The sequence below is a fragment of the Peromyscus leucopus genome, chromosome 3 (assembly GCF_004664715.2).
Source record: "Peromyscus leucopus breed LL Stock chromosome 3, UCI_PerLeu_2.1, whole genome shotgun sequence".
Taxonomy (NCBI): domain Eukaryota; kingdom Metazoa; phylum Chordata; class Mammalia; order Rodentia; family Cricetidae; genus Peromyscus; species Peromyscus leucopus.
In genome coordinates this window covers 134,557,899-134,702,077 of record NC_051065.1, presented here as the reverse complement: position 1 = coordinate 134,702,077, position 144,179 = coordinate 134,557,899, and positions in this window count along the sequence as shown.

Below are 144,179 nucleotides of genomic sequence, written 5' to 3'. Positions count from 1 at the left end.
GGTATAGGAAGGATTGTACAAGTCAGAGAGGTTAAGCACACCAAGATTATATGGCCCACAGAATCAACTAAGCAGGGCTCATGGAGACTCAAGTGACAATCAGGGAACTTGCACGGGTCTAAGCTTGGTCCTCTGTGTATGTTATTGTTGAATAGTTTGGTGTTCTTATGGAACTACTAACAGTGGGAGTGGGAGTGTCTCTGACTCTTTTGCCTGTTCTAGGGACATTTTTCCTCTTCCTGGGTTGCCTCATCCAGCATTGATATGAGGGTTTCTGCCTAGTCTTGTAACTTGTTATGATGTGTTTGGTTGACATCCCTGGGAAGCCTTCCCCTTTCTGAAGGGAAATAGAGGAGGAGTGGATCTGGGGAAAAAGGGAGGTGGGCAGGGAGGGACTGAGAGGAACGGAGGGAGAGGAAGCTGTAGTTGGGATGTAATATATGAGAGATGAATAAACAAATAAGAACTCAAACAAGCAAATGCAATAGAACATAATGCTACTCATTTTTAATTTTTCACTCACCACAACTCGTGCAGGAGAGAAACACAAAGTGAATTTAGAGATTGTAATTTAATTGACACTGTTTCCCCAGTCTTCTTATTGATGTCCTGGTGTATGAAGCTGTCCAGAGACAGGTGGTAAGGAAGGAGGAAGAGCCAAACTTCTAAGTAATTCACAGTCTACAATAATGGCCCCTGAAAAATGGTACTTGTGACTGAAGAAGTCCTAAAAGGACCATTCTCGTTTTAGGAATGAAAGTTGCATAAAATAAACTTAGAAAACTTGGGGCTGACATATGTGACAATTTAACATTTTTCCTTCCATCTTTTCCTCTAATATAACAAATAGCTTCAAAATGAATAAATGTACTGAATTGACTGCTATATCATTTGTCTATCATCAGGCATCTAAATCTATATCTTTGTGGTATATGTAGGTGTGCCCATAATGCAACAATTGAAAAAGATGGATCAGAAAGTTTTTCATGATTATCACTTTATTTTAAAGTTTGCATCCAAGTAGTGATTGACAGAATAATAGTAGAAAAGTAAAAGTAGACATATAGAAAAAGTATTTTGCTGAATGTCTGATGAATATACCATAAAAATGTCAATCACTCAAATATTGAAGTATGACATGTTATTATTTCAGACCAGAATGTCTGTTTGAGACCTGGGATGAGAACTAAATGGATAATTATGAACATTTATCTGAGGAAATGAATCCTTTTGGGAGAACAAAGAGGTGTTATGGTGATTTGGGCCTAGTTTGTTTCATGAGAGTTATTTTAATAGGGTAGGGCATATTAACTGGAACACTGGTGTTCTCTTCAATGATATCTTTCTGATTTTATGTTTTGTTTCAGGAGTGACCCATCTCATGACATCATTAACAATTTCTTTACTGTCCAATTAACATATTTGCAGTAGGTTTATTGGTTTATTATTCATTTTTCAAAGGAAACTAGAAGAAGCAAAGACTTAGTAGGTAGAACTTTTATCATGTTCTTGTATTCTTTCAGGTTATCTGCTTCAGAATCAGAAACTTATTTAGTGATGAATGAATGAACAGAGGAATGAGTGAATGCAGTAAATGGAAACAATCTCAAATAAACTTTCCAAGATAAAATATTAGTCTTATAAACTTTAACAACTTAGAAGCAGAATGCTCATGATCAATTGCATTACTGCTTAGATTCATTCTGGCAATTTACTCTTTAATTCATGGGTGGAAAGTACAAAAATTTGCTCAAATGTTTTATGCTGGGCAAGAAAACAGTCATTTCACCACATGGTAACTCTTAGAATCCTCCAGTTACGATTGCTTCCCGTATTCTAAGGGGTCTGATTGTGATAATATATGCAGAGCAGTTGTTTCCCACACACACACTCAGTTTAATATAATAGTAGCACATTGCCTTGTCTGAAGAGTTTATCCATGCATCTAGAACACCTACCGGATCATTCTCAGTCAGAGGTGGTCTACAACATCCCAGCACTGGTTCTGATGACTGCATTAGCTAGCACAGAAGGCAGTATTGCAGACTCTGCCTGCTATTATTCACTTGATTACAAGCCTTCTCAAGATAAACTGGACACATTGTCTACCTCCTTAGAAAGTTCTCTGAAGCTTTTAGCAAATGTCTTTAGTGACATCAGCTTGGGAAAGATATTTCTATACATTTTTCCCTCAAGTGGCAAATTTTAAACTGAGGAAATTATTGTCAGCAGGGGTGTCACTGACATTTTTATTGGGAATATTAGTTATTTTGCAGGTCTATCTAAAATATCCTTCCTCATTTTCAACTTTCCACCCCAAGTCCCCCAACAGAGTCAGTTTTCTGAGCCTGATAGCTACTCAACTGAAGTTGTATTTGTAGGGAACTTAGACAATGAAATGGAACTGCTGATCTATGTACATTGTATATGTTTAACTGAACTGTATTAAACAGTAGGTGATAGATAATGGCTGTGTTGCAAATTCTCTGTTCAATCTTCTGTACTACACAAATGCCTTAGGAGAGAAGGACTTTTAAAAAACCTCAACAAAATTTTCAACATATTGAAAGTTATTGCTAATATAACTTTATTTCTTTCTTACACTATCAGTATACAGCAGGGAGTTGAAAGCTGAGTCTATGTATTGGTTTCACTGGAGAAATATTCATGGAATTGATACAAATAAATGCTTTAATAATATCCAAATCCAGAGAGTATGTGGGGAGACAGTCACATAACATTTGAGAACACTTGAATGGTTTTCAGAAAATGTTGGGAAACATTCACTGTGGCCCCAAGTTGTCTAATATCAAATAAAAAAGATATCTGTCTCAGAAATAATGGCTGTTTCTTTTACTTTATAAGCCCATTTTGGATTACATAATAATTTTTATTTATCTAGTATACATGCTAGAGTAATTGCATGCTCTGGGCTTTCTTTTTTATCAGATTTTTCCACTTTATTTCTCTCTCAGCAAGGATGAGTCACTGTGCATTTCTTGTCTTTTCCTCCTTTATCTGTGTCTGTGGGCTGAAACTGCCTGTGTTGACTTTTCCCACTCTCCTAAAGGAGGAGACATCACCGTCAATAACTTTAATGAGAACATTTGATGCATAAATATTACAAATCTGGGATCACAGTCATGAAGTGGTAGGAGGAGAAATAAATATTGTAAGAGAAGCAATTGGGGCCCTAATGGAGCTGCAGGAGATGTGTTCTAGTTAGGAGGAGAAGAGATGACAGGAGAGGTTTGGTCTTTCCTGATGAGAATGGAGGATTTTCAAGGACACAGTTTGTGTTCTGTAGCACAGAGAACCAGGAGAATGACGCTACTGTTAGAGAATTTCTCTTAGTTTGACTGTTCATGTACTTCTTATAAAGATAAAGCCAGACTGAAAGGAATTAAAAATTGAAAAGCTAAAAAGCAATTAAAATTTAAAATAATTATTAAATAGAAATCAACATAAGTTTTTTACATTTATCTTGACAGGTTTCGAAACAATGTGTCAACATAAAAGGAAATGCAGCATCAAACTGTGTTGGAATGAATTCTGTCCATATTTCTTCTTTACTGAAGTACAAAATACTGATGCTAAAGCGGGCAGACGATGCTTTTGGATGTGAGCCCTCTTCTTCTACTTTATGTGTAATGTTTTTGCACCTGTTTCGAGCTATAATTTTACCAATAAGGGGTCCAGGGAAACACTCCTCACTCTTGGCCTATGGCCAACTCAATAAACACAAATGTCATTAATCATTGTCACTTGTCAATTCTCCATTTAAGAAATTGTCTCTTTTCATTGTTGCTACTAAAAACACAAGGAAATTTGGTAAATTTTGTTTTGGAGAACCGAGGCTGAATTTTTCAAAGGTTTAAAACATTTTCTTTTCTCTTTTTCTTTTCTTTCTTTTTTTAAAGAGAATGTGTTATTTAAAGATAGACTACAGCTGCTACTAAATATATCTGAAGAAGCAAAGACATGAATGACCTTGAGGATAGCCATCCAATAAAGATATTGCTAGATGAATATGCATGTAAAAGGCATGCTATTTCTGTAACTAATCTCCTATGTGGTTGAAAGCTCAGCTATACTTTAGGAGAGCCATATATATGTCCTCTACTGTTTCTCAACATGCATGCTCAATGTCATAGATGGAGCTAATCAAGAGAAGAACATTCACAATTCTTCACAACCCCCACTACCCATCAACATTAGGTCAAGGGAGCATCCCTTTCCAAAAGCCAAGCAGTTGAATTAGCCTATATGCAAATCTCTCAATTCCATTTAACAAACAAAGCATGGACCAAGCAGGGAACATTGTCTCCACATTACCATCCTAACTGCATGACTTCAGAAGAGTAAAATAGAAAATGTTCAAGTCTACCTTTCATTTCCTTGCATAAGATTAAAATAGTGGCTGAAAGCTCTGGTCCAGTGGTAATGGAAGTGAAATACATATTGGAGATGGATACAGGCAGATTCCATGCAGAGTGTGGGCTCTAAAACCAAACCACCCCAAGTTTCTATCTTTACATGTTTATCAGGTAAAGGCTTTGTCACCTTGGGGATATTAAAGCACAGGGACAAATAGCCAAACGAATGGAAACACATGAACTATGAACCAAAGGCTGAGGGGTCCCCAACTGGATCAGGCCCTCTGAATAGATCTCTGAAGTATTCCAAGGCCACCTGGCCAAATATCCTAATTGTCGTGCTAGAAACCCCATCCAATAACTGAGGGAATCTGATGCAGAGGTCCACGGTCAAGCCACAGGTGGAGCTCCAGGAGTCCATTTGGTGAGAAAGAGGAGGGTTTATATGAGCGAGAATTGTTGAGACCAAGGTTGGAAAAAGCACAGGGACAAATATACAAACGAAAGAAAACACATGAACTATGAACCAATAGCTGAGGAGCCCCCAACTGGATTAGGCCCTCTGGATAAATAAGACAGTTGATTAGCTTGATCTGCTTGGGAGGCATCCAGACAGTGGGACCGGGTCCTGTCCTCAGTGCAAGAACTGGCAGTTTGGAACCTGGGGCTTATACAGGGACACTTGGTTCAGCCTGGGAGGAGGGGACTGGACCTGCCTGGACTGAATCTACCAGGTTGAACTCAATCCTCTGGGGAGTCTTTGCCCTAGAGGAGATGGGATTGGGAGGTGTGCTGGGGGGAAGGCAGGGGTGGGTGGGAGGGGGAAGAACAAGGGAATCTGTGGCTGATATGTAAAATTAAATTTAATAAATAAATTTTAAAAATGAAAAAAAATTAAAAAAATAATTTTTTATGTAGTAAATAGTATCTGCCTTACAACACACATGCATCCCCTGCACACACCCACACTCCCCCCATACCTCCTATAACACAATAGCCAGTCAAAAAGCAAGTGTTTGAAAATTATATACATAAATGTTATATATAGATGTACACATAGAGTGTGTATCCATATATAACAACCTCATGGAGCACAAAATTTGATGTTGTACTTTCATTCTTTCCTTTAACTTTTTTGTAGCATTAGTCCTTATAAGTATACAATAGTGAAAAATAGGAAAAGAGGATTTGGGATTTTTTGAAAGAATTAATCCAAATATATGTAGAAAGGCTCAGTACAGTATCTTACTAAACAGAGAAACAGAAACAATATCGAACTAATTATATTTGGTTTTTCAGGAGAGGGCTTCTCTGTGTTGCCCTGGCTGCACTAGAACTCACTCTATAACCCAGGCTGGCCTTCAACTCACAGAGATCCCACTGCCTCTCCTTCCCAGATGCTGGGATTACAGGCATGTGCCACTAACACCTCGCCTCCAGATTATTATTATATTTTTAATTTGAAAGAGTATAAGATATTTTTATCATGTCTAGAAGTTGATAGAAACTTTGGAGTTCAAAGGATAACATGATTATAAAACTTGACTGTCAAGCATACTGTCTTAGTGACCTCTAATTGGATCTCAGTGTTTGAGTAACATAAATAAGTAGTCCATCAAATTCGGTATCCCTACTTGTTTCCTGAAACACAGAGTCCTTAGGGAAAGCATGCCAATGCAGGTGCCAAGGTCAAATTTCTTCATTTGTATGTTCTTCAGGAGAATCAAGTTGTTTTCTAATCCTGATCATTAAGCCACCCCTAGTAGTTCTAGGCCTGTTTTGATTGTGTTGTGGTGGATTTTTGCCTTACAAAAACAGATACTTAACACCTAAGCTATATTGCTACTGGAGTTGGGGGAAGAAAAACAACTGAGCTTTTTATCTTTTTTATATTACACAAATTTTAACCTCTTATATACACATGACAGTTTATGCTCAAAAAAGTATAACCTATTATTTTGCCACAGCATTTTATTAAGGTAACATATTTACTTTACAGTCATTTCAAACTCTTTCCTATATTTCTCTTTTAATGCCAGAATATTGATGTCTATTAACTAGTAGTGGAAATCACCTATATACATATGTTAGTGATATTCCCAAAGGCAAAACCCTGATATTTTCATTTTTTCAGATATAAGGTTGGCAATCAGTTATTGGGAAAAGCCAGCTATTAGCTACCTGCTGAGTTTATTTGCACATGGCCTTCTGTGTTTGATGCAGGCATCTAAAAATTAATTTGTTACTAGATTACTTTTTGGTACATAATATTGTATTGAATAATATGAGATTTTGAGGGAAAAAAAGACGGCAATTCAAAAGCATTATTTTAGGCCATTCAGTCTCTAATCTTTTCTAGGGCTCTTTTGCATGTAAAGTGCCTTTCATTAAGTTATGGAAATTGGAGCCCATCTCCTGGTTTCTGAAAACCATGATGATCTTTGGTCTGTATACTTGAGGTGTTTATGCCTTTTTTCTATTACAACGCCTTTTCTTCCCATTACTTCAAATGTTCTGCTCTCTGGCTGAGATGCTGTTTTTCAGTTCTTGCTTTTATTTTCTTATTCTTCATCTTTTTAGGTACTTATGCATTATGGAGGCTCCTTCCATTTGTGTTGCCTCAGTTAAAAGGATATGTCCTGCACCCCTCTCTGATATTGGATCTTTCACTACAGATAACATATAGCATATTAATATGTATGCATTTAGACTGCTATATAAATGTCTGTACACATAAACTTTTCAAATGCACATTATATAATTTTATATCATAAAATATTTTAAGAAAATGATGAATATTCATAAATGCACTGAAAAATAATATAATTTTTTCCATATCCCAATTTCTGTATTTGGATGGACTACGAAGAACTCTCTTTCGTTTCACATCCAAGATTATGAACTAAATAGGGCCTTTTATGAGGTGTGAGAATTGTGCATCTGGTAGGACCAGGAGGGATGTGATTGTATCAGGGACCCTTGATGTTGGCATTTTTGGTATTACCTTGAAGTCGTCATTCCCTCCTTTACTTCTTAATTGCCAAAGCAGAATTTTCAGCAATTACTTTTCTTTTTATTTTTCTGAGATACAGGTCATTCTTTGGCCCTGTATTAAATTAAGTATTTGAAATTCTTCTTTATTTGAGCTATTCTTTGTTTTGTCTTCATTGACTCTGCTGTGTTTGATGAAAAATATATTCAAACTATGTGACACTGAGAAGCTTACTAAATAAAGGCCTAGCCTATTGTGAAATTTATCCTTCTGACACAATGGTGTAAAAACATTTGCTCAACCGATTATCTTATGAATTTGGTCAAGGTTTTTTGGAGTTTTTATTGTTTTGATTTTTTTAAAGCATCTCTCTCTTCAAAGCCAAGGTGGAGAGAAACAGAATATCCATCTCATATGGTTGTTGAACATAAAATATGTTAACAAATAAAGGTCAATAGCAGATAATAGAGGAACTATCTCAATATATGTTCATGTTAAGGAGGGAAAGGAAGGTGGATTGGGGTGAAGACTAGAGAAGTGCAGGAGGAGGGATGAGAGAGAGATCTGTGGTTGGTATGTAAAATGAATTAAAAAATCCTTAAATAAAAAGATTCATTACTTAATAAGCTCAAGATTTCTTTCCCTTAATCACTTATCATGTCTATTCTTTGTCTATTCTCTTTGCATAGAGAAAATGCATCTAGAAAACTTTAGTGACTAGGTCTAGTTTGATGGTTCTGTGAATAAAGGTATTTGCTGCCAAGCATGAATTCCTGAGTTCAAGCCCTGGAACCCACGTGGTGGAAAGAAAAAATGAACTTCACAAGTTGCCTTAGGACCTCCAACCACATGCATGTAGGCACATGCATGTCACAGAAATATTGTTCAAATGTTAAAAGGTCTTATTAATAAAAACCCCAGAACTAGATATTGGAGTCAATACTGAAAGATCAGAGAGACACAGGAGCAATCAGCTGTCACATCTCACCTCTAGGACTGCTCAGCCTGAAAAGGCTCTCCAGCCAAAGAGCCTCAGCTAAAAGAAGAGCATCCTCAGCTGAAAGGCTTCAGCCAAAATAGCCTCTGGATGAAAGGGATGCTTCTCCCATAAAGCCTGTCTCCTCACACCTTATATACCTTTCTCCCCCAAGCCATTACTTCCTGGGATTAAAGGTGAGTGTGCTTCCCAGTACTGGGATTAGAGGGGTGTGCCACCACTGCCTGGTTCTCTTTTCTCTCTTAGACAGAGTCAATATCATCTAGTTCAGGGTGGCTTTGAACTTACAGAGATCCACACGGATCTCTGCCTCCTGAGTGTTAGGACTAAAGGTGTGTGCCACCCCTGCCTGAGCTCTATGTTTAATATAGTAGCTTGTTCTGATCTCTGATCTTCAGGCAAATTTTATTAGGGTACACAATATATCAATATAAAGGCATGCAAACGTAAATATGGTAAAGAAGTAAATGGAAAAGGAGAATTGCAAAAAAAGCCAAGGAAATCTACAACATTCCTTCTATGTGAGCCAAACCACCTTAACCTTACCACCTTCATTCATCTAAGCAACTTGAGATTAAAGAGAAATGAGTAAAATATGATAGATCTCTTGCTTTAAAGATATCTGTCAACATTTGTCTATCTTAAGAAAATGATGTAATAATGAAAATAAACAGATGGAAAACAGCAGTCCTGTATGGAGTGAGATGGGAAAGCACAAGCGTCACACTGATAGAAAATGTATACTTCCGAGACAATCTTGTGAGTTCCTGAGGTTTTCCCTATCTGCAGATTTCTATCTCCTCAATGGTACACCCTGTCAAGATATTTCTTTCATTGCTCTCCCTCCCCATCTCTCCCTCAACTTGACCATCTCAAGACCTCATGTTCCCACCTTCCCTCCCCTCCCCTCTACTCCCTCCTCCTAGTTTACCCAGAAGATCTTAACCCTTTCCCCTTCCTGGGGCAATCCATGTGTATCTCCATTAGTGCCCTTCTCTTTACCTAGCTTCACTAGCAATGGTGGAGAGGGTGCTTAAACTAGCCTTTTCCTGAACTCGGATTGGTATCTACCCTAATTGCCATCATAGAACGTTCATGGAAGCAGATGTAGAGACCCATAGTCAAGCACTTTGGCTTGATCCTGCAGTTCAGTTGAAGAGTGGGAGGAAGAATTATAAGAACAAGGGGGGGGGGCAGAATTGTGATGGGAAAGAACACAGTGATATGGTGTGGATATCACTCTATTTAAATAAAACACTGATGGCCAGTGACCAGGCAGGAAGTAAGTATAGGTGGGACAAAGAGAGAGGAGAATTGGGGAAACAGGAAGAAGGAGGAGAGACACTGCAGCCACCGCCAGGATAAGCAGCATGTAAAGAAGCTGGTAAGCCACCAGCCATGTGGCAAGGTATAGATTTATAGAAATGGGTTAATTTAAGATATGAGAACAGTTAGCAAGAAGCCTGCCACTGCCATACAGTTTATAAATAATATAAGCATCTGAGTGATTATTTTATACATGGATTGTGGGACTGCGGGGCTTGGTGGAGCCTGGAGAGAAGCCCTCCAGCAACAAAGATAGCTGACCCAAGCTAGTGGAAGCTCAGGGACTCTGGACTGACAGCTGGGGATCCTACATGAGACCAAACTAGGTCCTCTCAATGTGGGTGAAAGTTGCGCGTGGCTTGATGTGTTTGTGGGTCCCCTGGCAATGGGACCAGGATTTATCCCAGCTACAGGAACTGGCTTTTTAGAGCCTATTCCCTATGGTGCAATACCTTACTCAGCCTTGATGCAAGGAGGGCCTAGGTCTGGCCCCAATTTGGTAGGACAGCCTGTGTTGACTACCCAAGGGAGGCCTTACCCTCTATGAGGAGGGGTTGAGGGTGGGGTGAGGGTAGGTGGGGGGGAGCTGTAGAAGGGGAGGGAGGCAGAACAGGGGTTGGTATGTAAAAGGAAAGAAAAAATTAAAGAAAAAAAGAAAATGTATATTTCTTTTTTTACAGAATTGAGACTGCAAGAGTGCATTGCACCTGAATTAAACTTTTATATTCTATCTACAATGACTTTTTAAAGTATTATTGAGAGGCTATTTGTTGTTGTTATAAGGAAGGAGCCACAGAATTGAAGACATCACTTAGGATGGGTAGCTTCTGACCCAAATTAAAACAGACCTTGAAAGTTATTATTCATATATTCACATGATGAAAAATTTTGTACAAAAGCATATAGAGTGATTTTTCTCAAAACCACCAGATAACTAAGATCATGGTAGAGTTTACTATCTTATGAACTAGAAAGAGTATGGGATATTAAAATTAAACATTAGATTATGTTGCTTTACAAAGAAATTAAGTTTATTTTGCTCATGGTTAGGAAGGTTGTGAAGATTGGAGAGCATGGTGCTTGCGGTGGTTAAGGACATGATGGTAAATAACAACCAACATCACTAGCAGCTGTGTAGAGAGATCACATGAACACTGAGAAAGACAGAGGAACACAGGGATTCCACAATGCTTTACAAAGAGTCTCCCCCAGTAACCAAAGAACCTCCCTGTGGCCTTTCCTCTCTAAAGGTTCCATGCCATTTCCCAATCCTGTTAACCTGATCAAGCATCCAGCATGTAAAACGCTGGACCACATATTCAAACACCAAACCCAAGTTCAGCCAAAATAGACTCACTGATAGAAATCCTTAGAACCAGAACACATGGAATATATCTAATTTTTCATATTGACAGATGCGTCATGCCATCAACAAAACTTATGAACCATGTTAAAATACAGTGTAAAGGGACAAAGCAGAGTAGGCTGTGACAAATATTGAAAACTGCAAAATAAGAAATGCAAAAATTAAAGGAAAAGCACACATATTGGTTTTCAGTTCATACTTATTAACTGTATTATTATTTCTATCTATGTTCTACTTTATATCTGTGTTTTCACATATTTTATCCCAATTTCCTTTGCTCATGTGACCATTGTTGCATCCTGATTTTATTGATGAGAAAAGGGAGCTTAGATCTCCCACCTCAAAATTCTTGACTTTTTGAAAGTTCTAGCATTTTTCTGATGACACTCCTTAACTCAGGATTCTGAATGGTTATCTACCCAGTCAATTATTTTTGATTGGACTCAGCCACGGTTTGAAACTTAAGAATTTCTATTAAGAATCTGTTTTTAAAAGGCTCTATAATGGGTCAATATTAATGACTTTGGGGAAATACTTAAAAGAAAAACTGTAGTTTTTTTCATCAGATTAAAAGAATGTTCATGTTCATAGCTTAAATTCTATTTAAAATCACAAATAAGGGTTTAATTCTGCCAAATGTTTTACTTGAATCATTATTATGCAATGATTTATTTCAACTTTTCTATTAACATAGTAGATAATATAGATGTTAAATTTTGTCTTGAGTTTCTCCAATAAACCTCATTTTTGTTTTGATACAATGTCTTAATACAATTTGCATTTAGTTTGAGAGATATTAATTGACAAGATTTTTACTTGCAAGACTTTGGAAACTTTCAAACAAAGTTTTGCTAATTTCTTTAAAAAATAAAACTTTTATTCTTCATTTGTACTTGTTGGAAGAATTTGTAAATTAATATGTCACCTCTTCCTTAAACACAATCTCTTTCATATAGCTTTCTTTGTAATAAGGGATTAAAGTTCTTCCCTGGGTGGTAGACTCGGCTTTCTCAAGCAATGTAAGTAGCAAATTTTGCAATCTGTCTATGGAATATGCAATGCTGAATTTAATATGCACAGACTCCTGTTGCTGGTCCTCAAATGCCAATGGATAGAGACAAATTGAATCTTCAGTTTGTACTTTATTCATTTATGCTTCCTATTTCTTTCCCATCGTTTTACTTGTAGCTTTTCCAGGTTCTTCGATTTATTCAGAGAGCTGGTAAGCTGAGAAGGGAGCAAATTAACATTGAAAAAAAATAGCTGCCTTATGTCCTCTGGAGTCAGCAGCCTTGACAGAGAGCTGAGTGTACTGAAGCTCAGTCTCACCCTTCTGATCAGGTAGTCAACCACATTCCTAAGATGTTTGGTGTTCCTCTCTTCCATGTTGTCCATGCACTTTCCCTTGGGTTTGGGCATCTTCTTTCAAATATGTTGCAACCAATGAGTCTGATGAGTATATACTGGGGTCAAATTTCTCCTCCAGGGTCACCAAAACTAGGAGTGGCCTTCACTAAGAACAAATAGAACTTTAATGGTGTGTGCATGTAGAATAGTTTGTTGACATCTACGTATTCCATTCTGCAATAGGAAACACAAGTATGTTCATCATACATACTTTAAAAGTGCCTGTCTATCGCTCCTGTGCCCTATTAACAGCATCATAACTAGATACTTTATTATTTAATACATCACCATTTTCACATTTCTAATATCTTTAGTTATTGCTTTTGTATTTTAATTCCCGAGAACTGTAATTGTTTTCTCTTTATTCATATTCCCAGGGTATAAGAGTATTTAAATATTCAAAAAAAAAGAAATTTAAATCATGTAAGGGTTTATGTAGTCTACATATATTATTTGTTTTACCTATCCTTCCTGCTTCCTGCTCCCCTCTTTTCTTTTTTCAGATCTTTCCTTCATTCTCTCCTTCCTTTCTTCCTTCCTTCCTTCTTCTTTCCTTACTCCCTTCCTTCTTCCCTTCTTTCCTTCCTTCTTTTCTTCATTCCTTCCTCCCTTCCTTCTTTTCTCCCTCCCTTCTTTCCTTCCTTCCTTCATCTATTGTTCTTCCTCCCTTTCTTCTTTCCTTCCTTCTTCTCTCCCTCCCTTCTTTCCTTTCTTCCTTCATCTATTGTTCTTCCCTTCCTTCCTTCCTTCCCTCTCTCTCTCCCTCCTTTCTCTCTCTCTCTCTCTCTCTCTCTCTCTCTCTCTCTCTCTCTCTCTCTCTCTCTTATTGTTTAAAGTGTCAGGGACGGGCCCTGGGGATCCCCACATGCTGGGTTTGTGCTCTTATTCCCCTGAGCACTTATATAAATGGTCGATTAGTAATTATTCTTTTTTTTATTTGTTTCTTAGCTTCTACTTTTAGATCTTTTTTATAATGTCCTTTAGAGTGAAACTTAAAATTTGATTTGGGGCCATTCTTATTGTTAAACTATTTTAAATACATAACCCTTAAGTCAATGGTTCTCAACTTTCCTAATGCTGTAACCCTTTAATACAGTTCCTTGTATTGTAGTGACCCTAACTCTAGAATTATTTTGTTGCTACTTCATAACTGTAATTTTGCTACTGTTATGAATCATAATATAAATATTTTTGGAGATAGAGGTTTGTCAAAGGGTTGTGACCTACAAGTTTAAAACTACTGTCTTAAATTTTTTTCTACATTCCACATATTTCAATTTCTCATGGATTCATTTTATTTCATTTCAAAATGCTATTAAATTTCTGCTTTTATTTGCTGTATGGCATATAGATTGTTTTAAAACATGATGTCTAACATCCTTACTGTCTAGCTTATTTAATTAAATTTTGTTCTTAGTTTCTAATGTCTATCAAGTTTGGTAAATATGATTTTTTAAGCAATGGGTTTAAGTACTCTTGACATAATTGAAATTATACTCCTGGGAATTTTTTAAATATCTCAAATAGATTGAATTTGGTCACTAGTACATTATATAATGTGTCTTATAGTTGTGGAAAGGCCTTGCAGCTTGCTTAATATTTGTCCAAGTTTCTCATTTATTCTATCAGACCTGATTTTAGTTTGAAAATTATGTTAATGCACATTTAAATGGATAATTTTTACATTTTCCAGTGTACTGATTTCTTGCATCATCATGCAGCCTCTAGCTCATAAGTCATTTTCCTTTAAAACATGACTTTATTTTGAAATAATTCTAGTTGTTGGCCTTTTTATACTTAATTTTTCCTTGTATTTCTTTTCTAGCATTTATTTTTAGCTTTTTCATGTCCATATAGTGACACAATTTATCTTTTAAGGGGCATTTTTTTTATATTCTGTTGTATGTTTTACTCCTGTATGATACTATTTTAAAACTTTAATTGGTATACATTTTACTTGCTATATATTTATTGTAAATGGTGAAACGTTCATGAAGACATTCTTCTTCAAGAACATCATGCACTTTGCTCACAGTCACCCTTAACATCCTCCATATCTTCCTCTCTCCCTCTGCTTCTCATCAGTCCTCTGCCTTCTTTGCCCAGGAAATCTTCCTTCCACCTCCATGCCTTATGAGGAGAATATCACCTGCTCAAATATACTGACATTCCTGATATTTTAAAGAATATATATCTATATATTTCTTTTTAAACTTTTATTTTAAAATTTAATTATGTATATTACCCATTATTTGCTCTTTGTCATTATCCCATTTTTATTCTTTAATATATTTTAATATTCCCATAGTTTTTCCACAAACTATGACTTGCATTCTTATTAATTAATGTTCCAATATATTTTTAAATTTTAGTATTTTCTCAACTCTGAAAGAAATTCATGTTTACCACTTACAGACTACTAGTTTATTACTGTCAAATAATTCACTTCTCTTCATAGATAAGATTCCAGAAGGCATTTCAGTTACATAATTGTATGTCAATAACTCATTTTTATCATCATAATTGTGGTTATTATATTACCATTTCAGACATTAATTATTCTTCTTTGTGTTTTTCTATGTGTTATAGGACAATTTATCTATTCATCATTTTATCATATCTATCTATCTATTATCTATCTCTATCTAATTTGTCATCTACTTACCTGTCTGTGTGTTATGCATCTAAACATCCATATATCTGTGATAGCTAGTGTAAATTTTCAATTTGACAGCATCTGGAATTAGAAGGGAAATGTGCTTGTGTGTATGCCTTTGGGAACCATCCTGATTTTGTTGTCTGAAGTGGGAAGACGCATCCACAGTGGGTGGCACTGTTCCCTGTCTGGGATCCTGTGCTGGAGAAAGCGTCCTGCACAGCAGCATGCATTCCTTGCTGTAGACCACTTAACTTGGGATTCAATGTGGTCAGTTCCTGTCATAGTCACCTCTAAGTGATAAGAGGCTGTAAATTTTGACTGTGAGCCAAAATAAATATTTTATTCCTTTTGTTGCTTTTGCCTGAGTAATTTATGATAGCAACAAGGATAGAAATTAAAACACTATCAATGAAGAAACAAACCAATCATCTATTTAATTAGGGAAGTTGATAAAAGTATAGCTATACTCTATGTGTTCTGATTTTCCCATATCTTATATCCATTAGTTTTTTACTGTTTTCCCTTTAAACTTGACACTTATAACACTTCTCATACACATAGATTTTATCATATTTTATTTTACCCTTATGAAACAAATAGTCACAATATTTGGTTTCTTTTTTTTTATTGTTTTTTTTGGTTGTTTGTCTTTCTCCCCTTTTTTCTTTTACATCTCCTTTCCCTCCCTTCTTTTTTCCATTTCTCCCTCCTTCCCTCCCTCCCATCCTTCCTGTTTCTTTACTCTTTGTTTTTAGAATTTTTCTGTTTTTATAGATAAAATATTAAATCAACATAAAGAATATAAATAATTAAGCATGAACATGACAGTTTAATATGTATGTGCATTGTGTAATTGTTAGCACAATAAAATTAATCATCATACCCATCTGCATCCTTAGCATCACATTTTTATCTATAGAAAGGGCATGAATTTTGTTTATTGAATTCCAGGAAATAATACATTTTTGCTATACTTGCTAGATTATAAACTGATGCTTTCCAGAATAATACATAAAAGTATGTTTGTTTTATTTCTCAGAAGCATGTCTTTTTGGCCAAAAACATTTTGAAAGATTGAACTTTATACATTTGTTGGAAAGCAAGTCTCATGCTGATAATCCCTCATCGTTAGTTTACTTAGTAATACATTTTCCTCTTCTTAGTTTCTGAAAATCATCTTGTCCACGTACATTATTTTGGTATAAAGTTTATTTCTTGTCTTCATCTTTTTCTCTCAACATCTAATACACATCACTCCACTGCCTCCTGTCATTCGGGGTTTCTGATGAGATATTGACTCAGCTCTGAGCCTTGTGGAAGTGTGCCCTTGTAGATGATAAATTCTCCCACCTCCTCTAACTCAAAGATTCTTGGTCTTTGGATTTTGACAATTGGATTATAATATGTTCTGGAATCATTTTGAGTTTTATGATTCTGGGTGCAACCCAGTCAAAAGGTTGATTCAGGTCTGTAACTAAAACTTAGATCTATAAAACTAGGGATGTAGATGAGCATGTTTCTCTCTGAGACCCTCAGATCACAGCTGAGGGAAGAGCAGAGAGGATCAGTGAACTACTTCTGTGTCTGCTGTCATATCAAACTCAGCTGGCATCCATACAGTATGTGATGAATATTTCTCCTTGGAGTTCTTTGGTTGAGATGCACATAGAATTCTACATCCTAGCTCTTTTGCCCTCCTAGCAAAGGAGTATTTCTCAATGATCCCCTGGTTTAATGGTAGCCCTGAAATCTCATTCAGTGTGACTTGTACTTCTTCATCCTCTGAAAAGAAATGCTAGAAACTCATTTTATTTAGACCTTTGGTGCCTGATACAATTAGCCACATTATATATGCATGTATATATAAATAGGCAAAGAAGGACATTTATAATTGGATAAATGAATTATGCCCTTTTACTATTCTGAAGCATAAAGAAGGCCTGCATGAAGGTTTGGAGGTTGCCAGGTAAATTGAAAGGATCATTATTTTGTAAGGAGATCCTTAGATTATGCTTAAAGCCTTGCCTAAGACTGGCCTAGAACATAATGAGTCCCAGGCCAGCATGGACTCCAGTGAGAATTCACTTAATAAAAACAAAGCAAAGTAAAGCAAGCAAGCAAACAAACAGTACCTTGAGAACAACAGATGTGTTCTTTCCATATCAAAAAAAAAAAAAGAAAAATTCCACTTTAATTAAAAATGTAAAAGTAACAGAAAATATTTAAATTGTTTTTAATCATTCACCCTGATATAATAGTCAAGGAAATGATGTTTACAAGTAAGCATGAGCCTCACGTTCATGAATTCGGTTTGTTGTAGCATGGTGCACTTTGCTCCTTTGCACACTGACTTTACTCTGATGTTTTCCCCTTTGACTTTCCTTATTACCATAGAACTTGTTTGTGAGATTATGAAATTCCAAAGGTAGAGATTTCTTTGGAGGAAAGAAGAAAACAGGGATGGGGAGAGGCACATTGGATAGATAGGCATCTCTCCTATTCTTTAAAATTTTAGTGAGTGATATTACCACAGGGGCAAGGAGGATATTTCCTCCTGGTGCTGCATATTTATTATTTAATCTGGTAATAAATGTAAAATATAGTCTTACATAAACATACATATGTGCTAACAGTTGAAGGTGGCAAATGAATTATAGAATAGAAAGCTAGTCCCCAGTAGTCTGACAGTCCTGTGCCTGAAATTGCACACTATGTGAACAGAGTTTCTTTAAAAGACCTTCCCTGAATAATATTTCTAACAGTGTGAGGAATCAGGACCTTGAAGTAAACCTTTTCATTTTTGAAAGTGCATTTACTACTTTAAGATTCTGTCTGGAATCCTCTGTGCATTTATACGCTGCCTCCTACTTCTTGCCCTGTGTACCTGAATCCTGACACAGAGGAACATGAGAAGCCAGCTTATCCTCCGAAGCTCGTTTCTGACTACTGATAGGGTATGGGTCAGTGCTAGTATAGATGGTGGGATCTTATTACTTTGTGATTTGTGTGCTGTGCATTGAAACTCAAGTGAATTGAAATGGTTTTGGATAAACCAATCAGCCTATGTTGATTGGGCTCTTATAATAAGGTAGACAGAATTGAAATTGAATGTGTACCTATAGAGAGCCATGATTTTTGGGACATTAAAATTTAGTTAGCTTACAATAAAAGAACAAACATGAAAAGCTATATTCATACAATAGTCACTATGGAAGGTAAGTTAAAGTTAGTATCTAAATTATATGGCTAGTGCTTATCAGTAAGTAAAGATAAATAATGCACCTCAACATGTAAATAATGTTTTGTCTTGTTTTTTTACTTAAAGATAGTAGTCTGTAGGCACTAAGTTAGTAAAGCACCATCACAATAGTCCTGTTACTATTAGTTTTGGTAAGAGTGGCACAAGTCTCATGGTAGAATTATATATGCTATATAATTTTGAACGAAACCAACAAGATACGTTAAAGTGAACAGGGAGAGAAAGTAGTTTGAAAAATAACTTACTGATTTGACCCGAAGCAATGGAAGGTGTAGGTTGACACTCAGGAAGCCAGAGAAAATGAAAATGGAATCATTTGAAAAAGAAAATTAGAAATGTAGGTCTCAACATGTTAAACTCTGCAAAATCTCATTGGTAATGATAAGATAGGTTGGCAAAGTAAATCTGAAGCTGATGGTTTTGGTACAAGAGTTCTGATTTCATCAACACCTACATTGTATTAAAGGTGTGAGACCTGATGAGTTTACAAAAGGGAACATGTAAATAAAGGAGAGGAACATGGATTTATTCAAGCCCTCCAAGAGAATGAGGACTTAGTAGACAAGGGAGACAAAGAACAACCTGAAGATGGGTGGGGGAAAGGGAATCCAGTAAGTAATTCAGTACTTACTGGAAGCCTAGTGAATGCACTGTTTCATGAAGTAGGTAATGACCTCTTATGTCAATGTTCTGGGTAAAGTAAGATGAATTCTCTTAGTGAACCACACTGCTGTGCAACAAGGACTTTATGACCTTGAAAATGGTATGTTTGCTAAGATGAGGAAAAAAATCATGAATACTGTAGGTTCAAGAGGGAAGAGAGAAATTGAAGTATATAGTTCAGGGAAAAAACATTTATAGATGATTTCAGAATAGAGAAAAAGAGAACATAACCTCATGAGAAAGTGGGTGTAATAAAATTACCCTTTTATTCTCTAGGAGTAAATTGGTTAGACAATTATTGAAGAAAATGTAGAATGGTTTTTAGTAGGAGTCGGTGAGTGGGAGGACTACAGACTAATGAAATGTACTAGGTATGTCAAGTACTACCTGGACTTAATGGTCTGCAGTGCACAAAGATACTTATATTTTTAGGGTTATGTGGTTCCCAGTAGCATTCATTTGCAAAAGAAATTTGCAGTCATCCAGTTTACTGTATTTTCTGCAACCATACAACACAACATTTTAACTTCCACGACTTTGAACTATAGTTAATGAAGACTTAAGATGCAATTGGTTTTCTTATGCACTTCGTCTCTATTTGTGATACATCCATGATGTTACTTGTAGCTTCTCATCCTTCTTCCTTCTTCCTCTTCTTTCTCTTCCTCTGGCTCCTGCTTCTGGTCTTTCCAAGACAGGGTTTGTCTGTGTAGCCTTGGATGTTCTTTAACTCACTTTGTAGACCAGGCTTGCCTTAAACTCAGAGATATACTTACGCCATCTCTTGAGTGCTAGGTTTAAAAGTGTGTGCCACTACATGTTTTTAATTTCTCATATAACATTGAAAAACATGCCACTATTTATCAGTGTTTTTTAATTGAAATTAGATTTATTTTCAATATTAACTACAATGAACAATGTCATAGAATTCTGGGATATGACTCATTGTTGAACAGAGGTATGTAAGTATGTTTGTATGTATGTATGTATGTATAGATATTTAAAACTCATGGGATTTTCATAGGTTTATCTTTCTGGTTTTATGTCATAATCTAAAGTTGCACTAATTTAAACTCTTACCATGCAATGATATTTTTAATGCCTAATACACTGGCTCTTAATTAAAATAAATAATTGTAGAGTCTTAAGAAAATAGTTTAATGGTGTAGTTTTTAGTATAGTCACTCAAATAGGGGAATTTCTGAGCTGTCACATCAATATTTCCAGAATTTGTTTAATTTTTTATAGTTGTATGTGACATTAGACTTTGGTGTAGCAGATACTACAGAGTTTGTGTGTACTGCTCCATGAGACATCCTTATCCTTATTTGTACGACCCAGAATTAGGTCGTACAAATAAGACCTAATTACTCTCTATATTAAATACGTGCTTTTTATATTTCAATTTTGCTTCTCTGCTTTTCTAAAATAAGATATTGTGTGTTTTAGTTTGTTCATAAATAATAATTGATTGGAAACTGAGAAATACTCTTCAAAACACTTGCTCGACCCAAAACTTTATGTTATAAAAGCCATAGGAGAATCTACTTGATAGATGGCTAAACACTGTGCTAGATGGATTTATCTCTTGTGAATGTGTGCTGAACCATGACTAAACTGTTCATTGTTTCTTATCAAGTCTGGGACTCCAGAATCCTTATGGATGACCTATCTGGACATTTATAGTTTAATAACACAAACTGTACAATGTCAGGATATTAAAGGGTCAAATATGCCAGCTCCTCAAATATAGTTCAAGAAGAATCATAAAACTTCTCAGAACTCCACTTCCTTTATTAAATTGTGAATCCTTCTATTATATTAGTATGGGTACTCAGAGAAATAATGTGCATGTTCTTTATAAACATTAAAGCTAGGGCCTGGATATATAGTGTTGCTAGAGTTCGTGTGTGTGTGTGTGTGTGTGTGTGTGTGTGTGTGTGTGTGTGTGTGCATGTGTGTGTGTCGCCCTGAGTTTAATATCCAGCAAGAGTCAAATAAGCACATAATACAACCATCAATTGATGGTGCTTTGATAAATAGTTATGTCCGTAGTATGAACCTGGGTATTTCTGACCTAATTTCCTAGGGACCAAGGTATAGATTTCCAACTTTGTTGATGGCCTGGGGTGTTTAATCCTGAAACTGATAACTTCAAAACATGGTATTTTGTGATTGAACACAGATGCGAGTTCTCTGTGCTTTAAACTTTGCACTGTTATAAACTCTATAGACTGTCATAAATTAAAAAAAAAAATGAAAACTGTATTATGAGTCTACTGTGCTACTGAGGTACCAGGACAGATTTATTCATTTAAGCAACACTCTAATATGTCTGCATTTCATTGACCTCTTTCTAAATATAAAGTGTTACATAAATTCTTAATGATAACAATAGTGGCCTGAGTTACGGTTGTCTCATGGCTTTCTGCTCTAAATGTTGATGGTGCAAGATCAGTTCATGAGACAAGTGAGTGCCTACACCATGGAAACCTTTGTTACAATCAGCAGGGATTAATAGAAAGGGCTAAGTTTGACTAAAGAGGCTAAATTTCCTTCTTTCTTCTGTGACTATGGCCCCCTAGCTCGGTGTTACCAGCACATTTTTAATATAGTCATTTCACAAACCATAGTTAAGCACGAGATAAAGGTGGATGGCTCCCATTTACATGGCGAGGAGGGTCTTATGTGCAGGGTATAGTTCCTGCTTGTGTCGGGAGATCACTAGAAGAGCCACAAAACCTTTGTGATCCTGTTAGTTCATCCTTAAAATAAAAATAATAACAGCCACTACACAAATCTGTAAAAATCTCACAGGAAATGAATAGGGAACAAGGTGATTTACTGCTAGCAAAATATAAGTTATTCTGTTTGAAGATTTCTTGTCACTTGATTTCTCAAACCAATTTCCTAGCCATAGCCTAAAATACAGCTATTAAATTTATCAACAAATGCTATCAATTTCAAGTAATATACCTAAAACCCATCAGTTTTCTTCATCATGTTTCTTTTCCTCAATTCTTTCTCATATGTTCTCTGTTCTCGGTCTTAAAATCTTTTGGAAAAACAATATGATCATGCTTCTTGCTTATACAAAGCCATTTTTATAATTTCTTATATTTAAAAGGAAGTGGAAGTCCCTTAAGCATGGTCTGAAACGTGTCTCCTTCCATGCTCCTGCCATGCTGAGGTTATGCTCAGGTTCAGCCTTCAGCCTTCAAGGGTCTCTCTCATTACTGTACATTCTTAATAAAATAAGGGATAACACTTTGGAATTCCAAGGCCCGTCTTGGAAGACATTGTCTTATCTACTGTGCCTTTCTCCTCACTCCAGGACCTTGAAGCTTTTTCTTCCTGATGGACATTTACATTGCCATTCACGATTCCATCAAAGGATACTTCAGGACTTCCTAAGCCTGAGAAATCTAAAGTATGTCAAACATACAAATGAAAGAATGTGCAAGCTGACATTAATTGAGTAACTGTATTTTAAAGTTCAGTACATCAGACTAAAAGGCGAATATATTGCTTTCATATTTTTTTGGCTGTTTTAGGTCTCTCTTTTTTTTTTTTTTTTTTTTTTTTTTTTTGTCACTTGCATTGAGAACAATCCTAGCTTTTGTAGATCATTTCAATCCTTTGGACAAAGTAAAAAAACACATTTTACAGTAGTATCTTTCTAGGTCAATTTAGTCACTTTTTCAAGACAAATTATATGTAAATATGTTGTTTTCTGGGAAAAAAACGATATTTACATATTTTAAGTAGTTTACCACTTATCTGCTGTATTTGTTTTCTATTTTGAGACATAAGTTGTGAACTTAAATTTCTCTTCTCTTTCTCATATAAGTGTCGTGGCTTCCACTAAATGTATCTCAATTCTTCATGACTTCTGTCCCAAAGTCTCTATTCTTTTTGCTCAGCTTTTAATCTCTTTGATCACACCTGACATGATCCTTGGTTTTCATTTCCCAGCACTCAGCCTTGTGTTTCCATCTCACTGAAGCCTCTCACATGGTGCATATGGGCAGCAAGCTTTGGCTGTGTGGGGTTGCAAAGAGGAACTGGAGTTACAGCCAGCGCGTGATTGCTAGTTACTTTCACAGTCTCTTCCCTGACCCCACTCTTGAAATAGTTTCTCCCTCGAAACACTCCATCACCAAAAGATGCTCAAATAATAAATATCTAGCTCTCCTGTCATTTTACACACATTCTACTTTCTCAAAGCAAAGTATTTTAAGTAAAGTAATTCAGGAGAGAAATGTAATCTGTACTAACTAATAAAAGGAAGAGATGTAATTCCAATGCAAGTTCCCCACGAGTGACCATACAGATCAAATTTCCCCTGGGCAGCCCAAATCACATCCGGTGGTAAGAGTAGTACAAGCCTTGTCAATATTTGAGTCATGCCCCACTTCTCTCGTAAGAAAAGCCAGTAACTCAAAAAGTGCATTGATTAAGAAATAAAAGGGAAACTTGTTTGGGAAAAGAGGAGATGTTCACCTGTGTGACAGAATAGAAATCTTACTCTATCAGTCTGGATTGCTTATTGGAGAACTAGTCTGCTTTTAAATAAACATTTTGCCTGAATACACAATAAGGGAAATTAAGTAAATTTCTCCACAGTCCGGTTCTCAGTAGTCCTGTCAGGACCAAAACTCAGTTCAATGGATTATTTCTGTGATGCTTTAAGGTGATATTAGTAACTGTGTCAGGAGGAATGTTCTTTCAGTTGAACACCCACATAGGTCAAGTGATAGCCTTCTCATACAATGGGAGAAAATTTGTGCTTCCAGATATCCCATGTTAGACCCACCCCTTTTCTGAGGGTGGCACTCCACCCTGCTACTGCTTTTTCCACTCCTGAAAGAAAAGTGGAATGGTACCTGGGAGTCTCTGAATTCTTTGCAGCACACATCTCCATGAACTGGGACCTCCCTGGAAAATTTTGACAACGCTCATTAGTTCTTCTCAATTGTTGTCTTTGTAAAGAACATTTTTTCCTTAAAAAAAGGGGGGGGGGCTGGAGAGATGGCTCAGAGGTTAAGAGCACTGACTGTTCTTCCAAAGGTCCTGAGTTCAATTCCCAGCAACCACATGGTGGCTCACAACCATCTGTAATGAGATCTGGCGCCCTCTTATGGCCTGCAGTCATACATAATAAATAAATCTTAAAAAAAAATCATGACATCTATTAAAAAAAAAAAAAGACTATTTTTCTTTTTAGAATTTGGCTTTGAAGTCCTTTATAGTTAACCACTATACACACTATACATCACACACACACACACACACACACAAACATATATACATATGCATACACACACAATCTACACATTTTGTAGGTGGGTGGATATGATTTGATAGCGTAAGTCCTGTAGGAATCTTTTTATTTGACTAATGGGAAAATGGAATGGTTATTGCCATCTTCATCATCATCATCATCATCAGTTTCCTTGAGTTTAAAACTAACAGGTGGGAGGCTTACCCTTTTCTGAATAGAAACAGAGGGGAAGTGGATTGTCGGGGGGGGGGGGGGGAGAGGGGAGGGAATGGGAGGAGAAGAAGGAGGAGAGATTTCAGTTGGGTTGTAAAATAAATGAATAAATTTAATTAAAAAAACTAATATGTGGAAGCCATAAGGATAAACCAGCAACAAAGCCAAGAAAGCAGTTCCAGTACTGTCTCTCCTGCCAATGCCCCTTTGACCACACAATCTTATTTCTGACTGATCCACTGTTGCATAAGATACTGAGCACAGCTGTGGATCAATGAAGCCATTTACAGATTCACCTCATGGGTAAGATAAATGATGGATTAATCTAGGTTCCTAGGGACTTTATATTGGTAGCATATCCTAATAGTAGCAGAAACCTATTGCTGCCATTTCCTAAAATTATTACCTTCCTTTTTCATCTTTTTCCTAAATTTATTTTTTATCCTTGTTATTGCTACCCTGTCATCATTACTAAGTTTTCTCTCTTCTGTAAGAGCTGAGTATATGGACCAGCCTTAGGTTTTTCCTGTCACAGAGATAAAAATATCAGACCATTGTCTTGTAGGTGATAAATGTGAAAATAATCCCACTGTCTGTGATTAATCTGCAGTTTTAGAATTGTGGGCTGCACGATTCAATTCGAATACTTGATATGAAGACTGAGGGAGAAATAAACAGAGGACAGAAAATTTGATGGGAAAATTAATACATTTTCCATGTAATCAGCATTCAGGTTGGTCATGATAAAGACACGGTTAAAATGATGATGGGTTGGTCCTGGATGAATGCTTTCCTTTGTCTTATTTTCATTTCTGATGTTAATGGCAAAGCCTATTCCAGTGAGAATGTGTTAGATTGGGTTGTATTTGATAGACACGTATCATTTTATTTAATTTCATGATAATTATGGAAACATTATAAGGATCCTTAAAGGAAGTTCTGTTGGGCAGGGGAGATGGCTCAGCAGTTAGGAGCACTGCTTGATTTTGGAAAGTGAGCTCAGTTCCCAGTACCCTCAGAATTGTGCACAGTCATCCTAACTCCAGTCTTGGGTGAACCTGCCTCCTTTTCTAGCCACTGAAGGCACTGCACACATTTGGTACACATAATCCACGCAGCAAACACTCATACATGTTATAAAATAAGTCTTAAAAAAGAAAAAGTTTTCCAACATTATGCAAACAAAGTATCTGAATTTAAAATGGATTGACAATGTTAGGTTTAAGTTGAAAAAACTATTAAGTAAAACTTACTTATATCATTATAAATGGCATTTATATCACCAACTCTAAGGGATAACATTATGGAAGAGACAGAAGGAATGTGAACCTAAAAGAATGGAGAGGGACTATAAAACTTCTTCTGGGAATAGCAGAACCTTTTGCAAACACGGACTCACAGAAGCTGTGGCTATTGGCATTGAGTACAGCAGTCAACCAGGAGTGGGGTGAGGAGCTTGTGGAGCCTCACTTCTTACTGCAGAATGGTTGGTTATGGACAGTTCTAAGGAGAGGAATAATAATTATCTTCACGTTCCAAAGGGCGGATCACATAGAAGGCCCCAGTTAAACTCAATGGGTCTCAACACAAAACCAAAATACATGAACGTAGAAAGGGGTTTGTGGGGAAGAGGCAAGTGTGTGTGTGTGTGTGTGTGTGTGTGTGTGTGTGTGTGTGTGTGTGTGTGTGTAAAGGAGGTTACAGAGGTGCTGGTGTGTTCAAAGAAGGTGTAACAGAGCACTATATTATATGCATATATGAAATTATCAAAGAACAAACCTACTTTTTAAAAGTCCATAAAAGAATATTTGGACCAGGAAGATAGATCAGCAGATAAAGACTCTTGAAGGGCAAGTCTGGTGACCTGAGTCACATGCCTGGGGCCCATAAAAGTGGAAGTGGAGAAGTGACTTCACAAATTTGCCTGCTGAACTCCACAATGCAGCATGACGCAGATGTCCTCTCACATCATACACACACACTTAAACCATAATAAAAATAAAAATTAAAAACATAAGCATCATGTGTATTCAGTCTATATGCTTGTTGTCAATGTCTTTCTGTAATTTCACATACATAGAAGAACTAAGGAATATATAAGTTAAGAAGAGGTCATTTTGTTTCATGGAGTTGGTTCTATAACTTCAAATGCACTTATTTAAAAATATAACATTTTTTTTTACTTTTGTATTTGTGTTTGCATGTGTGTGTATGTGTGTGTGTGTGTGTGTGTGTGTGTGTGTGTGTGTGTGTGTGTGTTTTGGAGGGGGTGCATGTGTCACAGCATACCTGTAGAAGTCAGAAAAAACTTATTAGAATCAGTTCTCAACTTTTACCTTGTGGTGCCAGACCCAAAGTTATCTTTCATATATATCTTTCTTTAAATATTTCAGTTAAGCAAAATGCAATCATATTTTGCTTTATTTTAAAGTACATTTTATGTATTTATTTTTTGTGTTTCAGTTAATAGATGATTCTATAGAATGATAACATCTATACCATGGGGTATGCTGTCTGGGTTTACATATCATCCAAAATAAATGGGCAAATTCAGGCAGGCTTGGCATTTTGGGATAAGCTGTGTTAGTGAAGGATATGTTTGTTCAAAGGTTGACTATCCATCAAACTTCTCTGGTAACATTTTTTTCATCTAATTCTTACATATCAAGAATCAACTTTTATGTCTGACCTTTGAATTTAGAGTTTACCTTAACCTCTTTGTCCTTACTTAAGTAATTAACATAAATAAGCACAGTGTAATTTGAGTAAAACAATCCAGGCCTGATAATCTACCTTTTCTAAGGGAACAACACAAAAGATTGCCTTGCAGATCTGTTTAAGTTATTTCTGATGTCATGACCTTACTTCCCATCCAAATTTTCCATTTCTTCTTCATTGTTTGACTCGGTTTTCAGTCATGATAATGGGACACATTCAGATGAAAACATTCCATGTTTGGATACGTTTCTATTAATAGAGCTTTGTAGCTTGAAATCACAGTTCATTTCTCTCTGGTTCAGGAAATAATGTTTGCTTTTTTTTTTTTTAATTTGGAAAGGAAACTGGAAGACTATTTGGAAATAAGTGAACATGCAGTAAGTGAGAAAATCTAGCAGTTCACAGGAGCAACAACTTAAACATACAGGGCTGGTGTATTTGTACTACAAGTGGATACAACATTCACACAGGAATAGTGTTCACTTATGATCTTTATCTTTGTGTGTATATGTGTTTGTGTATGGAGGTGCATGCATATGAATGTTCTTGTGAATGAGTGCTCATGAGCATGTATGTGGTAGGAGCAGTGTCTGATTTCAGTGTCCTTTTTACTTACTTTTCACCTTTTTTGTGGGTGGACAGAACCACTTAAAGGCTCACCAGTTCAGCTAGACTAGATGGCCAATAAGCTCCAAGAGTACTACTTTTTCTGCCTCCTCAGTACAGACATAACAGCCTGTGCCACCATGCTCCACTCCCATTCGTTTTTTACGTGAGAATGCTGAGAACTGACATCTGACCTCATGTTTATGCAGCAAGAACATCAGTAATTGAGCCATCTCCTCAGCGTCTCAGATTTTTATCCTTACAGATATTAGTGACCTGTGAACTGGATAGGGAAGAAAGACTATCAAGAAGAAAGTAGATCAGCAACCAATGAAAACAAGAGAATCTATTATCAATGAAAGGAGAAGACTGATGAGGAGTTAGATCTCAAGAAAGTTAACTGAATTAGAATGCATTCATGAAACTTGACTCCAGACTGGAGGCTACAACTCACAAGTACAGACATGAGAAATGACAGTAAAATTGTAAAATCACTGCTTTTACTTAAGCCACATATCCTTGCCAAGCTGTCAAGGAATGGGAGCAAGAAAGATGTCTTTGCTTAACAAGAAATAGAAATCTAAACACTGCCTGACAAAGAATTCAAAATAATTCTTTAATTTTTTTAAAGATTTATTTACTTATTATTTATACTGTGTTCTGTCTGTTTGTATGCCTGCAGGCCAGAAGAGGGTGCAAGATCTCATTACAGATGGTTGTGAGCCACTATGTGGTTGCTGGCATTGAACTCAGGACCTCTGGAAGAACTTAACCTCTCCAGCCCCATATTTTTAAATCTTAGTGAGTTACAAGATAACAGATCAACAACCAATTGAAATTAAAAAAATATGCATTAATAAAAAGAGCAGATGAAAAATGAGATAGAGACCATTTAAATGAACCAAACAAAAAAGAGGAGAAAACATCTATAATCAACATGGGGAGAGAAGCATATCAAACTTAAAATGCATCACTGAATAAACCAGCATGTGCTTCGTGGGAGCTTCACAGAGACGACAAACAACTGATGAGCTGCCTAAGTTCAAAGAGAGAAATGAATACTCAGAGCCACAAATCCCATATGACCCCCACATATAAACATATTTTAACCAAATGATTAGAAGCCAAAGACAGAAGATCTTGAACACAGCAAGAGACATGGCAGATCATGTTATGGAAAGCTATCTATGGCTGTAATTGAACTTGGTTATCACAACCTTGAGGAGAGGAGAGACTGGAAGGTCATATTCCATGAGCTGAAATAATTAATCTGAACCATAAATACTATGGAAGGAAAAGAAATCTACAGAGCGAGATCCAGGACAGGCACCAAAACTGCACAGAGAAACCCTGTCTCGAAAACCAAAATAATAAAACAGAGTGCCTTCACAGAAAAAAATAAACAAACAAAATGGAAGCATTTTGTTATGACTACACCTATTTAGCCAGAACTCAAAGGAACTGTTAAGCTGAAGTAATTAGATTCAAAATATCAATAAAAAATTTTAAAAAATGCATGGGGATATAAATTTCATTGGTAAAGTTAAATGAGTAGACAGATACAGAATAATTCAATTTTGTACCGCATTCATCATCTTGACCATATTGTGAAAGTGAAAAGACACTGGCTAGCTTTCATAGTTCTGGAAGGTGCTATAGATGCTGCCAGCAGGGGGGAAAATCATCAGCCTTACTCGGCTGTGAGCCCTGTAGGCTACAATAATGATCAGCCTGGCAAGAGATGCCTACTGATGCAATAGTGCCACAAACTCCATGCTAGCAACCAACCATTTTCTGGTTGAATTTAAAGTCCACTCCACAAGACATAACGCATATCAGGGCCAAGAACCTGTGGCTAGAAATGTTATAGGCCCTAGGGAAAAAAAATGTACTTTCTGATTCTGCTTAGAGGTCAAGGTTGTAAAACAACTCCTATTTATTGTTACACCCAGGTGCTAATGCTTCTCTCAGCCCTCATCCAAAGTGCTTCTTCTAGTAGTTTGTGGAGATTAATACAGAGATCCATAACTCATTCAGAGAATAGAGACTGTAAAATACTCAGTCGTAAATATGACATCTATATCATACTCCTTCCTACCAAGCCTCCAGGACCGATGTAAGAAATAGGACAGAAAAATTGTAAGAGCCAGAAACTATGGATAGCTACAAAGAAGCAATGTTTTCTGGACATTTGAATTCACAGTAGTTGTGAGAGTGTACTCAAGACCTGTGCATGTGCAGGCTAGACAAAATCCTGCCATGGAAAAGGGAAGTGGACAAGAAGTCCCACTTGGAGCTGTTGAATGGAGTGACAGGCAATTAATAGCTGCTGGGAGAAAGCCAGTTTTCTTTAATGGTGCCACTCCTGGTAGGTCAACTATACTCCTGGGTATAACTCTATACCCAAGAATACATGGGTAGCATAAATTGTGTTCAATGAGTTAGGAAAACAGACTAGAATTTAAGAAGTGGGATGGGTAGAGAAATAAAGGACAGGTCTGAGGGGAGTTGGAGAAATGGGAGTGGGATCTGATCAAAATACACAGTATTAAATTCTCAAATTAATTAATACAAATAATATTTTAAAGATAAATGTATTAGGAACAAAAATATAAAAATTTTAATGGTACAGGGGTTTATAATGAAGTAAATTATGACACTACAACAGCAAGTGTCAAGAAAACAAAAGTATACAGATTTCCTTAAGTTGATGTTAAGTTGTTAATGCAAAAATATCCTATTATCACTATGAGAAATTTTCTGCAACCTCAGGGAAAATGTAAAAAAAAAAGTGACAGTAGATAATAGATAGGTAAAATGTAGCACTATCACAGTAATAAATAAATCAAAAGAGCAAATAATGTCTAGAGAAACCAATGGACACAGGGAACTGACAATGTAAGTTCTCATCTAGCAACAACTCTACAAATGAAAATGGGATAATTAACGTCTCTGAAGTTCTAGAGCATCAAAAGGATTAAAATAATAATAAACACTGCTTCTTGCTAGAGACTCATTTAAGCTTTAAAGACACACATCTGACTTATCAGACATTGGAGTATATTAGCCTAGCATATATTGAGTGCTCTTAGAATGCTCAGAATATTTGGACAAAACTATTTAACATAAAGTCTAGTTTATAATTAAACCATAAATATTTATTGTAATTAGTTTATGTAGCATGTGCCTTAGTTACTTTTCTTTTGCTGTGATAAAACACCAAGATCAAGGTATCTCATAAAAGAGAGCACTTATCTTGGATTACTGTTTCAAAGGGAAAGAGTCCATGATGTGGACTCTCAGTGGAGTTCTCAGATCTAGATCTCTAACCATGAGACAGAGAGAGAGAGAGGGAGAGAGAGACAGAGACAGAGACAGAGAGACAGAGAGAGAGGCTAGAGAGAGAGAAAGAGAGAGACTGGTCAGAGAGAGCAAGAGGGAGAGAGAGACAGAGACAGAGAGAGACAGAGAGACAGACAGACAGAGACAGAGAGAGACAGAGAAAGAGATTGGTCAGAGAGAGCAAGAGGGAGAGCAAGAGGGAGAGAGAGACAGACAGAGAGAGACAGAGAGAGAAAAGAGTGAGACAGACAGAGAGAGAGATTGGGAACTGTGTGAGTTCTTTAAAACTGAAAGCACCAATGACAACCTCCTTCAACAAGTCCATACTTCCTAACCCTTCCCAATGAGTTCTACCTACTGGGAGCCAATTCTCATTCAAACTATCACAGTATGACAGTGTTAACAGTGGTCATTCAATTATGTTAAATCAGGAAATGTTCAAAATTGAAATGCTAACAAACCTTTGTGTAGCTTTTGGAGTAGTGTGAAACAAAACAAAAACCACAGAAGTTGAATATTTGTAAAATACATAATTTAAATATCATAATCAGGACTAATGGCACTTTTAAAAATCTTACTGAAGAGGAAAGAAAAATGAGAAGAAAAGAAAAAAAAATTAACCTGTGTGATATCAGGATTAAATATTGGAAGATTATCTTAATAAGTCAGATCCAAAACAGACAAGCAATATCTGACCCCACTTACTTCAGTAAGAGTGAGTATAGGATGCCTTTGAAAACAGAATTACAGTGAAGAACTCCAAGAAATAAAAGAAAGGAAAATACAGTTGGTGATGTCCAAAGGGAACAAAGTGTGTGGGAGAGCCTGAACAGTTCCCAGAGATCTGCTGAACACCATACAGAAATTAAATGTTGGAAGATTATCTTAAGAAGTCAGATCCAAAAACACAGAAAGAAATTTCATTGGCCATATTCTACTGTTTGAGTTTGGAGCCTGAGTGCTATCACGCAGAAAATGATGAAGAAAAATGAACTCTCAAAAGTGATGAATATGCTTATGGCATTGATATTATGACAATGGTGAGTGTGTATGTGTGTGTGGGTGTGTGTGGGTGTGTACTTATCCCTGTTTCCTTTTCAGCTGCATATGATAAATGTACAGAGCTCATTGACTGACAATTAAACCTGAATATAGTGATCAAAAAAATAAATATATGTGCAACTCAGGCTTCAGTCCTGATAGAAGATCTTTATGACTGTGCACTAAATGAATGACTTTGGCAATGCTGATCTTTAATCTACAGGAATAGGTGTCACCCCTTATGCAGTCAATAGTTCCATCACCATCACAGATGTTCTTAGTATCTACTTTATATAGATCAGACTTCATATGTAACATTTACAGTCCCTTTATTTTACATCTGTTACTAATTTTGTATTTTTACTTATGATGACATCTGTTTAGGGTATGTGAGTATGTGAGAGCTAATGCTCTGATTATCAAACATTATGGTAGTAGCACATCACATGATGGCATTGTAACTTGCAGATTTTGTGAAGGTGATCTAAAATTGGTCCTTTAAAATATGTATTTCTGAATAGGAAATTCCAGTCTTCCTGCCCCGATAGATACTCTAAGTGGCAAGATAATACATTCAATACAGCTCTTTGTTGATGCTTGCAGTGAGCAACTATTTCTGGGTTACCTGTGGTAAATGGACAGATTGTGTGTGTGTGTGTGTGTGTGTGTGTGTGTGTGTGTGTGTGTGTGTTCTATGTGTATATGATGCAAATAAGATGGTATATAATATATTCTGGTTTGGGGTTCTGAGTTGTTCAATGCCATAAAATTGTAGGTCTTCATTAACCAATAATGCATTTATCTGAGAAGCAGCATCTCCCATACCTGGAGTATGTTGGTCTGCTACTCTCAGCCATGTCAAACCACACATATAATTGGACCTATTTATTTTTTATATAATCACTCATTTTTTACTAAATGCAAAATAAAGTATACTGTCCAAAGTGATGGCATGGTGTACAAGATATGATCTGTGATCTCTGCATTCATGCTTGTCTTACCTAAATGCTAGTGATAGCCATGGTAAGAAAAAAAATGGTAGAACTAAGGTAAATAGTATTATCTCAGTAATGTGATATTCTAGACTGTCAATGAATTGAAGATATTTCAGGAAATAGACAGGAGTCCTTCCCTTGACTTGTGTCACCTTATGTCCTCATTGTCATCTCAAAGCACCTGCTTAGTGAATGATGAAACTCCATTATCCCCAGCATCAAAACCCTCCGTAGGTTCCTCTGTGATGCTTTGGAATATGAAGACTCCTAAGACCATAGATGGCTTTTTGTTCTTAGTAGTGGCTCGCGCTGCCATCCATAATTTAAATGGGAAGCATTTTCTGGTGTCTTTAGCTGAAATGTGATTTAAGAGTTGATGACTTTTAGTGATTGAACAAAAAATAAATAAATTGGATAGTTGGTCAAAGACCCCTCTCACATATATTGTGTTGGCATTTCAGTTTTAAAATTGCATCTTGTTTTACTGTAGGGAAGGTTGTGGACAGCACATTTCTTGCTCTTATTTATGTGGATGAGGACAGGTATGACTTGACCTCAGCTGATAAATGATGAGGTGAGATGAAAGTCCCTACAAGTTTTCCTCTTTGGCTCTTCTGGAATTCCTCGAGGAAGCTGCTTCTTTTCACTTTATTTGCTATCACACTTTTGTACATTTGGTTCTGGGTGTAGAACTCAATGCCATATGCTTGCTACACAGACACTCTACCACTGAGCTGCACCAACACCATTCAAGTTGACTCTTTAGAACATTCATTTACATGTGTGTACTAGCTATGTACCCACACAATTTTCTCCAGATAAAGTTTGACTAGCAAAGTAACTGCATTTAAAATTTAAAGGAAACTGAATAAGAGAATGGCTGTAGGTAAGGGTGAAACAAAACACAAGAATTCAAGCTACCAGGAAGCTGACTGCTTATCTACAGTCATTAGACAATACAGAGAGTGATTATAGCTTATGGTTATTATTATTTACTTACACAGAAGACTAATGGTGAGCTGGTACCTCCTTTTGTTTCATTTCTTTGTTTCCATCTTATTATCATCAACATGAAGATTAAACAAGAACTTACTGAACTGTAACATCAAATACTTATTAGCAAATTGCTAGGTGATCATATATATTTAATATGTTTGTGTATTTATACACAGATGACCTAAATCTGCAACCAGAGCCACTGGTAACTTCCTATAACTCTTGCACCATTAATTTCTTCCGAGTGACATTCTGATGTGAGCTGAACAGATGGAATTGCAGGATTGTTCTAGCAAATTTATCATAAAAAATGCATCCGACACCTGTGTAATTTGCCTAATCATTTTCCTAATAAGCTCCCACCATTAATTATGCACGATTTCCACAATGCAATCAAGATAAAAGTAAATCTGATGACTTAATACCCTTCAAAATAATTGGTTCACCCAACACAAGGCCGCCTCTGCTTTCCGTAGCCATTTTAGTTAATTAGGAAAAGGGTGCACCCTGTTGGAGTCAGCAGAAAGGAGGCTGAGCGCTTGGTGGGTGGTAGACCTGCTGGGTTTTTGGGCAGGAGTCAAGGATATTAAACGTGGAAGAATAGAAGAGAATGTTGCCCTGTCCTCTGATTTTCTTCCCTTCAATCCCCTTTCCAAGTTCGCTGCCTCCCCCACCCCACCCAGCAGCAAACAGATGCGATTAGTGTTCCTCAGCCATCAGAAAACTGACTGCGGGACTCTGCGGGTCTAATGAGAATCAACTTTTGCGAGGCTGCTGTCTTGTGGTGCGGTCCACCTGTCACATCATTAGGTGCGGCGTGTGCCTTGAATTCACTTTGCTAAATGAGATTTAGAGGCCCCACTGAAACCCATCCCGAAGCATTGCTGCTTCAATTAGCCAAAGATTAATTGTCTGCGAAAGGGAATGAAAGTTTTACTTCAACTGACCTGGAAAAAAAAAAAAGTGGGCAGTGCAGTGAGGAAAAGGTATGGCTGCAGTATTCCACACAGGCCTAAGGCTCCGTGGAAAAACGTGATAATTTAAAGGTGTTTCAAATTTCCTCCGCCTCGCCTGGATGAATAAAACTAACTAGCACTAAAAGCTGTCAAATTAAAGGTTGACTTCCAGATATTAGCACCTTAAATGTCACCGAATATTCTCTTTCTTCTTCTTCTTATCTTTTTTTCCTTCTTCTTCTATTTTTTTTTCTCGTTTTGGCAAACACTGCTGTCAGCACACCTGCACAACCACACAAACATTTTCTCACTGCTGTTCCCACTAACTGCTTGTTCGTGCCCAGCCGGGAGTTCCTCGCTATAAATCTTTGATGTAACCATGGCTACAATACAACGGGCAATTACAAAATTTCTTCCATGTTAATGCTCCACTAATTATGTTTGAATGTGTTTTAATGGAGAAGAAGAGTTAGAGGTGAGAGCCGCCTCAGAAAGGAGGACGGTGTGCGGGCTTGCAGCTTCCACCTGCCATGATTCCTGGGCTCCGAAGACACTCAGAGGCCTCAAGTGGAGTTTCTGTGCTCATAGCTAGGATTTCTTAATTTCTGAATCTTTATGCAAATTTGGGAACACAAATGCTTCAACATTACGGGAAATGGACTCAGGGAAACGATTGTTAGTATTTCTCTTTGTGGAGTACTCGAATATTTGTTGAGATTTGGATATGAAAGAAGAAATTTTTATTAGCAAAATTACTTTTTTTTCCTAAGAAAATAAACTAAAGAAATATTTTGCACTCTCATTCCTTAACATGACTTGCACTGGGAACTGCATTTGGGTGCTCCGGCACAGTATAGATAGCACAGGAGGAAAGAGTAGCCATGCTCCACAGCAGGCAGGGCCGTGGCTGTCAGGGACTCCTCTCCAGCTAGCTTTCTGCACACTACAAGGAACAACTCCTTTGTGGTAATTTAACTGTATGGACAATGGCACCTATTTCATTTAGTATTTTTAGTATATTTATACTCGGTGTGTGTGTGTGTGTGTGTGTGTGTGTGTGTGTGTCCCGTGTGTTCAGCTTTGAAGGCAACTCGAGGAATGTTTTCTCTCCTACCATGGGGATTCCACCGGTTGAAGTAAGGGTGACAAGTTTAGCAGCCATTCCCTGGTTTGTTGAAACTTCTCACTGGCCTAGAACCAGTGATTAAATCATAGTTTCCGAAGATAAAATGCAGCCCCTCAAAATCACTATGAAGATTGCCTGAATTTCAATAATATTAAAAATGCAGTCACAAAATGCAATAAGCACATGATAGAACTGACAGACTTCTGTTTTCTAGATTAGGTCTCTGTCACCTACAAAATCAAGAGGAAAAATAATTACATAATTCAAGCAGTATTTTTTAAAATAAACTATTTTAGAAATGGTGTAGCCCATCTGAAACACACATTTGAACCCACTGTGATTTACAATGGATCTCACTGTAAATGCACATTTTTCTAATACTTGTTAAACAGACTCTGCTATGAAGAATAGGCACTAAAAAGTAATCTAAAATATATCTAAAATATTGTTTTATTTATTTTAAGATTGTGTCAATGCTTGTTTTATAGATGCATGTTATATAGTTATACACAATATATTATATAGAAAGTGCATTTATATCAAACATATGTTCAATTCATTACTTGCTGGGAAAACGTTTCATTGTGTAACCCATATTGGCATCAAATTATTCAGGCTTCTGCCTCAACCTCCTGAGTTCTGAGATGATAGAAGTAGATCACAACACCTGGATTAACTTATTATTTTTTATATACACATACAAGAGCTTCAGAGAATCTGTTCCAGAATTTCTCTTCTTATCTAGACAAAGGCTATGAAAACTCTGGGTACTTTGAGTTGCAGTCTTATCAGAGACATGACCTCCTACCTATAAAGCCTTGATAGTCGAAGGTCCCTGCACCCTAAACTAGACAGTTAGTACATAATTAGTAGGACATGACAGATAAGTGTGACTCAGTTCCTGCACCTTCCGCATGTTCCCTTATCATGCCGATGTAAAAGATTTGCTGAATTCTTAAAGTTGCTGTTTCAGAAAGATCCTCACTTGAACACACATTTTAAAACAGCCATCTGCACAACTACCTGCTTAGTTTATAATTTTGATTTAAACAAAGTTATCGTATTTTATTACTCTCTTCTCTTCTTCTAAATACTTACATTTATGCAGTGACTTTTTTTAGTCTGTATCAAACAACAAACATACTCGAAGTTTTTAAAAATAATTACTAATTCATTTAATTCTTACCATGACCCTATGAATGAAGTTTTCTTATTTCGCCGATGTAGCCACAGCTAGTATTTATTTTTATTGTTTATCTTTATTGCATGTGCATGGTAGAAGGGCATGCACATGTGCACATGTGGAAGTCAGAGGACAACTCTGTGAATTCAACTCTCCCAGATTTACATGAGTCCCAGGAATCAAACTCAGTTCTTCAGCAAGCACCTTTAGCCTCCCAAATCATCTTACTAGCCCCATGCATTTCAAATTGATACCTTTCTGATTTCATTGGGGACTTGAAACATGGAGAAGATAAAATAAATTCTGCTTTACATATTTGTATAAATCACTGAATGTGATAGGCAAAGACCTGGGAGGCCAATGTGTTTACAGATGGGTTTTCACACAGATGGGCAGCATGCAGCAGAATCCTGAGTGGCATGACTACCATGGCTATATTATAACACCCAGGGTTATGAAACTGAGTGAGATTTGAATGAGAAAGATCACCCACAGATTTGTGTATTTTATACATGGTTCATAGTTAGTGGTGCTGCTTGGGAAAGTCATGGAGCCTTGGGAAAGGAGGGGATCCTTGCTGGAAGAAGTTCATCACTGGTTTTAAGGATTTTTAGCCTTCCCCCTCCTCCCCTTCATGTGTGGAGTCTACTCCATGCTCCTCCTCTGCCTTCCTGTGAACTCCATCTCTCTGGAACCATAACCTAAAGTAAACCATCTCTTCCTGAAGTTCTTAATGGTATTTGTCCAAGCAACAAAGATTCCAGCTAATATTTACCCCAAAATCTTCAACAACATAGTTGCAAACCAAATCCAAAAGCACTTCAAAGATGTTTTTAATCCAGAAATATAGCTTCATGTACACAATGAGTAACCATAGTACATCACAGAGGAAATTTAGCACTCAATAGCATGATAAAGCAATTTTTTTAAAAAAAAAATTGCAAACTCTTTATTTTAGGGAGTTTCAATCAGTTACACTGAAGGAACAGACCAGAAAAATCAATGATGTATATGAAACACTGAAAGATAACTTTATTACTGAATATGAAATGTTGAAGTGTTGTCTCAACAGTCTAGGAAGAGTAAGGACAGTGCTCTGAACTGTAGGAAAAGCAGTTAGGTGAGAGAAAGGAGAGACACCAAGGTCCTGCTGTGGGTCCTGGCAAGTGACACACCTTTACACAGAGAAACTCTGAGGATTTCCCTGGAAAGATATTCTCCTAAAAAAAGTATAATTTCAGAATTCAAGGTAAATATATGAAAATCAGTAGCTTCTCTACACACTATTCAGACTATAGGGAGGGAAATATAAATGACAATTGCATTTGCAATAAATTCAAAATGCCTAAATTAAAGAAGGTGATCTAGAAACTATGATGAAAAGTATATGCCATAGAAATCAAAGTAAGACTTGAAAAATTTATGGGGAATTGCAAGACCTTAAACGACCAAAGCAAATCTGAAAAAAAAGAACAAAGCTGGATGCATGCTAATTCTTGATGTCAAAATGCACTACAATGATAGAGTAACCATAAGGTCATTGTACAAAAACAGCCATGGAACTCAATAGAAAAACCTAGAAATACAGCCTCATATTTTCAACTGAATCTCGATTGTCAGGCAAATACATAATGGAGCAAGGATAGCCATCAATACATGGTGCTAGAAAAGCAGATTCACCAAGTACAAAGGAATGATGCCTGACCTCTATTGCCCAAATACAGAAACATCAACTCAAGAGGCTTCAGAGACTCAAAAGTAAGGTTATAAACTATGCTACTGTGAGAGGAAAAGACATGGAATATTCTGGACATGGGATAGATGGATGAATTCTTTTCTTATAAAAAGATTTTAGGACTGAAATAATGTGAAATGTATATATCAGTATAGAAAGAATCAGTAGAGGAAGGAAGAATCAGTATAGTATAGTATAGTATAGTATAGTATAGTATAGTATAGTATAGTATAGTATAGTATAGTATAGGAAGAACCAGTAGACGAATTTCTAAACAGTCTTAGTAAATAAGAAACACAGAGCCAAATACAGAGTTAAGAAAGAGCCCAAGAGATCAGAGCACTAGCAAAGAGCCAAGACTATCTTTAGCTTATTGCTCTCTGCTGTCGCTTCCCCTGAGAGTTTCTTCCTGTCTGATTTGTCTTTTTATTGCCTTTCTCTTCTGCCTTCTGATTGGCTTTAAACCCAACTACATGACTTCCTCATCACTGTCTGTCTATATAGACCTCCATGTCTCTATGGTTGGTACTGGGATTAAAGGTTCATGTCACCTCACTTGGCTGTGTCCTTGAACACACAGTGACTCTGCTTGCCATGTGATCGGTTTAAGGGCATGTGCTACCACTGCCTGACTCTGCTCACTGGCTTGCTATGGCCTCTGATCTCCAGGTAAACTTTATTAACATACATATAAGATCACATTTCAGCACAAATAAAATATCACCACAGCTTATGCTATTTTATTTTTAAAATTATCAGTGTAGGAACTGATACAAAAGCTAAATCAGCCTTGCTATCAGCAATGTAACAGAATATTTTTGAAAAAAGTAAGTCAGGAACTAAATGATTATAATCTTTATGTTGGAGAAAATGGTTACAAATCCCATTGAGCATAAGTGTTGTCAACTAAAGACTGTGGGGCAAGGCTATAAACAGGTGATTGAAAATACGAAACTTTGAACTGAAATGAAAGGTAGTCAGTTCCGTGTTTTGTCATAAAAGTTAAAATAGTCAGGTGTCATTTTAACTTTACAAACCAGAATGTGAAGAAAATGTAAATGTAAATGCAGCAAAACTATTGAGTACACCTAAACTAGGTGTAAAATCACGGTTCTGAGGAACACAACTACACATTTGAAAAACAGATGCCAACAAAGATCAATGTTTTAAAAATGTCCTTATCTATTTGCCAAACTGAACTGTCTTGCTTCAGTAACTCACCCTGATCCACTAATGAGTACCTGGCTGCAACAGAAATAGTAGCAAATGCTCTAAGTGTCAGGAAAGGAAAAGAGAGAGAATCATTAATTATTATTCATCAATTGTAAGACAAAACCGTAATAATATGTACTACACTACAGACATATTTATGCTCAGTATTGCAAAACCAGTGTAGGAAGACAATGAAATAAAAAAAAATCAATTGCATGGAGCACCTCATTTGCATAAATAGAAGCATTTTAACTATACTATATATAGTGTATCTATCTATATATATATAAAACTATACTGTATATATAGCAATCCACGTATATAGCAATGCAGGGTATAAAATTACTTTCATCCCTTTAACTTTGTGGTTTTCAAGTTCTCTTGTTCTGTATGAATTTAAGTTATTTGATCGAAAATAATAGTAGCAACCTGTGTTCATCATTTCATGGGGTACAGCATTGGTTAAACATAGGGTGAGCTTGGTATGATCCCCAAGAGAAGATAACACTAAATATTATGATTGCTATCCCCAGATGGAGATATGGTACTATGAATATTTCTGTCACTTCTAAGCTAATTAGAATTTAATGTAATTTTGATAAGCTTATGTTTTTTCTCTTTTTTTTATTTTACAATACTATTCAGTTCTACATAATAGCCACAGATTCCCTTGTTCTCTCCCTTCTTGCCCCCCTCTCTTTCCCCCCAGCACACCCCCCATTCCCACCTCCTCCAGATCAAGGTCTCCCCTGAGAACTGGAATCGACCTGATAGATTCAGTCCAGGCAGGTCCAGTCCCCTTCTCCCAGATTGAGCCAAGCATCCCTGCATAAGTCCCAGGTTTCAAACAGCTAATTCATGCAATGAGCCCAGGACCTAGTACCACTGACTAGATGCCTCCCAAACAGATCAAGCCAATCGACTGTCTCACCTATTCAGAGGGCCTGATCCAGTTGGGGGCCCCTCAGCCTTTGGTTCATAGTTCATGTGTTTACATTCATTTGGTTATTTGTCCCTGTGCTTTATCCAACCTTGGTTTCAACAATTCTCGCTCATATAGACCCTCCTCTTTCTCACTAATTAGACTCCCAACAATCCACCAGGGGCCTAGTTGTGGATGTCTGCATCCAGATTCCTCAGTCCTTGGATGGGGTTTCTGGCACAACTATTAGGGTGTTTGGCCATCCCTTCACCAGAGTAGGTCAGTCCCAGATGTCTCTCGACCATTGCCAGCAGTCTTTTGTGGGGGTATCTTTGTGGATTTCTGTGGGCCTCTTTAGCTCTTTGTTTCTTCCTTTTCTCATGTGTTCTTCATTTACCATGGTCTCCTATTCCTTGTTCTCCCTCTCTTTTCTTGATCCACCTAGGATCTCCCGCTCTCTTTCCCTCGACCCTAGCCCTTCATTGTTCCCACTCATGTCCAGGCTGTTCATGTAGATCTCATCCATTTCTCCGTGTCTTTCTTGGGGTCCCGTTTTCCAGGTAGCCTCACTGGTGATGTGAGTAGCAGTCCAGTCATCCTTGTTCCACATCTAGCATCTTCCTATGAGTGAGTACATACCATATTTGTCTTTCTGAGTCTGGGTTACCTCACTCAGGATGATTTTTTCTAGATCCATCCATTTGCCTGCAAACCTCATGATGTCATTGTTTTTCTCTGCTGAGTAGTATTCCATTGTGTATATGTGCCACAATTTATTTATCCATTCTTCAGTTGTAGGGCATCTAGGTTGTTTCCAGGTTTTTGGCTATTACAAACAATGCTGATATGAACATAGCTGAGCAAGTGCTCTTGTGGTATGATTGAGCATTTCTTGGGTATATGCCCAGGAGTGGTATAGCTGGATCTTGGGGGAGATTGATTCCCAGTTTTCTAAGAAAGCGCCATATTGATTTCCAAAGTGGTTGTACAAGCTTGCATTCCCACCAGCAGTGGAGGAGAGTTCCCTTAGTTCCACATCCTCTCCAGCATAAAGTGTCTTCAGTGTTTTTGATCTTAGCCATTCTGACAGGCATAAGGTGGTATCTCAGAGTTGTTTTGATTTGCATTTCCCTGATGATTAGGGATGTTGAGCAATTCCTTAAATGTCTTTCAGCCATTTGAGTTTCCTCTGTTGAGAATTCTCTGTTTAGTTCTAAAGGCCATTTCTCAATTGGACTGTTGGTCGTTTTGATGTCTAATTTCTTGAGTTCCTTGTATATTCTGGATATCAGTCCTCTGTCAGATGTGGGGTTGGTGAAGATCTTTTCCCATTCTGTAGGCTGTCGATTTGCCTTGTTGACCGTATCCTTTGCTCTACAAAAGCTTCTCAGTTTCAAGAGGTCCCATTGATTGATTGTTTCTCTCAGTGTCTGTGCTACTGGATTTATATTTAGGAAGTGATCTCCTATGCCAGTGCGTTCAAGACTACTTCCTATTTTCTTTTCTAGCAGGTTCAGAGTAGCTGGATTTATGTTGAGGTCCTTGATCCACTTGGACTTAAGTTTTGTGCACAGTGAATGATATGGATCTATTTGCAGCCTTCTACACATTGATATCCAGTTATGCCAGCACCATTTGTTGAAGATGCTTTCTTTTTTCCATTGTACACTTTTGGCTTCTTTGTCAAAAATTATATGTTCATAGGTGTGTGGGTTAATGTCAGGGTCTTCAATTCGATTCCATTGGTCCACATGTCGGTTTTTATGCCAATACCAAGCTGTTTTTATTACTGTAGCTCTATAGTAGAGCTTGAAGTCAGGGATTGTGATGCCTCCAGAGGTTGTTTTATTGTACAGGATTCTTTTGGCTATCCTGGGTTTTTTTGTTTTTCCATATGAAGTTGAGTATTATTCTTTCTAGGTCTGTGAAGAATTGTGTTGGTATTTTGATGGGGATTGCATTGAATCTGTAGATTGCTTTTGGTAAGATTGCCATTTTTACTATGTTATCCCTGCCTATCCATGAGCATGGGAGATCTTTCCATTTTCTGACATCTTCTTCAATTTCTTTTTTCAGGGACTTAAAGTTCTTGTCACATAGGTCCTTCACTTGCTTGGTTAGTGTTACCCCAAGGCATTTTATGTCATTTGTGGCTATTGTAAAGGGTGATGTATCTCTAATTGCCTTCTCAGCTTCTTTGTCCATTGTATATAGGAGGGCTACTGTTTTGTTTTGTTTTTTGTTTTGTTTTGTTTTGTTTGAGTTGATCTTGTATCCTGCTATCTGCTATGTTGCTGAAGGTGTTTATAAGCTTTATCAGTTCCTGGGTGGAATCTTTGGGGTCATTCAAGTATACTATTATGTCATCTGCAAATAGGGAAAGCTTGACTTCTTCCTTTCCAATTTGTATCCCCTTAATCTCCTTATGCTGTCTTATTGCTCTGGCTAGAACTTCAAGTACTATATTGAATAAGTATGGGGAGAGTGGACAGCCTTGCCTCGTTCCTGATTTTAGTGGAATTGCTTTGAGTTTCTCTCCATTTAATTTGATGTTGGCTGTTGGCTTGCTGTAAATTGCCGTTATTATGTTTAGGTATGTTCCCTGTATTCCTGATCGCTCCAAGACTTTTATCATGAAGGGGTGTTGGATTTTGTCAAATGCCTTTTCTGCATCTAGTGAGATGATCATGTGGTTTTTTTCTTTGAGTTTGTTTATATGGTGTATTACATTGATGGACTTTCGTATGTTGAACCACCCTTGCATCCTTTGGATGAAGCCTACTTTATCATGGTGGATAATTGTTCTGATGTGTTCTTGGAGTCTGTTTGCCAGTATTTTATTGAGTATTTTTGCATCAATGTTCATGAGGGAGATCGGTCTGTAGTTCTCTTTCTTTGTTGCATCCTTGTTTGGTTTAGGAATCAGGGTAATTGTAGCCTCATAGAAGGAGTTTGGTAATGTTCCTTCTGTTTCTATTATGTGGAACAATTTAGAGAGTATTGGTATTAACTCTTCTTTGAAGATCTGGTAGAATTCTGCGCTGAAACCATCAGGTCCTGGGCTTTTTTTGGTTAAGAGACTTTTAATGAAGCCGGGCGTTGGTGGCGCACGCCTTTAATCCCAGCACTCGGGAGGCAGAGGCAGGCGGATCTCTGTGAGTTCGAGGCCAGCCTGGTCTCCAAAGCGAGTTCCAGGAAAGGCGCAAAGCTACACAGAGAAACCCTGTCTCGAAAAACCAAAAAAAAAAAAAAAAAAAAAAAGAGACTTTTAATGACTGTTTCTATTTCCTTAGGGGTTATTGGACTATTTAAATAGTTTATCTGGTCTTGATTTAACTTAGGTATGTGGTACCTATCCAGAAAAATGTCCATTTCTTTTAGGTTTTCCAGTTTTGTGGAGTAGAGGTTTTTGAAATATGACCTTATAATTCTCTGGATTTCCTCATTGTCTGTTGTTATGTCCCCCTTTTCATCTGATTTTGTTGATTTGGATTCTCTCTCTCTCTCTGTCTTTTGGTTAGTTTGGATAAGGACTTGTCTATCTTGTTGATTTTCTCAAAGAACCAACTCTTTGTTTCATTAATTTTTTGTATTATTCTCTTAGTTTCTAATTTATTAATTTCACTTCTCACTTTGATAATTTCCTGGTGTCTATTCTTCCTGGGAGACTTTGTGTCTTCTTGTTCTAGAGCTTTCAGGTGTGCTGTTAAGTCACTAGTGTGGGATTTCTCCAACTTCTTTATGTGGGCATTTAGTGCTATGAATTTCCCTCTTAGCACTGCTTTCATAGTGTCCCATAAGTTTGGGTATGTGGTGTCTTCATTTTCATTGATCTTTAGGAAGTCTTTAATTTCTTTCTTTATTTCTTCCTTAACCCATTGGTGATTCAGTTAAGCATTATTCAGTTTCCATGAGATTGTAGGTTTTCTGTAGTTTTTGTTGTTGTTGAAATCTAACATTAAACCATGGTGGTCTGATAGAACACAGGAGGTTATTCTAATTGTTTTGTATCTGTTGAGATTTGCTTTGTGGCCGAGTATGTGGTCCATTTTAGAGAAAGTTCCATGGGGTGCTGAGAAGAAGGTATATTCTTTCTTGTTAAGATGGAATGTTCTGTAGATATCTATTAGGTCCAATTGGGTCATGACATCAGTAATGTCCTTTATTTCTCTGTTAAGTTTCGATTTGGGAGATCTGTCCAGTGGTGAAAGTGGGGTGTTGAGATCTCCCACTATTAATGTGTGGGGTTTTATATGTGGTTTAAGCTTTAGTAATGGTTCTTTTACATATGTGGGTGCCCTTGTGTTTGGGGCATAAATGTTCAGAATTGAAACTTCATCTTGGTGGATCATTCCTGTGATGAGGATGTAATGCCCTTCTTGATCTCTTTTGATTGATTTTAGTTTGAAGTCTATTTTGTTGGATATCAGGATGGCTACACCCGCTTGTTTCTTAAGACCATTTGATTGGAAAGTCTTTTCCCAGCCTTTTATTCTTAGGTAGTGTCTGTCTTTGAATTTGAGATGTGTTACTTGTATGCAGCAGAGAGATGGGTCCTGCTTTCGTATCCATTCTGTAAGTCTATGTCTTTTTATAGGTGAATTAAGTCCATTGATATTAAGGGATATTAACGACCAGTGATTGTTCATCCCTGTTATTTTTGGTGGTAGTGTGTGTGTGTACTTCTCTTCTTTGGGGTTAACTGTTGTGGCTTTATCTATTGCCTGTGTTTTCGAGTGTGTATCTGACTTCCTTCGGTTGGAATTTTCCTTCTAGTGCTTTCTGTAGGGCTGGGTTTGTGGATAGGTGTTGTTTAAATCTGGCTTTGTCTTCGAATGTCTTGTTCCTTCTGTCTATGATGATTGAAAGTTTTGCTGGGTATATTAGTCTGGGCTGACATCCATGGTCTCTTAGTGTCTGCATTACATCTGTCCAGGTCCTTCTTGCTTTCAAAGTCTCCATTGAGAAATCGGGTGTTATTCTGATGGGTTTACCTTTATAGGTCACTTGGCCTTTTTCCTTTGCTGCTGTTAATATTCTTTCTTTATTCTGTACATTTAATTGTTTAATTATTATCTGTCGAGGGGACTTTTTTGGGGGGTCTAGTCTGTTTGGTGTTCTATAGGCTTCTTGTATCTTCATAGGCATTTCCTTCTTTAAGTTGGGAACCTTTTCTTCTTCTTCTTTTTTTTTTTTTTTTTTTTTTTTTTGGTTTCTCGAGACAGGGTTTCTCTGTGTAGCTTTGCGCCTTTCCTGGAACTCACTTGGTAGCCCAGGCTGGCCTCGAACTCACAAAGATCCACCTGCCTCTGCCTCCCGAGTGCTGGGATTAAAGGCGTGCGCCACCACCGCCCGGCTGGGAACCTTTTCTTCTATAATTTTGTGAAATATATTTTCTGTGCCTTTGAGTTGGTATTCTTCACCTTCTTCTATCCCTATAATTCGTAGGTTTGGTCTTTTCACGGTGTCCCAAATTTCTTGGACATTTTGGTTCATGACTTTGTTGGCTTACTGTTTCCTTCCACTGATAAAACTATTTCTTCTACTGTATTGTCAATGCCAGAGATCCTCTCTTCCATCTCTTGCATTCTATTGGTTAAACTTGCATCTGAAGTTCCCGATCTTTTACTCAGATTTTCTATTTCCAGCATTCCCTCTGTTTGTGTCTTCTTTATTTTCTCAATTTCCCTTTTCAGGTCTTGGACTGTTTCCTTTATTTGTTTCATTGCTTTTTCATGATTTTCTTTCAGTACTTTATTGTTTTCTTCCAGGACTTTATTGTTTTCTTGCAGGACTTTATTGTTTTCTTCTAATTTGTTTGCTCTTTCCTCTAGCTGTTTACAGCGCTCTTCCAATTTTCTTGTCTTTTCCTCTACACAAGCCTCTAACTTCTTCATGATGTTACTCATAAGGCTACTTTCTTCTGCTTCTTCCAATTTTTGATGTTCAGGTCTAGATGTTGGAGGCAGGCTAGGTTCTGGTGATGCTGTATTGCTCTTCATTTTGTTGTATGTACTTCTGCCTTGATGTCTGTCCATCTCCTTGTGGTTCCTTCTTGGTCTTATCAGTGTACTTGGTTCAGAAAGAGCTGACAGATTTAGGAAGTCTCTCTCTCTTGACCAGATGGGAGTTCTCTTGTCCAAATGGGAACTCCGTGGCAGGATGAAAGCTCTTATCTGGACTGGAAGTCTGGGGCAGAAGGGAGGTTGAGAGCAGGATGGTAGCTGGGGGCCGGTCTCTAAGTCTCAGGAGGTGGCTAGGGTCTCGGGCAGATGGGCATGGGAGCAGGGCGTGGAGATTGCAGGGCTGCCAGGGGGGGCTTAGAAAAGGGGATCCCTCCCGGTGGGGCTAGAAGGGGACCTGCCCGGTGACCAGAACCTGGGGCCAAGTTGGGCAGGTCTTCCGGGAGTGGCTGGTACCCAGGGATGGGGTCCAGGTTGGGCCCGGATACTCACCTCTGGTCCAGAAGGGAAGTCTTGATAAGCTTATGTTTTGAGCTCTATTTGAAGAAAACGTGTCTGTTTTTCAAAAGTCAAGGTAGCCATCGACTGCACAAGAGACATGCATAGATTAAAAAATCAATTAATCTGTTTTTGCTAGTAACTGTAATTTTATTATATATGATCACTTTGTTCTTTTATTTATTTGCTCTACAAATAATTATTTAAGTAAAAATCTAAGTGTGGGAATACATTGAATAACATTTGCTCCTTTTATTATTCTATTTATAACCTTTATTGATAGAAAATTAGAAAAATATGCACATTTTAAACAAATAGGTTTCAAAGATAGATCAGGAATGGGGGATAATTGAGAAATAAATTATTTTCCATGCAAAAGTCAGTGGAAATAAAGAGATATCTTTTAAAGCAAAACTCTGGTTGGACTCTTGAAACTTAAAACTTATCAAATCAAGAGTCTAAGTAATGTCTTTTTGTCTAAAGCTACATTAAAATCAACACAGCAAAATGTATATCTGTGTACATAATAGTATAATCAAAAGAGACCACGATTAAAAGAAAGCATTATTATACTAAATTTCTGAATATATATTAGCCATACATTAATTGTTGTTTTTTAACTTATTCTCTCTCATATATTATATCCCACCTGCAATTTCCCCTCTCTCCACTCCTCCCAGTCCTCCCTCACAGCTTCCCTCTTCCCAGATCCACTCTTCCTCCGTTTCTCTTCAGAAAAAAGCAGGCCTCCCAGAGATATCAACCAAACATGGCATAACAAGTTACAATAAGACTAGGCACAATCCCTCATTTCAAGGCTGGACTAGACAATCCAGTAGGAGGACAAGGGTCCCAAGAGCAGGCAAAAGAGTCAGAGACACTCCCACTCCCACTGTTAGGAGTCCCACAAGAACACCATGCTAAGTAACCTTAAGGTATATTCAGAGAACCTAGCTCAGACCCATACAGGCTCCATGACTGTCACTTCAGTCTCTGTAAACTGCTGTGAGCCCTGTGTGGTGGTATTGTGTTCCCCAAAATACTGTGTACCCTAATAAACTTATCTGGGGTCAGAGACAGAACAGCCACAATATTAAATACGAGGATATGCAGTGGTAGCACACACCTTTAATCCTAGCATTCCAGGGGCAGAAATCCATCTGTTTAAGGATACAGCCAAGCATGGTGACTCACGCCTTTAATCCCAGAAAGCGAGACTTTAATCCCAGGGAGTTGTGGTAGAAGGCAGAAAGGTATATAAGATGTGAGGACCAGAAACTAGAAGCATTTGGCTGGTTAAGCTTTTAGGCTTTTGAGCAGCACTTCAGCTGAGATTCATTCTGGATGAGGACTCAGAGGCATCCAGTCTGAGGAAACAGATTCAGCTGAGGAACTGTCAAGGTGAGGAAGCTGTGGCTTGTTCTGTCTCTCTGATCTCCCAGTGTTCACACCAGTACTTGGCTCCAGGTTTGATTTTATTAATAAGACCTAAGATTCCTGTTACAGCCCTGCTTAGTTGATTTCTTGGATTTTGTTCTCCTGGTGTCCTCAACCCGTCTGACTCCTACAATCCTTCCTCTCTCAGTTTCAGGAGTTCCCCAAGCTCCTCCTAATGTTTGGCTGTGGATTTCTGCATCAGTTCCTATCAGTTACTGGACAGCTCTCTAATAAAAATTGGGCTAGGCTCCTGTACATTCGTATTTTTTTTTCAGTTCTGAAGGATTGAGACAGATGGAAGGATGGGAATCTGTAATGATGACATCCATGTGATACCCTATATCTAGCTCTCTCACACAAGTGCACCTTCAAAGGTGCTCAGAAGTGAGGTCACAATACCTGACAATAGCAAAATCATACAAGATAAATTAGAGTTGGAAATGATGTTTCTTTTGTTTTAAGTTGGAAACATTTTTTTCAATACCCATGATGTCCTTCCTTCATTCCCAGCCAGCATATAGTGCAGAGGGTCACCAACCACTCAGTAAAAATTAGAAGAAAGCAAGAATAAGACTTTGCATTGAAGCCAGGCCGTGGTGGCACATGCCTTTAATCCCAGCACTCAGGTGGTGGCGCACGCCTTTAATCCCAGCACTCGGGAGGCAGAGACAGGCAGATCTCTGTGAGTTCGAGGCCAGCCTGGCTACCAAGGGAGCTCCAGGAAAGGCGTAAAACTACACAGAGAAACCCTGTCTTGAAAAACCAAACCAAAACCAAAAAAAAAGACTTTGCATTGATTCTTAATTACAGAGCAAACAATAAAATCCAGCACCAGACAGACAAATAGTCATGAATTCTGACCTCAGAACAAAACCCATAGCTCAATTCTCTAAACATACTATCACAGTGACAACTCTTTCCAGATATTTCAAGGCAGACTTGTGTTCTAGCTTATATGATCAACAACAATTGATGACCAATTGCAGTGGCCTTGGCTTATGGATAAACTCCCCAGAGACTGTTTAAAGTGACTCCAAATGCTGCTACAGTTTTGGCACTGATGGAATTTCTATCAGAGGTTGTGTGGTTTCAAGGATTGAAGCATTCCAGGCCCGGCTACGGTTACTGTGACTTTCCAGGGGTTGGGAAACCCAAAGTGCCGCCGCAGCAGTAGTGATCCATATAAGTGGTTTTCAGAAAGTCTTTGCATAGACTCAGCCTCAGACCCTGAAGCCATGTAGCAAACACTGTGCTAGGTTAGTTCTTCAGCAAGATAATCTAGATGTGTAGCCATTAGGACCAACAACTGTGAGGAAACACAATGTTACCATTTGGATGATATACATTGACAATGAATGATCCTGACAAGATGGACCTAAACAAATGGTGTGATAAAGGATTAAAAATAAATATTTCTAGTGAAACAGTAAATGTTGAGAGCATATAAACTAGATACACACAGATACAACACACACAAGAATAGCTAGAGAAATAAATTCAGAGAAACTACTCAGAGAGTTTCAAATGATAAAAGTATTTCATAACAAGCTGGGGCTGAACATTTCAATTACTAAATGAAAACTGCGAGAAAAATACCCCACAACAAAACTAGTCTTGCAAAATAATGTATCTATGAATTAAAATATTACATGAAAATATATAATCATGGTAGAAGAAAGGAATGAAAAAGTACAGAGGATGGTTATGAGATTGACAGTATGGCATTAACTGAACAAATGTAAGTCATTCTCAGGTAAGAAGGATGCTCATAACATAGTCATTATATGCCGGAACAATGAAGGGGTAGAAAACATACTTAAAGAAATAATAGAAGAAAACTTTCTAAGCCTGGGTTAAGGTATAAATATCCAGATACAGGAATGTTAATGTCTCCTGTCAGATTTGGTTCAGACAAAAACACATAACACATTATTATATTCAAACTGCCAAATATCGAAGACCTAAAGAAGACTGTAAAAGGATCAAGAGAAAGCACACAAGTAACATATAACAGTGTTCTGAAATTCTGAACAGCAGAATTGTAACTACTTTACAGGATGGTATATTTAAAGTGTTGTAAAACAATTGTCAACAAAGAATAGTGTTCCTAGTAAAAACCATTTCCAAATAAAGAAATAGTAAGCAAAATACAACCCTAGAAAATTTTAAGACTCATTGGTAAAGGTAAATTCAGGGTTGAGTTTAAATAGTCTCTAATCATATAATGTGACATCTGAAACACATATCTTTAGTGAGAAGGTTAACCTGTAAAACAAAATGATGTTTACAACTACAATAGTTTGATAAGAAAAATGCATTTGAAGAAGATGTACATTGTTAATTTAGAACTGGAATGGATCAAAATTATTATTGGAAGAAAGTTAAATATCCAGAAATAAAACATTACAGGAAAAAAGAATTTACAAGGCAAATATGAAACAATTGAAAACAAGCAATTTTAACTCCTTCTCAAAAGTTTCCTTGGATGTCAATGGGACAATTTCACTAAAATGATTGGATGGTTACATGGGTCAAAACAAGCCTAAATGCTCTTCTGCAGACATGATGCCCTTTTGATATGAAAGAGCATGGAGATTAAAAGAACAATGGTGATGTATATTGTATGAAGATAGATAAAATTGAGTTTGAGTCAAAATTATAAAAACATAACAATTATAATCATTATGTAAGAAGAGGTTACCTCAATAAGAAGATATATTCATATATTCAACATTAAAAAACAAAATATGTTAGTGACTCTAAAGAGGCAGATATTGCTACAATATAATATTTGATGTTTTATTTTACATTTTCACCAATACATAGACTATCTAGATAGCAAATCAATAAAGACAGATCCAAATGAAATTGGACCTAATTAAACTATAGACAATAGAGTATATATTGTTTTGTACTTCAACATAGAATATTCTCCAGGAAAGGTTATATGTTAGATCATTATATAATGTTTAATGTATTCTAAATAATTAAAAATTAAATTTGTCACTTTTCCCTTCTTCCAAAGTCCCATATAATTAGAAATCAAGAACAGGAGGTGACCAGCAGAGGGCACAAGATTCTGCCTAGCTATAGTTAAGGAAGTTGCCTGACATGGGTGCTACAAAATGCACTATGTTCTTCTGGAAAGGCAGCAAGTAAACAAAGATACAGGTTAAATCAGATTAAAAGGGAGAAATTGAAGTAATACTTTAGAGATAGGATCATATGAGATGGAAATTGAACAATAATCCAATACACTTGTTAAAAAAAAAACTAGACAGACACAAACTAAGAAATAGGAACACAGAGACAGACAGCCTTAACTGATCAATGATGATTAAGCAAACTGAATTGGAGGAGTTGAGTAGGAAAAAGAAGTCTCATATCCAACCACACCCAAGTACCTCACAGCTTGCTGATAAATCTTACCAAATTTCTTAAATATCTGAAGACAACTTTTATAAAGGTATCTCTAAGAAGTAGAAGAGGATGATTTCCAGGTTCATACTATGAACCCAACATTTACCTCATTCTATAACACAACAAGGACATAACCAAAAAGAGAATAGGATGTCAATATCTATTCAATATAGCTCCAAATTTCTCAAAAACTCTACTAAGAAACTGTCAAAAATGGTACATTAATATTATTCACCATGATCCAGTGATTTATCTCAGGTATGCAAGGATGGTTCAACACAGAACAAGCAATCACTGTGATGTATCTCATTGACAGAAGATAGGGACAATGGTAATTTGAATTGATAGAGCCATAGAATTTGACAAAATGCAGTATCATTTCAGGATAAAGATATCTCTGCAAATTATTATAGATAATATCTCAGCACAATTAAGACCATAATGACAAGTGCACTGTAAACCTCATATTGAATGAGGAAGTACAGAATGCTTCCCATTTAAGAGTTGAAACACAGAGATGTCCATTTGTGTAACTTTCATTTAATTAAGTGTTAAAAATCCTATCATAACATGAATTCAAGTAGATGTACTATATAAGCTAATAACCTAAGACAAAGTATAGTATATATTCAAATGAAATCTGCTTGTTAAAGAAATATTTGCACTGTTTTGTAGATAGTAGCTCTACTTACAATAGTAAAATATAGAATTAGCATTCGTTCACCAATGAATGAGTACGGAAGAGTCTACACTACATAGACTCTAGGAAATACTATTTAGTCAGGATAAAGGCTCATCTGTATTCTGCCATTTGCAACACAATGAAAGGACAAAGAGGACGTTATGCTAACTGACAGGAGCCAGGCAAGAAAGAAAATACTACAGGAACTCACTCTTCCCTGGAATGTCAAAAAAGGCTGATTTCATGGAATAATTTAGTAGATTAATCATTAGCAACAGTTGCAGTGAATAAGGGGAGGGAGACAAAGAGATATTGGTTACAATATCACATACTTACAGTTGGAATATATTCAAGAAGTCAATTGTATGCTCTGGCAACTATAACTAGTAAAGAAGTGTTTACTCTTGAAATATGCAGAAAGAGTAGTTATTAAGCACTTTTAATAAAAACTGATAACTGTGTTATAATTTTAAATTTTTCAGTTAAATTTTATAACATTGTGTGTATAGTTCAAAACATCATTTATAAATAACATATATAATTCAATCTGTAACTATTAAGGCAGAAAATTCAATTTTAAATATATCTTATTAGTTTTTAAGAAATCACACTTCCAAATATAATTTTCCTATTTTCATGTAACCTGTCATATTGATGTATTACAAACAAATGATAATTGCACAAACCGAAATATGTACGGAATATTCATTTGATGCTTATCTATTCATCAGGCTGTATGGGAACTTAGTGAGGATTTCATCAAATATTATTCCTATTTTATAGAAGTAACAAAGAGACTAATTTTTTTCCAAGGCCACTAGTTTGAAAATGACAGAATTGTGATTCAAGCCAGGTTTCTCAGATATCAGAACTACTGGTAAAATCCACAGGCACTATTTGCTGTGACTTTGGGCATTTGAATTCATATGAGAGGTTTTTATTTTAACTAAATGATTTTCTAATTATTTTTAATTAATAAATTCAAACATTAAATTGGTCATGTGAAAAGAAATCTTAGTAGATTTGGCTGCAATACAATAATTAACTGGTTCATTGATTTTAAATATGCATAAGGATTTGAAATAACTGAAGTGTTAGCTCATTCAGTCTAATGCCAAACTTCACAGAAGAATTCCTTAATATTCTTGTTTTTAAAGTTAGGTAAAGTTTAGAAGTTACATATGTTTTACCAGTAAGTAATACAAATAAATATATATTGGTATATTTGCTAAGGCTCCAGAATTTTACATACATTGTTTACACACATACATACATTCTATGAGACTATATATAAACTAAACATTATTATACCACTAAATATGTTAGGTTAATTATAAATAGTGTCATAGGAACTACAAATAAAAATGATTTAGGTGCTAGAAAAATCGCTTCATAGTTAAGAGCAATGGCTGCTTTTGCAGAGAACTAGGACTCAGGTTTAGTTCTCAGCACCACAAAGTGACACTCAACCATTTGTGACTTCAGTTCCATAAGGTTCAACATCTCTTACTGGTCTCCATGGGCATTTGCTGTGGGATGTTCTGTATTCTGTGAATGTGTTGTTCTGATTAGTTGATAAATAAAATGCTGGTTGGCCAGTAATCAGGCAGAAAGTATAGATGAATTAAGCAGACAAGGAGAATTCTAGGAAGGAAAAACAGAACTGAGGAGGAGACACCTGTCTGCCATCCAGGGAGCAGCATGCAATGGCACACAGGTAAAGCCACAGAACACCTGACTACTTATAGATTAACAGAAATTGGCTGAGTTTAAGTGTTAGAGATAGTCAGCGGTATGCCTGAGCTAATGGCTAAGCAGTTTTAATTAATATAAGATTATTAGTGATTATTTTATAAGTGGGGCTTGGTGGGACATGGAGAAACTTTCCAGCTATAGGCATTGTATGTGTATGATAAACATGTAGACAAAATGCTCATACATAGCCTTTTTGAAAATGACTATGATTATAGGCATGCACCACCATGCCTGTTATAGTAGTACTCTGGAAGTTGAGGCAGGAGGATTGCAAATTCATGAAGAGAGAATAGAGATAGTCTGAACCATGTAACAAGTCCCCTTCATAAAATTGGCACATACAAACTAAGGTCTTTCTATATGGCATCATTTTTCATGGTTCACATGCAGTTTTCAGTCAGCTGTCACATTTCTATTGTATATAACTTGTCACTGAAATAGTGGAAACTCACCTCCCAGCTCTGTAAGACAGAGCCATATTTCAAATTCATATTATCATTGTAATAATGATACTTCTAGAATGACAACCACATGTAGAGACATGGCATCATTGTGAAAATAATTTTTCTATCCTATCTACATCTCTAATGCAAAGGTTCTATCAATAGTGTCAGGATTAGCACCCCATTTGAAAATGAGAAAAACTAACCTTTAGCATACCAAGAACTTTATAAATCTCTCAAAGAAAAGATGTTAGACAACTGAAAAAGTCTCAACACACCTACTTAGGGTGTAGTTTTTCTATGTTTTACTGGAAAAATCATACAAAGGTGCCAATTTAATGGCATGTTCTCACAGTTATTTGACATTCATTAACATTTATATATTATTTGACCATGAAATTTAAGATTTGAGGGAAGCACTGGTCATACATGTTATATACTTCCCCTTTTTATTATAAATTTATTGAAGTCAGAGAAATAGCTTCTTGATAGTCTATAGCAATATGCCCTATGTATCTTGTTTGTTTCTCTATACCTGTATTTTTCAAAAGATAAATGGAATAGGAGAAATTTTATCCCTCTTACATTGAGGTGTGCACATTATTTACTCTCTACACATCTTATTCCAGATTCTATCTCTTCACCAGACAAATGTGTATCTTGTAAATAGATATGTGAATTGTTCCTCATTGCTATTAGAGTGTATGAATAAGTTTTGTTTCCAAAAACTGCCATTAATCTCTTCTCTCATGAGTTTGACTTTCTTGTCAGCTACATTCACTAAATAACTAAATCATCCAATGGAAATGGACTGAAAGGCCATTACCCCAGAGTCACAGGAGTATGAGGAAACAAGGCAAGATGCCCTCTTCTTAATGCCCAGGCTTAAGTCTGGTGCTTTATATTTCTAGCTGACATTTCTTCCTAATACCCAAGACACTCAACATAAACAAAAATAAATGTCCACTTTCCATGTAGCTATGGGATAAAAATAATATATTGCAAGGGTATTATTGCTTCATTCCAATGCACTTTTGAGAAACACTAAGAGAATTACAATGAATAAAATAAAATACTGAACACCCTGTGCTGTTGTTTCACCAGTAGTCATAAGTGAAGTTGAGAAGGAAAGGAATAGAAAAATAGTTGAGATTCTGCAAATTTATTTAAAAAAATGAATGAGACACATGTTACTTCTATTTCCCTCTATTTTTGGTTAGGAAAATTAAACACACACACACACACACACACACACACACACACACACTGGGAACTCTAGGACAGGGAAACAATTACAAGTTTGCTCACAGCAGTGAACTCTGGATCCCAGCTGTGCCTTCAGTTGAGTGAGCCAGCTCAATGATGCTAACACAGCCCTTGATCCCTTCCTCTTGTTATTGCATTCTACTCAGGGTCTTAAAGCTTAAACATCTGACACACTTAAGCAGTATTCTCCCTGATTTCACTCCAGATCACTGTACACTGAGTTTCATGTGTAGACACAACCTTTAGGCAAGTAGTTTCTTCAGTAATTTTTCCTGTTAGTCTTCTGAACATGGTATGCTTTCCTGGTTGGGACAAAACTGTTATGATAGGAAGTTAACCACATTGCAATGCAGATCAAGATGGCTGAGGTCAATGTCTTTGCAGATATAAGTTGATTTTGTATGTATGGGCTCCAATTTCAACAACTCAGAGGATTAGCCTTCAAAATCAACAGAGCTTCATGCTTGCTTTTTTAATTTTTATTTTTAGTTAATTTAATTACAATTTTAAGACCATTTAATGAAAGCTTCTGCTTCTTACCTCAGTTTCCCATGGTATACAAGCTCCTTTGTGTACTTCCAGTTGGTGTAGAAACCCACAACTGGAAAAAATGCCTAGGACAAGTGATGGTGGAGTCCTCACAACTAAGTACAGCTGTGTGATTCCCTCCAAGGTTCAGGACACAGTTGTGAAGAGGGGTGGGAAAGAATGAAAGAGCAGGAGAACAGGGAGTTATGTGGCAAAACCAGGTATTCTGGGTATAACATTGGCATTGCACCCATGAGTTCACTGTGGGTATTTGCACAAGTCCTGCCTCAGATTGCGTTCCTCAATATTTTGTCATGATGGAGGAGAGGCACACAAGTATCCACCGCTCCCTAAGTGACGATTGGCAATTAGTAGTTGTTGTGGGTAGTTTAGTGGTATTGCTGCTAATAGGTTGCCTAACTTTGGTTCAACAAACAATCCCCCAACCAATGCTTGGGCAAGAAACTCCAACTAAACTCAGTGGCCACAGACAATAAGAAGACATACAAGTAGGAGAAGGTATTGTAAAGGCTCCATCCAGTGGGATAGGGAAAGAGGGGTGTGGGTGAAAATTCATTACATAAATGTACAAAACTATTAAACTGTAAAAAAAATTTAAAACTTTTAAAAAAATAATAAATGGATAAGCAAACTAAAAAAGATGATGATGGTTATTAATGTTTATTTTTATTTTGGAAAAAAATGATAAATTTTCCCAAGTTTTCATAACAACAAACTTGGCCTCAAACTATAGCTTGGAGAATCATCTTCCATTCCTTTCTACCTTTGAGGCATGCTGAAACTCTCCTTTTTAGAGAAAGTGTGCAAAGTGCACAGTGAAAGTCAGATTCTTAGGCAATCACATAAATTTTGTAGTATGTAGGTTTTAGAGTCCTATATATACTTACTCTATTCTCTAAACAATAGTGCATTGATTTCACCTTGATTCATTTATTGATCATCTTAACTCCTTTATAATTTGCTTTGCACACACACACACACACACACACACACACGCATGCAACGCACACACACCCTAATGAAGTTGCTTAATGTAATGACTTCTCCTTTGCAAATCTCTTATCTTTTACTTTTCCACACCAAATGGCCACAATTAAATGAATTTAAAATGATTTTGGAGAAGAACTAGAAATGTAAAGAGAGAATATTGTGGAGATGGAAGATGATTAGAAGAGGGTGATAGGTGAAACTGATCAAAAATTCCTGTGGACATGTATGAAAATGTCACAGTGAAAACCACAACTTTGTTCAATTAGTACATTCTAAAATTAAAAAAAGACCTCCTAATTAGCCATCCTTTAGGTTTACAGAAACCAGAACATCTGATGACCTTTAGAGAACAACAGAATGTATGTAAAAAATAAAAAAATGGACCAGTACAGGATTAATGATTTGTCTAGCACTCACGCATCTGAGGCTAAAAGCACACTTCCTTGCTTTCATAGATAAGCTCTTGGCCTGGGTGTACCTGGAGCGCTTCACCAGAAAGTAGTCAAAGGGTCAATTAGCTCATACAGGTTATGCTAGTTGGGTCTTTGAAACACATTTGCTCTTTGTGAGTCCTTCTCAGCATTCTTATACATCTCTTCAGCTTTCCGTACTTCAGCCCACACTTATCGCTCAAGCCATAATCACTATGTTACACACAGATAAGTGTACTCTACATGCTTTCATTAAGGGCTGTTGCATCTATTTATCAGCTTTAGTGTTTATGTTTATGCCTATTTACTTTATGCAGTGCCTAGAGAGGCCAGATGTCTTTGGATGACCTGAAACTAGAGTTACAGGTGTTTGTGAGCTACTGGTGTAGGTAAGGATAACTAAACCTGGGTTTAACTAAACCTGGGTTTACCTGTAAGAGCTGAGAGCATCCCTCTTACCTGATGAGACATCTCCCCAGGCCCTTAATTGTTTCAAGAAATAATTTGTTTACTCACTATTTCATACATTTTTAAATAAAAGAAAAAATAGAAATGCAGATTTTTTTTTGGTCAATATGAGTGTGTTATACATGTGGTTATGTGGTCACCAACTTTACAAGCTTCCAGCAAAGGTAAGAAAACTAGTCCAGAAGTAAACTGTCACATTCCTCTCAGAATTCCTTTGCTTCAATCTGTGTACCATGAAGCTAGTGTGCAAATCACAAGATCTGAAACTGTAATTGGCATGAGAATACCCTCATATTTCAGATCATTTTGGGGTTTTAAAATATTAGCCTCCAAAATGGCATCTCCCCTATGTGTACACGCCTGTATGCATGTGTGTCATCGCTTTTTGTGTTTGTGTGTGTGTGTATGTGTGTGTGTGTGCTGTTTTTGTTGATGTTTGCTTGTTTTTATGATCATGTCTTAAGCCTTGCTTCATTCCTTTATAACTCCCCATTTTTATTCTTCCCAATACTTTCTTTTACTATTATATTTTGGGGGCATGTATTTTTTAAGTATTATAATGTCTAATGGGTAAAATGATTTCTCTGAAGCCTCCAAAGAGCCTTTAAAATTGGACTTTTAAGTGATACCTGAACTTGAAAGGCTCCCCTACACAGACAGAACTCCAGCCCTCATGGCTTGAGAGCTAGTATGTGGGAGAGGAAGGTTAGTTGGGAGGAAGTCTGATTTATTGGATGGCCATCATTTTGGAAGATGAGAGAAAATTATGATCCCTTCCTCCACCACATAACAGACACCATGAGAAGTTCAGACACTGGAAAAAGGCTTTCACAGGGAGGGCAGAGAGGTACAGTATGGAGAGCTGCAATTCACCTTGACTTTCTGTTGCTAGTTCATGTATTTTTTCTCATGCAGACATAGTACTTTTCTACATTTTTTTTTTATATCACAAGAAATTTAAATTATTTATGTTAGTTGATATACAGGATTAAAAATAGGGAATGTTGTATTCTGATGTCATCTAAGGCCACCCCAATGTTTTGATTCCTACAACTCTGGCAAAATATTATTTGGTGGCTAACATCTTTCTTTAGTTTTATTATGAACTGAGTGAAAGGGGGTAATGGTATTAAGGACAGCTAATAGAGGATTTGTCACTGTTGCAAGACTACTGGGATAGATTAAGAGCATTTTGTTTCATGAGACATGTGGGAAGTGAAAGGTGGCAGAGGTGAATTCAATAGATTATAAAAATTTTGAACTTAGCTTAAAGGTTTATAGTGTCAGCTTGATTTTGCATGTGACAGTAGGAGATGGGTGGGAATCTTCTAGAAGTGGAGCTTATTGGGTATTCCTTAGATCACTTAAATAGTATCTTCATGAGGGGTTATGAGATGTCTAGCTCTTGGCTTCCTTGGGACAATGTGCTTTCTTCTTTATCCTTGTGTACTCACAGTGATGGAATACAGCTAATGGGTCCCAGTAACACTGAATCTATGCCCAGGATCATTGACTGAACCTCTCAAACTATTGTTAAAGGACCCTCTTTTTTCATAAAATTACTCTGCCCAAATATTGCATAGTAGAAATGCAAAAACACAATTACAGAAGGATAATTCATTTCATAATAAATTTATCAAGTTATATATATATCTTAAATAATTTATTTGTAATTTCTAGAAACATACACATTATTGTGAGCTTATTTTGAGTATTCCATAATTAAGCATGACCATGCTTTGAACCACAGATGAGAATGGTCAGATGAGAACATTTGCATCTGTTAAGATCATTTATCCGAGCAATTGAGGACATGTCTCAGGGCATAAAGTGTTTTCTTCAAAAGCACAAGGGCCTTAAATTGGATCCCCAGCACTCATAAAATTCCAGATATAGTGTTGTCTAGCTATTACCCTAGAACTGGGAACAAGAACAGGCAGATCCCAGGGGCTTGCTGGTTAGCCATTCTGTCAAACATGGACTCTAAGTCGAGAGCAGATACTTATAGCCTCCTTGAGAAGCACCAATAGAGCAGCGATGGTCACTTTTACATCATTTGTGTCCTCTAACTAACCACTTAAGGGATGTCATTCTCTCAGAACCTCAGGCATGAATGTTGAATAGGAGGTAACACTGTGGCCATTGAGGTGGAGTTTGCAATGAATGAGTATGTGATGAGTACAATATTCCCAGCCCCAGTACACTTGAAGTAAACACTGAAGCCATCATAGCAATGAAGAATTCCCATCTAAACTAACACTGGTTCTGATTGCCACCATCTCTTCTCAAATGCAACTTGGGGACTGAGTCAGAGCAATGTCACATTGTTCCATGCAGAAGACAGACAAGCATTAGGAGAAGACAAAGCAGAGTCCTTGGTGGGACCTGCTGTGTGAAGATGTGTTACTCTGAACAATGACTTTCATTTTCCTTTTAATAGTGGAAGAAGAAGAGGCTCCCTTGATGCCAGAAGATCCCACTGAAGATAAGCATTTAACAATGTCTGTACACCACATAAATCCACCATGAATCCAAAAATCAAAACTCATTTTTACAATTTGTGAACTATTTTGTTGTTTTAGGCTTTACTTATACCATGTTTTTGATTCTGGGTACTCATCCATAATGTGTGAGATTCATCCGAGGCACAGATGGCTGTGTTAAGCAAAATGCATAGGAGACTCCTGTTAAAATTCCTTTAAATCAATCTTTAAAAAACATTATTAGAACTATTAATGTTTGAGCCATTTATTCTTATGCTTTATTTGGGTAATTTCTGTTGCTTACTATATATGTGTTTAATATATATGTGGCTATTTTTGTTTGAAGATTACATAAATGCATATAATGCTTTACTCTCTCCACTTTTTCTTATGTCCTTCCCACCTGTATCAAACGGTCCCCTTTCCTACAGTCATTTCCCCAAGTCATGACTTGTGGGGTTTGTTTTTTGAGCTATATAGTTTAGCCAAGGTAATCTCTATAATTACTGTATTGGAAATGTTCACTGGTACCTAAAGGGAACATGTGCACACATGTGTGTATGTGTGTGTGTACGTATGTTTATATGTGATTGATACTATGTGTGTGATTTTGTGTGTATTTGATTGTATCTCTTTGTGTATGTGTTTGTATGAGATTACGTGTTTGATTGTAGCTATATATGTGATTGCTTGTGTGTGTATGAGATTATGTGTTTGGTTGTGGGTATATATGTGATTGCTTGTATGTATAAGATTATCTGTTTGGTAGTGTGTATATACGTCTTTGTGAGTGTGTGCAAGTGATTGTGTGTGTTGGGGGGTGTAGAGAGAGGTTAGAGGTCAGTGTAAGGTGTCAGCCTCCAGTACTTTACCTGTCTGTGCTATGTTCCAGATGTTTTGACCCATGGTCACTTGGCTCCCTTACTTCTGTCCAGTGAGTCTTGAGACAAAATAACATGCTTAGGATTATGTGGTGGAGCACAATGGATCACTTCATAGAGGACTTGATGCTGAAGTAAATACAGAAGGGCCAACAACCAGGATACTCAGCTTAGTCATGGAGCAGTACTCTCCTTCTTCTACCCCCACCTCCTAATACTCCCTTCCTCTCTGAGCTTAATGACAGACAAACCCATTATTGGAGTTAGTGCTCTCATGGCCCAGTCAACTCCCAAATGCTTGTCAGCTGGGGACCAAATCTAATATATGAGCCCTAGGATTTCAGATTTAGACCATAATACCAAGTGTTCAGGACACGAAAAATAACGCAGAAGCACTTTCTGAGGTAGGGTTGCCAATAAGACCCACAAATGAGAAGTTTGTGAGAAAATATAGATATGGAGATTTAATTTTGTCGATAAAAATTTTCCATCTCAGACGCATCTTCAAGAGATGTAGGCTGGGCTGTGATGGTGCACGCCTTTAATCCCAGTGCTTAGGAGGCAGAGGCCAGCGGATCTCTGTGAGTTCGAGGTCCAGCCTGGGCTACAGAGTGGTTCCAGGAGAGGCACAAAGCTACACAAAGAAACCCTGTCTCGAAAAAACAACAAAAAAAAAAAAGTAAAATGCTTGTCTATATTGCTAGACTGGGAAACCATAAGTGGGACCATACTATAGAGTGGTGAGTTAGAATACCAGGTGTGTACACTGTGGATAAGATGATGCAAAAAGACCACTGCCAACAGCACCTAGTTCAGCCATTGCATTGAATGCTGCCTTCTTGACAATAAGGGCAGTGATGCTGTACAATGGAAAGCTGTGCGTGTTACATTTTGTCTTGCTTACAGACACTTTATTGAGTTCAAGTACTAAACCAGACCTTAGAGACTTAGCCCATTTTTTACCCCACACAATAAATACTCCCCAACTCTTATTTTGAGCCCAAAGACATTAGCTTGACACTGCTAATGTATTTTGCTTCTAGTGAAAAAACAGATGCATACTTGTCAAGAGATGATGAAAATTCTTTTTTTTTCTCAGTGATTTTTCAGCCATTGCAATAACTACATTAATTTTTGAGGCTGCTAAAATAATCTAAGATATATAGCAGGAAGTTTTGTACAGTAGAAGCAGCCACATAATTTTAAAAGATAAACTTTGAGATTCAGTTATTTTTTTCTTCTTTTTTTCCCTTTTACATTTCTCATGTTCCTATGGTATAATTTGCTAATGTTCAAGCTGATGTTCTAGTGTGTGTAAAAGTATTTTTTCCTCTTTTTCCCCAAACACAGCTTCATCCAGTAGAGGTGAACTGTGTCTCCCCAGGGATGTCAGGAAAGGAGGGGAGAAAGGAGAGGTTGAAAGGCAAAGAGGAAGTTCCCACCGTCAAACTGTGATCTGCCCGGGTTCCCACTCCTCCTGTCAGAGCCAAAAGACCACGAAGAGTGAGAAAGACAATGCAAGAGACGGGAAATCCCAAGCCAAATGGTAGAAATGAATGATAATATTTTACAAGACCTGAAGAAGTTTTATTCCAAAGTGGTTTTTCTTTCTTTTTCTTTCTGTAACAGTTTCTTAGCTACTTACCATTTCTGGCTGGTTCAGTAATATGGCAATTGAAATACAGTTGGAAAGGAATGAAATTTCTAGATGAACTTTAATTCATGTTTTGTATTTTTAAAGGGTTATTTGTATAATAATATTTGGATGCAAATTACATATATGCTTCGCACTAACCTAGCTCATTCCAGACAATCCTAATTCTACAGTTATGTACACACACACACATTTTCCAAATCTGCTATTTTGGAGATAATTTTCAGAAATAAAATCAGTTTTGGAAGAAATTAACTTTCAGCATCATTTTACATGACACTTCCTTCTGATACCATCCAGGTGGCCATAGGTATCTGCTTGGCATTACGCATTGAACTGAGAACAGTCAACATTTCATGGGCTCACACTTGAAAAATTACTACAATGTCCATCATTTTTCTGATACAAAGAAGACTTTGCTTAATGTCATAAAGTGGTAGAATTAGAAATAGGATTGTTTAACTTCACAATTCAAGGCAAGAGTTCATTGCACTAAATAAGTTATGGTGTAAGAGATTTTAATGTCATAATTCTAGGGAATTATTTATAACATTACTTATGACATTTCTTGGAACAGCACTCTTAGATACATGGCAGTGAATGCTATAGAGGGAGGTTTGTAAGTTAAAGGTTTGTGTCATTAAGAAAACATATATTTTATCTCATGTGACATAACCAAACAACTAAATACTAAAAATTAGTGTTTAAGGAAAAATTTTAAAAGCTTTGTTGTGTGTGTGATGTGGTGTCTGAGTGTATGTGTGTGTGTTCATGTATCTGAGTTATAAATTTTCCTTGATGTTTATTCTATATTTTAAGATATCATATAACATAAATTAATTTTTGTGAATGTTAAAATTTCTAGTTTTTGACAACATTATAAATGATCTTGACACACACTTTGACGAGAGGTTATCATCTCCTTACTGAATTTGCTTGGCTCAGCTGTGAAATATCTGTCTGTGTCTGTGCATACTATTTTATTCCTTTGATTTCTGCACATATTGACAACCACATGGTTTTATTCACTGTAACTTTATATTAGTTTTTTAAATCAAATTGTAACTCCTTCACATCTAACTTTCACTTTAAGCTTAATTTGTACAGATTAGGTTGGAAGCAGCACCATAGGGAATTTGAGAATTAGTTGATATGTAAAATACTAAATATAAAATATTTTTTAAAATTTATATTAAATAAATACATAAAATTATATATTGAATTATTTTATACAAATTTATAAATATCATATATTATATAAAATAAATATGTATGATTTATGTATAAATTTACATATAAAAGTAAGATAAGAATGTGATATAATTTTATCTATAGAATGATATGGGGAAATTTGGTGCTTTAATTTTTTTTAAATCTTTCCTTTTCTTTTCATTACACATGAATATATGCAGATATGTGTGTCTTTCTGTGCATGTGTATAATTTGTGGGGCACTAGGCCTTGTTGTTTAGAACATGCCAGCCATGAATCCTCATTGTCTTACCTCAGCATGTCATGTTGAAATGACAGCCATGTGCCAACAAACAGGAATTTTGAATATTTCTATATAAACATCACATGTCATTTGAATTATTTAGTATCTATTTTCTAATCCTCACCATTTATGTTTGGTTTCTCTGTATATTTAGTTAAATTAATAAATATTTAATATATATTTATATTTTTGTTAGTCTAATTTTAAAATTTAAAAACTAGTTTTCTTTTTTCTATTAAAATAATGTCTAGAAATAAAATGTATTTATAAATTTATGACATTTTTTGTGTCGGGTAAATTTCATTGTTTAGGAGGGTTGGTTACAAGTTGTTGTTAAGGTTTAGGAAAAGGGCTAAACAAAGGAGATTAGATTTAAGGTTCTTGTTTTAAAAAAATAAAAAATAAAAATGATATATAGAAATGATAGAACAGAGGGTAGATTATTGAATCTACTTGGAAAAATAAAGAGAAGATATAGATATGATCTAGATTAAAAAATAGATTATTGAATCTACTTTTAAAAGACAATTACTAGTTTTAAATACTTTACATTGGATTGGATTTTTGTATATTGTATACAAATTATAGATATTTAGATTGATATTGTTAGAAAATGCTATATGTATATTTCTAATCTTGTTCAAGATATTGTACTTAATGCCATTAATTTAACAATGTAATGCAATTTGCTGATCTTTGAATGTTACTATTACCAACTATTAGGATATAAAGAAATGAAAGTTAGTAGTTAGACATTACAATCGAACTTGTAGTCATATTAGGTATGTTTTCAAGATCGAGCAGATATAATTTAGATACACAGGTCATCTTCAAACCCTTCAGAGATCTACAGAATATGGCATTTAAAATGTTTTAATAACTTAGAAATTTTTTCCTTTATTTATGACTATGAGACATGTCAGCTCCTGGCAGTACCAATCTACTTCAGAGAAAATATGGGCATTGAAGAAACTGCATATGGAGTTAACTTTCATTGTGGCAAATGTTAGCAACTGGACAACAAAGTATCCTCGAATTGACTACTGACAAACAGGACAAAATGGACAGACAGGACACGAAACAAAGGACTATGGATTCTTGCCAAGACAAGTGTGGTTGTGGTTTTAGCAACAGGCATCTTCTGAGGCCAGGTCAAAATGGCACCATCCCTGAAGTGGCCTTTGCAATCTGGAAAAGGTACAGTGCCCTTTTCTTCGTAGGCAGCTGAATAGGCAATGGGCCCATGGCTTCTGATGTGCAGTGGAACAACAGCTGAAACAGTTGTTCTTGAAAGAGTAACTAAGCTAACAGAGTCTAACCTCTCAATGGTAGACTGGCATTTAATAAGAGTTGAAGCCACCCAAAAGCTGAGAAAAACAGATTGCTGAGATGAAGCCACACACACAAGCCAAGAAGAATGGACAGCTGAATTAAAAAAAAAAAAAAAAAAAAAAAAAAAAAACAATTTCCAGAATTCAAAATCATGTGAATCATGACAGGACACTAGTAGAATTCAGGTGTTTCTGGTACGTGGACTGCTCTCACCCAACGTAAGTTGTAGCTGGAGGGCTTCTCTCCAGGTTCCCCAAGCCCCGCAGCCCCACAATCCACTTATAAAATAATCACTCAGACGCTTATATCACTTATAAACTGTATGGCCGTGGCAGGCTTCTCGCTAACTGTTCTTTTATCTTAAATTAACCCATTTTTATAAATCTATAGCTTGCCACGTGGCTGGTGGCTTACCGGCGTCTCTACATGCTCTTCTCCTCGCGGTGGCTGCAGTCTCTCTCCCTCAGCCTTCCGCTTCCCAGAATTCTCCTCTCTCCTTGTCCCACCTACCTCCTGCCTGGTCATTGGCCATCAGTGTTTTATTTACATAGAGTGATATCCACAGCACTTCCCCTTTCTTCTTTTTTTAAAAAGGAAGGTTTTAACTTTAACATGGTAAAATTACATATAACAAAACAATTACCGAGCAAGAATTATAGTTACAATATTAAAGAAGATGTCCTATCTATCTTATATTTGTGAGTTTAAGGTTTTATAGCTAACTTATCTTTTATCATAACTGAGGAAATTACGACTATCTAGCCTTCAACCACATCAAAGACCTGAGAAGGAACATAATGGTACCTGAGAAATGGTAGACGGATGCAAGCAACTTCGGGAATCTTGCAAGAGTAGACCAAGACAGCTGGCAGCCTGGACAGTCACCTGATGTTTCTCAGCATTGTTGGTGCATTCAAATTGGCTACAGGCCTAGAGTATCTGACAGACCATTTTCAGAAGCAGGAATTCTGAGAGACCATCTTACCCTGTCTTGGCAGAGTACAGTGGTCGCTTTCCTTGTGTCCCGCTTGTCCAGAAAGGACAGCATTGCATTTGTACTGTCAGCCATCAAGGCAAGGGCAGTTCTTTGCCCAGTAGGCCATTTTGTGCCAAAAAGACAAACTTCCAAATGGAAATGTCTTAGAAGCCCAACATTCTCTCGGGATCAATTGGTGCAGCCAGGAGCAATTGTGTCTCACGTCAACAGAATTCTAAGTTATTTAAATGCCATATTCTCTAGGTCTATGAAGTGTTTGAAGATTACCTATCTATCTGAAATATATCTATGTATACCTAGAAGACTTAACTAACATGGCTACAAATATGATTATCATAGATGACTGATTATTAATCTATTTTTAATCATCCATTACAATTTTAAATGAGTTAAACATAATACCTCAAACAAGAATAGAAATATATATATACAGTATAACAAAATTAACTTCAAGTTTGTATTAATAAACTAAAATTTTTACCAATGTAAAACATTTTAAACATAAACTAAAATCTATACCAATGTAAAACATTTTAAACAAGTTGTTCTTTAAAAGTAGGTTCATTAATCTACCCTTTTATCTTATCATCTCCATATCCTCCTATATATCTATATTATATCCCCTTTTCTTTTTTAGAAAGAGATCACATTTATAATCAACCTGTTTTAAATAAAAATATTGGTTTTTCTCTGTCCCACACCAGAGGGCTCTTCTGATTTGGGACACAAGAATCTTTTAACCATTTTTTTTAAAGCAATATGTCTGGGTTTAGAGGGGGAGTGAGCCAATTCCACCTCTAAAGCCAGCTTGGTATATTTGGGAATTTGGGCGTAGCATCTCTTACTACTTCCTGCTGGAGGGGGGCGCTGTATCTTATGGGGATACAAAGAAAATTTTAGACCTATGGGGTAGTCCGTGAGGCTGTATTGTGTGAACCAGTTGCCTTGAAACTGGTCTGGATGTTGGATCATCTGGGCCATGGTGTCATCGGAGACCTTTCAGGGCGTCTTGGCTGGTGAAACCTGATGTATCTTAATCTGGAACAAGTCCACAGCCTCTGGCTTTCTGTGGAAACAAAAGCAGAACCTCTTTTCCAAAGTAACATATCCTTATATCCAAATTTTGAAGTCAAGGTACCTTTAAAATATACATTTTGGCATAACTCAACAGGTTTTGTAATCAAATGTTTTTCTTTAGTTATGAATATCAAAGAGAACATAATCCAGATTCTCTGTGTGGTAGCCATCTTTATGTGGCTTATGTTTTATATTACCTTGAGCCTTGAGCCTATTGCTTTAAACTGTACCATTGTAAGCCTGAAACGGCGCTGTGGCTGCTGGCTCCGCCCACTTCAGCTTCCCAACATGGCAGTGGTACGTTTTCTGCCAGCTCTGGGAGTCATCAAGTCTCAGAAATAGTGGGTCTAAGCTTTTATCAAAGCAGCATGTAGCCCAGAAACCTCTTTTTTTTTTTTTTTTTAAATACTAGTAAAGACTAAATCTACCACACAGCTTAATTTGCCACTGGCAGATGCCTCATTTCCGCCATACTGCCGGTCAAACGCACCCGCCAGGAACCCGCCAGTGTTCAAACCTGCGTTTTGCGGCATCTAGCTGCTCATATGAGACAAGAAGCAGGAACCTGGTTTTGGCTCTGTTTAGAATTGGTTATTAAATATTCTCAGGTTTAAGGTGGAAACTCGAGCCGTTGGGCGCCATTTGTAGCTGGAGGGCTTCTCTCCAGGTTCCCCAAGCCCCGCAGCCCCACAATCCACTTATAAAATAATCACTCAGACGCTTATATCACTTATAAACTGTATGGCCGTGGCAGGCTTCTCGCTAACTGTTCTTTTATCTTAAATTAACCCATTTTTATAAATCTATAGCTTGCCACGTGGCTGGTGGCTTACCGGCGTCTCTACATGCTCTTCTCCTCGCGGTGGCTGCAGTCTCTCTCCCTCAGCCTTCCGCTTCCCAGAATTCTCCTCTCTCCTTGTCCCACCTACCTCCTGCCTGGTCATTGGCCATCAGTGTTTTATTTACATAGAGTGATATCCACAGCAGTAAGTTCAAACTGTTGACCTTGTGCACATCCTACTTCACAAATGAGTCTGTCAGATACACTAAGCCTATAGACTGAAGATGATGCGCCAATGCTGTGGAGAAACCTCGGGTGACTGTCCAGGTAGCTGGTTGTTTCTGTCAACTCACATTTTTTTTGGAAGCTGCTTGCATGCACTTCCTGTTTTTATTTCTTTTAGGTAGTATTATTTCCTTCTGGGGTCTCTGAGGGAGTTGAAGATTAGTTATAGTTGAAGATTAGATAGGTTATTTTATTTTATATTTTTCTTTTTCTTTTTTTTGTTTTGTTTTTCTTTTTCTTTTTTTTTTTTTTTTTTTTTTTTTTTTTGAGACAGGGTTTCTCTGTGTAGTTTTGTGCCTTTCCTGGAACTCACTTTGGAGACCAGGCTGGCCTCGAACTCACAGAGATCGGCCTGGCTCTGCCTCCCGAGTACTGGGACTAAAGGCATGTGCCACCACCGCCCAGCGAAGATTAGATAGTTATAGTTAGTTAAATTTTAGATAGTTATAGTTTTCCTTGTTAAGAACTTCAGAAAAGAAACTCACTAAAGAGTAAGTGCATAAATTTGAAAGACATTATAAGATAATTCTGTTAGTAATACAAGTTAGGATAGAAAGTGAATCAGGTACATTTTGGACTTACCAAAATAGGATAGATAATGGAATTATTTTCTCTGAATATGTCAAATGCAAATGGACTAGACATTGTTTAGGTATTTATTACTTGCATATATTGTATATAGTTTGTATATAGTTTTTCTTATATTAGTTAAAACATTTTTCCTTTTTTCTTTTTATTAAAATAGAAAGGAGGAAATATGGTGATATTTTATTTGTGCTGAAATGTGATTTTATTTGTTTGTTAACAAATAAAGTTGCCTGGGGGTCAGAACTAATAGCAAGTCATAGCAGAAGCTGGGCGGTGATGGCACACCCCTTTAATCCCACATGACAGGAAGAGTCTGTGTGTTCAAGGACATAGCCAACTTGTAAACACATGCCTTTTATCTCAATACCAACCATAGAGACCTGGAGGTCTGTATAGACAGGCAGTGACGAGGAGGTCATATGGTTGGGTTTACAACCAATGAGAAGGCAGAACAGAAAGTCAATAAAAAGACAGACACACAAGAAGTAGGTCTCTTGCTGAGAGGAAGGACAGCAGTGGCAGCAAGATGGTAAGAAGGTGGTATCAGCTTTTGGCTCTCTGACCTCTTGGGCTTTTAGCTCTGCATTTGGCTCTGTGTTTCTTATTTAATAAAATAGTTTAGAATTACATCTACACTTAGTGATTTCCCTTGTTAATTCCTTGCTTTTTGTAAATTGTAGGACTTTCACACACATAATAGTACTAGGTGCTCTACGTCACAATGAAAACACATTGAAGATGAAGAACGCAGGAGAGTATTGCATTGCTCCTGGATTCAGTCTGTTGGGCTATGTCGAATGTCTTTGATTCTGTGGTAAAGCAAACCATCCTGTCAAAGACTTCATGGAATAAAGCTGCTGCTCAGGGGGTGGCAAGGGAAGAGAGCAGGGAGAGAAGGGAGAGAAGATAGAGAAGAAAAGACCAAGGTAGTGGAAGAGGGGGAAAGATAAAGAGACAGAGAGGAAGAGAGAGAAATAGACTATTTCTTCTTTGATACATAGGTTATTTTGAAGTATTTTGCCCAGTTTTTACATATTTGTGACTTCTATAAATATCACTTTGTTCTTGATTTAAATTTAATTAATATTTCAAATTCTTGTTAATATATGCTTAACGATATTGATACTTTTAAATTTGTTTAAATTTGTATCATGGCTCAGTATAGGAAACATCTTAATGGATGGTCTATGTACATTTGTAGAATGACATTATTTAACTATTTTGGGGTGGAAAGTTATATAATTGGCCATCAGGAAACCTAGGATAAGTCCTTGTCCTACTGTCCTCACTCAATTTCCCCATGAAATATTGAAAGAAAAAAATTAAAATTTCATATACAATTGTAGGTATATTTTGATTACTTTATATTGCTTATTTGTAGTTCTATATAGTTTATTTTTCTTGTACAATGATCATACATGAACTAGGGATTATTTTATTCTATTAAGTAAATGTTAACTTAATTATCACAATGTAACTTTGAGAACCTGTAAAAATGCACAGAGGAGCTTTAGCATATGTGTTTGAGCTGCAATCCTGCTAGGAATGGCTTCTGGCGTAGCAAACACATGTGTGTTCTGTTTGATTAGGCTCAGAAGCAAAGGCTCTTAGAGTTCTGAAAATTTTCTAGTTGGTGTTCTATGAAAGTTGTGTTTCTTTAGCAGTTACTCTGGCCTTTAGGAGTCATCTGAAATATATGTAACTTAACATCTGGCCAAAGACCCAAGGTGACCTGTAGCTAGAGAGTTTTCTCTCTGGGTCCCACCAAGCCCCGGCAGTCTGACAGCCCACATATAAAATAAACACACAGACGCATATATTTTTTTAAACTGTTTGGCCTAATGGCTCAGGCTTCTTGTTAACTGTTCTTATATCTTAAATTAACCCATTTCTATTAATCTATACTTTGCCATGTGGCTCGTGGCTTACCGGTACCTTACATCTTCCTTGTCATGGTGGTGGCTGGCAGTGTCTGTCTCTCTGCCTTCCTGTCCTCTCAATTCTCCTCTCCGTTAGTCCTGCCTATACTTCCTGCCTGGCTACTGGCCAATCAGTGTTTTATTTATTAACCACAGAAACAGATTTTACATACAGAACATCCCACAGAACTTCCCCTTTTCTTTTTTTTTAAAAGGAAGGTTTTAACTTTTACATAGTAAAATTACAGATAACAAAACAATTATCAAGCAAGAATTACAGTTATAATATCTAGTCTATTTATAATAACTAGTCTATTTGACAAAATTAAAGAAGATATCCTATCTATCCTATATTTGTGAGTCTAAGGTTTCAGATCTAACTTATCTTTTATCATAACTAAGGAAAATTATAACTATCTCTAGTCTTTAACTACATCAAAGACCTCAGAAGGATATAATTATTACCTGAGAAATGTGAAAAGGATGCAAGCAATTTTGGGGAGTCTTTTAAGAGTAGACCGAGACAGCTGGCAGCCTGAACAGTCATTCAAAGTTCTTCTGTAAAGTTGGGGCATCTGTCTTCAGCCCACAGGCCTCGAGTCTCTCAGTCATTTTTCTCTGTGTCCTATAGAATGTCTGGCAGTTTCCTTTGTGAAGCAGGACCCTGAAGGACCATTTTGCCAAGCAAAGTTCAGTGGTCATCTTCTATGTGTCCTGCATGTCCAGTAGATCAAGCAGTCCAGGTAAGAACAGTTTCTTGTCCAAATGGCTATTTTTGTCAAGGTGAAGATAAACTCCATATACAGTGTCTTTGATGCCCATCCTCCTCTCTGAAGCAAATAGGTACTGCCAGGAGCAGACACGTCTCACTGTCCAGAAAGTCTAAATTTTTTAAAATATTTTAAACGCCATATTCTGTAGGTCTTTGAAGTGTTTGAAGATTACCTGTCTATATGAAAAATATCTATGTATACCTAGAAAACTTAACATGGCTATGTTTGACTATCATAGAAGACTAATTGATTTATATTTCTTAATTATCCATTAAAATCTAAATGAGTTACATAAACATAATACCTCAAATGAGAATAGAAATATATATAGAGTATAACAAAATTAAGTTTAAACTTGTATCAACAAACTAAAATCTATACCAATGTAAAACATTTCAAAGAAGTTGAGGTTCTTTAAAAGTAGGTTTATTAAGCCAGGCAGTGGTGGTACATGCCTTTAATCCCAGCACTTGGGAGGTAGAGCCAGGCAGATCTTTGTGCATTCTAGGCCAGCCTGGTCTACAAAGCGAGATCCAGGAAAGGCACAAAGCTACACAGAGAAAAACCTCTCTTGAAAAACCAAAAAACAAAACAAAACAAAGTGGGTTTATTAATCTACCCTTTCATCTTATCATATCTAAACTAATAGAACATATTAAGTATTAGATTCAGGTTCTTTATGATAGGACACCTTTTGGAATGATCATTGTAACATGCCATTTACATATGCTCTAGACTTCTCTGGATTTTAGTATGTGTTTCTTACTTGATATTGTTCGCATTGATTGTAGTTCCATCTTATCTAGGTCATTATCCCTCATTACTCCTGGACAATATTTGATAACCATTCCTTTGTATATAGTCTTGTATTAGGTTAGAACCTTCTTATTTAGACAAAAGGGGGGGATGTAGTGGGTAGCCAGTCCAGCTTTGATCTGGAAGTTTCAACCCCCCATTGAGGCTTCAGTAACTGTCACTCCTACAAGGCAGGGCCAAGAGAGGACCCTGAAGGCCCAAGATCCAGATGCGCCAGCTCTCTTGGTTCCTGGACCCTACTCTGGAGGTAGACTGCCAGACTGCACTACACTTTTCCCAGACTCTGTAAACTATCCATTCACTTGTAAGTTACCCCACAAAATAAACCTCCCTTTTAACTACGTGGAGTGGCCTTAATAATTTCACCAATACTGACTTTTATGCAGACGTCTGGAACTTTTTCTGTGTGGCTTTCCTTCAACCATCTACCTTCAAACTACCAGCGCTCTAAACCTTCCTAATCTCCTGTTTCTTTCTATTCAGTTAAGAGAAATTGCAAATGATATGTTGATCCAAGGTCTTCAGCCAGTGCCCAGTGACTAGGTCTGCACAGACACTCAAGGCATTTACTATCTGTCAGTATTTTTATTTTTATTCTTGCTGAGTGTTCACCTTGCTTTACAGTCTACCCTCCAGCAAATGGAAATAGCTCCATGAAGTCGTCCTCACTTACAGCTGGTTAAAGTTGGATGAAAAGGTAGCTGTCTACTTCTCCTATTGAACATGGAAGACTCATTCAGTCAAATCATGTAAGGTGTCAAAGATTGCAAACTTTCCTAGGAAAAGATTTTCAAGTGAAGAATCTTCCAGGAGGAATTCCTATCTTTCATCACAGTAGTGCCATAATTAGAAGAATCAATTCATAGTAAACGTTATTCTTTAAAAAGCAAATGACATTTTAAAATAAAGCATTAAATCCTCCACATTCTTAAAAAAATTCTTGATGTGGACAATTATAGCAAGTATTATTTGATTAATTGGTGATATTTCTGGAATATTTGTGGGAAGTTTATATGTATAAATCCTTTAGTCACATCATTGTTCATTAGTTACTAAGACTCACATCCTCATCAACTGGAATGTTTCTAGGAAATCATTCATATTTTAAGATAACCTGTCTTTACAAAAATTCCATTAGTTTGCCTGATGATATAAATAATACTACTAATGACTAACATTTAGAATTATGCTCTTTATTTTATATTAAGCAGTTGATATGCATAATGAAAGTAAATTTTCTTAACCTACCTTCCTAGTTTCTTCCTCCTTTGGTAAATTGAAAATACTGTTTGAGGATATTTGCTCTGTACTAATCATATAATAGTTATATATAATGATTAGAAGATAAACTATGAACATAATGATTTACAGATAGCTTACCTAGCAATGTGTTTGTAGATAAGCCACCTCATGGGTTAATTTGTCATTTGAAATCTATCTGTAGTGGGGCTGCGGAGATGGTTCATCAATTAAGGTGCTTGCTGCTCTTGCAGAGGACTGCAGTTCAGTCCCAAGTTCCTACATGACATCTCACAATCACCTGTAACTCCAGCTCCAGGGGATCTGATATCATCTGCTGTCCACAAGGGTTACTGCATGGAGTTGGTGCTCTCACATATATGTAGACACACATAATTAAAATAAATACCTTTATGATTGTTTGTTTTTCAAGATAGGGTTTCTTCATGTAGTTCTGGCTGTCCTGGTACTCACTCTGTAGACAAAGCTGATTTCAAACTCACAGATATGCCTGCCTCTGCCTCCTGAGTGCTGGGATTAAAGGGGTGCACAACTTTACAACCACATACCCCATCCTTTGTATCACAATTGTGCTCTGGTAGGATCTTGTAAAGAATAACCTGTAGGTATGTTTTATACATGTACACAAACACATTTCACACATATATCTTCATATTCACATGACATCTTTTGACATACATATTTGAAAATATGTAGATGGGTTGAATGTGTTGGCTAACCATAAACATAAAGGAAGGCTAATTTTGCAAGTTCAGAAAAGTATTATAAGTATAGATCTGCAACACTCTAGAAAAATTAAAACCACAATTTCCATATTTACGTAGTTGCAGCAGAACTTTCAGTATCTCAGATAAAATTTGACTTTTTTTTCCGAAGATGCATTTTCTTTACTGACACATTCAGAGTTACTGTAATAGGTTAAGAGTTATTAGAGAGTGGATAACATTTGAAAGCTGGCCTGAGTTGACATTATTTTGTACTTAACATTGTAATCATATGTATTACTTTAGTTATTAAACTGAATGAGTAGGCCTCCTATATACAGATGACAAACTAAGAAAGAAATACGAGAAATAACACCTTTTACAATAGCTCAATATTATTAAGATATCTTGGGGTAGCTCTAACCAAGCAATGACTTTTTATGATAAAAATCTTTAAGACAACTAAAGAAAGAAATTTAAGAAGATCAGAAAATGGAAAAGATCTCCTGTATTCAGATTCATAGGACAAATATAGTAAACATGGCCATCCTTCAAAAACAATCTACAACTCCAAAGTAATCCTCATCAAACTTCCAATAAAGTTCTTCACAGATCTTGAAAGAACCATTTTCAACTTCATACAGAAATACAAAATACCCAGAATAGCTAAAACAATCCTGAATAATAAAAAAAAAAAATGAGAAGGTATCCCTATCCTCAATTTCAAATTGTACTACCGAGCTATAGTAATAAAAATAGCATGATGTTGTCCCCAAAACAGACATAACATATTGATCAGGAGAATTGAATTTAAGACCCAGAGATAAATCCACACATCTATGGAAGCCTGATTTTTGATAAAGAAGCCAAAATACACATTGGAAAGACAGCATTTTCCACAAATGTTGGTCAAACTATATGTAGAAGTAGACAAATAGATCTATATTTATCATCCTACACAAAACTCAACTCCAAATGAGTCAAAGATCTCACTTAAAACCAGATACACTAACAATAGAAGTGAACGTGGGGAATAGCCTTGAACCCACAGGCACAGGAAAAGTGCTTTCTGAACAGAACACCATTGGCACAGGCACTAAGATCAACAATTAAGTGGGACATCATGAAACTGAGAAGTTTCTGCATTGCAGAGAACACCCTCATTCAACAAAATGGCAGGCTACAGAATGGGAATTTTTTTCAACCACACATCCTATAGAAGGCTAATATCCAAAATATATAAAGAACTCAAAATACTGGACACCAAGAAAGCAAATTACCCTTATTAAAAATGGAGTATAGATCTGAACAGAGAATTCTCAAAAGATGAAACTCACATGGCTGAGACACTTAAAGGAATGTTCAACATCCTTAGCCATCTAGAAACTGCAAATTAAAACTACTTTGAGATTTTATTTTGAGTGGCTAAAGATGAATAAAACCAGTGACAGGTCATACTTTGAAGAATGTAGAATAAGGGGAACACTCATCCATTGCTGCTGTGAGTGCAAACTTGTACAGCCACTATAAAAATCACTCTGGCAGTTCCTCAGGAAGCTGGGAACAGATCTACCTCAAGATACAGCTATACCCACTTGGGCATATACCCAACAGACACTTCCTCTGACCACAGAGATACTTTCTCATACATGTTAATTGATGTTTTCTCCATAAAAGTCAGAAATTAGAAACAACCTAAATGTTACTCAACAGAATAGATAAAGAAAATATGGTTCATTTATACAATAGATTATTACTTAGCCTAAAGGAAAAAAAAGGGGAAATCATGGAATTTGCAGGTAAATAGATGGAACTATTAAAAAAATTGTATCATCCTTATTGAGATATCCCAGACACAGAAAGACAAATCTGGTCTGTATTCATTTATATGTATATTGTGATTTTTTTCTTTATTTGTTTCATTAAAAAGTAAAATTTGGCAGTAAATATTAGGGAATAAACCTGGGAGATCCACAGAGTGACAGAGACATAAACACCTGCCTCACCCCACTTCCTGAAGTGAAGAGCCAGTGTGATCTCTGGACTTTCTCTTTTACTTCCCAGTGTGTCTTTTTGTTTGTTTGTTTGTTTTGTTTTTTGAAACAGGGTTTCTTTGTAGTTTTGGTGTCTGTCCTGGATCTCACTTTGTAGACCAGTCTGGCCTCAAACTAACAGAGATTCCATCTGGCTCTGCCTCCTGAGTGCTGGGATTAAAGATGTGTGCCAACAACACCTAATCCAGTGTGTCCTTTTGTCTCCCTTTGAGTCAGCCAGAAAACTCTGTGGTCCACTCTGACCAGCTGAATGTGGACTCTGCCCTCTGAATGAAGATGAGACTCTATTGGTAGTCTTGGAGCAATCAACACAAAATACCTCCCCTAACATTTCTCCCTTTTTGTTTAAATAAAAAGGAAGGGTTTTAATTCCAGCATAGTTAAACTATATACAATAAGAACAATTATCAGGTACTGTCTAAATAAAAAGGAAAGAATTTAACTTTAACAAATTAAACTATATACAATAAGAATTATCAAGTAAGAATTACATTCACAATGTCTAGTCAATTTGTATTTGACAAATTCAGAGAAAGCACTCCAATATCTATTCTTTTTTTGATGAGTCCAAAGTGTGTACCTGATTTACCTTCTATCATGATTAAGGAAAGCTGTTGTTACTATAACTATCTAGTCTTCAACACCATCAAAGATCTGAGAAGGATGTAATATTACCTGAGTAAACAGGAAGTACAGAGCAAGAAACTACCATAATTAAGAAATGACAAAGACATTTAACTGCCTGGACAGTCACCCCAGGGTTTCTCAACAAAGTTGGGGCTCCCATCTTTTACCTACAGGCCTAAATATCTAACAGTTTTCTGTGAAGCAAGAATTTTAAAAGACTTTCCCATCTTGTCATGGCAAAGTTCTTCAGTTGCCTTCTTTTGTATTATGCTGGTTCAGTTTGGACAGCATACTGTCAACAGTCTAGGTAAGCGTAATTATTTGCCCACTCACTAACTTTGCCACAAAATAAAGCAAACTCCATTGGAGGTTTTTCAAAGCCCATGATCCTTTTTTGAAGTAAGTTGGTGCTGCCAGGAGCAGACATGTCTAACTATCATGAAAATCCCTATGTTATTAAAACATCAAAATGCCATACTCTATAGGTCTCTGAAGTGTTTGAGGACCATCTATATCCTTAAAATATATTTCTAATTGACCTTGAAACTATACCTAATATGACTATAAGTTTGATTTTTATAGGTGACTAACTGTTTACCTGTATTTCTTTATTATCCCAAACAGCTTTCAAGGAGTAGAGCTTTAAATTACATTTTTAAATGAGCTTCACTGATACAATACATTAAACAAGAGATAGAAACACAATCCAGTATAACAAAAAACTTAAATTTGTATAAATATACAAAATATCTTAAACAAGTGTTGAAACATATATACAGTGTGTTCAAACAAAAATAAATTAGAATTTGCATCAATATGGAAAAATCCACACAAATGTAAAATATTTGAGATTAATAGTTGCTTTTTAGTGTAGAGTATATTCAGTAATCTACGCTTTTATCCTATTATTCCTATATCCTCCCACCCTTTTTTTTCAGAATGAGATCCTTGAATCTAACCTCTCTTGCTTAATTTTCTCCCTAACCATGACCAATAACAACTATGTCCAACTCCCCTAAACAATGACAAAAATTCACTAAATGACCAAATCCACCCACTCCACCTCTTGGAAATGGGGGAATAATGTTCTTAAAATTACTTCCTTTTTCTGGAGGTGATGGTCTCTTTTGGGTGCCCTGAAAAAAAACTGAGATAAAGATCAAGTTCTTGGACAGCTAGATTGTCTAGTCTCGGTGTGATGGGAGAGTTAAAGGCTTATCTGAAGTCCTGACTGAAATAATCTTCAAGGCTTGATCATCTTAGATCACTGCTTTGAACTATGCAGTTTATATTCCAAAGCTGATCTTGAATGGTTGTCAGCTTAGCGGCATTACCACAATCCTGGTTGTTCCATTGTTGTGGGACCTTAACATCCTTTTGGAGACTTTAAAGGTTACTGTTAGGAATAGGCATTGTTCACTGCACAAAACTTAAACATTTTAAATGTCATATGCAGCAGATATCTGTAACATGAATCTTAAAAGGTCTTATTAAATAAAAAAAAAAAAACTCAGAGCCAGTTATCAGGGTTAAAATCTGAGAGATCAGAGGAATAGGAAAAGCCATAGCTAACCTCACCTCACCAACTCCACAGCTTGGAAAGAGACCTACTTTCTGTATACCCACACCTATATGCTTTTCTGTTCTGCCAACTCATTTCCTCTCTGCCCAGCTACATCACTTCCTTTTCCAGCCCAGCTCTGTCACTTCCTTTCTGTCTGTACAGACCTCCAGACCTTTATGGTTAACTAGTGGTGGAATTTCAGGTGTGTGGCACCACAACTGGCTCTGTTCCCAGTGTGGCCTTGAACTCATAAAGATCTAGATGGATAGATGGACCCCTGCCTCATGAGTGATAGGATTAAAGGCGTATTCTACCATTGCCTGACTTCTGTGTTTCATATAGTGGCTGGCTTTTTCCTCTGATCTTCAGATAAACTTCATTGGGGGACACCGATAAAATATCACCATAGATATCAGAGAGGTTAAAAGACCATAATCTATTAAATACATCAGGGGTATACAAGCTTAATTCCTAACTACCTACTTCAGACTCAAGCCTGAAATCATGTACAGGAAGCTAGATGAAGCCTAGTTCTATAATCAGTTAATACTCTTTATGACAATCAATATCACAATAGAAGGTATACATACACACACACATACATACACACACACACACACACACACACACACACACACATATATATATACACTAATCTTACAAATTTTGAGATAATATTTATATTTATACCTTAAGAAACATTTTAAAGAATCAAAATAAAATCAACCTATTATGAAATTAGTGGCAATAGAATAGTCCCTTAATTTTGTTTTTTCTTCTGTACCATACCAGGTGGCGCTTCTGACATAGACAGAGATTTTAGATTTTCCTTTGACACCCATGCTTGGTTTTACAGAAGGAGAGAGCCATGCTCAAACTCCAAAGCCAGCTTTAATTTTTAATTGAAGTTGGGACTGCAAAAAGACCATTTGCCTTATATGTCTATACAGAGCACTAGAGACAAACATTTGGGAAGATGTGAAATATTATCCTATTGCAAGTGTGCTATGCCATTAGGCCAATTTGCTCCTTCACTTGGGGGAATTTTCTTTGGATTATTCATTTTTTTCTTTTTCAGATGTCTCATTTGTCTTGTGGTCTTTGGATTACTTAGTTAGATTTAATTCTTCTGGAAAGAAAAAAAAAAGACAACTCTGCCCCAGAGGAGTTTCTTCTTTGGACAGTTTGAATGGCCATGCTGCTTGATGAACTATTGCCTTTCCTAATCTAAAGGTCTCTACTGTTCTAATCTGATCTTTACCAATCTGATGGTATCCATGGCTTCTCTTCTCCTGTGGAAACAAAAGGAAAACCTCTTCCCCAATGTAACACATATTCTGGCTTCCATTCTGAGGTCAACACATCTTTGAAGTATACGGGCTAATTCAATTCAGCAATTTTATCCATTATCCAATTTCTCTCTTGAGCTGTCATTCCTTTCTCATTAGCATTTAAAAAATTAAAGTTAATAAAACATTGTGTAATTGATATTATTATTAAGAAATTTTATTATTAAGAAATTTTCTATTCATTTTATGTACCAGCCACAGACTCCCCTCTCCTCCCTCTTCCTGCCCCCAATCCTTCCCCCCATCCCCACCTTCTCCAACTCAAGATCTCACAAGGGAGGTCAGCAGAGCCTTGTACATTCAGATGACGCAGGTCCAAGACCCTCCTCTCTGGGGGTCTTTATTATCCCTTTTTGTTTATTAAGCATATCTTTTAAAGTGCAATTGGATCTTTCTATAACTGCTTGTCTTGTAGGAGTGTGTGGTATACCTGAAATATGTTTTATATTGTAATATGCAATAATGTTGCATTTTACTAGAGTAGAGACATGCTAGAGCATTGTCAGTCTTAATTTGTACCAGTAGCCTCATGATGGTCATAACTTCTAAAATGTGTAATTATAGAATCAGCATTTTAAGAAGTTAAAGTAGTTGCCCTTGAAATCTTGAATATGTATTTATGGTACAGTACACATACTTAAATTTTCCAAACTTCACAAAATGAAACACATCCATTTGCCAAATTTCATTTCTTTTTTATTTAATTTTTTTATTTTATAATTTAATTTAATTTTGCATATCAGCCACGGATTCCCCTGTCCTCCCCCATCTTGCCCCTCCCCTCCCCCCAGCCCACTCCCCATTCCCATCTCCTCCAGGGCAAGCACTCCCCTGGGGATTCAGCTCAGCCTGGTAGATTCAGTTCAGGCAGGTCCAGTCCCCTCCTCCCAGGTTGAGCAAAGTATCCCTGCATAAGCCCCAGGTTCCAAAAAGCCAGCTCATGCACTAAGGACAGGTCCCGGTCCCACTGCCTAGGTGCCTCCCAAAAATTCAAGCTGATCAACTGTCTCACTTATACAGAGGGCCAGATCCAGTTGGGGGCTCCTCAGCTATTGGTTCATAGTCCTGTGTTTCCATTAGTTTGGTTTTTGTCCCTGTGCTTTTTCCAATCTTGGTCTCAACAATTCTCACTCATACAATCCCTCCTCTGTCTCGCCAATTGGACTCCTGGAGCTCCATCTGGGGCCTGGCCATGGATCTTTGCATCTGATTCCCTCAGTCATTGGGTGAAATTTCCAGCACGGCAGTTAGGGTGTTTGGCCATCTTACCACCAGAGTAGGTTAGTTCGGGCTTTCTCTCCACCATTGCCAGTAGTCTATTGTGGAGGTATCTTTGTGGATTTCCGGGGACCTCTCTAGCACTTTGCTTCTTCCTATTCCCATGGGGTCTTCATTTATCATGGTCTCTTATTCCTTGTTCTCCCTCTCTGTTCTTGATCCAGCTGGGATCTCCTGCTCCCCTAAGCTCTCTTTCCCTCGAACCTTACCCTTCATTACCCCCACTCAAGTCCAGGTTGTTCATGTAGATCTCATCCATTTCTCTGTCATTGGGTGATCCCTGTGTCTTTCTTGGGGTCCTGTTTTCCAGGTAGCCTCCCTGGAGTTGTGAGTAGCAGTCTAGTCATCTTTGTTTTACATCTAGTATCCACCTATAAGTGAGTACATACCATGTTTGTCTTTCTGAGTCTGGGTTACCTCACTCAGGATGATTTTTTTTCTAGATCCATCCATTTGCCTGCAAACCTCTTGATGCCATTGTTTTCCCAGACATGTTTGTCAATTAACCATTTCTAGGGTGGGGCTGTTGGTACCTTTGAAAAATCACCAGCTGTTGTGCCCTGCTTATGTACAAACTGAATGCTCTGTGGTTGTTCTTGATAATACTTTTTAATATATCTCTCAGAATCATTCTTTATTTTATTGTTTGTTTCTGAGACTAGAGGAATGCTAATCTATGTTTTCCATTGCTGGAACAATTCATGTCCCTATAAATTCATTGCTATATATTCATATACACATATGGTATTAACTTTCCTCTCTGTCCCTCTGACTCTATACATTTAGCCCATCTTGCACTTTGTTTTACCTGAAATAAAGTTTTAATTCCAAGAAATTGAACATTTACCTCTTGAAGAAGCCAATCTGGATGTCAAGATTTTAGAGAAATTATTATCACATCTGAGCCCATGTCAACCAAACCTTCAATTACAAGCCCATTTATCCATAGTTTTGGTTTTGCCTTTGGTCATTTGTAGAAATTTGTCAAAATACCTGTTTTTGGTATCTCCTGAATATTTTGTTTTATGTACTGAAGCTGTCTGTCGTTCATGGCAGTATGGTTTTTAACAACAGGCATTAAGTCCTTTTATTGCTCTGTGGAGGAGTTTCCCTGATGCTAACAGGGAATAAATGAACCAAATATGACATTGGGGCCTACAAAAGATTCTCAAAGACATGTTCTGATGGCAAAGAGTTACTTTTTCCCATCCCTTGTAGATCTGCATTCATTAGTCTAATGTTGGACTTTGCTACACCTTTTGCATATTCCAATAGTCTGGGGCCTTCTTTTTGGATTATCTCTAGAAAAAACATTGTTTTTAGGACTACCTTGCCTACAATTTCTTAAATGACCTTTTTTTTTTTTTACCATAATTAAAATACCTGACCTTTTGATTTTTATTCAAGTTTTTGGTAATCATCTCTCCTATGCAAGTATCATCATGAGTATGGGATCCAATATCAACTCTACTTTGGATTCATTTATCTATGGATGCTGATCTTGCCTTTAAAGGCCTTATCACCCTCTTGCATTCTGAATTAGCATTTCAAAATCCAAAGATTCAAATAATATTTGTCTAACTTCTGGATTCTATCTACATCTGAAGTCAATCTTTGTTAAAAAAAAAAATCAGTGAAGGCTTCTTTTGGGCCTTGTACAATTTTTGTAAATGACTCAGACCTCTTTCCTGACTCTTCAACCCTGTCCCAAACATTCAAAGTTGATTAATGGCATAGAGCCAAGGTGTAATCATCAAATGTTGCCTGTCTTTACAAATCATCATGCTTACCCCCACTCAGAAACTATTCTTGGAAAATTTCAATACCTCTAGCCCTACTTCATTGTTCTATGACTCTAGCTTTTTCTCTTTACAACATTTTCCATTGTAATTGAGGATGAGCTTCCTATATTTGGAAAACTAAATCTTTCCATTCTTGTGGAATAATTCTGTTCTGAGTGGCCTACAAATTTAAGATATGCTTCACAAAAGGTGAATGCATATGATATGAAACTATTGCTTCCTTAAATTTTCTCAAATGTAAGAATTTGACATGATTCCTGTTAACTTCTGCATAGCTTTGGGGATGTCTGTCATATGGTGGTCATTTTGTATGATAACTGGATAAAGTAACGTTGGTTTTCTAAAAACCTCTTCAATTTCATAATGCAATGGTGATGTAGGTTGTACTCTAAGTTCCTCTGTCTATGTCTGTATATTTTTCTTGTTTTCATTAGTAGGTCTTTCTAAGGCTTGTATCTTATCAGTATTAAGTCTTTCTAAAGCTTGTATCTTATCAGTATTAAGTCTTTCTAAAGCTTGTATGTTATTAATAGTAAGTTCTTCTAAGTTTTGTGTGTTATCAGTCAAATTATCATATGTGGCACAGTTTCAAACTATTTTTTAAGGAAAAATGAATTACCAAACTTATAATAATTATGATTGACATCATGTCAATCCCAGCTAAATTGTTATCCCTTCATTTATTTTTTCCATGTTCAAGCCATCCATAGTAGCACTAAGCAGGGTACTGATTCCCTGTGTTGTGATATTTCTGATTCCTAACATGGGAAAGATTTTCCTCCTTTTAAAAAAACTAATTCCCTGTTTAAAAATTCTCGTGTCTTATCAGCTTTGATGATGCTGACAGCATAGATAGAGATGTGAGGTGAGTAGGTAATCAGCTGCAGTGACAATGCTTGACTGTTCCAGCAAGAATGGCAGGCACAGCTGGGACTACCTTGGCTGCTCTAGAACTGGGGGGGGGGGGTTAGGTGTCTTAAGAGCTAACATAGGAAACCAGTAGTAGAAATTCAGGTGGCTAGGATTCAACATCATGGGACAATAATGTCCCACTTGCTGCTAGGATTGGCTAGCTTTTGTTGCTCAGCACAACTGAATAGAGGACACTGGAGGTGGAAGACTGGTCCCATGTGCATCTTACTGTTGTGGCAGTAGCAGTAAATGCCTGAACCCCAAGCCAGGGCATGGCAAGTGCTTGCCCCAGCAGTGGTGGTCTGGAGGTCTGTACAGACAGACAGGAAGTGCCAGAGCTGGGCAAAAAGAGGAAATAATGTAGCTGGGTGGAGAGAGCAAATCAGATGGCAGAACAGCAATGCATATAGGTGTGGGTACACAGGAAGTCATGGCATTTTGGAAGCTACGGGGTTGGTGAGGTAAGGTTGGCTGGTAGCTTTCCCTACTTCCCTGGTTTCTCTAAGGCTTTCACCCCTGTATTTGGCTCTGTGTTTTTTAATTTGAAAAGACCATTTAGAAATTCATGTATAGGCTAATATGATAGTATTAAGGAGGGGAGGCATTTAAGAAGTAACCAGGCTATGATGTTACTACATTAACACAGATATTCACTAGTTTGCTCTTCCATCTTCTACCACTTCAAAGCCTTGTTATTTCCCCTTAGGAAGATACAGCAGTGACACATCATCTTGGAGGCAAAAGGTATTCTATATCAGACAACCAAGCCAGCAGGTACCTTGATCTATACTTTCCAGTTTTTAGACTCTGAAGAAGTAATTCTTTATAAATTGTCCAGTGTGTGGTTATTATGTTATAGTAGCATGAATGCATTAAGAGCAAAGCTGTCTTAACAGAAACACTGGCCAAAGGCCTGCATCTAGGAGTCTTAACAGCCCAGACTCTACCACTCACCCCAACTGATAAAGCAGATAATCAATGGTGGATCCAAGAAAGGAATTTGCTAGCAATGTTGCAACAATTGGAAAAGAAATTGAAGCCTGCCTTTAAGTGTCAAAAACACCTTTGGTGTTAGACAAAGAATAAAGTCAAGGCCATTTGAACAGCTAGCATCCTTGATTGGGTCATGATTCCATTTACCATTATCTGGGCACACAAAGCCTAGTGGCAAAGGAGGCTGTATCTCTTTATCTATCACATCTGAGATTCAGAATTCTAAGACAAATTTAGACAATAGTAACTTCTTGATGTCACTCAGAAGCCAAATTGAATAAGCCAGGTAAAGATTATATTCTCCTTCTGTTGATGCTGGGAAGTAGGAACATTGCTTTAACAATCAGCTAAATTTGCTTTGAAACTGAGTCAGTGGGAAGAGTCTGGATGAATTTGGAGGGACAGGCAGGAGACTCTCATTTTTCTATGAATATGGCAGTAAGCACAATTCTAGGAGGACTCAGAGAAGAAGAGTTTAGAGAAGTTGCCATTCTTCTTATTAACTACTTAGACAGCTGTGAGCCAACTATCAGCAGAAATGTAGAGAGGGATCACTCTTCTGCCAAGACTTGGGAAAAGAACATCCAGGTTAAAAACTGTCAAATATCTTGACTGAGCTGTTGTGTCCCAGGCTTAATATTTTAATGCAGAACTTGAGTCATGAACTTAAGGAAAGTATCTAAGGAGAAAGGTATTCAGGTGTTTCATGACTTATATTGCCTGCTTGTTGTAGCTAGAGTTTTCCTGCCTTGCCCACAGTCAGGACAAATCTTTGTCACCCGCCAGTGCCACAGCCACTCAGACCCAACCAAGTAAACACAGAGACTTATATTGCATACAAACTGTATGGCCGTGGCAGGCTTCTTGCTGACTGTTCTTATATCTTAAATTAATCCATTTCCACAAATCTATACCCTGTCACGCGGCTCATGGCTTACCAGCATCTTTTCATGCTGCTTGTCAGGGTGGCAGATGGCAGTGACTCCTTCTGTCTTCCTGTTCTTTCTTTTCTCCTCTCTGTTAATCCCACCCATACTTCCTGCCTAGCCACGGGCCAATCAGTGTTTTATTTATTGACCAATCAGAGCAAAACATTTGCCATACAGAATATCCCACAGCAGCTTGTAGTAATATCAAACAAGACATGACTTAAACATGAAGTTTATAGTTCAAAAAGAAGCAGATCCTAAAGTCCCCCTGGTGTGATGACTCACATTTATAATCCCAAGATTGATGGGGTAAAGCATGTTCAAATTAGAGATTGAATTCGAGACCAACATGACAGGGTAAGTTCCAGGCCATCGAGGGGTGAGATCCTATCTCAAAAACCCAGAGGAAATTTCTCTTTGGGATTACAGGAAAGTGATCTCCTCTTCCCTCTCCTTTTGAGGATATGAGAATAGGTCTGTGTATGTCACTCCTAAGACTGACCCGGCAAGCACACAACTTGCCATGCTTCCTAAGTTCACAGTCAGAAGAGATTTTTCCCCAGGATGGACTGTGTGGTGAGTGTTAATGGAAAAACTCCTATATGCAACAACATTCTTCAGTTTTAAAGTTGATGCTGGAACGATTTGACTTTGGGGACAGCTGCTTTGTTGAAAGGACTGTGTTTATTTTGTTTGTGACATAGAAGTGAAAAATTTGAGGCTAGAGGTACAAAAGCTATGGTTTGAATGTGCCCCCTTTAGAATTCAGGTATTGATAAAGTGATGATATTAAGATTGATCTGGGCCAAGAGCTGGCTCAGCAGATAAAGCACCTGCTGTGCAGTATGGGAATTAAAGTTTGAAGCCATGCAGTGCCAGAACTAGCAGCCCACATCTATAATTCCAGAGCTCTGACTACAAGATAAGATGAAGTCAAAAGGATAAACTCAGTCTTGTTGGCTAGCCAGCCTGGAGTTCAGTGTAGTGAACAGGAGGCACTGTCTCAGTACAAGGTGGAGAGTGAGCACTAACACACAACTTGTCCTTTGAGTTCATCCATTCACCATGGTGTGTATACCCACACTCACACACATGGGAACATGCACACTGACACACACACACACACACACATAGTGATATGCATACATTCACATGCAACAAACACATTGACACACACACAAAGAGAAAAGAAGAGGAACCTTTAACAAGTGATTAAACAGTGACCATGAGTAAAGTCCTTAGAAAAAAGGATTAATCCAGTTTATGCTGGTTTGTGCTTCTACCTCCACCATGTAAGAATTACACGCTCTTCCCTCAGGACAATGTACTAGTATGGTACCATTTCAGAAGAAAATGGCGGTCCTCACCACACAATTCCTTTGCTGGAACATCACCATGGGAAATGTCTTTATGCTGTGGAATAATCCTCTTGTACACTGTAAAGATTGGTCACTTGAATTGGTTTAATAAAAAGCTGACTGGCTGGTAGCCAGACAGGAAGTATAGGCAGAGCAACCAAACTAAGGATGATGGGAAGGAGAAGGGCAGAGTCAGGAGCTGCCAGCAGATGCAGAGGAAGCAGGAGATGAAGGTACCACAGCACAGCAAAGCATGAATAAGGAATATGGGTTAATTTAAATATAAGAGCTAATTAGTAATAAGCCTGAACTATTGGTTGAGCACTTATAATTAATATAAGCCTCTGTGTGGTAATTTGGAAAGCTGCTCCTGGGTATTTGCAAACAGGCAGTTGGGACAGGGAATGTTCGTTCACAACTTTATGTTCTTTGTAATTATCCAACCTGTAGCATTATGATACATCAGCACAGTGAAACTAAGACCTGGCGATTTTATTATAATGTTCAATCATCAAATCCATTTTCTTTCTTGTTCTTAGAGACTATGCTTAAGGATCTTAGTTGTGTTTACTTATACCAATTCAGTTTCTGTTCTTGTGGTGATAAGAAAGTTCAGGCACACTTTCTGATATTTGATTAAATATGTGTCCATTACAGGCATGGGGGTAAACACATTCAATCCTAGCCTGAGGATTTCCAGGCAGGAGGATCAGGTATTTGAGGGAGCACTGGGCAGTACAGTGAAAAAAAGTAAATACTATACATAAGGTAAGGAACTGTATGTTTTTCTAATGTTTCATTTGAAAGTTTGGTACTGAGGCCAGGTGAAATAATGGGAATTGTAACAATCCAGCTTTTCTTGAGTAAAGATAATTCCAAATAAGGAGGAAAAAGTCTTTTAAAGATGGTTAATATTGAGAATTTAATTTTCAGCTCTTTTGTGAATAAAACCAACAGGTAACTGAAAATAAATGTTTAATGTGTCACTTATTTGGTTGATTTTTTTCATTCACACTATTAGTTAATGTTGACTTGCCATAGATTGTGTTAACTGTACATTATACAAACTAATTAGGATCAAAATATTCTACAAATATGATCATCAATACTGACACCATATTTAAGGTTATGAAAACTCTGCTTTATCTGTTAATATCATCTGTCACCTAAATGATGAGGAAGATATGATTTTTTAACTACTGAGAAGTTTCTTATGCTGTAAATTTAAAATATATTTTATTCTCCCAGTGCAAACTTGTTCTATACCCTAATACCTTGATTGTAGTTGACATAGAAGGAGAACACCCTCTGCTGACTTCTGAGAAAACTGTTCTATTGATTTTAAGGATTTCTCTTCTGTTTTTGAGTATTGTGATCCCTTTTATCAGTGAAGAAAATTTCAATTTCTGACTTAAGTAGATGTAGAAAGTGCATACACAATAATTTAAATATAATAGATCATCCCCAGGACCTTGAGTATCATTTAGTGTCATGAAAGAATTTTAGGTGCAAAGCTCTTAGAACCCAAGAAGAAGCAATGTAGTCTGGGGATATTTTGCCCAATTCAAAGGTTTGGCTCCATGTGGGATGACTCAGCCCTAATAGGCCTGAGGGCCAGCGGGCCCAAACCAGTAGTGAGAGTCAACCAGTAATAAAATACTTTCTGAGAGCCAACCTGGGTATGCCTAGGGGCCTTAGCAACAGCAACTGAGACATGATCTGAGATGACCTGGACCAATGAGAGGCAGCCATGCCACATCAGCAAATGCATTTTTCAAGAGACCTTCCCACAGCCTGGGGGGAGGGTATATAAGGGTTGCCTCTTCCTAAATAAACTGAGCTCTCGTTGTTTCAATATCCTCCCACAGTCTGTTGTTGACTCTGCACCAACTTGATCTCTCCCCTAAAGGGAATATCACAAGACCTTGCCATACTTTGGTAGACAGAGGCAAGAGGGTTGCAAGATCAAAGCTGACCACAGGATTGTAGTGAGCTCAAGACTATTTTGACCTAATACAGAAAGTAGATAGATCTCCCTCTCTCTCCTATGTTTCTTTCACAAATGTACATACCCCACAATTAAATAAGACATATTTTCATGTGTTCTGCAAATTTGTATGTCTGAAACTATTACAAATTTGAATTTGAGTATATCAGTGAAGGAAGAATCTTCCCCTAGGGTGGTTGAGTTGATGATAGACACTGGAATCACTGTCATGACCAGAAGTCAGCCCTGCTCCTAGGAGCTGAGGGTAAGGAGCTGGTAGGAGATAAGTGAGATGGAGACTCCTGCATTTTTTTCCTTCTGATGTGTGGCTTGTGAGAGTCATTCTGAAGCTTCCATTAGCCAGCTGCACCTCTGCACTCCTCTCATCCTTCTGCTTGCACAGGGTAGCAGCCCTGCCTTAATGGCTGGATGGAGGGAACATCATGGTGTGTGATGGTATTTAGAAACCATTGCCCTCACATGCTTTTGCTGTGCAGTTCCTGTACTAACAAAGGACTCCAAAGGAAAACGTGGATGTGAGTGAAGGAAAAGAGATGGGGTGCAAGAGCACTTTCTAGCAAATGAATTACATTCAAAGTCAATTTTCAACTAATTCTTCCTGTGGTTATTAAAAGAGCTCCTGTTACATAGAGTCACAAACCAGATAATGAGTACTAGTGAGAGATCCACTTCTGGGCATAAAGCATCACTTTTAGAGAAAATCATTCTTCAAGTCCATATATTACATTTGTGTGCATTACTCTCTGCCAGGTTTAAAAAATATCTCAGAAAGAAAGAAAACTGTTGGGTTTATCCATCTTAAAGAGAGCATAAATTGATCTCCTGTGGATAACTGAATTCTTAGTCTAGGATAAAAGCAAAAAACAAAAAGAAAAATAATGAAGAAACCTTTCACATCCAACATTAGAGAATGAGTCGTGTTCACTTTCCACTCATTTATAGGAGTCAGCCTTATATTTTAGCCTCATAATACATTTATTAAGATAAAATTCAGAAAGTTCATCAAATAACTGAAAATAAAACCTAATACACACAGGACAAAACAGTTTCTTCATATAACTTTTTCACTGTTATTCGCAACATATGATTTCCTCCATCCCCTTCTTTTTCCCTGCCTCTTTCTCTCTCCTTTTCTCCTCCCCCTTGGAAGGCCTCATTTCAACCAGACGGACCTGCTGGATAAAATATTTTTCCCACAAATGGAGTCCTTAGTATAATATGTTTTGTAGCATTTACCTATACAATGTGGCATTGAAGTCTTCCTTTTAGCAGTTACACAATGGCATCATCCACTGTGATTCTACCAGGATTGTCTCAGAAAGGAGCCTTTGTTTCCATCCAACTCATCCCTGAATTCACTGTGCAGAAAGAACTTCATAGAGGTGACCTCTTTCAGATAGATGTGCACTTCTCCCCATCAACAATCCATTGGAGACTTTGAAATGGGGTTGAGAACTAGCATCATTTAACTCAGTGTCTTGGGAGATGCCATTATCATGGCCCCTTAAATTTATTGTCTTTGTAGACAAGTTGATATGGGAAAGGGGGACTTCAGAGTTAACTCAGCAGTTTTGGCAAACGAATATATCTTGAGAGTGTTGCTGCAAACCCCAAGAGAGAACATTAGTCTAGCTCTCTATTAGCAGGGCAAGAAAAAGCTGTCCTGTGCATTCCTGGGCAGACAGACTTTATTCTGACTAGAGTTTCTTCCTGAAATTAAATTCTCTGAAATTCTTAATGCTCCCCAAATCAGACCAGTCTTTAAAGAAAACGAGATAAAGAAGAGAGTCTGAAAATGTCAAGAGCAGAATTTAATTTTTCAGGGAGATGGTGGTTTTTGAAATTGAGAGGGAAAACATAACAATTCCTTGAAGCAGTATTAAAGTTGTGAAAGGCCAATGCTTTGCAGTTTGACAATGTACACTAACTAATAACACTAGAAACTTGGCTCATTTACAACTTTAAGGTTATTTGTAATCTCCCTGTGAGCATTACAACATAATAGATGGATAGATGACAGATGGCAGATAGATAGATAGATAGATGATAGATAGATAGATAGACAGACAGACAGATAGATGATAGATAGATAGATAGATAGATAGATAGATAGATAGATAGATAGATAGATAGATAGATGGTAGACAGATAGGATAGATAGACAGACAGACAGACAGACAGATAGAGATGATAGAATGTGTCCATGCATACATATATATTGTTCCAAAAGAACAACTTTTACACCACACTTTATAAACTAAAGGTAATGATGCATTTCCTTACCCTGTATGCAGCATCATTTGTTTACAGGCATCTTATGTTTCAAAGTTCTGTTTTATTCAAATGTATGGGAGAAAAAAATAACAAGTGAAGCTGAAATTATGAGGATAGTGTTAAAGCAAATAGTTGGAAACAGGGACAAAACACATGGAGATGCTGGTAGAATTTAGTTCTGACACAGTAAATATGGAATTTGAGAATAGAAACTTTTCAATGTTTGTTAATATAAACATTAAAATACTGTGAATTGATTCACTACTCTATTCCTACATTCAAAACGTATCTCCAGTTAAACCATTGAAAATGATTTTCTCTTTCCACCACAACAAATGTATGCTGACGAGAGTGGGCCATGCACACAGACCCACTTTACCACTACAGATTTTTAAGTTGCTTGGATTATAGAATTTTGAAAATATGCAATTTATGGAGCTTATTCTCTTTGCACTGGAGGTGACCTTTTAAAAATGAGCCCATCCCACCCAATTTGTTTTAGACTGGGATTTCTTTATATGTAATGAACATTTTTATGAGTCTGGAACTCAAATTAGTTATATTGTGTGATTCTTTTTTTCACATTTGCAATGTAGATTAATGAATAGAGCTCAGCATTAGAAAAGAATATTTAGCAGTGACATTTGTTAGAACAATAATTACAGAGTACTTTCTTGAGGCTTGGCCCTTTGCTAAAGAGTCTTTAAAACTCAAGGGCTCAGGTTGGGGAGGTCCTTCAGTTTGGAGAGTGTTTACAGTATGAGCATGATGTCCTCAGTTCTCCCAAACAGAAGCCATGTAAAAACTGTGCAGGTGCTAAAGAGGCTGAGACAAGCTCCTTCAGCGTGGCTGGCTGACTCACCTGAAAGCCAAATCAGTGCGCTCCAAACCAATGTAATTTGTCTCCAAAAACAAAGTGATGGATTGATTGAGGAAGTCATGTGATTTGACCTCTGGCCTTCTCACACAGGCACACACCACACACACACACACACACACACACACACACACACACACAAGTGCACACGCGCACACGTGCACACATGTGTCCACATGCACACAGGAATGTACCCCCTAATATAAAGAAGCCTATAAGAGTTCTAGAGACCTTACAATAATCAGTAAGGCTGTATCATAGTAAGTTTGGAATTTTTTGCTCTGTATGACTATAGTTCAGCATACCATGCTCTATCTCCCACCCACTTCTGCAAGAAAGGTTGCTATCCAGACATAGACATATGAAAACAGACTATGATTACCTCTTACCCACTAACCATTTTAGGGAGTAGAGGGAATTGATGGAGGGAGAGATAGAAAGTGACCAACCTGCCCAATGACTCTCATCAGGACCCTCCTGCATTCTTCCTGTGCCATAGCCTGTCCATAGGAGGTCCTCTAAGATGGGTAATTCAATTTTTCCTTTGGCTTTTAGGTGGTGGGTGTTGTCCTACCATGAGCAGTGCTGTTCAGCTATAGGGATGTTAAATAGATGGATTGTTCTATAAGTTTGATATTCTTTATAGGCTGATTTCCTTTCTTTGGAGCTCAACAGAACACAGAATGTGTGGTTTGAAAAGAAACCAGTGACTTTTCTATCAGGTCAGTGAGAGGTGGCCTTGCTGTCTCTGCCAAACACTGCAGAGCTTGTGAACATTTCTATACACTAACCTATCTCACTGATGTAGGTACTTTGACAGGAAAAGTTTGGTCTCCTAGCTAATGTCTCGATGCTTATTTTCTACATTTGTTTTTAAGATTGATGTTCATTATTCTTATTCCCGTGTATGTCGTGTCTGGGTGAGTGAGTGTGGCCTGTGTGAGGCTCTCTGCCAAGACCAGGATCTCACAACCCAGCCTCCTTTTCTCTGTCTGCCATCACATATGTTCTCTTACCTGTGGCTGTTTCTGCTTTTTAGTTAATGTATTCTCTGGCCAATGAAAATCTCTTTTGTCTGTGTTTTCGACTTACAGAGAAGATATATCTTAGCACTTGGAATTGATTAGCCAAGACATATGCAACACATGTGATAATTTTTTGTCATTAGGTAGATACACACGAGCATTTTATGATATGACTTCCTCTATTCTGACCAAAGTGGAGTTTGGATTAATTCTTCAAAGTCCTGCTTCTAAAAACCAAAGACTGGAAGGAAATAATGTAGGCTAAGTGAATGATTGTCCTAATACCTTAGTATTTATTTATCTAAACTGAGTATTACAAGCAAGATAACTAATACTTAATTCTGATAATGTACAGGAACACGGTCTTATTCTATATTGCTGAAGTATTTTGACAACCTTTCTGAGTGACTGAGTAGAAAAACTGCACAATTATAGAATGCAGTGTTGCCAACCAGCAACAATGTACTTAGAAAAGACATCTCTCCATCACAGACCATGGGGTCAGAGCTCATCTCAACTCTCACTCAGTATGATCATTTTTCCATAGGGTCATAGGCAGACTAGTTTTTATCAAATGACAATAGTCTGCTGTGGATATCACTCTATGTAAATAAAACACTGATGGCCAATGACCAGGCAGGAGGTAGATGGGACAAGGAGAGAGGAGAATTCTGGGAGGCGGAAGGCTGGGGGAGAGACACTGCAGCCACCGCCAGGAGAAGCAACATGTAGAGACTCTGGTAAGCCACCAGCCACGTGGCAAGGTATAGATTTATAGAAATGGGTTAATTTAAGATAAAAGAGCAGTTAGCAAGAAGCCTGCCACGGCCATACAGTTTATAAGTGATATAAGCGTCTGAGTGATTATTTTATAAGTGGATTGTGGGACTGCGGGGCTTGGGGAACCTGGAGAGAAGCCCTCCAGCTACAAATGGCGCCCAACAGCTCGAGTTTCCACCTTAAACCTGAGAATATTTAATAACCAATTCTAAACAGAGCCAAAACCAGGTTCCTGCTTCTTGTCTCATATGAGCAGCTAGACGCCGCAAAACGCAGGTTTGAACACTGGCGGGTTCCTGGCGGGTGCGTTTGACCGGCAGTATGGCGGAAATGAGGCATCTGCCAGCGGCAAATTAAGCTCTGTGGTAGATTTAGTCTTTACTAGTATTTAAAAAAAAAAAAAAAGAGGTTTTTGGGCTACATGCTGCTTTGATAAAAGCTTAGACCCACTATTTCTGAGACTTGATGACTCCCAGAGCTGGCGGAAAACGTACCACTGCCATGTTGGGAAGCTAAAATGGGCGGAGCCAGCAGCCACAGCGCCGTTTCAGGCTTACAATGGTACAGTTTAAAGCAATAGGCTCAAGGCTCAAGGTAATATAAAAAATAAGCCACGTAACGATGGCTACCACACAGAGAATCTGGATTATGTTGTCTTTGATATTCGTAACTGAAGAAAAACATTTGATTACAAAAGCTGTTGAGTTATGCCAAAATGTATATTTTAAAAGTACCTTGACTTCAAAATTTAGATATAAGGATATGTTACTTTGGAAAAGAAGTTCTGCTTTTGTCTCCACAGAAAGCCAGAGGCTGTGGACTTGTTCCAGATTAAGATACATCAGGTTTCACCAGCCAAGACCCCCTGAAAGGTCTCCGATGACACCATGGCCCAGATGATCCAACATCCAGACCGGTTTCAAGGCAACTGGTTCACACAATACAGCCTCACGGACTACCCCATAGGTCTAAAATTTTCTTTGTATCCCCATAAGATACAGCGCCCCCTCCAGCAGGAAGTAGTAAGAGATGCTACGCCCAAATTCCCAAATATACCAAGCTGGCTTTAGAGGTGGAATTGGCTCACTCCCCCTCTAAACCCAGACATATTGCTTTAAAAAAAAAAATGGTTAAAAGATTCTTGTGTCCCAAATCAGAAGAGCCCTCTGGTGTGGGACAGAGAAAAACCAATATTTTTATTTAAAACAGGTTGATTATAAATGTGATCTCTTTCTAAAAAAGAAAAGGGGATATAATATAGATATATAGGAGGATATGGAGATGATAAGATAAAAGGGTAGATTAATGAACCTACTTTTAAAGAACAACTTGTTTAAAATGTTTTACATTGGTATAGATTTTAGTTTATGTTTAAAATGTTTTACATTGGTAAAAATTTTAGTTTATTAATACAAACTTGAAGTTAATTTTGTTATACTGTATATATATATTTCTATTCTTGTTTGAGGTATTATGTTTAACTCATTTAAAATTGTAATGGATGATTAAAAATAGATTAATAATCAGTCATCTATGATAATCATATTTGTAGCCATGTTAGTTAAGTCTTCTAGGTATACATAGATATATTTCAGATAGATAGGTAATCTTCAAACACTTCATAGACCTAGAGAATATGGCATTTAAATAACTTAGAATTCTGTTGACGTGAGACACAATTGCTCCTGGCTGCACCAATTGATCCCGAGAGAATGTTGGGCTTCTAAGACATTTCCATTTGGAAGTTTGTCTTTTTGGCACAAAATGGCCTACTGGACAAAGAACTGCCCTTGCCTTGACGGCTGACAGTACAAATGCAATGCTGTCCTTTCTGGACAAGCGGGACACAAGGAAAGCGACCAATGTACTCTGCCAAGACAGGGTAAGATGGTCTCTCAGAATTCCTGCTTCTGAAAATGGTCTGTCAGATACTCTAGGCCTGTAGCCAATTTGAATGCACCAACAATGCTGAGAAACATTAGGTGACTGTCCAGGCTGCCAGCTGTCTTGGTCTACTCTTGCAAGATTCCCGAAAGTTGCTTGCATCCATCTACCATTTCTCAGGTACCATTATGTTCCTTCTCAGGTCTTTGATGTGGTTGAAGACTAGATAGTCGTAATTTCCTCAGTTATGATAAAAGATAAGTTAGCTATAAAACCTTAAACTCACAAATATAAGATAGATAGGACATCTTCTTTAATATTGTAACTATAATTCTTGCTCGGTAATTGTTTTGTTATATGTAATTTTACCATGTTAAAGTTAAAACCTTCCTTTTTAAAAAAAAGAAGAAAGGGGAAGTGCTGTGGATATCACTCTATGTAAATAAAACACTGATGGCCAATGACCAGGCAGGAGGTAGGTGGGACAAGGAGAGAGGAGAATTCTGGGAGGCGGAAGGCTGGGGGAGAGACACTGCAGCCACCGCCAGGAGAAGCAACATGTAGAGACTCTGGTAAGCCACCAGCCACGTGGCAAGGTATAGATTTATAGAAATGGGTTAATTTAAGATAAAAGAGCAGTTAGCAAGAAGCCTGCCACGGCCATACAGTTTATAAGTGATATAAGCGTCTGAGTGATTATTTTATAAGTGGATTGTGGGACTGCGGGGCTTGGGGAACCTGGAGAGAAGCCCTCCAGCTACAATAGTCTTTCTCCAATAAATCTTACTTAAAATATGTGCTCCATGACAAAGCCTGTGCAATAGAAATTTTGGTGACAAATAGGAGCATCCCAGATACTCCTGATGAAGAGACAATGTGCTTTAAGTGTACAAAAGTCATAAAAATGGCTGGCATGGTCTAGGGGAATTTTAGGGCACATTTTGGCAGGTCTATTCAGCCTCTAATCTGCTGCTTTTCTTTCTCATTTTTATTGAAATGGATAATGATGTAATTATTAGAAGATTCTAAAATGCCTCCTGTCTATTTTACTGCCGAGGTCTTTTTGTTCATGAAACATCATATTTGTTCAACTCTGTACCATCAAAAAATTAAAATTTCTATTTGACATTATAATAGGATTGCAATAAAATGGCAATTCAATGACATGTGGTATTGTAGTATTTATAAATTCACTAAGAAAGTTATTTTTTCCCTTTTGGTTTTTAAAGAAAACATTTTTCTGAGGTCTGAGTAATTTCAGGACAAAAAAGATGTATATTACCATTAGCTTGATGGTATCTGAGCAGAGTTAGTGCCTGATAAATTTTGGGGTGTAACTGTCTTGGACTATAGTGTAGATTGCCTTTATCTAAGAGCCCATAATTTGATTTTTATTGATTCATACTTTTTTATCACTTCAAATTCTATTGAAGTGAAACTGCATATCAGGGGACCACTGTTAGATGACTATTGTGGATTATTATTTCCTTGGTTAATGTATATGAACTTATATAGTATTTATGCTTTGGCAAAGAGCCAAATTGTTCTTTAGGGACACTAGAGTTGTCTTGTGCAATTCTTCAATTCACCTTGACAAATATTTTCCTATTTCCAAACCACCAGATTCAACATAGTTATCTCATCCATTTCCATCATCTTTGTTATCTGCATGTTATTGAAAAAATAGGTAAAGGGAGTGTTCAACTAGTGTTCTAAGATTTTGGTCATGGACTATGTTGTCATAAGAAGCAAGGAAGCCATGTTGCTGCCTCCCATACTTCCTGGTTTCAATTAGGTTTATATGTGATTTTCTTAATGGTTTAGGTTTATAAACCTATTCTGTTTTCATGTATTCATTAGTTGCCCAAATGGTAGGAAATGATTAGAGAAATCATCTTCAGAAGAAGATTAAGCTTAATAAGTGAGCCTTTCATCCAGTTAGGGATCAAGCCTGTGAGAAAATATCCTCCTCCATGCTTCCTGGGGTAATTGCTCAGCTGAGAGGAAATTCCCTGAATGAAATCAATGTGGTAGGGCACAGCAAGCAATCCCAGCTTAAGGTTCCTGGCTTGGTTTCATACCCTGACTGAGAATTCTGACCTGGAAGTGTAAAATGGAATAAACTCTTTTATTACCAGAAACAAGACAAAAATGGAGCAAACTTGTTTTTCTGGATTCACAGATTTCCAATACAAGCAGACAGATGGCAGTTGACATGCTGCTATAACAATAACATGCCTGTGAAAGTTACCCCTTCACCTGCTTTCTTGTCAGAATGATAGAGTCCTATCAAACTTCTAATCAGACATTTCTGGGCAATGTCCTTGCACAAGCAAGCTCTTTAACAAAGCTAAAGCTTCTACTACACAAAGGAAAACAATTTTATCTTTGCAATAAATTGGGCCCAAAAGGAACCTGCCACTGTTTTAATAGATTCTTGGGCTCTTAAAGATTGACTCATTGTAAGTGCATTTACTTATATAACCTTTATTGAGAACATATACAAAGAATTGTATGCATGTTGAGGGAAAGGAAAAGGAAGAGAAATCATCTTCACTGATTTTTAAAGAATACAGGTTCTACTAGGGGAGTTCAAACATCATAGCAAGAATAGAAAAAAAAAGAATACAATACTCAATTATTTCATTAAATATATGTTAAATATTTGTATGTAGATGGAAATGAAGCTGTAGGGAATATAATTGTATTCAATGGAGAAAATAACCTCTATGTATGCTGTGTTATTTTCCCAAGAATGGATAACTTCAACTCAGAGGTATACATCTCATTCTTTTCTACTGTTTCCTCATGTTATGGGATGATCTAGCCACAGAATATTGCTGGGGAATCAGATTGGGAAGGTTCCTTAGCAGTTCTCATGTATTCATGTATTTTGGCTGACCTGGAATTCTCTTTGTAGACCAGGCTGGCCTTGAACTCACAGAGAATCCATCTGCCTCTACCTCCCAAGTTCTGGGATTAAAGATATGTGCCACCACTACCTGGCTCATGCATTCCTTCTTAAGTACACTTTATCATGTCTTCATGGAAATCACTGTAGCCAATAATGGCAGATACTGTGGTGGCTATTGTGTTCCCCAAAATATTGTGCACCCTAATAAACTTATCTGGGGTCAGAGAACAGAACAGCCACTAGATACAGAGGCTAGAAAATGGTGGCACTCACACCTTTAATCCTAGCCTTCTCGAGGCATGGATCTCTGTGAGTTCAAGGCCATACTGGAAATAGCCACGCATGGTGACTCACATCTTTAATTTCAAGAAGTAAGCCTTTAATCCCAGGAAGTGAGGTCAGAAAGCAGAAAGGTATATAAGGCATGAAAACCAGGAACTAGGCAACAGTTCAGCTGAGATTCATTTTGGATTAGGACTCAGAGACTTCCAGTCTGAGGAAACAGGATCATCTGAGGAACTGGTGAAGTGATGTAGCTGTGGCTTGTTCTATTCTCTGATCTTCCAGCATTCACCCAAATAACTGGCCTCAGGTTTGATTTTATTAATAAGTACTTTTAAGATTCATGCTAAGCCGGGCGGTGATGGTGCACGCCTTTAATCCCAGCACTCGGGAGGCAGAGGTAGGTGGATCTCTGTGAGTTCGAGGCCAACCTGGACTACCAAGTGAGTTCCAGGAAAGGTGCAAAGCTACACAGAGAAACCCTGTCTCAAAAAACCAAAAAAAAAAAAAAAGAAAGAAAAGAAAAGAAAAAAAGGATACCATTTGGAAGGTATTCTCACTCCTGACTTAAGTAGTTGTTTTTTTTCCCTATGGCTGCAGTGAGAAAGGTGTCTTCCCTCTGCGAGGGTATTACACCAATTGGTGTAGATAATAGCAGTTTTCATTTAGCTTTATTTAGTATGCCCCATATTATGTTTTCCACCTCTACAATGGGGGGGTTGTAAAAAGAATTATGAATAGCTGTTGTAATTAAAAGAATAGATTTAAAAGTATCAAAAACTTAGTTCTTCCTGTGAATCCTGGCTACTTTGAGCCTTTTCCTGACTGCCTCATCTGCATGCTTGACATTCTGTCACCTCTAGTTTGAAGTGTGAAAAGTATTGATAGTATTCTCTAATATGTTAGGGATTTTTATGGTTTAAACAGGCTTATGTCTACTAAGAAGTTATGGTTCAGAATTGATACATTTGTGAGTAAGCTTTCAATCACTGTGAAAAATACCCAAGATATGTCAGTTATAATGAAGAAAAAGTTGCCCAGAAAACCTGCTGGTGCAATCTTGGTCTCTATTGAATTGATGTTCAGAAGTGGGAGATTCAGAAGTTTATTGGATCATGAAGACTCTGACACTCATCATTTGGTTAATATGTTGATGGTTTGAGAACTGAATGGACTCTTGGCAGGTGTTAGAACCATAAATAGGATCTGTAACCCAGCTGAAGAAATTAAGCCACTGGGAGCATTCCTTTGAAGAATGCTTGTTGTTCCAGTCCCTTGTCTTCTCTTCTGATTCCCAGGTGCCATGATGACCTGACCAGCTCCACTACAGTCTCTGCCAGCATGCTTTGCCTTACCTCAGGAACAGAGGCCATGGGGCTGACAGGCCATGGACCACAACCTCTGAAACCAGGAGGCAAACTAACATCCTTGTTCTTCACAGGTAGCTTGTAACACAATGGGAAGCCGAGTAACACAATTTATTTTGCTCATGTTTTCACACTTAAATTCATGGTCACTTGGTCTGGTGGCTCTTTGGTGGGATGATACTAGGCTTTTTGGCCAAAGAGGCACATATTGGAAAAAGACAGTAGCCCAGATGTAAAAATGATAGGAAGAGACCATAGTCCAAGTATCTGCTTCGAGGACACTATCACCTAACTTCCTTTCTTTGGTGATCAACTCCTAAAAGAACCACAGCTTCCTATAGTACAAAAGAATGTTAAACAGAGCAGTGAGCATTTGGATCTATGAGAGATAGTTATGACCCAAAACATAAGGATCTAATTCTATCACAAACCTTCTGTGACTAGAAAAATTCCTTATCCTCTGCAGTCTACCTTTGCCTTCATACTGTATACTGATCACTATCACAAAACTTGAAGTGTAAAAACTAAAATTCTATCACTTCAACATGACAGGAAGATCATTGTTCTTTCAAAGAGCACACTTTATTTTATTGCTTTCCTTTTCTTTTCTTTACCAAGTGCTTGGAACTGAAATTAAGTTAAAACATTGCCAGTTCATAAACATATTTTCTTTTCTGCTTCTAAAGGAAGAAACACATTTTCCCCTACTAATTATAGGCTAAATTTTAGTATGGTATGACTTACATGTCATGAATACTTTATTGTGATAATGAGTAAGTAACATCTGGAAGTCCTACAATCTATGGAGGGTATATTTAAAGAGATACTAGCTAAGATTTAGTGCAATGTGACAATGGACCCTGTACTGAAGGAGCTAATGGCCACATTACTGAGGTGATGAACTGGGATATACCAAAGCCCTAGTGGCTGATGAAGCTCCTGTGAGCACACAGTCAAATGAGGTCCCTAAAAATATATCAGAATTGGAAATGGCAAGAGGTTGGGTCTGCCGTCAATCAGAAAAGCATTGCAGAGACTGACCCTGGTTTTAGGAAGAGTCTGCATCACACCTCCTCGGCCAGATGCTCTTCCTTTGTCCTCATTTCTCTGTTGAGACTCTCCCAAACACCTTGTCTATACCTTGTGTCATTTCTCTCTCTCTCTCTCTCTCTCTCTCTCTCTCTCTCTCTCTCTCTCTCCCTCTCTTAGAATAAAGCCACATAACCTGTACTTAAAAGTCTACAGATAAACACTATTTTGCTTCAAATGACAGGGTTTCCCTCTTATTTATGGATGGTGTTCTGTTTTGCAAATGAAACATGTATTATTTGTAGTGTTGATCCATTTGTGGGTAGAGTTCTGAGTTGTGACATAGTATCTATGGTCAAGAGACAGGAAGCACACATGTATCTGCCTAATCTCCCCCCCCTACAAATCTCCTTAATCAGTCTTGGGTGAGGGGATGAGGAGATAAGGATGTGAGATGGTGCAAAGATGAGGAGATGAGAAGGTTAGGTGGTGAGCTGGTGAGGAGATGAGTGAGGGGGTAATGAAGGGTAAGGTGTCCTCTGACTTAATGATTTCTATGTAATATAAATAATTCTCTCAAGACCCTACCTCTAAACTTCAGTGAATAAGTTTTTACACGAGAGAGAGAGAGAGAGAGAGAGAGAGAGAGAGAGAGAGAGAGAGAGAGAGAGAATATTGTCTGCGGTAAGGTTCTGAGGCAGGAAGGTACATGCCCGAAGGCCTGTGGGCAACTGCAAGATTGAGAGGGAGCATGTCTGTGGGAGTGGCATACAGAGACAAGAGGAGCATGGTCCAAGAATGGAGTCTAGTGAGAATTCTGAGTGCTTGTGAAAAAACAAAAGTCTTCTGACCTCAGTTTCTTCAAAACACAGAATTGTTCTTGGAATGTGTTGTCCTGCTTCTCCCAGGTGTAGCAGGCACGAGTGAGTTTACGTCAGCTGTTGTCATTCATATTCCCTTACGGAAAAACAAGGTTTTGCTATGTGCAGCTTGTCCTTGTGATTACAAACTCTTTTTGGATAACTCTTCTTACCCCTCAAAATGTAAATTGTCTGATGCTCTGAATATAGTTGACCATTGCATCAAGCTTTTGTAGTCCATCTCATTTGTAGAACCCATTCTCTCAGTGCTAGCTAAGAGTAGTGAGTCTTTTTGAACCTTTGATACTTTGAAGCTACAGGAAGGTCTGGCAAATTTTAAGTCAAGAGATATTTAAACAGACTCGCATTTGTAAATAAGACAAGGTAATATTAGGCTAAGTTTACACTATCTACAGAGAAATGGTCAGGTAGCTTAGTACATAGAAAGTTCAGACTTTCTGGAGGATTTAGCAAGTGCTATGACGTGTGCAGGGACTTTGCGTGGAGTGACTATTGAGCAGAAACAATAGACACAAAGACAGAGGGATAGTGTAGCATGTTAAAAGCCTAATGGGGGGTCTAGAAAGTTATGTCAATTGGTAAAGCACTTGTCTGTTGTGCAACAATCTTTTTGTACACTGTGAAGATATGTTGCTTTCATTGGTTTAATAAAGAGATAAAGGGTCAATAGCTAGGCAGGAAGAGGTTAGGAGGGACTTACAGACAGGGAGAGAGCACTTTGGGATGAAAAAGGGTGGAGTCACCAGCCAGACACAGAGGACACAGGACATGTGCAAGGTGAGAAGGTAATAATCCATGAGCCCTGTGGCAGCAAGTAAATTAATAGAAATGGGTTCATTTAAGTTATAAGAGCTATTTAGAAACAAGTCTAAGATATCAACTTGAACACTTATAATAAATAATAAGTCTCTGTGTTGTTAATTTGGGAACTGGCTGGTGGGACAGAAAAGTCCACCTACAAATGGTACTCAACATCCAGAACATGTACATCCACATAAGACCCGAGAAAACTTAAGAAAATGAAGCCAAACATGGCTTCCTAGTTTTACAATCTCATGCCTGCTGCAGTACAGAGACATGTCCCCCAGCAGTTGTCTGCAGGATGGAGTTAGCCACCAGTGTGTTGTGCTAGTGCCATGCACTAAGCTAAACTGCACCAGTGCTGTCACAGCAGTTTAAGTTCATCTCATGTGATCAGAGAACACTGCAGATGCTCAGTAAAGACAAACATGGATTGGAAAAAAGAAACTATAAACAGGTTACAGTGTGTTTAAAAATGTACATGGGCTTAAGAAAGAAAAGAGAAAGAATATAGACAGTCATAGAAAAAATAGTTTCAAAATAATAAGTAAAGTCTTTAAAGAGAGAAGTAAAATGAAAAAAAGAAAAGAATAAGCCACATAGAGATGGGAAATACACAGAGAGCCTGGATCCTGTGTGGTATTGCATTGACTTTAAATTTTTTGATTGCTGATGAGTGAATGATAGCGCTGAGAGACATTGGATTATGGGAACTGCTAAATTAAACAACCTACATATTTTTAAAATGTCCTAACTTCAAAATGGAAGTCAAAAACTATGTTACTTTGGAGAAGAAGTTGTGCTTTTGTTTCCACAGAAAATGAAAGACTGTGGATTCGTTCAAGGTTAAAGAAAATCAGATTTGATCAGGGAAGACCCCCAAAAATCCTGGCTACAGACATAAAGAAATAAATCTAGAAAAACTACAAGACACAGATGTATATTTTACCTGCTCAAAGATGAAATAAAAATCACCTTTGGCTGACTTGTGTACAACACATAGTCTATACTTGTATTAAAGCAGATAGGTATGTTACTTGTAGCTGGAAGTTTCTCTGCTCCTGCCCGGCCCCATGGTCAGGACGAATGTCTCCCACCTGCATCCTGCAGCCACTTGGTCCCAAGTAAACACAGAGAGGCTTATATTATTTACAAACTGTATGGCTTATGGGTAAGGGTTCTTGTTAACTAGCTTTTAGAACTTAACTCAGTCCATTTCTATTAATCTACATATCACCACGTGTTTTATGGCTTTACCCACCTCCCATTACATGTTGCTCCTTGGATGGAAGTTTGGTGTCTCCCCCCACTATCTCTTCTCCTCTCACTCTCTCTCTTGGTTTTTCCCACATGGCTCCATCCAGCCCTGCCACAGACTAATGCATGTTTATTTGTTAGCCAATGGGAGCAACACATATTCACTGCATACAGAAAGACATCCCACAGCATTTCCCCTTTTATATCTAATCAAAAAGGAAGATTTTAACCTTAACATAGTAAAATTACATATAGTAGAACAGTTATCAAACAAGAATTACAGTTATAATATCTAGTCTACTTGTATTTGGCAAAATTTAAAAAAAAATCTATCATCTATCCTATATTTGTGACTCTAAAGTTTCATATCTAATTTATCTTTAATCATAATCAAGGAAAATTATAACTATCTAGACTTCAATTACATCAAAGACCCCAAAAGGATATAAAATTACCAAAACAGAAAGTGCATTGCAAGCAACTTTCATGATTCTAGAAATCACAGAGACATCTGGCTGCCTAGAAGGCTATCCAAAGTTCCTCTGTAACGTTGGGGCATCTGTCTTCAGCCTACAGGCCTAGAGTCTCTGGCAGACTTTTTAGTGAAGCAGGAAATTTGAAGGATTGTCTCACCTATTGACAAAGTTCAACAGTTGCTTATCCCTGTGCCCTGAAGAATGTTTGGCAGTCTCCTCTCTGAGGCAGGAACCTGAAGGACCATCTCATCCTGTTTAGACAAAGATTAGTTTTCATTTTCCCATGGGCTCTATATGTCCAGTCTATACAAAATACTGTCAAACAGTCTAGGAAAGAACAGTTTCTTGCCCAAATGGCCAGTTTTGCCATAAAGAAAGCAAACTCCATGTGGAGTTCCTTCGATGCCCTTCATCTTCTCTGAAGTAGATTATTGCTGCCAGGAGCAGACATGTCTCAATGTCCAGAAAAGTAAAAATTCTTAAAACATTTTAAATGCCATATTCTGTAGGTCTTTGAAGTGTTTGAAGATTACCCACCTAATGAAATATATCTATGTATACCTGGAAAACTTAGCTGTCATGACTACAAGTTTGATTATAATAGATGACTAATTATCAATCTGTATTTGTCAACTATATACTTCAATTTTAAATGAGCACACAAACATATTACCCAAAACAGGAGTAGAAATATACACAGTATAACAAAATCAACTCCAAATCTGCATCAATAAACCAAAATCCATAGCAATGTAAAATATTTTAAATAAGTTGTTGCTCTTTAAAAGTAGATTCAATAATCTACCTTTTCCTCCTATCATATCTATAGTATCCCCTTTTCTTCTTTAGAAAGAGATTGCATTTATAATCAACCCCGTTTAAATAAAAATAAGCATTTATAAACAATATTTTGGGAATTTGGGCACAGCTTCTCATATTACTTCCTGCTGGTTGGGGACACTGGCAATCTTATGAGGATCCTGAGAAAATTAAGAATTATAGTTAAATATTGGCTGTAGTAGTCTGTGTGGCTATATCAAACTTTCAGGGGGTCTTGGTTGATCAAACCATATTAACCTGGAAGCAATCAATGGGTTCTCATCTTCTGTGGAAGCAAAAGTAGAACTTCTTGCAAAGCAATGTATCCTTAAACATGAATTTTGAAGTCAAGATATCTGTAAAATATACATATTGATTTAACTGAGTAGCCTTTACACCCAAATGTCTTTCTCAAGTTAAAAATCTTACAGATAATATAATAATATACAGTATCTACATTCTTTGTGTAAGTTTCAACTTTACATGGCTTAACTTTTCTATTACTTTCACTGTATTTTTAAAGATTTTAGTTTTTAAAATTGTTTTTTTACATAACTGCATATACTCCTTTTCCTCTCTCTTCCAAACCTACATACATTTTTACGTACACTGTAAAAACCGTTTAGAGCTTTATTCCATCTGAATCTGTCTGATTATGATTCTGTAATCTTTCTCTGACCAGGAGGGACTTTAAACTGTTAAGCTGTGTGGTGACTTTACCTTTTGACTCCGCCTTCCTCAGCTCCCCAACATGGCAGAGGTACATTTGCTGCCAGCTCTGGGATCCGTGCTCACCACCAAGTCTAAGAAGCAGTGGGTCTATGCCTCCACCTAGCAGCATGTAGCCCAGAAACCTTTTTTTTTTTTTTTTTTTTTTTTTTTGGTCTGTACTAGCAAAAGCTAAATCCACCATGCAGTGCACTGAACGGTTTGGAGACACCTATCTGTACCATGGCAGGAATCCTCCATGCTATAGATCAAACCCATACTCCATTAACGTGCCATATTGTAGCTCAAGCCTATAGCATCTCTGCATCATGACTTGCCTGAGAGACACAACTAGGAAGCTACTCTTGGTTCCATTTTAGAACTCTTTTTTACAGCTTTCTCAGGTTTTGGGTGAAAATCCATGCTACCATGTTGGGCACCAAAATGTAGCCAGAAGTTTCTCTCATGCTGCCCAGCCCACAGTCAGGATGAATCTCTCCCATATGCATTCTGCAGCCACTTGGTCCCAAGTAAACACAGGCAGGCTTATATTATGTACAAACTGTATGGCCTATGGGTCAGGCTTCTTGTTAGCTAGATCTTAGAACTTAATTCAGTGTATTCTATTAATTTATGTATCACTACATGTTCCGTGGCTTTACCTGTGTCCCATTATGTGTTGCTTCTTGGATGGCAGCTTGGCATCTCCCCCCATTCTTCTTTCTCCTCTCACTATCTCTCTTGGATTTCCCCACATGGCTCCATCCTGCCCTGCCCTGCCCTGCCATAGGCCAATGTAGCTTTATTTGTTAGCCAATGGGAGCAACACATATTAACAGCATAAAGAAAGACTTCCCACAGAATTTACCTTAGTTTAGGTGTTTTCAGAGCAAGGGGAGCAGACACCAATGAAAACGAATGTCCCAGGTGGTTCAGCATCTCAGAGTGCCTCTGTTGCAATTTTCTCAGAGTTCTGCATTCAGAATAGCTTCAAGGCTATTGGTTGAGATGGCCCAGCCTCACAGATACTCCAGCCGGGACTAGACCATTATCCTGATATTCTCAGAATTACCCAAAGATACCAGTACCCCCAGACAACAAAAATCAGTCTAATAAAAACAATGCCCACATTCCCAAGAGGTGGGTTATGGATGTCTGTCCCTATCTGAGAAGGGGTTGTTGTTCACAGGTTGTTTATTGATCATGATCAGTAAAAGAACTAAATAAAGGAGTTAGATTCAAGGATCTCTTTCTTAAGAAAAAAGAAGGATATAGTATAGAAATGATGAGATAAAAGTATAGATTATTGAATCTGCTTTAATCCCCAAAGCAACTATGAATCTCAAAATATTTTATGTTGTATGGATTTTGGTCTATTGATACAAAATGAAAGCTTTTTTGTTATACTTTATGTATATTTCTACTCTTGTTTGGGGTATTGTGCTCACACAGCTCATTTAAAAATGTAATGTATAATTAAGAAATACAGGTTAGTAGTCATCTATAATAGTCAAACTTGTAGTCATATGAGGTATGTTTTCAAGAATAAACATATATTTTATATAGCTGCTCTTCAAACACTTCAAAGAACTACAGAATATGGCATTTAAGGTCTTTAATAATCTAAGGCTTTACATAACAGTGAGACATGTCTGTTCCTGCCAGTACCAATCTACTTGAGAGAAGATGATGGGTATTGAAGAATCCCCATATGGAGCTGACTTTCTTTGTGACAAATGCTAGCCATTTGGGCAAAGAAACTGCCCTTGCCTCAACTACTGACAGTATGCTGTCCAAACTGGGCGAACAGAAAACAAAAGAAAGTGACTGTCAAATTTTGCCAAGACCTAGTAGGACAGTCCTTCAAAATTTCATGCTTCTCAGTAGTGTCAGTCAGATATTCTAGGCCTGTAGGCCAAAGATGGATGGCCCAATGATACAGAAGAACTTTGGGTGACTGTCCAGACAGCCAGATGTCTCCATCATTAGGTAATATTACACCCTTCTGGTGTCTTTGATAGAGTTAAAGACTAAATAGCTAAACTGATAATTTTCCTTAATTATGATAAAAAGTAAATTAAATATAAAATTTTAGACTCACAAAGATAAGATAGATAATAAGTATTTTCTCTAAATTTGACAAGTACTGGATATTGTCACTATAATTTTTACTTGATAACTGTTTTGTGGCATATAGTTTTACTATGTTTGAGTTATAACCTTCCTGTAATTAGGCAAAAATTGGGAAATGTTGTGGAACAATCTTTTTGTATACTGTGAAAATGTGTTGCTTTCATTGGTTCAATAAAGAGATAAAGGGCTAATATCTAGGCAGGAAGAGGTTAGGTGGGACTTGCAGACAGGGAGAGAGCCCTCTGGGATGAAGAAGGACTGGATCACCAGTCGGACATGTAGGAAGCAGGATGTGTACAAGATGAGGTAAAAAACAAAAAGCATGAGTCATGTGGCAGCAAATAAATGAACAGAAATGGATTAATTTAAGTTATAAGAGCTAGTAAGAAAAAAGCTTTTATAATGAATAATAAGTCCCTGTGTGGTTATTTGGGAGCTGGCTGACAGAATAGAATATTCTGACTACACTTGTTTCACAAGTGTCAAAACTTTAGTTCAGATCCTTAGAATGCAGGAAAAGCCAGACATGGAGGCACATATCTATAATCACAGCTTCCTATGGAGTCATGGGTGGTAGAGATAAAAAATCCCTAGAATTTCAGGGGCCTGCTAGACTGGTATACACAATGTCAATCAAGAGACACTGCCCCAAACAATGTGCACTGTGAGCATTGATTTCCAAGGCTGTCCTTTGACCTCCACATATGTACTTTCATACGAATGTGCACATGTGTATGTGCACATACTCATACAGCCCACTCCAAAAAGTCAATATAAAAAGTGAACATTGAAGATATAAAATGAAAGGAAGGAGGAAGAAACTCTGTAGAATAAGACTCATGGCACCTTGTCAGTCAAAACCTACTGGGATCTTAGGCTTAGAGACTGATGGTAAATGATAACCCAAATAGACATGGGGAACATAGAATGATGTACATGGCAGAGGAAAACTGGGATCCTCCCTTCAGGTCATTGTCTATTTGAGGTATCTGAGAAAGAAATCTACACAGGATGTGAGAAGAGACTGAAGATTGCCTTAGTTTATTTTCTATTGCTGTGATAGGCTATGACCAACAGCCTAGGAAAGAAAGGGATTCTTTTATTTTACAGGTTACAGTCCATCACTGTGCAAAGCCTGGGCAGGAAATCAAGTCAGGAACCTTGATACAGGGACTGATGCATAGGCCTTGGAGCAGTGGTATTTACTGACTTGCTCTCTATGGATTGCTCAAACTGCTTTCTTACATCACAAAAAACCACCTGGCCATAGTTGGTCCTTTCCAATCTTAGAAAATTACCCACATGCTTATGTACAGGCAAATCTGATAGAGGCATTTGCTCCCTGAAGTTTTCACTTCTCAGACTACTCTGCCTTGTATCAAGTTGACAAGGAATTAGCCAACCTAGGATGTATCACATGAAAAGTACTAATGTGAAAACTGTCATGTGCTTTATGCTATCATAAGGAGATTGTTTTTGCTTCACCTCTATCCATTTAGTCTTTGGATCTGCTTTTGTAATTTAAAATGTGCACGCGTTTGCATAAATACAAACATACGTATTAAATATAAAACATTTTAAGCCAGGCAGTGGTGGCACATGTCTTTAATCCCAGCACTTGGGAGGCAGAGCCAGGTGGATCTCTGTGAGAGATCTACAGAGTGAGATCCAGGACAGGAACCAAAACTACACAGAGAAATCCTGTCTCAAAAAACCAAAACCAAAAACAACAACAAAAAGCATTCTAATATTTAATACAATGTTGAGATAAAGATAAATGACATCTAGCTGTGATAATATACTCAGGAAGTAAAACATGTATGATGTGTTGTGTTCAATTCATCTTTTAATTGTCCAACATTAAAGGGAACTTTTAAAACATAACTGAGCTATAGAAAATGAGATTGGGAAACTGAACCATGTTTGGTCATTTTCTAATGAGTGTGCAGATTAGACTTAAGTTTGATTTCAGAGTTAGAAGGGATCCTAATGGGGTTTTGAAAGTTGTTTTTCATGATAACAATGTCAAAATAAACAATTTATAAAGAAGCATATTATTACAAATTGACTAATTACCTCCTTCTAAATTTACTGTAAACACTCCAGTATTTAGTTTTCTTAATTCACCTTAACTTCTAAACATGACACTTATGATTTCCTGTGGTTTTGGCCCAGCATCAGTGAAGAGCCCTCCATTCAAAGCAAGGAAGGTAGAATAAAATGGTAGTATTAATTCTCCCTCTCCTTTGTAAGAGTCTTATCTTCAGTTGAGACACAATAAACTTGTACGTCTATTTCTGACTTGATTTTCACAAACCCAAACTGAGCTGCAAAATTTGTATTTAAGAACCTCATGTCTCCTTTCCTTCATTTGAGCCAATGGTACAGGATCCTGAGGAAGAATTCATAGTAAGCAATTATTGATATGACCATTTGCATTGATGGCTTTTATCCATTGTTTATAACTATCATAATTACACACATGTATCAGCAGAAAATATAAATCAACAAATAAAAATGTAGGGAAATATTTGGAACATTAGAAAAATGAAGTTATGTATCATACATAGCATCGGTAGGTTAGACACTAAAACTATGGAAACTATATGTATTCATACAATTTTAAAGTTACAGCTATGAGAGTTTTGAAGTTCTTTATGAAATAAGTGCCTAGAGGCCAATATAACAAATAATTAAAATCTGGAAATTAATCTTTGTCTTCACACTCAGTTTCTGATGCTAACACAGTTGCAGGAACTCTGTATTTAAAGCTACATTTTATAAAACCTCACTGGCAAAAATCAATAGAAAGCGTTAGTGGGGAGAATGTGTGTAGTAGTAACAAGTAGAAAGGTTAGTGTAGGAGTTAATGGTTCTATCAGGAATAAAACAGAGTTAAAATGTGAAGGAAAGGTCTCCCACAAGTGGTTCATTAACCTTTCCGAACCCTGGAGTGTCCATGCCGTAAAGATTACAACAAATCTGACTGCAGTTCTGCCAGCTTTGGCTGACACCCCACCGCCAGCCCTGCACTGCTCAAAGTTCTTAGGGTAGAAATACGTTCCTTACAACCCCAGGTCACAGCCAAAACCTGGAGCAGGAGGACTACTGAGGCTGCAGAAGGCATCAGTACCAGTATACCTTCAAGTGTGCTTTTCATTTGAGTTTGTCATATGTGTGTGACACAATACGTGTGGAGTGTGAACACATGAGTGCCTGTGTGCACACCTGTGCCCAGGCCTAGAGGCTGGAGGAAGATGGCAAGTGCCCTGCTTTATCATTCTCACTGTACCACCCTGGGACAGGGTCTGTCTGGACTTGGAGTTAGGTACAGCTTAAGTAGTGCTGGTGGTCCAGCTAACTCCATTCCCCTCAGTGGTGGAACTAGCATGGCCTCACCCTATGTTTTGCTTGTGCTAGGACTGACTCCCAGGTGCTCCTCACTGTAGCATATGCACTTACCCACTGAACCATCTCTGCAGCCCCAGGTTTTCTTTTTACATCTGACTTAACTTTAGATTAAAAAAAAAAATAGTTAGCATATGGCACAAGGCCTCCTGAAGAATTATCCTGTGTCACACAGTCAAGTTTCTGATGTGTGGTTGTAATCATTTCAGAATCCTGTTAGTTTTCAGTTATTTTTAGCATTGAATAAATGTTAGCAAAGCTGGGAAATTTTATAGACACCCTTCATCATTTCAAAAAATAAATTAATGAGCCATTCTGTTTTAATAATATAATTTATATGGCCCCGGAATCACCTGGCTTCAATGAGCGGTGTGGTGACAACGAAATCATACCGTTATGGCAAGAGAAGCCAAGCTTGTGGCACGGAAGCTGGCAGGGAGCCCTGCTGTTCCAATGTTTCAGCGCTCTCTCTGTTCCCTGTAATTTCCTTTGATTTTTTTTCCACCTTATCCAAAGAGAACAAAGGACAAAAAATCCCATGTACTTCAGGTTACTTCCCTTTGTCTTTCACCCACCTTAATTCCTTTCCCAAACTCTCCTTGCACTTCTTCCAATGAATGTTAGGACTGAAGTTTAAATGAGCAGCTGACACAGCAGGCAGATGAATGTTCCAGCCAGCCAACCAACAGGGGGGCTCCTGCACAGGATAGCTGGCTGGCCTTTGGAGACAGAACCAATCTCTGTGACAAATTCAGTGGCCATCAGCTAGGGACCTGAAGTCCCAGACCTCACATTTCTTCCAAATTTTACATTTGGTAGTCTATCCTGCTGGGCTGATTTCTTTCAGATTTCCATAGACTCCAAAAATGAAGTTATTTTTATTTCTTCTTTTTTTTTCTCTGAAGAAGAGCAAATTCAGTTCATAATTAGGGGAGGAGTTGTTTTTGGATTCTATCCCCTACGTGAAATCTGTTATAAATATGCCCTGCCAAAATCCTGAACTCTACCGTGCCAATTTGTAATAGCTTTAGTTCTTGGTCTTTTTCTCTAATTCCAAATTCCCCATCATTTAAAAATGTTTTATCCTTGAAAACCCTTAGATTTTTTTCTCACAACTTTCATTTATATATATAAAGATGATGTGCTTGTGTGTTTTAAGCCATCCTGTCTGCAGCAGCTGAAGACAAAAAACATCAGCTTGTGTTCTGGCAGAAGTTGGGCCAGCAACCTGTAATCTCATTTGTGGCTGTCCTAGAACCATTCTTATTATCCGGAATATTCTTATCTCATAGTTACAGCCGAGGGCAGCATTGTGTCTGTTGGAGTGTAATCAGTACACTGGCTAACGATGTCCAGATCTTTGTTAGAGCAGACACCATCTTTGGAATCGACTCCAATGCTGGAAATTGCTGAAGCTTTTAATCCGTTGGGTTTCTCTTGCCTGAATGGTGGTCAGAATAGCACAACTTCAGAGGGCTATGATCCTGGCTCTTTGAAATGTTGATTTTCATCTGTGCCATGATGTGGTTGGTGTGCACACAAACTCTTGATAGAGTTGGTCAATGATAATACGGTTTTCTACAAAGAGCACCGTATTGACAGTTTAGTAGTAAGTCACTTGCCAGTAAGCTTTGCCTGTAAACACAGAACAGACTTCACAAAGCCGAGATTTCATGGAGAACTTTGACATATTTGGAGCAGTTTCAGTTTGTTATATTTTTTAGTGTTTTCTTGACAATAGTTTTAAGAGCAAAACTTCATTGGCCTGAGTCTTTGCCTTTAGAATTTTGTTTTTCATGATCATGGAGGTGATTTTCTTTCATTTGAAATGGCACTTGTTCATGCTGTTGTTCTGTACGTTAAATAATTAGAAAATCATTTATAACTAAGCAGCTCCTATTCATCTTCACAATGAGATGACAAGATTTATCAAACCAGAAAGCTGCTGAATTTGATTCCTGAGTAATCAATAATTTCATGAATTGTTGGAAACTTGAGAGAGTGTTGTCACCCAGAAGGAATAATCTTATACAAGTAGCTATAGTCTGTCTATCTACCTACCTATCTATCTATCTATCTATCTATCTATCTATCTATCTATCTATCTATCATCTATCTATCTATCTATCTAATCTGTCTGTCTGTCTGCCTGCCTGCCTGCCTGCCTGCCTGTCTGTCTATCCTGTCTGTCTGTCTATCTATCTATCCTGTCTGTCTAGCTATCTATCTATTCTCCTACAATTGAGATATTATATATATATATATATATATATATATATATATATATATATAATATATCTTTATATATATTAATATATGAAGTGCAAGTGTTTAACATTATTGGAAAACATTTAAAAATCTAAAAATTAAATCTAGCTAACAATTTAATACATGAAGCTAAAATATTTCCAGAACTTTTAAGATTTCAAGTCATAATAGGACACATGATCTTGTAGGGTATCTCAAGGTAAAAACTAAGACTTCTAGAACACAAAAATCATGACATAAAAAGGCAACTGTCTTTGCATACTCTGTATTATGAAGCTGATTCCCAGTTACTTTTGGTACTTTTTTCCCAACATATTTTTTACTAATTATTTGGGAGTTTCACATAATGCATCCCTATCACATTCACTTCCTACGATGGAATCAGTGGTCCATACTGTGACCCAGAGCTGTGTTGATTTCTGTGGTCCATACTGGTACTGGTCACTTGGTGCCAGAAACCATGTCAAGGTCTCTGGTCTTTGCTGACATGGTTTTCTACAAAGAGCACCACATTGACAGTTTAGTGAGTAAGTCACTTGCCAGTCAGCTTTGCCTGTAAACACAGCACAGACTTCACGAAGCTGAGATCTCATGGAGAACATTGACATACTTGGAGCAGCTTCAGGTCATTATATGTTTTGGTGTTTTCTTTACATAGTTTTAAGAGCAAAACTTCATTGGCCATGTGGATGCTACTGTTGACTGTAAAGGGAAAGGATGCTTCTTTTGAAGTTGATGACTGCAGACTCACAGTTGAGAAAGAGGAACATAGAAGGCTTCTGTGACAGCCTCTCCCGCCACACACCCCACACCCCCAAAAAGAAACAATATACACAGGAATCCATTGAATAAAATTCTTAAAATTTATGATAGGGATCCTGAAATGTAGCCCTTCATAGTTGGTGGTTTTTGGCAGGGATTAGGGAGAGGAAATTTTCTCTAAGGGGCTAGCTATTGGGAGTTTGACAATACTCTAGTGACTACATGGGCAACACAAATTGGATTTTGTGTTTTTTCTTTTCTCCTTTAATTTTTGAGGGGAGTACATCACGAGGGTATGGGGCTTTGGTAGTTTATTAAAACTATATGTGATTGTACAGTTGATTGGGTTTCTTACATCACAAGGTAGAACAGGAAAAGGTTGTCATACTTTGCTTAATTGATGATGTTATTCTGAAATCTAGGCTACCCCAAGATTTGGTAGCAGGAAGCTCCCCACTTGTAAGCAATTATGCAAGGAAGAGAATCAGAATTTGCAGAGCTGTAAAGGGACTCTTCTCAGGGGACCCCACAATCTGTGCCATCAAAGATTCAGTTAACAGTAAATGAGGACTCTCAATCAAAAGTCTGCAGCTGAATTTCCCACTGCCAAAAGCCAGGACTTCTCAACAGGCATGATTTCTTTCCACTTAAACTGATTGGGAGACCAATAAGCAGTCCTGCATGCAAGTGAAACTGAGAAATATTAAATAAATTTGTTTCTTTTAAATTTCATGACAAAACCACTATGCTAATATAAACATTTTGAGAGGTATTACTTGTCTCATTCATTGACTTCATTTGGAAATCACTGTTTTTTGAGATTTTTCCTCTTTCTTTGATATACAAATGTATGGGATATATGCAGCTGTTCCCCATTGCTAGTGTGCTGCTCACTGCTCTTCATGCCCAGTGATGAGCTACGTATGAGCTGATTCCTTGGTCACTGGATGATCTTCAATACTAAGGTGCTAGGTCACTGACATTCATGCCAGTGTAAATCAGAAGTCAGGAGTCTCTCCCCAGTCTCTTCTTATTCACTCTGTCCTAGTAGGCAATGTAGGTTAATATGAATAATCTTTCATGGAATCAGTTTTCCAATTTGTAAAATAACATAATTATATATATATATTTCCAACTGTTGAGTTTCAAGTTCAATTTTATACACCTTTTTGGTTTTTTTAGATTATAAAATAATTTTATCAATTCCTCCTACACTTACTTCCCTTCAAATCCTCCAATGTAGCCCTCACATCACTCTTTCTAATTCATTATCTCTTCTTCTTCTTTAGTTGTTGCTACACATACTTCTCTTCCTTTTCCCCTTTTTGCCTCTTATTTCCTACTCTACAATGAATGTGTCTTCTTTTATTTGTATGTATGTAGTATCTATGTATCTATGCATGTATGTATGTACATATGTATGTATCTATCTCTCTGCCTATCTATCACCGATCAGTTAATCTATCTCATCTGTCATCTGACCATATATATTTTTACTTGACATCATTAGCATGGAATTGATTAGACATAGGTCCTCCATTCCTGAAATACAATACAAAAATGCAAAACAAGGGGGCAGACAGAGTGTAAGAATCAGACTGGGTTGGTGACTTACAGCATCTTACAGACACAACAGGGTCCCTGAACATATGAACTAATACACTTTTGCTGTGTCAGCATCCACAAGATGTGTGCAATCTCAAGGAAGACCAAATCACAGCAAGAAGAAGTTTGCCTTGAAATCCCACTCCTACTCAAGGAGCTATGGGCAATACATAGCTTCCAGGATAAGGAGACAGTTTTCTCTGAGAGTGTAGTGTTTTGAGGAGTGGGATGGACAAGTTGGAGTTAGAAGGAGGAAGAATATAAAGTAGATACAGTATTACATCTGAAATACTCAGAGTATAATTTAAATAATAAAAATATATGAAAAGAGAAGAGGCTACAGGAGAATGGAAAAATGTATATATGTAGCTCCTGGTAAGTGGATCATGGGGCAGAAGAAAGTCACACATCCAAGGTGATTTTACAAGCACAAATTGTACCTTATGAGTTAAAAAACAGAACACAAATTTGGGTGGGTAAGGAAGGGAGAATGGAACTGTGAGGACTTAGGAATATGTGAAAATGATCAAAACATGAAATTCTTGAAGAAGTACTAAAATATATATTTAAAAATAAATTTAAGATGTAAAGAAAGATGAATATATACTTTGTAGAATATTTAATAGTGTAGACAATAAACATTTATTACTTTTCATTCCTCTCTTCAGTTCCAAGTAAAGAGCAAACCTTCTGAGGGCAGAAACCACAGACCCTCATCTGCCCTGAAAAACATCCAAACTATAGTACTTCATCAGAGCCAATGTCTTTGAAAATTTAATCTTTGTTTAAAGATGATTTAGACATAAGAAAACCAATGTTTTTTTGAAAAGGTTTTCATATGCACAAAATGTTATTTACAGATTTTTAAACATGGCAAAGTGCCAATATGTCCAGGTACAATCCTGTAAAGGAGATAGTCAATTGGGTACTCTACATAGAGAATGCAACCCTTCTAGCATCATTTCCATATTATCATTAGAAACTCTGTGCCTGTTTCCACCTTTAAATGGAACTCATGGAGTTGGTAGCATGGGTGTCATGAAGATCCTTTTGTACCATAGCTGCAACAAGGTTGAATGCACAGAAAATACATTTTGCAAAATGTGCATTGCATTTGCCAATGCAGAAACATCATCAATGTTTGCATTTATGTCTTTATGAATTCAGAATAAATAGTTACAACAATTGGTCACTCAATCCCAACATTTTAATTATCATTTTTATGGACTGTAAAATATAAAAGATTTAAATGGATACATCTTTAATTTTATTGGCTACTATCACATAGTTTAGTGTGTGAATTTCATCTTAAGTATTTTCAAACACAAATTACACATAGAATTGAATTCATTTTTGTTTGTTTTAATTTGGGTAACAAATAATCAAGTTTACTGTATTTCACAAAAAGGAGGACTTAAGCATATGCAACTATTTCTTTGATTTTGTTAATAGTTGAATGTATACACTAATGATTTTTTTATAAAGCCAATATATGGTGGCAAAAGTAGATTCTTGTGTGGAGTAAGATAGAAAAAATTGGACCTCACTTAGCCAATTACCTCATCCATAATGAAGAACATTACACTACCATAAACTTGCTTGAGATCAGAAATAGTTACATATGGAGTAATCAAACTGATAAGTTGGAAAATTCAATCTTTTGCTTTTCATTTAGTAAAAGAATTGTGCATTGTGTTTTGCTAGCACTGAAAATGCCTATAAAGACCACTTATGCTTAGAGTACTTTAAATATGTTTAAATGCAACAATCTTTTTAAAGGTGTATTTTGTCTTTAATTAAGTATGTGAGAGCATGTACACATGTGCACAGGTGCCCTTGGAAGCCCATGAAGCAATGGATTATGTGGAGATGAGGTTGCAGGCAGTTGTGAGCCTCCCACCCTGTACACTGGTACAGGAAGCACAACTCAGACCCTTTGCATTGTGGGCTCTTAGCAGTCAAGGATATATCTCCAGTCCCTGAAATGTGATGATCTTGAAACACATGCCCTGAGAATGCCTGTTAATTATTTTCTTAATTAACACATGAAATTTACTGTGTTTGGGGAACATAAATATTAAACAAGTCTGTGTATTTAAACTATGGACCCAGCTCCTAGTTGTGCCAAAAGCCTTAGGAATTGTATGTTTTATTCTTCCAGTAAAATATCATTAGATGGAAAATTTGACAATATATCTCAATTTAAGTCTGGATAAAATTTCAAGCCATAAAAATATACCATTTACCTCAGAGATCACAGAAAAAGTATCTGGAATCTTGGGAGAATTTCAAGTCTGTATTGGTGATGTACTCTCCATTTCTCCAACTCAGACAACTAAGATGAATAAGAATTCAACACTCCAGGTTGAATCATTTTCTTTTAGTCATCTTCTGTGGCCATTTATCTCCATATCATTGCTTTGTAAGGCTCTTATGAAGATGAGTGGGGGAGTTTTCTCTAAAGTGGTTAAACTCTAAGGAGCAAAAGTGTGCCATGAGAACAAATTACTATTATCTTTATTACTGTAACAAACACAGGGAATAATTATTTTGAGTCAGAAGAACAAAGCACTGTGAAAGTCTGCATCAGAAATGACATGGTGGGTGGGAAATGGCTCTCATGTCTGTAAAGAACAAGGCTGTAATTTTCTCATCATTTTGCTTGTAACATTTATCTTCTGAAGACCTTGCTTCCTACACAGAGTTTCAGAATTTCTCTCTTGTCTACATGTCTTATTTTTTTCCTCTTTAGTGCCTGGGAAGCTTAGCAATTTTTAAGGAGATTAACTTATTGCAAAAAAGACGAAAAAAAAAAAAAAACTTAAAAGAAACCAAGACATTATGTCTGAGGAATCACCGTGCTTTGTTTTCATTTGGCATTCTGTGTTTGAACGTAAATTTGAACTTTTTATGGACAATCTTTCCTTGTGTTTTTCTAAGATTTATTTTCTTTTTAATTCTGTGTATGTGTGTAGGTGTTTGTACTGGAGTGAAGCCCTTGCCAAGGAAGCATAGGAGGATCAGGATTCACCAGAACCAGAGGGGCAGATGTTGGTCAGTCTCTTGATAAGGCTCCTGACCTCTGTAGAAGCAGAAAGTGCTCTCATCTACTGAGCTATACCTCTCTCCCCTCCTTGCAGTTTGATTAGCTTTTAATTTATTCTACTATGCCACATATTAGTGACAATCCTGTTAGCTTCATAAGGAAATGTCTTCCTGTGTTCATAGTATGTTTTTCAGCTTTATTTTCCAAAAATGCTTGTTTCTCCTGACTTGCATTAAATATCTCTGTTTTGTGGAGCTCTGCTTAGGCTATGATCAGTAGCATTTGAGGTAAACAGACAAAACCCCAGAAGAATAATTCCATTCCTGAGTTCTTAGAAAAATGTAAACTTGGTTTTAGAAATGACTTTGGGTGAAACAAAAGGGAACTTGCTGGTTCGTACACAGACAGCCAGACTAGAAGTATGTTCTTAGTTCATTTACTACTTTTTGTTCCCATTTCTCTACTCAGCATGCAGCCTTACCTTTCCATTTGTCTTATGATACTTGGGCGCTCCTTTCCAGCACTCACCCATTTATGTGTATTATTCTCTGTAGCTTCACTTCAAATGTCTCAAAAACTAATGCTCAGTCAATTCCTGGATTATTTCCAGAAAGCCATGATACACTCCACCCTTTCTAAGAGTAACAAATATCCATGCTAAGACAGGTAAAAGATGAAAACAGTATCCGAATGTTTGAGAAAGTGTCAAATACGGTTTCTGCTTTTCTCAGTAGCCACTCTAGGCTGCATGGCAAAGATGCAGGAATATATTGACTCCCTTCTTCTTTCTGCCGTTCCTTCTCCTTCTCCATCTCCCTCATATTCTATAAAGAAAAATAACTGTGAATTACTCATAATTTAGTCACAGATTTTGGTTATCACAGAAAGAAGTTTCATAGTGAATTATTTGACGTTTCCGTTTTCTAACATTGGGCAATTTTAGAGTTTTCAAAGAAAAGAGATTTGATTGCTTTGAGGAATACTCTTTTATCAAGTTTTTCAGATAATTTCTGACAAATTCGTTACAAAGTTTCACTCTTTGTGTTCTTTGTAATACATATAGCAATAATAAGCATGCGACTTAAAATGATCAACAGTAGTCACTAGGTATTGTGGCCACAGCGTTTCATTCCAAAGCTAAAGGCACAGCAGTCTTGGTAAGTCTGAAGTGAGCCTGATCTTCTTAGTGGGACCCAGTCTTAGTTTTCTTTTTTAATTTATAAAGGACACAGTTTAAATAAGTACTGAATGTTTTAGTAACAGTGTCACTGATACCAAGTGTCCAAAGTTTGTAAGAATCTATGGCAAAGGTATTTTGATCAACTTTATATTAATTTTTGGAGGTAAGGAATATTGCAGTGCTAAACATGCCAATTGCTCATAGAAAGTATTTGTTGTGTGTGTGTGTGTGTGTGTGTGTGTGTGTGTGTGTGTGTGTGTGTGTGTATTGCTGTGGATATCACTCTATATAAATAAAATACTGATGGCCAGTGACCAGGCAGGAAGTATAGGCAGGACAAGGAGAGAGGAAAATTGGGGAAACAGGAAGAAGGGGAGAGACACTACAGCCACCACCAGGACAAGCAGCATGTAAAGATGCCGGTAAGCCACCAGCCATGTGACAAGGTATAGATTTATAGAAATGGGTTAATTTAAGATATAAGAACAGTTAACAAGAAGCCTGCCATGGCCATAGAGTTTAAAAGTAATATAAGCGTCTGAATGATTATTTTATACATGGATTGAGGGACTGCGGGGATTGGTGGAACCTGGAGAGAAGCTCTCCAGCAACAGTGTATACTTATGATTGTGTGTGCTATATTTGTGTGTTTTCCATTTGTGAAAGTAAAAAGTATTTAAAGAAATTATTTCTTCTAAATAAAAATTCAAATCAATAAGTCATTTATTCTTCATGCAAAGTGACAATATATTTGGCATACACCATCAAATATCACTTACCAGAATTATTTAGTTGGGTTTAAATTTCAGTACAGAGACATGGAGAATTATTTTAAGTTGGAAGTGAAAAGCTCAATGGAACAAAGAAAGATTAGGTGTCTGGGCTAGAGAACACTGGAGGTGAGTGGCAGGTGGAGACATTCATTAGCAAAATGAGTCTGGGCAAATTTGAAAGAAGATGATTCCATTAAAGGGATATCAGGGATTAAAGAAACAATAAAATTAATAATTTAAAAGCTGTTTGGAGAGTGGCTAAGAAAGGTCTATGAACATGGGTAAGAGTGGGCAGTGCACAGTACACAGGGGTGAAGTGTGACCAAGATATCAGACATAATTGGGACAATAAAATAACTAGATTTTACCGTAGAAAATGTTACAGCTGTTGAAACACCCTGAGCAGGGAGTGAGAGAGTCTGACAAATCTTGATTGATATTTTATTAGAACAGTCAAGAATAAAATGAAATGTGAATCTATCTCATACAAAATGATGTCATTGTATCTGTCTATTCACTGTTTTTTTCAAATCCACTGTTAATAGTTTCTTTTTTCCCCTCCCAAATTAAATCAATTAAAATTCACCAGAGCAAGTGCTCTTTAAAGAAATTAAGAGGTAACTTTTCACATAGTGGAGGCTTCTTGGCTCCCTGTAAGTAATCATACTGTACTTTCCACTGAGATCCTGAACATACTTTTTCTCATATGGTAAAAGCTTGACTGAATTAGGCCTTATGTGATCTGCAATAACCAGGAACTATGCCAGACACATTCATGGTTAAATTTGTGGAGTGAACTTTATTGATGGGTGTATTTGACAAGTATCCATGGGATTGTAATTGCAACAGTGGAATGGACTTCTGGTCTTCAGGAGATATTCCAAAGACAGGATTGGAGGATTTTCACATTCCTTCTCCCACACTTGAAAATATGCATGCAGCTTTGTTTTAAAAAGTGACATTATCTGGCCACATCCCAAACACGTAACAAGACAAAAGTGATCTGGTATCATTTGTCAGCAGGTAACAGTTCAATAGCAGGAGAATAGAGAGAGGCCAGGCAGGAGGAAGAGAGGACAAGTCATAAGGCACAGTGAGAAAAGTTGGCTTCTCATCTTGTGTAGTGTGTGCCCATTTTGATTCTCCCTCTCTCCCTCCTCTTCCTCTCACTTCTTCTTTGTGTGTCTGTGTGTTCTCATAAGAGAAATAATGCCAGTGCATTTTCTAGTTATTTTCTAGTGTTGCTAATCTTACTGTCATGATGTCTACATTTTATATTATTCAGTATTAAGATATAACTCTATCTTCATCTCAATAGCTGAGCACAGGAGATAGGAAACCATATGAGGGTCTTAATAAAGTCCACAGGAAGTACTCATAGACAAACTCTTAGAAAGATGTAACAAAAGAGAAGCAGGTATCTGTATAGAGATGGTGTTTTAAGTCACAGTTAGCCACCAAGGTCAGGTGATTGAAATCATCAACGTCACTTTCAAATGCTGTTCTAGGTGGCCCTTGCTAATTATTTAGATATTTCGTTCAGTAAAGATTTTTCTTGGGTTTCCTGATCCACATCATTTCTAACATTTCAATTTTGAAGCTCATTATTTCACAAGAAAGTATTTGGCATGAAAAACTTTAAAAGTATTTCATTTATTTTAACTAATTTTCTCTCCTTCTTTTGTTCCAGGTGATCATACCCTTTTAATGCCTGTTGAAGACTATAAGAAAAAAATAATCTGATTGTTTTTAACATGGAAAATCATTCAGTGCATACTTACAGTGAACATTTTATCTATATATTGCCTGTAGGGTATAGTTTAGCATATGTTTGTATGTGTGTATGATCTCCCAAAAGTGACAAGCTTCTTCATTGTAAGAAGAGAAAATTTACCATTATTTTTATCAATATGAATTATCTTTGTCAACATATGTTCACTTTGACATGTTAGATTTCATAATCACTAACTTGAGTTAATTATCTATTGAATCACACACACGCACGCATTTATTTGCCTAGTCACCTTGTACCATTAACACATCACATTTTTGTCATGTCTTAGTGACAAGTGGACAGTCATCATTAACAAGATGACAGGCCCCTTCTCTGAGCTGTAAATGCAGAAGGCTTTAAAAACAAACTTCAAGAGATTAAGCATCTTCTACGATGGCCTCCCAAGTAGACTCATCAATAGACTTGACAGTAAGCCGTCACTTTCTTTCATTAAGGAGAACTGAATCGTTCACTGCACATTACATATGTAAACTGACAATAGACCTTTTAGGACTAGAGTGAAGACAAGCCAGTACTTGTGATGTGGGAGTTTCTTTGGGGAATTCAAGGCCATCTCAGAAATATAAAACAAAAATGTATGTCCAGTCTATGAAGCATCTCACTTATTTGTAAGCAATATGTTCTTGTTATTTAAACTTATTGGCAATAGGATTTGTTTCTTTTGACATTGACTCAGTGATTTAATGTCATGTTTTTTCATGCTGATATATAATAAAACTTTGCTACAAGAAATTCCCTCAAGTCACACTAATGAAAAAAATGATGTTTGAGCCATTTTTTGAGAAAATAGTTTATTCAATGAGATAATTTTCCCATGAAAATTCTGTGGGCATTGTGGAAGGTAGGAGATATTTTAGCACTATCAAAGGCAGACTCTAGCATCCAGATAACAGATACATTGTAATTGCTTTGCCTCAAAACACTTTTTTAAATTTAGAAATGACTCATCAATATAGAAGTTTCTTTATTTTCCCATGTATTGGACTTATGAAATTAATTAAATATCCACAATGAGCTATAGATAGATAAAAATAATAGTCATTGTCTTGAAAAACTTCATATCAAATTAGGGATAACAAAAGAAAAAACATTATTTTTAAACCAGTTCTAAATGTGTCAAAAAGCCTGACACAGTAGAAGGTAGAAAACTGCGGCAGTGATTTAGGAGGGACTATAGTCATCAGACTGACAATGGTATGTGTCTGAGTTTGTGTGTGTGACTGCTGTCTTGTGACTTCACCTAGGGGACAGCAGAAAGGCAACCCGCATGAAATCCCACTGACGGATCCTTTCAAAGCAGCTTGTATACATTTACAGGAAGAGTGACTTCTTGATCTAAACAGCTCCCCAGTTATCCCCACTCTTCAGTGTTGTTGTATTAAGAATTAAGTTCCCTGCATACGAATTTTGAAAGACAATCTTAGCCATAGGGGAAAGCTTGGTGGTGAATTGCGTTGTTGGGAGATATCTGATTTTCATTCATCCAGCATATCCGATGTTCCAAACCTTCAATAGAAGGTTTTCAATTGCAAAAGGCAATTGAAAATGAGTCTGCAATTCAAAGGAGATTTGGTATTTATCAGAAAGTAGATGGTAGCATAGCCATGATTGATGTTTTTAAATCAAGCAAAGAAAGATTGATCTTGATCTGAATAAAACTTGATAGAGTCTTCAAATTTGTTATTTAGAACTGATATGGTTTCTGTGAGTACACAGTGCGGGGGGGGGGGGGGGGGCTTCTAAACTTCAGAAATATCAAAAGTAAGAATGTGATATGTAGCTTTTCCAAGAAGTCCATATTTTCTTTCAAATGTAGAAAAAATCATTCATATACAAGAACATGCAACAATCTATACATGATGTATACATACTTATATATAGTCATGTAACATTCTTGATGGCTGACCCTGAAACGTGATTATCTTTTGCAGAAATATTTTATGGGATACAATGATTCATCTATTACTTGTTAATGGTGTTTTCCTTTTCTCTATTATGCTGTTTTTCTGGTTTGTTGTTGTTTGTTTTTGTTTTTGTATTGACACAAGGTCTCACTATTGCCATCCTAGCTGATGTGGAAATGGCTATGTAGACCAAATTTGCCTCGTACTTGCAGAGGTCCTCCTGCCATTGTCTCCTGAGTATTGGAGTTAAAGACATGTGCTACCATGCCTGGCTATTACCCTCTTTTGTAATAACTCAAATAAATAACCCACTTACCATGACAGAATCCCAGGTTTTGTGATACATGAAACTTTGTTTTTTTTCTTTTAAAATAGTGAATTTTGACCATATCATATATGTCTATAATGCATTGTGATTATACTTAGCTCACCCTCTCTTGTTTCCCTCCCTCCCCTGTCAAGCCCCCTCCTTCCTACAGGTCCATTTCCCAAGTTCCTATCCCCTTGTTTAGTTTTGTGACCCACTGAACTTAATCGGGGTTCTCCGAGTGACCATGGTGTTAGTTTCATCTCTCAAGGGTTTTCATTTTCCCTGCTACATATTGAACCATAGTTTGGCAGCTATTTTTAATATCACAGATTACATTTATTGTTTCACAGTCTCTGAGATCCTTTTATTTTCTTGAACATCAGGTGCCAGTCTCCATTGTCCAATCCAAAATATCACAGACTGCTTTCCATATGACTGTGTATAGCAAGAGGAGTTGTAAGAAACAAAGAAGATGCTCCAGATGGACTCAGACATGAGAAGGAACATGCTCTGCTTTTGATCCCACAGTGTCCCTCTATGTTTGCCTGGGAGTCTAACATATTCACTACAGCACACTTCAAGGGGCTTCAGTGATTCCATTTCCTCTTTTTTGTTTTTGACTTTTTTTGCATGGACATATGGCCATCAATGGTGCCTTCTGGTGTGGCTTTAGGGACCCTGCACATTTGATTTCTAATTTTCATACAACCTAAATATACATCATTTTTCTAACCTCCCATGAGAGCTACTTTCCTAAGATCCCCAATCTTGATTTTTCTAACTTTCTTATCTTTCACTTTCTCTCCTCTTGTGTCAACCTTCTGCAGCAGCAGGACCTAGGTTATTAGGCTCATGTTTGGAAGATGCAATTGTTGTCAACTCTATGAATTCTGTTATTATATTCCTGACTGGAAATATTGTTCACCTGTAATCTACACTATCTTTTCAGAAATACTACAATAACTTTTAAAAAGACTATTTGAGAACATTGAACAAATTAAGAATGAAGTCTGAACGTCGGACTTTATAAGTCTCGTTTTAAAAGATTATTTTAATTTTTCAATAAGTAAAAAGGCTTACAATGTGATGTGAAAAAATTAACCTAATTATAGTATTGATCATTAATGGGATATTATGAGTTTGATGTTTACCTTTTTAGCAAGTTTGTATTATTAGTCTTGGAGGCATGTTAATGACAGTTCTTGATTATTTAAAAACACACAAAAATAATAGTTTACCACCTTGAATATTGAGATTAACCTCCTTTTCTGTAAGAGTCAGGAACATAATAGTATATATTGCTTTTCACACTATGCTACCTAGGCACTCAAGCACTTTGGAACAATCTTAGAGAAAGGGGACATCATGTTTCAATTGTAAAACTGTAAATTCAAGAAGCATAAGTAAAAGCATTGTAAAACCAAGAAGCAAAAGTAAAATATGTAATTTTTGTTAAACTGAAACATATGTGGATTTCCTTTTTACTTGTGAAAAAGATTCTCACTTACTATAGTATTATCAAGTGTATAACTTACATTTATATCAATAAATCTATCTTTAAAAGGTACTTACAATAAGGGTTAAACTACTTATATTGTTTTAAAGAATAGAAAAATGGAGCCTATATATCTAGTTGCTGTCCATATCAGGTTTTGACAAAGACAGAATGGTCATCATATAGAGATGGAAGCTAGCAATATCAAGGCACAAAGTCTCCAATCAAGATAGCTACTCTGCACAGGATCAGCTGGAAAGTTGCACAAATGCTTCTGACAGTCACAGTTCTCTGCAAACCTAACAGGTCCTCTTTCCAGGACTTCCGTTAAATGCAGATTTCAGACAGTAAGATGCTATGCCCAATGAGTAAGTAATGTCGCCATCAATCTCGGGGTGCAAATGAAGATGACAAAAATGTTTCTCTCAATGATAAATAAGAAAACATGTTATGCTTTATTGACAAAAATCCATATATTACCATAAAATAACAGTATGCATATTCCACACCTGAAAAATCTTTTTTAGTTATAAAATAAAACCTCAATTTTCTTAAGAATAAAGGGTTATATTTAAAGATATGATATTAGAGCTCACACTAACTCAGTGAAGATGCAATGAAAGCAGTTTTCTTTTGTCATTTGTTTAAAGTGATCATTTTTCTTTTGACATGGGTGTAGATATCCAGGATTTACCTCATTGATTTAATCTGGCATACATCATATAGTGTTACTTCTCTCTTTTAAAAGAGCAAAATAGCTAGAAAATAAATGGGATAATTTAAATTTGATCAAGCTAACTTTACATCCTTGAGTAAAACAGAACTGTGTTTTAATGGAAAAATGAGAAAGAAAGATAAAGATGTCACATAGTACTTTCACAATATGAAAATAATCGTAGTAGCACTTTTTGAACTTTGTATAATATGATTGGTTTCGAACTTTATACAATATGATTGGTAAATATCACCATTATGGTAATATCATAAAGTAAGTTTTGTTAAAGCCTATATTTAAGTGCATTATGTTAGTTGCTCCCAACTGCTTTACATGTCTGTCTGTTGGCCTGATCCCCTGGTTACGGGTCCATAAAGTTGTATTAAGAACAAATCATTTTATTTATTTATTTATTTATTTATTTATTTATTTATTTGTTTGTTTATTTATTTAATTTGGGACAATGTTTCTCTGTGTAGCCCTGGCTGTCCTGGATCTTGCTCTGTAGACCAAACTGCTCTCTAATTCAGAGATTTGCTTGCCTCTGCCTCCAAATGCTGTGATTAAAGGGGTATGTACCTCTGCCTGGCTGAGAACACATCTTGTTTTATTCCTTAAAAATTTCATATGTGTCTGGCTCGAGAAACCAAAAAAAAAAATTTCATATGTGTACAAGGAAATATGAGAACTCTACCATTTTGTCCTGCCATCCTCCTGCATTCGTACCAATTTGACCACCTCACAACTTCATGTCATCTTTTAAAATTTTCTTTTAAGAATAACCTATTAAATCTTTCCAGTGCTATTTATTTATTCATGAATGTTAGGTTATCTATGTAGGGTGGTGATAAATATGTTCCATTTAGAGGTGAGGACCAGCATTTAATATCAGCACTTTGTGATCAGTTATGGGTCCCCGTACTGACTGCTTCTGCTGCTAAAGAGAGCCTTCTTTTCCCTACCAAGGCTGAGAGCAGCATAGCTCTATGGGTACAAACACAAACATTTGAATGCAGGTTTACAACCTAAACATTAGCAAAATGACAATAGTATATCCTACCCTATACCTTATGATCTCCTTAGCCGTGGACTTTGACAAGGTTTACATTAACAGGCATGAATTCTCATCTCAGTCCTCGGGGGAGGCTTTGCCCTGGAGGAGGTGGGAATGGGGGTGGGCTGGGGGGGGGGGGAGGGGAGCAGGAGAGGGGAGAACAAGGGAATCTGTGGCTGATATGTAGAACTTAATGGTATTGTAAAATAAAATAAAAGGAAAAAAAAGAACATCTCATATCCAGCCAGAAAGTGGCTGGTTACCCCATAACAGCCATTTCACTACTGAATCATGGGTGTATCCTGCCTTGTGGGGTCAGTATTATAGCTTGCAGGGTGTAATATTGGGTGAGGTAATCAATATATTTTCTTCCCCAGAAAACTGCAAATCATTTTCTGACACTATGGAAGCCAGACAACAGGGAAGGTGCTTCTGGGTGATTTTGAGACCGATTTCTCTATGTCCTGCAGCTAGAGTCTGTGGTGTCAGAAACAAGATACACATTTCTACTCTTGCCAGTTGTATTCAATACAGTGCTTGGAGCCTCAGACAGAGCAATGAAATGAAAGAGAAAAATAAAAAATACAAATAGGAAAATTCAAAGAAGACCTTTCTGAAGAAAAGATTTATATATAAGATACACTAAAGACTCCACAAAAAATCCAAAATACAGACAAACAAAAACAAAAACAAAAACAAAAACAAAAAACCTCTTAGTGTTTATGAACACTTTTGGCAAAGTGGCAGGATACAAAATTCACACACAAATATCAGTATCCTCTATACCTTTGACAATCATCCTGAAAAAGAAGTCAGAGAAACAATCCATCTACAGTAGCCTGGGGGTTTAACTCTACACAAAAACTACATGGAACTAAGGAATGCGGAGAGCAGGAGAAATCATCTTCCATAGGGTAGAGCACACCAATAGATAATGCCAAGTGGCCAGTCCTGAAAACGTACATACAAGTAATGTTATACAGACTGAGCATTGCATTCAGGAATACAATGTTGTATTTAGGAAAACATGTATACATGCATATGGATATAATAACAACAACAAAAAAAAGGCCATGAATTTGAAAGCAAGCAAGGATGGGCTTTGGAGGGAGCAAAGGGAAAGGCAAGAATCATGTAAATGTAATCTCAAGTGTAAAAGAAAAAACTGCAAAAACTAACCATAAAAAGAAAGTACTTGGGAATAAACCTACCCATGGAAATGAAAAACCTCTATGATGAAAAAATTTAGAAATTGAAGAACTTGAGGAAGGTACCTCATATGCTCATAGGTCACATGGCTGCCTTATCAAACATGATGTACAGATTCAGTGAAGTCCCAAACAAAATTCCAGGGCCATTTTTCATAGACATAGTAAAAACAATCTAAAGAGGTATGTGAAGGGACAAAAGACAAAGATTAGCCAAAGTGGGGAAAAGAGAAAAGAAAAAAAGAAAGAAAGAAAGAGAGAGAGAGAGAGAGAGAGAGAGAGAGAGAGAGAGAGAGAGAGAAAGAAAAGAAAGAAAGAAAGAAAGAAAGAAAGAAAGAAAGAAAGAAAGAAAGAAAGAAAGAAAGAAAGAAAGAAAGAAAGAAAGAAAGAAAGACGGAGGGACGGAGGGATGGAGGGAGGGAAGATGAGTCCTGCAGAAACTATCATCTTTCCAGACTTCAAATTATGTTACAGGTGTTATTAATGAAGCCAGCATGTAACTGGCACAAAAAAGGCACATTGATCAGTGGAGTAGAATAGAGGACCCAAATATAAGTACACACAACTACAGATAAAGGACACTTCTTATTTCTATTGAATACCCTTCATATTTTTTATTATAATCTGCTGGTAAATGTGTGTCTAAAAGTCATTTCTTCATTCTGCCATTGAGAAATAAACAGATAGGAAGTTATCTGGTATTGCAGAATAAGTGAAATATTAAGAAAAATATGCAGGAAAATGGACAAAGAGAAAGGGAGGAAGAATTTAGCATTATCTGGCTCTAAGAGAATCAATGGGAGTCTGGGAGAAAGGTTGTATAGAGCACCTGGAGGAGATATGAGCCTCTGTATCAAGCAAAGTGACCTTGTTCTTCATTGCTGTCCTCTTTTATTTACTCCAGACCATTTAGCAGTCAATAGATATCCAAAATACATGACAAAAATATTTTTTTCTTTTTTTCTCTGTTTTAAATATTTTAGTCACCAATGAATTTTTTAAAAAATCATGCAAACCAAAATGAATTGCCTTTGCACTATTTTTTTCATTTTTATTTATAAATGTTTATTTTGATCTAATTTCAGGTTTATAGGCAGTTTTAATAGTACAAATATTCCTAGATAACTTATACCCAGTTACATTCTTCTTAAATGTGGCCACTCTTTCTTTCTACCAATTGCTCCCTACTTAGAGTGTAGTTTTTTTTTTAATTAAGAGATTTTCTATTTATTTTACATATCAACTTCAGATTCCCCTGTCCTCCCACCTCCCAACCACCACCACCACCACCAATCAACCCCCCATTCCCATCTCCTCCAAGGCAAGGCCAAAGCCCCTCCTCCCTGCACCAAGGTTGTGCAAAGTGTCTCACCATAGACACTAGTTTCCAAAAAGCTGGCTCATGCACTAGGGACAGATCCCAGTCCCACTGCCTAGGGGCCTCCTAAACAGTTCGAGCTAAACAACTGTCTCACTTAGGGGAGCAGTAGGTTTGAGCTGGATCAGAAACAGAGTAAGAGAACAAGGAAAGAGATACCATGATAAATGAAGACACCGTGGGAATAGGGAGAAGCAGAGTGTTACAGAGGTCCTCAAGAGTCCACAAAGATGACTCTACCATAGACTACTGGCAATGGTCAAGAGGGTGCCTGAGCTGACCTACTCTGGTGATCTGATAGCTGAATACCCTAACTGTCATCATAGAACTCTCATCCAGTGACTGAAGGAAGCAGATGCAGAGATCCACAGCTGGGTTCCTGATGGAGCTCCAGGATTCCAATCAATGAGAGAGAGAGAGAGAGGAGGGATTCTATGAGCAAGAGATACTGAGACCATGATTGGAAAAAGTACAGAGACAACTAGCCAAACTAGTGGAAACACATGAACCATAGACCAATAGCTGAGGAGCCCCCAAGAAACTGGACGAGGCCCTCTGGATAAGCCCGACAGTTGTTTAGCTTGAACTCTTTTTGTTTAATCCAACAGTACATCCTATCCACAAAAGTAAATCCTATAGGATGTTTTTCTAGAACACAAACCCATAGTTTCCCAGTTCTTATCTGTACATCTGTAAACTTGTACGGCTCCAGAGAATCATTTCTTGAAAGAACATTGCTGTATTTTCTTACCTCATTCTCTAGTTCTCTACATTTTTTTTGTCCTTCCAACAACATACTTTTTGTTTGTTTGTTTGTTTGTTTAGCTAGTTAGTTAATTAGTTAGTTATCTGCCAGGCACATGGTGAAGGTATCTTGAGTTTTGAACAGGCACTGGACTATTGTATGACATCCCAATGCACAGAGATAATTAAGGTGTAATACAGATTCTGTAGAAAGAGACACAAAGTCTTATTAAGCTTACCTGACTCTCCATGTAGCTTCTGATGTCACACTCCACTCCTCACACCTCTCTTCTTCCCTTTCCTATTCTACTTCATTTAGTGTTTGCTTGCTGTCTGCCCACTGTTCTAGTTTAAATTCTGTCATAAAATATCCTGACAAAAGCAACCTTGTGAAGAAAGGGTTTATTTGGCTTTCAGTTCCAAGTTACAGTCCATCAGTTCAGGAAAGTCAAGGTAGGAACTCAACCCATGCATGCACAGTGAAGAGCTGAGAGAAATGCTTGCTTGCTTCTCATGTTGAGCAAGCTTCCTTTACTCTTTGGCAGTTCAGTGCCCAATTCACAGAATGGTGCAGCCACATTCAGAGTTCAGCCTTCCTACCTTAATTAACAGCTGGACAACCCTTACAGACATATGCACAGGTCATTCTACCCAGACAAATCCTCTTGAAATTCTTTTCTTAGGTGATTCTCCATTGTGTCAAGTTGACATTAAAGCTACCCAACACATCAGTTGTTTCAAAACAAACTTATAAAAGACTTGCAAATGTTATTGTTTTGATTGAAAACATCTTGTTTTTCATATGTACATATTCTGCTCTTGCAATTATATTGGATGAATGTTTAGAGTTTATCCACACCTGACATGCTATTTTTTTATATTTATCTCTCACTCTAATGTAAATCTTCCAGTACCAGGTGTTGTGCATGGTGGTATTCAGAATTATCTCTAAATCATAGTATGCCCGTATTTAGTGCAATATGTTAAATGAGTAAATGCCACACTCGAATATGCTTGTGCTGTTTGCAAAGAAGCCTGGGCCAAGATTAAATAGAAGTCTAAGAGAAGTATTTAGAGAAACGCCAAGAAAGGATCAAGAATGAGGAAAATGCCAACAGCAGTGCAAACTTGAAGAGAAAACTGTGTGAAGAATCATAGACTACTTACACTACAGTCCCAGAAAGTGTCAGTGAGGCCACTTGAGAGGCCTTAAATGCCAACATGTCCATTTATAGGGACCTGGTATCTCACAGCAGTGTTCCTGGTCATGAGTTCACTCCTTCTGGTAATTGGTGGCAGCAACCTGGGGGAAGTGTGACCTCTGGGAAAATGTCATGGTGGATCCAGAATGCAAGCAGCTGGAGGCTTAGTTAATGATGCTCCCCATAGCTAGAGGTCTGAACAGCACCTTTTGATGAACTCCACAGGTCTAATTGTTATGTACTATACCAACATATGACCAAATCAATGAGCACATTAATAATAATATCCCCCATATCAAGGACGATGCTCACTTATCTATGTAGGCAAAGGTCCCATCGATCAATATTTCAGATAAAGTACAAGCATATCACTTCATAAAAATTCCTTCAGCAGTTTTGTAGTAGACTTGCTCTTATTTTTATATAAAAGTATTCATCTTAATTGATATTAATTTGTAATCAGAATGAATAATACCCATTTAATAGTTGAAAAATATCAAATGTTTGAAACATATCTTGGTTACTTCCTTCATCAGAATGATGTTTGAAAAATAATCTACCCAGAATACATATAAAACCAAAAACATGGCAGATTATTCTATAATTTCTGAAACATTTGAATCTTTAAATTTGTAAGAAATCAAATAACAATATAATAAGCCTCATGTTGATTATAAGTTTTCACTAGAAGTAATTACAAAATTGAATTTTGCAAGACTACTAGATAGCTAAATATGAAAACCTAAAAGGAGGGAGAAAAAAATAAGGTATAAATTTGCTAATTATAATACTCATTCCCAAGTCCCATGATTAGCTGCTGAAGAGGGTGGATGTACTCATTTCTGTGCCTGCTGCTTATTTTCACAGTGATTTGTCTCCTTTAAACAAAAGATAAAATCTGGCAAGAGCACTGTAGCATTACCAACTTTTATCTCTTCTTGAAGCTTACTATTTGTTAAACTATAACGAAGACTGAAAGAACAATTACAAATTGGTAATGGATTCATAATATGTTGAATGCTTTATCTCTTTATCTTATCTATAATAAAGAATTCTCTAGTTGAGTAGATATTTCCATCTTGTTCAGTTGACCATTCTCACATTTCGCCTGGAAAAGCTAACTGACATGTGTCAAATATACGTAAATGTTAAATGTCATCTTTAGAAACTTTATCTTTATCATGCTCTCCTCAATATAGAACTGTTTCTGTCTACAGAAACAGTTATATATGATACTCATACCATACACAGAGGCAGTGATATAAGATATCCATACCATATACAAAAGCTGTGGTATAAGATATCCATACCTTACACAGAAGCAGTGATATAAGATATCCATATCATACACAGAAGTAGTGATATAAATTATCCATACCATATACAGAAACTGTGATATAAGATATCCATAATTTAAAAATTAAGTGTGTAAGCAAAGGAAGAGAAGTTGATGTACTTTGTTCCTAGAATTTGACATTAGGTCATCAGTGATGGCAAGCAAAGAATGAAATTTTTGTTTCTTTCATTGTTATTCTTGTCATTTCAACAGTGCTTTACACAGGAACACACATACACACAATTCCCTCTCAGAAAAGACCTGAGACACATCAAAATGCCTGAAAGAACTCCTCAAACTACAAACTGAATTCAAAACTAGTTGAGAATTAAAATTTAGAGGTCTTGAATATAAAATTTAGGCAAATAGAATTTTCATGTGAGAGGTCATTCATTTAATTTAAACATTTAATTTTAGAAAAATTCAAATATGCATGATCATGTTAGATTTTTGAGTGCCTAGATTAAAATCTCAAACTAAAACATTAATTCTCAAATCTGAAAAATCTATGTATATAAATTGGAAATCAGGGCTGGAAAGATGGCTCAATAGTTAAGAACACTGGCTTCTCTGTAGAGGATCTGGAGTGGGTTCCCAGAACCTAAATGGCAGTTCACAGCCATCTGCCACTATAGTTCCAGAGTATCCACTGCCCTCTTCTGCCTCCCCTGGGACTTACTGCATGCATGTTATGCATAGAGATACATGGCAGGCAAACACTAATACATGTAAAATAACAGGATAAAAATAATTAAAATTCTAAACTAGTAAAAAAGTTAATAAGAATATTTTTATAGACTTATTTTGTATCAAAGGCTAATAACAAGTTTTCATAGGGCATTATTTCTGAATACACCCCAGGAACTCATGCCTGATGCATTACTGCCCACAGTGGACTATGCACTTCCATGTTGATCATTAATCATGAAAATATCACACAGGTTATTTATTTACTAATCTGATGGGGGCAGTTTCTTAGTTGAGGTTCCCTCTTCTCATATGATCGCTCTTGTGTCAAGTTGTCAAAAAGATAACGAGAACAAACAATTCTTTGGTTCAGCTAATCGGACCTCAATGCAATTGCTACTTTGGTCTGTCAGGGTCACTTTGGTCACTCCCTAGAGGCCATGTTGAGGCCCGAGGTCCATGCATCCACTGAGGGCCATGAGTGGGTTAGTGATCCTGACAGGCCCAAGGGTGTAGATGTAACCAACCATCTTATTAAATAAGAAACACAAAACCAATGTAAAAGAGAAAGCCAAGAGGTCAGAGCTCAGAGCTAAAATCTCACCCTTCCTCCTGCGGTGGTCCTAGCTCTCCAAAAGAGCCCTATTTCCTGTGTGTATGTCTTTAAATAATCTTTCCGTTCTGCCTTCTCATTGGTTGTAAACCCAAACACGTGACTGCCTCGTCACTGCCTGTAAGTACAGCCCTCTAGGGCTTAAAGGCATATGTCTCCAATGCTGGCTGTATCCCTGAACACACAGAGATCTATGGGATTAAAGGCGTGTGCCACCACCACCACCACACTGTCTATGGCTCTAATAGCTCTGACCCCTGGGCAACTTTATTTATTAACATACAATTAAAATCACAGTTCAGTACAAATAGAATACTACCATACAAGGGCCTTGTTGGTGGCTGCTGCCTGGGCTGCTGCCTGAAGCCATGTTGACATCACTAGGTTGTGCTAAGCTGGCTGCAGTACAGGCAGTGCCATGGGTGCAAGAAATCTGGCCCCATCCTTCACCAGCCACCACACTGCTCTCCACAATTGATGGCTTCCTTCGGGCAAGGGTGCAGGAGGAAAAAGAATCACCTTCCCTTGTGTGGGAGCCCGTTTTCAGGTTCTTCGTGGCTTTACTCAGCAGATCTGCATAGAGAGGATGATTAGGACCACGGGCCTGAGTGCAGGTGTCTGAGATGGCCTGCATTTGGGGGGGAAGGGTCTTTTGCTCCACCCCTTGGCATCTCTATAAAAACCCTGGGGCAGAAACAGTCAGGACCCTTTGGAATAGGTTCCAAGCCCTCTCGAGGCTATGCTGTATTTTCTATCTTTTCATATCCACAATCTAAATCCTTCTATCTAATATTTCCTGCTTCTCACACTCAAGAAAACTCTGAGGAGCTGTGGGGTTGGAGGGTAACCGCCCCGCACCCTTGGGGGCCTGGACAATAGAAGTATGTGGACACCACAAAATCTACTTGAATTTCTTATTGTGGGGTCACAGGGAGTGGGGTGGACATGGAAGGACTGGGAGGTGAGCACAATAGGGTGTGTGATGTAAGATTCCCAAATTATCAATAAAGAATAAATAAAACAAGAATTCTGTGCTGATTTGGGTACAGAATTACTGAAAATCTGCAAAGTTGATGAGAAGGCTAAACAATGCGCACACTGCTGTGGGTTTAATTGTGACCACTGAAGATCTAATTAATAAGGAGATCCTTAAGATAGGACCTGATTCAGTATGACTTCTGCCATCATAAAAAAAAGAGGGAATTAGTACACAAGGACAGAGACAGATGGAAACATTGGAAAGAGACAGGAGAGGGCAGCTGCCCACATGCTGATGGAGATGCCTTGCTGAACTCCCTCATAGCTTTTAGGAGAATTTAACCCAGCATCAACCTCATTTTAGTTACAGAACCTCCAGTGTACCCAAACATGCCTGTTCTATTGCTATTCTATTGCTAAAGTCATCTAAGATGCATCATTTACCAGACCAATATGGACCATTTGGAAAACAGGTTGATGAAGAATTAGAGTGAGAAAATCCCACATGGGTATTTCTAAGATACTTGAAATATTCATATATATATGTCCATATATATTACCATACATACATAATCATGCAATGACCTACTTTGGAATAGTCATAGCAGGACCATCCATCATAGCTTCAAACTCTAAACAATCAGGTAATTAACTAGTGAACAATAAAACCAATCTTAGTACAGCCATGACCAAAGACTGTTCAGCAACCAAATGCAATATATGTGTGAATAATAATTCAGTGAAATCCTAATTACATCAAACTGTGTTAGAGAAGGCAAATATGAAAAACAGCACACTATGTTATTTTATTCATGTTATTATCAAGTAGAGTGATAAATTCTGATTAAAAAAAGACAGAACTCCAGTTTTTTCGGCAGTTCTCAATTCAGTAATGAGCTACCACTTCCACATCTAAAATATAGTGATTGTCACACAAATACTATCAAAATCACATAAATAGAATGTTGAAAATGACTATAATTAGTGTAAACAGTTAATTTCCCAAAGTAATGGGGGGCATCAAATGAAACTTTATTATATTTTGCTACCTTAACCCCATTCTGTGTGATTGTTTACTTCATATATGACAAAAACAAACACACTTAACTTTGAGGTTGAGAGTATGTGGTCTCATTGAACATGCCACAAAATAAATGATACAAAGCTTGTGAGTCCATGGGATTTAATTTTTAGATATATAACTGTAATAAAAGTAGAGAAGCAGGTGAGAAAAATGTAACCCAAAGAATATCAACCTTTCTGGGGAAAAAGAGAGGTCATATATATTGCTTATGTTGATAATGTTCATTCAGTACAAAGCAAGAAAAGCAAAAACAAAATATAATGCATGGCTGACAATTAGTTTTGTGAACAGTTTACCACATTTGCTTAGTAGAGAAAGGTTTTGTTAATTATTTGGTCTCATTTTTGGAATAATGAGAAATTAGATTAACAATGTTGGTATTTTCAACAAGACACATATAGAAGTTAAACTCAGGATCCCAAATTTAATCTTTGGAATGTATCCTTGTAACATGAAAAAGAATAAGCCCTTGTTTTTTAGAGTGTGGAAAGAATATTAAATATAATATCAAAAAAGATACAAAGATGAGTATGGGTTTGAGGTCATATTTGGTTATATGGTGAATTTTATGATGTTCTGCACTACCCAATGAAGCTCTTTTTCAAGAAAATAAAAAAAGATGAGAAAAACAAATCCAGTGCGTTATTTAAGCATGGTATATATAGCAATTCTTTATGTGAAATTATAAAAATCAATTGAGCAGTTAGATTTCACCAGATTCAAGTGGTATATCTTGTATTCTAATACAAAGATTCTATGTTTCCTGCTAATTCTTTTGTGTTATAGAAATAAAATAAATTATGAAACATCAGGGGAAGACTCATTCCTGCTCAAGACAAGTAAGAGCTTGGTAAGATGTATGGCTGTGCCATAATCTAATATATTCTTTTAGCAGTAAACCCAACTCCCTACTAGTGGAAATGTCAAGGTGTATTCAGTATTTAAGATCATTTGTGGGTCCCCTGAATGCTATCAAAATCAAAATATTCTGCCTGGCATTCAGGCCCTTTCTGTAAGACTTTTTTTATCAATCTGCATTTATTTCCCAAGTCAGAGCCTTTACAGTAGACAAATTCATATTTATGTGATTATTTATACATTGTTTCTAACATTATTTATTTGATTATGATATTCTAAAGAACACTTTATCTTTTTCTCCATGTGAATATTACATATACAACAAAATAAAGTTTCAGACCAATTTGTTTCCCAAAACCTTCTCTGACTCAATCTATCAAGACGTTTTTGCTTTGCAAAGTGTTACATGCTACATCAATCTATCTTTCCAAAACAAAATCATTTTCTAAGACTTCCTTACATGCTTATATTCTCATCTCAAAGTGAAGTCAGGGATCAAATCTTATGCTGCTTTTCCAGTCATCAAAGCACCTGTGTTACAAATTGATACAGATTTACAATTTGTTGAATGCTTACTGATATTTTAATAGAACTTTATGATAAAATATGTTCTGCAACTCTCTTTGATATTACATATTGTTATTTAAACATTAATTCTCACTTTAAATTTGTAACCTGCTACAGCTTAGGAAAATATCCCAACATTCACCAACTGCAAGCACAGATATTTGCTTCCTTTTACAAATTATGAAAGTTCAAACCCTGGGCTTGTTGTTATGTAGTTGTCTCTGACTCATGGTCCCAGCTGAGCCTATGAGGTTGCTATGTTCTGAAGGCTTTCCAGGGACATAAGCATCTGCAAAGGAGTTTAGGAAACGATATTGTTTCCAATCTCTCCTCAAAGTATGACACTTAGATTCAATCAGGAGGAGCTGTTCAAGAGAAAGGAATGTCAAAGTTCCTTGACCTTGATAACCTAGTCTAAGCAGCCATATACCATCCCTTCTGGTATATTGCACTTTCCAAATACGTTTGATCCAGTGAAGTGAAATAAGGAGGGGATTATACTGAAATATAAATATTAGAACTTGAAAATCATTTAGTAGCTTCTCAGAAACCTTTGACTACAGGTTTCCTGTGACATGTTCAACAGTTCAACAGTCTCCAACTTATGAAATGTTTCCAATCACTCCATGGCTGTCTAGCCAAAAGCTCCAAAATCCTTCCCTAACTCTTCTCCTAAACAACATAGACGTGTGTCTCACAACAACAATACCGCTCTGGAACCCATTCTCTTCCAGTTTGCTTTGTATTGCTGTGATAAAACACTGACCAAAAGCAAGTTGAAAGGGAAATGGTGGTAGCTAGGTGGGAACTAAAGGCAGGGAATGACCTAGAGGCAGAAACAGAAGCACAGACCACGGAGAAATGAGGCTTATGGGCTTGCTCCCTTTGGATTGCACAGTTTCCTTCTTTATAGAACACAGGAGTATTGGCTCTTCCATCAAAGTAGCATCAAGAAAATGCCCACAGGCCAATCTGATGGAGGTGGTTCTTCAGCTGAAGTTCTGTCTTCCCAGGTGAAATCAACTTGACCACAAAGATTACTTACCACATTAGACTATGCCAATTCATTTGACAGTCAGATTCAATAAAACTATACCTTGTTAATTTTGTCTGAACATTTTCATCTTGAAACTCAGACTGGTTCAGTCACTTCATGCTGTAGATAGATATTATAAGAGAATCCCCCAAAGAAATTGCACTTCAGACAGAGACAAGAAAAAAAGGGTTTAATTTTAATCAATCTACTGTGTGGATATCCCACCAGAATAGTGAAGAAGTAGTCAATAGTAGTATAACCCTTATTTCTACTACTAATCAGTTATTGCTGGAGTTAGTAAGTGCTATCTTCTGCTTCCACGCCTCTTAAGATGTTATCCAAATGTTTGTGTTTTGTCATCTACTAGAGCAATTCAAGCCCATTTTTGCTGACTCTGGGACACTAGAAATCTGACCAGATGGGTTGTTGTAGAATTCCACTGATCTTAGTGACAAGATATGGTGATAGCAAAAACTGTCCCAGCAGATCTTGTATGACATTAACTATGGGGGACCTGTCCAGTTGGTATTCTGAACTCATCATGTCTGTCCGTACAGTGGCTCCCGTACTCACCTGTTGATTTAGAACTACAAGGAGCCCAGAGCACTGGAGTGAATCTTCACTTTTGGTTTAAAGTAATGTTTATGTGATCCCTCATGGAAGTCTTTATTTCTCTGGCAATAAAACATTAATTTAAGCAGGACTAAGGTGGATGAGAATAAGAAGTAAAGATTTTGCCAGTGAATCATTAGACATAACATTTAGCAATGTTTCTCTTATTTCCCTGCTTAATTCCTAGCGTTTTGAATCCTATGTGTGAGAGACAAGACCATATGTTGGATACTAATTCTGCGACTTCTAGAAACTCTTGCCCCTGCCCACAAGTTACTGCCATGCAGTTGGCACAGGAACTGAATCTTTAAAAGGTTGTGCCACCATTCTGTCAAACCAGCTGCTTCAGGATAAGGGAACATTCCTTCAACATGAATATTAATTTACAGTGAAGGAAGTGCCACAGATAATAAAACAACCATGAACACTGTGCTCTATAATGTAGACAATAGTGGTTTAGGCAAAAGCGTATCATACAAGGGAAGCAAATTTTGAACATAGAGGAAAAATATTTTAAAAAAAGAAAGAAACAGTGCTAAGAGCCTTGCTCATTCTGTGACAATTATGATCATATGTCATCAGTTTGCTATGAAAGAACTGGCTGGTCACCTGAGAGAATGCTACTGCTTCCAGGATGGTCAGCAGGGTGGCCATGTGGAATTCAGTCATGTGTACTATCACTCACTAAGCTAATGTGTTCTTTGTTGAGCACCAGAAGTATCCCAGATTCTTAAACCTTTGACTTACACTGAGAGCTGTAACATCAGTTTTTCAAGTTCTGAGACCCTTTGACTTGGACTCAGTCATGCTTCTGTTCGCTATAGCTTGTAGTTGACCTTTGGTGAAGATTCTCAGCCTCC